The sequence below is a fragment of the Podarcis liolepis genome, assembly GCF_965112155.1.
Source record: "Podarcis liolepis genome assembly, chromosome: 8".
NCBI classification, from domain to species: Eukaryota; Metazoa; Chordata; class Lepidosauria; order Squamata; family Lacertidae; genus Podarcis; species Podarcis liolepis.
Window position 1 is genome coordinate 41648429 of NC_139560.1, and position 144179 is coordinate 41792607.

Consider the following 144179-nt stretch of genomic DNA (forward strand, 5'->3'; position numbering starts at 1 on the left):
ACACATTGAAGAGCTCTCTCTCTCTCTCTCTCTCTCTCACACACACACACACAGAGAGAGAGAGAGAGAGAGAGAGAGAGAGAGAGAGAGAACACTGGTGTTATTTTACTGGATGTTCTCCAATATATTCCTCAGCATATATCTATGTGACCTTAAATCTGTGTGGATGTGATGACTTCACATTTCAATTCATTGTGTATAGGTACGTAGATCCATTTCGTGTGCCGTCATTTTACAGCACAAGTTAATTTGGGGCTATTTTTGAGAACAGGAGAAAAATAGTTTGTACAACATAGATGCAGATGATTACCAGTTGGAAAATGTGCATATTTTCCCCCTTTTATGGTTTCTATCTTCCTCATATACAATGAATAGCTTGTTTTCATATAGCACACTATATAAAGGCAAGGGAAACAAACAAACAAACCATGTTTATTTTTGTTTTTATTTTCTTTAGAATATTTCAATATTGAAGCCCAAATTGTTATTTTCAGGGGACTGGGAGGGTAAAGAGCAATCATGTAGACAAAACAAATATTTTCATTTGCTTACTTTTGTATGCAACAAATGGTTTTCTTTTTAAAAAAGAAAGACAAACAGCACCATTGATGAGAGAGCATGATCCCTGAATTCTAAACCAAACACTGCCTCTTAAAAACAAAAAGAAAAAGTTTAAACTTTCCCCCCACTCAGTCACATTTAGTCAGGTAATAAAGCAAGCATAACAAGTAAACTATAGCAATGCCATTGAAATCAACTGCTCCCCCTTCTGAGAATTTGAAGAACTTGTCCTATAGGAATAGTTTTCTTTTTCTTTGGTAGAGGACTGAAAGGAGGTTTTATTTTTCTTTATGCAGATGAAAAATATCTATGCATGGTAGGGATTTCCTATCACACACACAATGTATGTTCTTCATGCAAGACAGATATGGGTTGATTTCACATTGCTGTTATCATGGGCAGGAGAAATACTACCCTAAAAAAGGCATTGAATGGCTAGTGTCAAAGAGATGTAAACATTCCAAATACTGACAAAATTAAAAAAATAATAATAACATATACAAAACCCGGTACCAAAAATGGCAATTGATTTAGGTTTTTGTAAAGCAGGAAAGAATAAATTTTACAGCAGTACAAGAGAATTATGGCAACAAAGTAAAGCACTTTTCTTGTAACATTCATGAACAGTACAAATACAACAAAGTATTCTACAGGCTAAGTTATCTTTTAACTATCAAATATAGTACAAAGCGAAATATGTGCTATAAAAGAAGCAGCTCCTTTAAATTAGACAAAAAATACTATTTTGTTGGTTTTACAATGACGAAGCATGATGACTGAAGACAACAGGATTTCCCCCTTAGATTCAGAAACATTTAGCTACACAGGTCCATGATAATCCACTGGAAAAATGTTGCTGGCCTTTCCCCCAGTGTTGTAGAGAACTGAAGCTGCCACACAGAGTCATTCAGTGTCTAACATGGCCTGACATACGTGAGCTAAGATGATCCCATTAGGTGCCATTTTTTTTAGCTGTTTTGAGTGTTGATCCTGGGCCTTCATCATACTATGCAAAACCAGAGACTATAACAACTTCTCTGAAATTGTGCGCGTGTTTATAAGGGCTGCAGCATAAGGTAATTTCACTTTAGAAACTGCATTATAAAGCACCATATGCACCAGTTTAGAAGAAACTGAGCAAGAAATTCCATGGTCCTGAAATAGAATTCAGTAACTCACCCTGACAACACATACCACTTTTAGAGGGAGATTTATAATACAGAGGAAATACGTCTTTGCTTTATGGCTCAACCTTCCCCCCAGATTAATTTCATGCACTATACCATAGCAGGTAAATGGAATGCAAAATTGGGGATTGCCTACTCCACCAAATCTTTACATTATGTCCATAACAGGACAAGGGTATTTCGGTTTAGAAAACTCTTTGTAGGAACACAAAATGCACACAGCAAATGCCCCACCATTACGTACAGATTTCTGGGATATGTGTAAAATATATGAGAGTACATAGAGGAACACAAGGAGGAAGATTCTCTCCTGCAAAAAGTGCTGAAATGAAGGTGAAAAAAACTTTGTGGGTATTTACGAAAAAACTTTATAAACTTCATTCCCCATAATGGTTAACACATGATATTTTTGCACTAAGCTCATTTTTGCAGTCATGGAAAACAGCAATCTCAGTTTATTCTTGGTTAGGGCTCCTCTTCCTGGCTTCTTCAAGTGAAAGTCAGAAGCTCAACATTTTATGTGGCAAGTGCCTTTTCACCCACTGTAAAGTATGAGTGACATAAATGTGTACCTGAATGGCCATAGACATGTGCTTCAGAACCCAAACTGGATTGGGTATGCAGGTGCACTTACACAGATATTTAAAGATGTGAACATGTTGCTCATATGTGTTGTCCTGTAAACTAGTGCCACACTGGAATGGGATGGGAAATTTTGTGATCATTTCCTCCCACAAAATGCACCCTTTGCATAACTTGAGCTAGATAGGAGTAAAAGTATTGGATAACTCAGTCGGTAGAGCATGGGACTCCTAATCTCAGGCTCATAGACTTGAGCCCCACCTTAGGCAAAAAAAAAATCCTGCATTTTAGGGGGTTGGACTAGATGACTTGTGTGGTTCATTCCAACTCTACAATTCTGTGATTCTTTCAACTGCAACGATTAGAGGCCTGGATATGGGAGGACAATGTCTTTGCCCCCAGTGGCATCACCCAGTAGCCAAATCTGATTGCCTACATGGCACCATGATATTCTAGTATTCACTGTAACATTTCTGACTAGCTGGCATCACCCAAGTCCTTTCAAGTACAAAAAAAAGGATGAAAGCAGCAGCAGCAGATGGGGAAACAATAGCTTTGAACAGGAATTAAAACATATGCAGAACACTGGACAATAAGGGTTTTTCCACATATTTTCTCCCCTCACCTCAAAACAGCAACTTTTTCACAAAAACAACAAACTTAACATTCAGTGCAGCACTGGTATGAATTGCTAAATGACTTGTAGAGTTGATGGAGATGTTACTGAAGCCGACTAACCTCATGCAAACAATCTACTCTGCTGAGCAGTGTTAAATCTGGGGAGAGGACTCAAGGAAGATCTCTAGTCCTCCTCTAAATGAGAGAAAATCCATCTTGATTTCCACCCTCTTCTAATTATGAAGATGGAGGTTCAGTCTTCCAGGAGTCTCTTCTCTGATGTTACTTTCATACTCAAGGAGGCTAGTGTGAACACTGCCAGTTACTTGAGGGGAGCTAGGTAGCTGCATCAACATCTTGTTCAGCTCGAAGTATCTAATTAAATGAGCTGAACTCTTTTATTTACTTAACCTTGGGCAACTCTCACATACCATTCCTTGTCCCATGCCATCTCAACATTTCAGGGGCAGCCTGTCGTTCCCAGCCCCACCTCATTTGTTTTTGTTCATTGTTTTAAAATGAGGTGTGTGAATTGCTGCATGTATTTTTTTAATTTTTTTTTTTAAGAGCCCATAATTCTGAGGGGAAGGATCCATATACATAAAAGAAATGAACGAAGGTTAATACTGGGACGATCTGAAATCAAATGTGGCAAAAGGTGCTCGTGCAGGCATACCCAAACATAGCCTTTATGCACAGAGTTGTGAGTTTTTGAGGGTCTCATCCCATCTCAGATCCAATGCATAAACCTTTCAAACGTCATGTCACAAACAGCCTGATAGTGGGAGAGTCCAGTGCTATTGAAATTTTGGCAAATATGAGAAGGAAGGCCAGAATAACAAAAAGTTAACAGAATATTTGTTTTCTTCTAGATAACATATATATTATAAACCACTACTGCCACCATCAGGTGTTTCTAAATAGTAAGCCAAATGAGTTCTAGGTGGATCATCAGGGAATAGTGGCTTAATCTCCACTAGGGAGAAGTTTTGAAAAACATGTAATAATGTCTAGCACCATTTTGTCTCATGCCTTTTTTTTTAAAGAACACTTTTTCATATGCTAAGTAAACCAACTACAGCCACCCTACCTTCACACATGCATCCATGCAGTCCCAAAGAGAGGAGTAAATTTTCTGTCATTAGCCATATCTTTTGTGCCAAACTAGATTCAACAGCAGCAAATCTGTGTATATAGAGCCAGATTTACTGCAGTTGTGCAGAAAGCAGAGGTGTTTTATCTGCCAAAGGGGCACAGTAGGGAGGAATGCTAAAACTTCCTTTGTCTGCTTGTCTCCCAAGCACACATGCACTGAAGCACCTTTCTCCTAGCTAGGCATTTCTGGTTAAGTAAGCCTGGAAGCAGTGGCTATGGGAAGGTAAGAAGCAGAACTAGGGGAGGGTTTAGAGCTCCTTACACATGTGCCACTTTTCCTGCCCCCAAAGCAGACCTCTGAATAATTGAGGAGCATCTAGGTTTTAAATGAAGACATCTGCTGGAGTCTTGTCCATCCTGGTCCTTATTTCAACATTATAACTAACGTACAACTCCTTTCAATATTAGGCTAGCCACAGCCTAATACAAAGGATGTAGTCAAAATTCCATGTAAGTCTAAGAGACCTGTGCAGGTTTACTTGGATGTAATCCTCAATAAATTAAGTTGGGTTTACTCTCATGTTAGAATGCATAGGATTGTAGCTTTAAGTGCTTAACTTTCACTGAATGGTGTCCAGATTTCCTGTGGTATATTTTCACAGTAAATTTTCCTTCTTTAGAGTTGACAATCCTTAGGACAGGTAGAAGACGTTCTAGTTAAAAGCTGATGCCCATGGTTATTTTGTTAAAAGATAGACAGTAACTAGACCACTGCTCCACTGCTCCTAGGAATTTACTGGAACTGGGATTTCATCCTCTGCATTTAACTAGGATATCACAATTCTAATGTTAAAATCTTCTAAATTTTAACTAAATATGCAAGCACATGCATGTTTAACAAAGGCCCCATTTAGCCATCTATTTTGAACATTACAAAAACATGCTTTTAAAATAGGCATTTTGGAGGCAAAATCTCTTCAAGGGTACCTGAAAGTGCTGAAAATCTGCATATTATTTATCTCTTACAAATGAGTGCTTTTGATCTACACTATTCTGTTACTTTGCCAGTTCCGGTAAGGCAATTATGATTATTCCTTTCATATTGAAGAGTGTCAAGACAATCTGTTGGTCTTGCTAGGAAAACAAAACAGGAATCTAGTCAAACCATACAACCTCTGGTTTAAGGAATGTTAAGCCCTGCCTATTCCAGTTTATTTAATAAAAATAGGGGAATGGCAGATATTCATGTTCAATGTGGTCCGATAAGAAAATAAATACAATTTCTAAACAACTGAACCTCACTAACATGCAGATATGCCTGAAAAGTTTAATTTATTCTTTAGTAACAAAAGTTAAACTCATGCAAAACAGAAAAGTATGTCTTAATTTTATATTAGTTTTATTTCCCTTACTAAATTAATACTTTGGAATAAAACATAAATGTAGCACAGTTTATTTCAAATTTTAAAATATTTGTTCTGGGCAGAATTTAGTGTAGCACCTTGCCATTATAAATCTGTCATGAGGAGTAGAAAGGAATTGTCAATTTTCTTGCATGGACAGCCAGGCATTAGGTCAGTAAGTTTATACTGTGTGGGTATGAATGACATATTTCTCCATGGTAAGAAATAAAAACCATTTTCAAGATAACCAGTAATCTCCTCTTGCCAAACTCCACATTTGTATCCCTTTAAAATATTTTCCTTATTCATAAAGAGAAGTAAGCAATTTGCCTCAGCTCTTCTTCCCTAGTTTGGTGGCCAATATGTCTCAAATATAACTATCAACATAAACCACTACTAAATACAATACTGAGAGCTAAAAGATGCAGTATCCCTTTAAAATCTCTTCATTCCTCTAGCCATCCTACAAAATATTTGTGGTGTGAACTCTCTAACACACAAAAAAGCGATTACAAGTAAATTTAGTAAAATATTTAAAAATATATCAAGATGTAAACATATTTAAAAGGTCTGTAAATCACACATTATTATTTTTGCTTTTTTTGGATCTACACAGAGAATCGAAGAAGATTTAGTTTTAGGCTATTGAAATGATATTGCTCAGAACATGCTTGATGCTTACATAATATGGTCCATATATGCATATAAGTTGAGTATCTCCCTTCAGGATAAATTGATAGATGAGGTTTGGGGAAGATAAATGGATTAATATATTATAATCATTGTAGTTATTCTTTCTCTGCCCTGCCCACCCCACCCTCCACTTCCAAACTTCTAAAATCATGCAAACTCCAATTTGTTACAGGTAACGCTCAACACTTGGCTTAATTAAAAATTTCCTTCAGTACAGCAGCCTAAAGGGACCAAAATTGCCAAAGTGTCTCATCCCCCCCCCCTTTTTGCTGCGTATTAAGTCAACCATGGTTGGCAACTGTGGCTTCAGGAATGTAATTGTTACAAAAACTGCCAAGTTGCAGTAGCTATAATGGCCTGCTAGTGATAGCAGAATATTATTCCTCCTGCTCATTGTCTCTTCTTCGTCGATTAGTGTTCTCCTGTATTCTTGCACTGTTCCATGCACAGAAATTTGGAGAATTATGGATCTCGTAATTCTTTTACTGGAAGAATATGTTACATTTATACATGGGAAAAAATAATGTTCAGCACTTTGTGCACATAAATAGAAATGAAAATGCATATTTTTTTTTGCTTTACTTTATCAAAGTACTTTAACGAAAGTGTGGTATGTTTTAACTTTTTTGTGCACGTTACTCCAAGGGGTCATTCTCACTAGGATGAGCCATGCAAGCAGGTATAACTCATTTCTCAACAAAGCTTCCCCAGAAACATTTTGTATCCAGATACAAAATGGCCTAAAATATTCCAGTTCCTCCTCTTCTTGCCTTTGCCTTCCCCACTGCTAACCAGGGATACTGCATCTCTACTTTGGATCCTACCGAACCACTAAACAGGCTACACACAATTTTGAAGGACCTATGCAGTCATCATGGCAGAAGGCTCCACAGCCTTTGCACACTATCATGGCTTTCAGCCTGCAAGAGCATTTCAGTTCCAGCTCATCTGCACTGCTGCTGTCAGCAAATTTCTGAACCGGAATCTGAGTGTTCTGAATAGATAGGCTCGGGGCTGTATTTGAACTACTTCCTAAAATTCCGATAGATTTTTCAATTGCAGATGCTGCCCTTTTGAAGCTTGTGCTACCAAAGTGTATCGTAGGGTAATTTCCGCAGAGCTGCTGCTGCTGCTGCTGCTGAGTCTGTATTTTCTGAGCAGTTAATTGGGCAAAAGGCTTCTGCGGCTCAGAAAGTAAATAGGAAGGGAAGTCGGCATTTTTCAACGCAAAGGCTTTCAACTGTTCTTTTACTTCGCTCTGATCATAAGATGCTTGTTTCAAGCCCAGCTCACAGCTGCTGCTTAAACCTTCCTCAAAAGAAACGGGTTCAGATTTTATATTGCTACAGATGCTTGCCGGCTGAGGCCAACTAAGTCTTTTAGTGGTTTCCATGGTAACTGCCGGTTGTTTGTGATCAGATGGAGTTTCTGCACTGGGAAGAGGAGGGGGCGGTGGGGGTGGCGGAGGGGGAGGAGGTGGGGGCAGAGGGGGAGGAGGATGCGCTAATGTTTTACTCTGCAGAGTCTGTGAGGCACTAGAAATGTCATCACCTTCCTTAATTTGAACGTTAGGGGAAAAAACACTCGCCAGCCTCAGTTGGTGAGGTGCTGCAGACATGTTGACCTCTCCCAAAACCTTCTGCTCTAGGTGCCTGCTGAATGCAAAGGCGCTGCAGCCAGATGGGGCCTTCAGTGTCGCCTGCATCAAAGCTGTGGTAGGAACAGGGCCTCTTGCAGCCATTGGCATTTGGTAGAAATGCTGCCTGTGTGAGGTACCTGCTTCTGCATGGAAGCTGCCATTTTTGTCAATGTTAAATAAGTTCTGCTGGAAACTGCACGAGGGCAGAGGCCTCTTCTGCTGCTTGATCTCTGGGCTATGTGCAATTCTGCTTTGAATGGCATGCTTGCCGGACCACTCTTGTTTAAACAGCTGGCCGTGCCCAAGTTGGCTCATGCTGGAATTGATGATACAGGGACCCACTGCATCCATTGATGGCTTCCCAGGCTCACACTTAACCTCCCCCGCTGTTCTAGCCATCCTCTTTTTGGGGTGGTTCTCACGCTTCCTGATTTGCAGTGGGGCTATGGTGGCTGCTGTAAATCCTCTGCCATCTGTATTTGGAGAACTGGAAGTGTTTTCAATTGCATTCCTCTCAGATGTCACCGATTTGCATACTGAGGTAGCTTGCAAAGGCAAGGGAAGCCTGTTAATTTCTAGCTTGGCTCCTAACCTGGGCTGTGGCAACACTTTCTCCAGTGGCAGGTTGCCTTGCAATAACTGTGTCACCAGCGGATTGTTGGCTTCCACTGAAGACAAACGGCAGCTAGAGCTTCCAGCACTTGTAACTCTTTTTAGTGTTTCTGTTGTCAAGGACAAAGAGTTTTCCATGGAATCTGTAACAGATGTCTTGGAGTTTTGTGTTGGCTGTGCACTTGTGGCTATTTCTGCACCCTGGAGAGGCATTTCGGGCCTTGCAAAATCTTCCGTGTCCATCCGAAAACATTTGTCAGATTCATTCACTTCCGACTTAACAGGCATGGTGATGCTTGTCACAATATTCCTCGAATGCATCTCATTTAGATGTGCAAAACCCAAAGGCTCCGTTTTGACATTTTTTAAACAGTTTTGCTCGGTATATTCTTTATGCTTATTTGGATTAAGATGACTGACCAGAGACTGGTCAGTGCTCATTGCCTCATCATCATTCCAACAGATTCTCCTAGTAGGGTTATATGGGTTGGCACAGATATTGTCTGATTCACTTTTGAAAGCCAATGGACCACGTAACTGTTCTGAAAAACCTTGGCTGGGAGGAACGGCTTCAAGTCGTTTATCTTGAGGCATGAGAGGCACTTCTCGAAGACTGGTACATGGTGCTTGCAAACGTTTGCCCTCTTGCTTTCCTGTAACAGCATTAAAGCCAGTGCTGTGCTCCAGATTTTCATTAGTAAGCAGCTCTGGCCTGCTTATTACAGACACTTGAGGACATGCTATATTTTGTGAGGCAGTTTCTGTCCTAAGAGGCCTGCTCTGCATATCTGTGCTGTTTTCTGAGTTTTCAACAGAAATACCCAGTGACAAGTTTGAGTTCATTGTTGTTGTTGTGTGGTCAACAATGACTTTGCAAGGTATAGATCTATTCATGGGTGCCTGTGCATAACCCACTGAAGATTTACCAGATAGATCTAATCGGCTTCTCACTCCAGACTTTCTCTCCATAGCATCAGCACTCATTTTGGTGGAGTTCTCGTAAGAACTTACTGTCATCATATTACTGGCAAACACTGAAATGGAAGTCCTGCCAACAGAATCCACTACTGGAAGTGTCTCGCTGCAATGTAAAGCTGCCCTAACAGAACTACTGTTTGACAAAGAAGTAGGGTCACTGCATCCAGTTATGGCTATCTTATCAGAGTATCTATTTGTAGATCCCACAGGAGGAATCAGAACAGAGCTGCCAACCAGGTGATTTGACAAATTACTTGCAATGGAGGAAGCTGGCACACTGGTGTACTGGCTGGAAATGGCACTGTTTGCATTGTTGCTTGGCAACCGTTTCTCATCTATGGAATTGGATAAGATGGTGCTGTCTACTGTGGTTGGTGCAGTGGGGTTCTCAACACATTTTGGCATGATGGCAATGCATGGAGTGTCAGCTCCCTGGATGGATTTCAGCATGTTGACATTGCAAGGTTTTGCATCCGTGCTTTCAACAGACATGGAAACAGAGGACTTATCCAGAGAGCCTGCAAAGGGAAGTTCCTTAATTGCTCCCGACATAGTAGTGCTACACACAGACATGGGAACTGAATTTTTATTATATAGCACTGACACACTGTTACTTTCTGTAGAGGTAGATGAAAGCATTTTCTCACACAAATGAGAAACAGATATATTTTCATCAGAATTGTGAACAGAGATGTCAGTACTAGTTTCTGGTAAAGTAGGGGCGTTAAGCGACTGCTGCAGTACAGCAGTAGCTTCACGAAGGTGAACAGACTTGTTGCTAGGAGACCTGCAGTTGGGATTAACTATAATTACACCAGTAGAACCTTCAATCTTTGTTTCAGAAGAAGCAGAGATCTCCAGGGCCGATGGACCTTCCTTAGAGGCATGCTGAGACTTGGCTTCTTTGTTGTTCTGAAGCAAGTGGGCTCTCGCTTGGTGCTTTGCAAACAGTTTGGCCTTGGTCTGTTCCTTGATGTGGGCCAATGTCCTGGTCTTCCCCCCTTCACAGGGGCTCCCTAAACCTCCAGAGACAATGCTTGCTGCTGCTGCAACTGCTGCTGCAGCAGCTGCCTCCCTCTGAGCTCTAGCTTGTTGGGCTCTTGCTTTGATGTCTGCAAGGGTTCGAGCCCCTGTGTTCCTCCCACTGCTGGCTGATGTACTTGTAGAAGCCCTTGGTTCTGGTTTGGAAGCAGGCTGGCTCTTGATGATAAAAGGGGGGCCTATTTTGGAAAGCTGGATCTAAAAGGAAACAATAAAAAAAAAGAACTGTCATACATACATACATACATTTATTAAATACTGTAGGAATGGTGGACAAATTAATTTTGTCTTTATTTTAAAGTGAAGCAGACCAATTTGCCAGACCTGGATGTATAAATCCCAGATGACTGGGAACTATCTGCTTCTCCAATTTTTTTGATGAAGTTTTGGTCCAATAAATGGGTACAAAGATGTGTGTTTTGCAGGGGAAATGCATACAAGAACACATATTTATGGGGAAATGTAAACTTTTAGTGCTTTAAAAAAAGCCACCAAAATTGGGACCAAACACACCTATGAAACTGAGCACAAAACTGACACAGATTTGTTAGTCCAGTCTAGTCTAGAGTGGGTGCAGGGACCTCAATCTACATACAGTGTACCAGACCATTAAAATGTTGCTGGAATCACTGTTCCTCTGTGTGCTGGTTACTTTTTTTTTTTATCTTCAGCTTTAAATATAAACTTATAGAAGAAAGAATTCACTAGCTGGAATTGTTCTATTGAATTACCTAAAAATTGGGTTGCCATATTTCAAAAAGTGAGAATCCAGACACAAAAGTTTTTGAGATTTTTTGGGGGGCAGGCAAGTTGAGCTTTTGCCATATGTCTGGATTTTCCAGGACATCTTGCTAATTTCCACCTGCACACTGCTTTCAACCACGGTATTCCGAGGATGTCCAGGGATGTATGGCAATCCTACCTAAAATCCCAGTATACTCCGCAGAAACCTTTATCTGTCCATTTTGTTTCATTAAATGTTCCCCTATCAGTTTACCTTAAGAGGTGGGACTCTGGGCTCTTCTCTGGGTGGTGCTTCCCTCTCAGATGAACTTGCTGATGTATTACGATGTACCTGGTCATCTTCAATTCTCGCTCGCTTCTCTTTGCAGATCCCAAAACCATGGTGTTCAGCAGTCTTCCTCTTTGGAATTTCCAGGTCCCTATTTTCTCCTCTTACTTCAGGCGACTTTGTAGGCTCTGATGACTTTGTTGAATAAGAACTTTCAAACCGACTCTGTGCAGTCCCTTGAAGTTTGTGAGACTTACTTCTACCCACTTCCGAGAACAACTTTTCTGATGAGGATGAGGTATATATTTTATCATGTGATTTAGATGGAAGAGATTCAGTATTTTTGCATCCTGCTGTTTCTGTTAGAACAGAAACTTCTAGCTGAGAGACAGTACTTTTCTTTTCAGTTCTTTGTAGAGCACCATGATTTCTAATTTTTATCACTTCTGGAGAAGTGTGTTCTGCCACAGAAGAAATGAAAGATTTTTCTATTTCGGTATGTGATCTACATGGTTGGTTAGTAATGTTTCTAGACTGGGACTCTTCCACTGCTGAAGCCTCAGGTGTGACAGCTTTCATGGCTTCAGGTACACCTTGGATCGGTTTCTGTTGTGAAGCAAGGTCGTCTTCTTGAGAATTATTAGCAATGGTAGACACTTCTTCTTTCAGTGGTGACAGGGATTCTTCAGATGAACATGGTGATTTTCTCTGCTGACTAAATCTTTCACTCATTGGCGAATCTGAAAGTGGAGATGTTTCCAAAGGTAACAACAGACTATTCGAATGAGATGTTTCAGAAGCTAGAAGGACAGAAGACACTGAGGAGGTTTCAGATGTTAAGGGCACATCAGACATTGGTGAGGTTTCTGATGGTAAAGGTAAATTGGAAACTGGTGATGGCTCTGAAGTCAGAGGCAAATTTGACATCAGAGATGCTTCTGAGGTTACAGGTGAGGCAGGCATGGGAGATACTTCAGATATTAAAGATGTATTTAGATGATCATCAATAGGTTTTTGTTGACTATCAGCTTCAGTGTTTTCAGTGCAAGAAATGTCAGATGAGCATGCTGTTTCCAGAGATACTGGTGTGCAAGGTTCCTCTGAAGTTGACTGTGTGTCACCTCCAGGAGATGCAATACTGGCACATGGTTCCTCTGGACTTTCAGAGGAAAATGAATTTTCAGAAATACAAGCATTTTCAGAAGACTGTTCATCAGGGTCACTTTGCAGCTCCATATGTACAGCAACACTTCCACCAGTGAATAAGGAACCATTGAGGACAGGGGAATATTTTCCATGAGGACTTAGGTCTTTTGCACATTCCAGATCCTTTTCTTCCATATTACTGAGAGAGTTTGCAGATGAAGCGGACTGGGAAGGTGATAAACTGTTTTCCAGCTGATCGGTCATGACTGACATTTCTTCCTGGGGGTGTTCCAATCTCTCCTCCACCTTAATTTCAACTTGACACAATGTACTTACTACATCAGAGTTCCCTGAAAGTGGCAAAGTTTCTGTTTCTTCATTCGTACCAACTGGGCTGACTAGTTCCTCGGAATTCACATGTTCCGCTTTATGGCTCTCCTCTTGGCACTCGCAGATACTTGTCTCAACCTCCTCAGCAATCTCCTCTTGAATAACAGATTCTTCAGGTATCAAAATGCCTTCTGCTTCTGCTATTAGATCCTTGGAGGGAACATGTTCCATGTTGCAAAGGGAATGGCAAAAATCTCTCTCTGGCAATAGTGGCAGCTGGTTGCTTTTCTCCTCATGATCATCAAATGCTGACTCTCTTGAAGGACCAGGCAATTCTGAAGACCCACAGAGGGAAGGCTCTTCGTTACTGCTTTGTACAGATGTGAGCTTCACAGATTCCTCTATTGACATTCCAAGCCTAGTCAGAAATCACATAGTTAATTATGCAATCATCACATTTCAGAGAAAGCATTAATTTCAATCCATGCTACAAAAGCACAATCTCTAGATGACAACCTGAGATCCTCATCTACAACAAGTACATTTGACTCATAAAACTACAGAACTGCAGCAACCAGGAGGAGAAGGCGGGGCATTAGCAAGCAATCACCAGCATTTCCGTTGGTGGATATCCGATTAACAGGCTGCCTCCTCTTCATTCTAGTTGGTTAGAGATGTGCAGGAGCAGGCTTCCTACTGGACACTAGTGCGGCTCGCTGCTCTGTTACATCTCTGATCAACCAGAACAAAAAGAAAGTGGGGCATGGCTGGATATCCAGCTATGGAAATGCTGGGGCTTGCTTGCTGCTGCTGAACGCCATCACAACTATCACTACCTCCTGGTTGGCTATGGACCACTTTTTGTTTTCACTCTGATTGGTTGGAGCAGCATCTCATTGGGCAGTTTCGATAAGAAAAGATGAAAGAAGGTGGCTTCACTGCTCAGAGCTTCTGCCCTGGAGAGACTTGACAAAGGGGAGACAACAGAACACAAGAGTGACCCACAGACACTACATTGGGGACCCCCGTCTTATGGATTAGGAAATAATTTAAAACTAAACCAGAACACTGTTGAGTTCATGACAACTTTTGAAAAAATTATGCATGGCAATGTTTAAACTTGTGTCAAACTTGTGGCATGAGTATTAAACGCCAGGGCACAATATGTGAATTAAAGTACAAAAGGGGTACATGAGTGGGAGATGCTGATACCAGAAGTGAGCAAAGCTGGCAGAATAGCAATGAGGGCAAAGAGACTGTGCGGAGAAAAACTCATGGGGAACACCAGCAGGTCAGCCTCCTACCCCCTCTATGCTTTAAACTGCATGCTCATCCCAACTTTAAATATAATTGGAGCAGACCTGCATTTCAGGAAACTGCTGACATACTGTAATAATTTTATCCACTATTTGCAATACCAGAGCTGCTGCCAGTACCATAAATTATCTACAATTACACTTCTCTCTTCACATTTATCTCCAACAACCTGCCTTGAAATATAGAAATGACATTGTCCCTGCTCGTAAATTTACAGTTCAGATAAAGCAGATGGTTTGATAAATGATTAGTGGGGGACAGAAGTTCGGAGGGGATCGCTGGCATAGTGAGAAGCATAGGCAGAAAAAGTTGCAATGGTCCATGCAAGACTTTTCTAGATATGTGGGTTTTGAGGGAAAGAAATGGCAGGAGATGGGCAAAAAACTAATAATAATAATAATAATAATGTGAGGCTAAAACCATTGCCACAATTAACTAGGCAGTTTATTTTTTAAACCAAATAACCGATCTATGTGAAAGAAATACATGTTAATGTATATATTAATATATTAATGTAAATCTCAGGCCAATTCTTTGTTTAATGGTTTTTTTACTATGATACTTACTTTTCCCCATAAAATCTTTCAAAGAACTTCTCTTTCCAATGCTCTGTTTTCTTCTCCTTTTCAATCTCTTGTCTGATGCGCAGCTGCATTTCAGGAGTAAATTCTCCTAAAAGATACAAAGAGTGGGGTTTTGAAATATGGGTCCCCAAATATCTGAATACAAGTTCCTAAGGATTTTTACAAGGGTGCAGTTGGGATTTGAGTGGGGGTCTCTGCAGAAGCGCCATTGAACAGACGACGTGCAAACATTGCTTGGACATTTGTGTTGTAAGATTTCATAGACGGGACAAGTTCCAGAGATTCCAGTGCACATGTCCAAGCAGTTTCACACATGCACCAGTTTCACAGCTGCAGTTCCTTGTACTGTATTGGACGCTGCTCCAGAAGGTCCCCCAACCTTTGGGAGCAGCTTTTCAGGTGGCATGGATGGCTGCAGTAAGGGGGGGGGCACTTCAGCTCTCATGGAATCATAAGAGTTGGAAGGGACCCTGAGGGTCATCTAGTCCAACTCCCTGCAATGCAGGAATCTCATAACAGATGGCCATCCAACCCTCTGCTTTAAAACCTCCAAGGAAGGGGTGTCTACCACCTTTCGTGGGAGTCTGTTCCACTGTCGAACAGCTCTTACTATCAGAAACCTCTTCCTGACGCTTAGTCTGAATCTCCTTTCTTGTAACTTGAATCCATTGGTTCAGGTCCTAGCCTCTGGAGCAGAAATGAATTAAACCTTCATTTGTTCAAATTTCACTGCAAAACTAATCTGAGAGAAACCAACAATAATATTTTATTTGCAGCACTACCTTTGGCATTCCTGAAATATATTGGCTGATTTAGTCACATGCATTTAGGTTTCCAAAGTTGACACTGATGAAAATGCTTGTTTGTATTTTTGAAAAGGCTGCCCAAGTGACCTCCCCTACTCAGGTGCAATAAACAGATGTGCTTAAATCAATTTGAAGATGAACCAGAGTGTATAATTTTTAAGTTCTGTCACTTTACATTTTATCTTACAAATGTATTTTGAGTGTGTGTATTCTTGGCCATGACACGAGGCATCTCTTCGGGGAGGGAAAATCACTATTTTGTTAAATCTAATAACAAATAGAAAATTACCTTCTGCCAATCGTTGTTTCCACCCTTGTGCTGCATATGCAAAGAATTCATTATTTAGAGCGGAACTACTGAGGCGCAAAACTCCATCACTTCCCATCTAGAAAATAAGCCGGTGGTAGCAGAAGACACTGTCAGATATTGCTTCAACTAAGAGTACATAAGATTAGAGCTCCAATTACGTGAAACAGGGAAGGATAGAAAGTGGGAATAACAAGAGGGATCATCTAATATTTAAATAGCATTTTCATTATAGTCATCATATTAAATGCAAGTGGCCTAACCCAGCATCTGTGTGCCTACATTAAGGATGATCAGGTACTACTGATTCTAACAGCATAATCTGATGCATGTTTATTCAGAAGGAAGACTCATTGTATTCCGTGCAATCTAACAGTTTCTGATCCAGCACATATTTTCATGACAGTAGGTAGGCTGAAACAAAAACTGCGGCGAAAAGTCATTTTAGCAATGTCAGAAGTTAATATGGTGTGAACTGTTTGTTTGTTTGTATATATATAAAAATGTCTAACAGCAATTGTTAGTTAATTGTAGCATTTTCTGTGAAGTTTTTTTTTAACAAACAGCAGCCAATCGTGAGACCAACACTTTAGAAATCTTATATAAGAAACCTTAAAATAAAAATTAATTCACAAAATTGCTTAGGGTATAAAGTCTAAGCCAGAAAAGCAACATAGTACTAGGAATGTACTACTGCTCTCTGTGCCCCTGCTTGATGAACTTTCCAATGAAGATCCTGAGATGCACAGAGAAATCAAGGAGAGATCTTAAGTGTAATGCGACTTTCAGAAAGTGAATCATGGAAAGGAGGCAACAACTGATGGGACTTAGAATAGTTACTCTTGGAACTAATGAGAAGAAAGGAAACGCTTGATGTATTTATTAATCACATATTCCCAGGATACATTCTTATGTAGTAAGAGTAGTAACCACAATGTCATCAAGAAAGTGGCAGATCTGTCCCCTAGCTGCCATGCCTTGTTATTCACCAGTCTCTCTTCTTATACTGAGGGGGCACTGAGAGCCATCCCACCATGATAACAACTGTTCAGTTGGTCTGAACAGGAATGAAAAGAACAAGAAGGACTCTAGCAAATGAGGGAATTATGGAATGCTGACCTCCTTTAGTAGGGACATCTGCAATGTGGAGATGCCCATTTTAAAAGGCATACCAAATCAAGTTTCTCACTTTCCATTTCCGGCCATGCTTAGTCTCTCAAGATTTGTTCTAAGAGAAGAATTACAGAAGGGTAAGCCAAATTACACCCAATTGAAATCTGTTCTACAAAATTCCTACAAAGAATCAAAAACCTGTAAGATCAAAGAGATACCTTAGAGGGGGGGGGTTTCCCCAACTTAGGTCTCCAGCTGTTGTTGGACTACAACTCCCATCATCCCTAGCTAGCAGGACCAGTGGCCAGGGATGATAGGAACTGTAGTCCAAAAACATCTGGAGACCTAGGTTGGGGAAAGCCTGCCCTAGGGGATGCATTTCTACTTGGAATGAAATAGTGTGAAAAAGAGAAAAACTTAAATTCTTAGTGTTAAAGTAGGTGTTTTACTTCAACAGTCCACGGCCATAGAGATGGCACAATTAACCACTAAAGCTAAATCAGTATTTGGAGAAACATGCTAATAAAGCACTTTTAAAATACACTATTAATTTTTATGGCCTTCAAGAAATGCTGTCCAACAAAGGCAATGCTTTAATGAGCCAGAACAACAAATGTTTTTGAAATGCATTTTATTATTATTATTATTCTGTTGGGCTTGGAATTCTGGTTTTGTCTGATTAAGCACAATGGAGGTGTTAATTCCCAAACTTAAGCAATTATTTTACAAAGAATTCACACCAGAAACATTTTAGCTATTGTTTCTATTCTATTTAACGGGGGGGGGGGGACATTTGTCATAGCCCAGTGGCTATTTTCACAAGCCATGAAAATGTCAAACATTAGTAAATAGAACAGCACCTGGTCAGTTAATTTCCTACTGATGCCTAAATTAACTCTTGTTGCCAGAGACCACTGCAACACCAGCATGTTACAGAATTTGGCAACCTTCTATATAATTTCTACTAAAATCCTAATGCTCTTCAGAAAGGATGTCTCATTATTTTACAGGTGTTTGGGCTCTTCTACATGGCTGATATATTAAGAAAAACTAAACCATCTAAATCCATTATTGTTCTCCCTCTTCACCCTGACCAGTATTGCTGTTGCTCTTATATAAAAGCTACTATTCAAGCATCCTACATAATTAATATTTAGATGGTATATTTCTCAAATAAAAGATTTTGTTAATACAGGCAGTGATTCTAGTATTAACACAGGCTGTAATAAATAATATATGGTTTTATTATACTGTTTCACAATGGTAAAGCTTGAGTTTCAGCACACTAAAAGCTTACCTCAGTAAGTTAGCAATATATTATTTAATATGGATTCTTCATTTTTAATAGAAAGCATTAAACTTCTGTTTCATTTTTACATTTTTAAAGGAGTATGCCATAAAGAGAAATTTAGATAATTTCCTGAAGATATTTGAAAGGGGAGGATTGTCACTAAATACATTTAATGTCAGAAATATAGACAAAACATTGGTTGACAGATTTTCAGTTTCCAATACATACAATAGTACATACAAATTAAAAGCATGTGTACTATTAATATATAAGGGTATAGCTTGTAAAACAATGCTGAGCAATTATCGTCCCTTGGCTTCAGAATTTGGACAAACCTCTTGGGAGCCAATTTATCAGATGTGTGAGATGTGAGCTCTCCATGTCATACAAAAGTGTGGCCGTTACAAAATTTAATTCAGTGTATCCTCATCAGAAAGAAAAAAGAAAAGATATGGAATAGCTCTACCACATTTTTGCGAAACAAACTATTTGGCTTATGTTACATCCCTTTTCTGCCTGCCTATCGTTTCATCCCGAGGATTCAAACTGGCAAGAAATTAAATTACCAAATTAAAAGAAAAGTGTTCATAAGTGTCCAGATAAAAAAACAGTCCCATATAGCATGTGATCTAGAAAAGGTTATTATAATATGCTAATAGTTCAATTGAGCAACTTCCACAAAGATGAAGTTTTTCAATGGGGTATGAGTGTAAGCTTTGGGGGGCATCAATGTCCAAGCTGCTCTGTAATTGCTTGATGCCCAGGCACATTTCAAAATCATGCATTGGACTGGTTCATAAATTGTCTTGAATCCTGAAGGAGGACTGTGCAGGGTCATTAAGAAGGAGGTTTGATGACATTCATAACGTTGTACTGATGAACCTTTAAGCTAGTTTTACATACCGAATGGGAAATGAGAAATGATCTTCCAAGTCAAATTAAAATCAAAAGCTGTTTTTCTTCACTGTATTAACCTGAGGATATATATCAAGTCAGATTGCAAACGTAGAAGCGTATGTCATGTACATTAAACACACCACATCTAATGTTCATCTTGCTTTGTGAGACACCTATATTGGTTACGGTACATTGGTGTGCCAATAGGAACCCTAGTACTTAATAGGGTTGGAAATGTGAAAAAAAGAAGGATAACAAACTATGATATAGAAGGGAAGAGGAAAGTAGAACGCTAGACTATACAAGTACAATAAGTTGGAACCAGAGGAAATGCATTAGTCTCTCTGAAATCAACAAGATTATCTAGCTCATTGATTTAAATGAGGCCTAAAACACGACTAATTACCGTAGATCAAACTCAAGTGTACAAGGTATAAGCATGTACTACCAATCAACCAATCAAATATTGAGATTTGGGTGCTCATAGAAGAGTTATCTCATAGAATCATAGAGTTGGTAGGGACCTTGAGGATTGTCCAGTTAACCCCCTGCAATGCAGGAATATGCAGCTGTCCCTTACAGGGATGAAACCTGCAACCTTGGTATTGTCAGCACCACACTCTAACCAAGTGAGCTGCAAAGCCAGAAGCTAGTGCTGATCATCTAGTTTTTGGATCAAGAGCTGTAGATTTAAAACTGGCTTCAGAAAGAAATTGAACAGTAGAACCTAATTGTACCCTGGTAACCATCTTATCAAAATTGGGAAAGGAATACGACAAGGCTGTATATTGTCTCCCTGCTTATTTAACTTATATGCAGAATTCATCATGCAAAAGGCTGGGCTGGATTGAATCCCTAGCCGGAATTAAGATTGCCGGAATAAAATCAACAACCTCAGATATGCAGATGACACAACCTTGATTAAAGAACCTTTTATTGAGGGTGAAAGAGGAGAGCGCAAAATATGGTCTGAAGCTCAACATCAAAAAAACAAAGATCATGGACACTGGTCCCATCACCTTCTGGCAAATAGAAGGGGAAGAATTGGATGCAGTGAGAGATTTTACTTTCTTGGGCTCCATGATCACTGCAGATGGTGACAGCAGCCACGAAATTTAAAGACTCCTTCTTGGGAGAAAAGCAATGACACACCTAGACAGCATCTTAAAAAGTAGAGACATCACCTTGCCAACAAAGGTCCGTATAGTAAAAGCTATGGTTTTCCCAGGAGTGATGTATGGAAGTGAGAGCTGGACCATAAAGAAGGCTGATCGCCGAAGAATTGATGCTTTTGAATTATGGTGCTGGAGGAGACTCTTGAGCGTCCCATGGACTGCAAGAAGAACAAACCTATCTATTCTTAAGGAAATCAGCCCTGAGTGCTCACTGGAAGGACAGATCGTGAAGCTGAGGCTCCCATACTTTGGCCACCTCATGAGAAGAGAAGACTCCCTGGAAAAGACCTTGATGTTGGGAAAGATGGAGGGCACAAGGAGAAGGGGAAGACAGAGGATGAGATGGTTGGATAGTGTTCTCGAAGCATGAGTTTGACCAAACTGCGGGAGGCAGTGGAAGACAGAAGTGCTTGGTGTGCTCTGGTCCATGGGGTCACGAAGAGACGGACACGACTAAATGACTAAACAAGAACAACAACCATCTTATGAGATGCGGGTGGCGCTGTGGGTTAAACCACAGAGCCTAGGACTTGCCGATCAGAAGGTCGGTGGTTCGAATTCCCGTGATGGGGTGAGCTCCCATTGCTCGGTCCCTGCTCCTGCCAACCTAGCAGTTTGAAAGCACATCAGAGTGCAAGTAGTTAAATAGGTACCGCTGTGGCAGGAAGGTAAACGGCGTTTCCGTGCACAGCTCTGGTTCGCCAGAAGCGGCTTAGTCATGCTGGCCGCATGACCTGGAAGCTGTACGCCGACTCCCTCGGCCAATAAAGCGAGATGAGTGCCGCAACCCCAGAGTCGGTCATGACTGGACCTAATGGTCAGGGGTCCCTTTACCTAACCATCTTATGCTATCTTAGGCAAGGTAAGAGTTGGTGTGCCAGTTGTTAACCATAGCTAGCAAGCTTATAAAATGTGCAGGGCCATCAACAATGAGAACGTAAAGAATAAAGATGGTGTTTTAAATCAACTTCAATAATAATAATAATAATAATAATAATAATAATTCCTAGCTTTGAAAATATAGAAAGGCTAAAAATGCTGAATTCATCAATACTGTGGGCCAATTCACACACTGTGCACACCAACATGATGGTCAAGTGGAGGTACACCAAACTAGGCACCTGCTAAAATGGGTAGGTTGACTGCAGCAACACTGCTGTCTTGCAAGGCACAAAAGTGAGTGAAAATTAGAAGGTAACTTAGGTGAAATGAAAGCATAAGAAGATGCCTTATGCTGAGCCATACCACTGATCCACCTAGCCACACACCATCTACGCTGACTCTCAGGTAGGTTATTTCCCAGCTCTTCCCACCCATGATCCCGTTCACTCAGATCACCAGTAACTGAACCTGAGTTCTTCTGCATGCAAAGCATTGCGCTCTAGCCCTCAGCTGTGATCCCTAGAAAAGCAATGGAGTTGTCATTCCCTCGCCCCACAACTCACTGCAGCACATACTTAGTTGAACCTTAGCAGCAGGCACAGAATGCAAACCATTCCCAAGGTACTTGCAAATGGAGAGTAAGTAACTAGATGTGCCTAAGAATATTTGCAGGTAATCACAAATACATCTTCCCATGAGGAACAAAAGAAGACTGGCTTACAAAACAGTTTCTTGAACATAATGACCTTATGCCAGTCACATAAAGACCACAATCCAGAAAAGTGTTGGCAAAAAAATCATCATCAGGCAGAGAGGAAGGAGCTGCAGCACCAAAATAAAAGAGCAGAACCCCCCTGGCACATTCTGGATTGCAGCTAGCACCTTAAACAATTTGTCATTATAGATGGCAATGGGATGATTTATTAAAATACCAGACATAAAAATGGCCTTTCAATATTACCTAGGCATAAAAGCACTTAAGAAGTCACTGTTCCATTCCCACCCACCCCTTTTTAATGGAAGGTTGACTGCTTCTTGTAAAAAAAAAAAAGATAGGGATGGAAAATGTATCTTGGTTACTCATATTGATTTGTAGTCATGTGGAAGCCTAAGTGCTTTAGGAAACCTTGCCACTTGCCCATTACATTAAGGGAACTGATTTTATGGTACAGTAGAAAAAGACAAATTTGGTTAAAAAGCTGACAAGGTTGGACTTTGTACCTTCTATTACAGTGAGGTCTAAAAATAAGCCACCCAAAGCTCTGCTGCACTGCTTGAGAAAGTGGATTCTATTGGGCAAAATGTAAGGGCAAGGAAGCCAAATCATTCAACCCAAAGGCGTTTCCTTGACCCTCCATCTGTAGAGCTTGCTTAGCAGGTGAGCTTATCCAGATGTGCCTTTTGCTCAGCATTGCCTTCCAAGATCAGACTAGCAAAGGCTTCAATATGTGGAGGGGGGAAGTCCCCTGCCCTTTCTCCATTGCTTGCAATGCTATAAGATAAACACTTTCACTTCTCCTGCTGCTCAATTAGCTTCTATTGTAAAAAAGACTCAACTGGTGTCCTGTAAGAGAATATCCCCAAACAGGTGTGACTCTGAGATCCACAATCTGAAGAAGTTCTGCACCTGGGTGGGACCTGGATGTCTGTGTTGAGATTGTTGGTGTTTTGAAGATTTCTACCTCAAGACGAATGTGTTCCGGTCTTGGGTAGAATTTTGCCCAACGGATGGAATCTAGACTTGATTCCATCATTAACAGTAAACTGGCTAGAGACTGAAAATGAGATCTGGATTCACTGCACATGTGCTTTTCTGGAGCCTTTATATAGATTTGTTGGCCAGGAGGCAGAAAAAACTATGTGAAAAGGAAGAAATGCACTGCTGATGAAAACCCATGGTGCTACCCCATCAATAAGGTGACAGCTGTGTCTTGAAGCTACCCTTATGAGATGATGATCAGACTAGGAGATTGCCTAGATATGAATAGATCCTCATGCCTGTGCTTCTGGGGAAAGCCACCCGGTCTACCAGGATTTTACTAAAGATCCTGGAAGTGGAGGCGAGCCCAAGCAAAAGGGCTCAGAATTGTGGTTGTTCTTCCCCATAGCTGAAATGAGGGGGCCTATAGTCCTTGGTCTGATGGGAAGTGTAAGTAAGCCTCCATTAGATCTATCTGTGTCAGATAATTCCAATTCCTAAAACAGATCAGGATGGATCACAGGACTTGAAGTTTTGGAGAATGCAGTCAATCCATTTGAGGACAAGTATGAAATAGGTGTCACCATTTTTTTTCTTTGAAACAGAAGAGAAAAGGCATAAATATCCCTCAAATATAGTGGAACACCAGTCAGATTGCCTGTATTTGAAACAAGTGTTGCATAGCTAAGTGAAATCCTGCAGTGTTTTGGAGAAGGAGTTGCTGCTTCATTCTTGCACTAACAGAATCATTCTCTTAGCGCCATGCTGAATACAACAAAAATTACTGGTTCTTAAGAACCAGTAAAGAGGAGTTATTCCCTTTGGATGTTATAGCAGTAGCATAGGAGGCACTTTCCATAGTGTTGCTGTATCATTTGAAGGCCTTACATCATGTGGATGGGGCGAACTACGCAAGTCCATACTAGACCTGAGCTGAAACATAGTTTAACCCATGTGACTATAGGCAAGGCAGGTTCAGGGCAGGGCTGCTCCCAATCACATTGCTCTGGGGATGGGCTCACGGAAAGCATATAAAGGAAATCTGCCTAGGCTTTGTTCAGCTGGTTGCAGAGCATCCCCTATCTTGGTGTCTCCAAAAAAATTTACACATCACTTGGGAAGACAGGTGAACTAATGCCAGTGTACTGGAAGAAGCAAAGATCACCAGTATCGAAGCACTGATTCTTCAACATCAATTTCATTGGACTGGTCATGTTGTACAGATGTCTGATTATTGTCTACCAAAGCAGCTACTCTATTCTGAACATAAAAGTGGAAAGCGTAATTCTGGTGGTCAACAAAAGAGGTTTAAAGACTCTCTTAAGGCAAATCCCAAAGAATGCAGTATAAACACTGGCAAGTGGGAAACACTGGCCTGTGAGCACTCCAGTTGGAGAACAGCCTTTACCAAAGGTGTCATGGGCTTTGAAGACGCTCGAACTCAGGACACAAGGGGGAAACGTGCTAAGAGGAAGGCATGCTTGGCAAACCCTCACCATGATCAATTCCCGTCCAGAAACCTATGTCCCCACTGTGGAAGGATGTGTGGATCCAGAAATGGCCTCCGCAGTCACTTACGGACTCACTTTTAAAACTGTGTTTATGGAAGACAATCTTACTCGGCTACAAGAGATCACCGAAGAAAGAAGAAAAAAGCAGATTGGTCATGGAAGCTCTGACTGCCTTGTTTCCAAAGCTCAGGATCTTCTGTGATCTGTGCTCTGTGTGCTAGCTCAAGGGCTATACAGTTCCCTGCACCTTAAGAATTAGACTCTGTGGGCTTTACACACCCATATTTGACATGTAACTGGTTACATATCCAAACAGCAAATAAATTATTTTGATTTTTGTAAAATTTGCTTAGCTGTTCAGCAAGAAGTTATATATTATCAAGCACATGAATGCTGACATGAAAACTGAAAAACACAAACATTTTTCTCAGCCCTACTCATTACTCATATGTTAAGTAGTCTTTAGATTCTACAACACTGCTGGGGGATGAATCAATGGGCGGGAAGTGGTCCCTGCACCGCTTCTATAACTTCTATAAGGCATCACAGCCTGATTGAGATTTCATAGTTTGCTGTCATGGCTAACAGCCTTCGTTACACATTTTCTTCTAGAATGTGTCTAATCCTTTTTAAAAACACCTATGCTAGTCCACTTCATGACTTCCTCTGACAGTGAATTCCATAAGCTAGTTATGCATGGTGTTGAGAAGCATTTACTTGTGTCAGTGAATCTGAACAATATGCATCATGTTAAGCTGTAGAAAAGCAGCGATTACAAAAGAATGCCCATGAAAGCAATTACTGTATGCTTTAAAAAAACAAAAACAACCCTTACCTGTCTATCTACTTCTGGAAGCAAAAGCAAGAGGTATTGTTGAAAATGCTGAGGTAAGGAAAGAAATGTGTGTTTGTTTATTAAAGCCCTCAGGTTAGTGTTCACAAGTATAGATCCTGGAGTTTCTATGTCAATATCCTCGGCTTTGGTCCATTTCAAGTGTCCTGGATTAAACACACAAAACAAATCAAATCTACCTTTACCACAAATTCAAGAACATTTTTAAAAATCAAAGCTTCATTTATATTTGTTATAATACAGTAGTTTTCAATGTGGTGGAGAGGAGTGAAACCTTATCCCAAAAATCTTTTGCCTATACATCTCATTTCCTCTCTTGCATTTCTACAGCATCCATTCTTCCTTGCATATTTTAAAGGTAATGCTTTCAAAGAAGGAACTAAATAAAGGGAATGAGCCAGTTTCCATTCTCATTATTTCACCAAACTCTTCTGCTAAAACTTCAATTGTTGTGCAAAATTTCGTAGAAATGAACAAAAATAAATGTAGCTTTAAACAAAAATTGCTTGAGTGAATCTCCAACCTTGCTTTCATCATGGAACTTAAGGTGCCTTATTTGAGATTCCCAGATCTCCCATAGAGATGCTACCCAGACCCAGACATGCTCTGCTTGAGTCAGATGCCTGCATCATATGCCCTCAGACCATGTTCTTGGGTAATAGTAAGAGGGCCAAGAACTATGCACAGTCTGAACACATTGATTTACTTAACCACTGAATAGCCTACTCACATCCCCACCCCTTTTAAAAAAAATTATGACAGACACTACCCACATATTTTCAAATCTACCTTCTTTCTGCAGCTGTTCTGGCATGAATGGGGAACCTGTGACCCTCCAGATTTTCACTTCCAACTCCCATCAGTCCCAACTACCATGGCCAAAAGTCAGGGTTGGTGGGACTTGTACATTTAGCAAGCTGTAGGTTCCCCATCCTTTATAAAGAGCTAGAACTTTGCTCCTTTTTTAATTTTAAAATGAAAGCTGAAGATAAATTCTGCATAGAATTGGGCAAAATTGGGCATAGGTAGCTTGTGTGAGTGGGAAGTTGCTCATGTCAGCCACCTCTGCCCAAGTTTGGGTGATTCTCTCCTCCACTGTATTTCCCCATGGAGGATCTTATACTCTCTGGAAAAGTACTTAGGCGTATACAGGGATATATATATGAGGGGAGGAGAAAGATTGATTGCACAAGTGGCCTGCTTACCTGACTGCTAAATACAATCCAGAGCTTTCATAATGGAGATAGATCTCTAAGTTCAACTATTTTAGATGCTCAGCTTAGTTGGTCTTTAAAACATGCATCTAACTAGGTCTGAAATAACATTTTCACACACACACAAATATCCTTGCCTTCCAACTTAGACTTTATGAAGTTCCTAAGAATCAAAGAGGACACACAAAAGAATACTTGATTTTGCAGAGAATGCCTATTCAATAAATAACTTCACTTAAGCATTTACTGTTAGGAATAAGAAAGTGCACCGGAGCTTCCCAAACATCATTTCTTGTTACTATTTCAGCCAGCAGTAATATATTAATATTATAAAAATAATATCAGAAGACAGAATTAAAACCAAGCTAAACAGAGTTCTGTATGATGTTCATTCTAGCCTTTTGAAGGAATTTATGCAAAATGCTTCACATTTTAAACAACTGATGTAGAAGAAGAAAACATTGATGGAAAGATTTGATGCAATGAAGCATCTCAACTACTGGCACAAAAAGCCTATTTCTTCATCCATTTACAATTCCTTCTTAAATATTCCAGTTCAAAGCAACCCACTTGAGCTAAACAATGAATCAGCTGCGCTCCAAATATTGATTATGGGTTATAAGGGCCTTTTTGTGGGAACCAAATGAATTGGGAGAACATTAAGTACTTTAATAAATGGTATTTTAAGAACATTTGATAATTCTTATCAGGGAAAACATGTATGCTTCAGAACACAGGTGTTACCTTGCGTATATAATTCAGAATGAACTTGCAAAAATAGGAAATTGATTTTTTTAAAGGATAAACAGCCTCTTTATAAGTCCATTTCTAACTCCGCCAAGATGGCCACTCGGTTAAATCATTACAAGTCAAAGGATTCAGTGGAGTACTAAATGTAGCCATCACTCTAAGAGGTGAGGAAACAGTTTATTCAGTTACTATTTTTCAGAAGACTAGATACTGAACTGCTTTTGTTTTGCAAACAAACAAAGAAAGGAATAAATCCAAACACCTATTTCTTAAGAGAAACAGAATCATCCCCCCAAACAGAGCAAACTGCTTGCCTTTCTAAATGGTTTACAGTGGTGCCTTCGCAAGACGAAATTAATCCGTTCCGTGAGTCTCTTCGTCTTGCGGTTTTTTCGTCTTGCGAAGCACGGCTATTAGCGGCTTAGCGGCTATTAACGGCTTAGCGGCTTTAAGAAAAAGGAAACAAACTCGCAAGAACTCGCAAGACGTTTCGTCTTGCGAAGCAAGCCCATAGGGAAATTCGTCTTGCAGAATGACTCAAAAAACGGAAAACTCTTTCGTCTTGCGCGTTTTTCGTCTTGCGAGGCATTCGTCTTGCGAGGTACCACTGTATTGAGACATGTGGTCACCTAGGATAAATTTCTGCATATATCTGAGCAATAAGGAAAAAGGGGAAAAAACACTATCCAACATGGTGTTTAGATGTCCAACAACAGGCAATGAATAATATACTAGTTTATAAATAATGTGGTCCACCAAGGGAAATACATAATAATATATTATTCCGTACAGGAATAAGGTGGAAACGTAACAGGGGGTAATAATATTTCCCTGTTAGAAGAAGATGAAGCAAGAAACAGCTGGCTGCAAAATGGCCAATTTAGGACAGCTTGGGTCTGTCAGATTGAAAAGGTCATCAGCAGAAAGGCATGCTGGGGGAAAGGTCCCAATAAGAGGGAACTCCTGCAGAGTTCAGAGGGATGAAGGAACAGACGAGGAAGACACACATACAGTGAGAAGATCCAAAACATCAGAGACACAATATAAAACTTCCTCTAGTGAGTTTACAGAATGTGTATTATTTTCTATAACATAATGCAATGAAGTGACATTCCTCCCCTTCCCTCCCCCCCCCCGGACCTTTTAGAGACATACTCACCTAGACCAGATTTTTTTAATCTCTTTAAGTGCTGGCTCATTTGTTTTCCAGTTGGAGATTTTTGCCCATGTTTCATTTCTTTATCAGAACTGTCTGCTTCACCATTTTTAGATTCAGATCCTAAAAAAAAAATTAGACATTACAATGAAGAACAAAAACAAAGGTAGAATTTCTTTCCTGGGGGAAAAAAAAATCAACACACCCCTAAGAATGACATCTTCATCCGTTACACAATTTAAAGGTAATGTTTTCTGCTTGACAATTTGATTCCCTGTCACCAGAACCGATGAAGCAAAAGCTCATAAATCCATTAAGTGGTGAAAACAAGTTTCTTGAATGTAGCAGTCAATAAAGATGTTTGCTAATCCATTACAAATAAGCCCTCTTCTGATAGCTGAGGGACGTCTTTCGAAATAATCATACTCCCATTATAGGGGGACAAAGAAATAAAAGGAAGAAAGGGAAACCCCTCCCATTGTAAAGTTAATTTTCTCCCATGTCTAGGGAATCTACAATAAAAAGTGACACAGATATCTGTACAATCTATTCACAGCGAAGAATGTAGCAGCCAAAACTAAAGGTCAGGGTTGCACAGTGGTGATTAGGATGGTGCCAGAACACAAAATCTTATAAAAAAAAGGACAACTGATATTGCAAGACAGAACTAAGAGAGTAATTCATACTCTCACTGGAGCTGTGATGGTTATTTATTTTACCCCCTGATGGCACTGCATGCCAGTATGTAGTTCTCTCATTAGGAATCAGCATCCAAAAATGCTTCTTTGCATTCCTTTAAAGAAGCTGTTTGTAATGCTGGCTGATTTTATTTTATTACGTCTTTTTCTCCCTCCCTCCCTCCCCCTTAATAGACTGGAATTAAGTTCCTCCCTTGAATTAATAAAATTGGTCATAGCATAAGAATAAAAAAATCCACTGTGTGAGAATGACATCATTATTTCCACCCATCCTAAATTTTGCACGTTATAGCTCTCGCCCAGAGGGAGGGCTCTTTTACTAGAAACGGGTGTCGCAGACAGTCCTTTAGCTATTTACCTGAGGGTGAATCAGACTGCTCATCAGACACCTTTAATGGTGTCAAAACAACACGAGGAACAGTCTTGTTTACCATCATTGACACTCCATTTCTTCTTTTCTGCTGCTGTCTCAATGCCTACAAAGGAAACAATAAAACAGAAAAAATATAACACAAAATGTTGTTTACAGGTGAATTACACAAAACATTTGCCTATTATTCAAATGAACCCCATAATATATTTATCTAGCTGCAAGTTTGCCAGGATTCATACTAGTTCCCCTTTATGTCATTTTCTTCAATATTTTATATACAAAAATGCTATATATTGTTATATATCATATGCTACACTGTTAAATAAAAATGGAAAACAAGCTTTTGGCTTTAAAGATAAAGGAAAATGCACCTTAAAATCGTTTTCCAGAACAATTTTGACAACAAAGAAGCATACATAAACTGTTTGCTCTACCTTAGCAGCAGAAACATGAGAACCCATGGAATATGAGACTTAAGGCTTCCAAGTTAAAATAAATGTAAAATAAATATTTCAAACCCAGGCTAAAATGTGTGTCTGAACATCTCTTGCAGGTGCATCTTCTCCCGTATACTGCTCAGTCAATCAAGTTAACACAGTGTCATCAGTATGTACAGCATGTAAGGGCTACAGTATTGATGCACTCACTCAGCCATGAGTAGTGCTGCACAAAATCACTGCACATGGCAGGAATCATTTATTTCTGCGAAGGGAATCGGTCCTAATCTTGGAAAACCTTGCAGCACTTGGCTTCTGTCTGCTTGACTTTGGGCATTAACCTTCAGAACACGAACATGATGGTGTTCTGGCAAATCTGGGAGAAAATGATACAAGAATAAATATCTACAAATGGGAGGGGTTTTTTCCTGTGTGTTTTATAACTGGATCGGCTACGGGGATGATAATGCAATACAAAACACGAGCAGAAACAGAATAGCTGCCAGGATATTTTGTACAGTAAACGAGCCCAGACAGGAAGGTCAGGAAATATATTAATGTGAGAATTCGCCCATTAAAGAATTTACAAGCACAGATATGTGAGCCGTGCAAGTTAGAACAGATCAGCTTGCTGCTAATACCTGCTTAAAATCTTCATTTTACACTCTCATCTTTGATTTGTGTGTGGGTTTAAGAGAAAACCCTACGCTTCACCAGCGGAGGTCATGCCTAGTATGAATTAATATCCTTTGTTTCCTTATGAGCACTAATGACTTGTGAGGTTAATTTTGTAATTGCAATACAGCTGTAGTCTGCTTAGACGATAATGCTTTGCACACAACACTTCAAAAGACAAAAGAATTAAAAACAATTACTTCCTATTCCATTGAAAAATACTCTGCAGCACAAGCTCAGTTACAATGAAAAAAACAGGTGGGATTATTTTATGCATATTTCAGTTACGGTAATTAGAGGCACATGGGCAATGTACAATAAAGAAGAGTTGTTTTAAAAAAGAAGCCACTGTCAACCTTTTTGAATATATTCAAAGAAGGGTACGGTCTCTCTTAACTGCAAGGAAATGTAAACATTCAATGAACAGAAGCTACCACTAATTAGTGAAAGGAAAGGCTACATTTAATATTTATTTTTCATCAGTTTAGAAGCCCGAAATATATTATATTCCTCTTAAACTGACCTAACCCTGCATCAAATGTGAATGTTCAAATCCCATCAGTATTGTGGCAGACCCCGATTTAAAAGACATATTGACATTGATTGCAGCTGAGCACTGTCAGCTTCAGTTGCCTGTGGTTATTGCTAAAAGAAAAATCATAGTGTTTTCTCCCTGAAATGCAGAATATCTACAAGTTTTAGATACAAACTGAAAGGCCATCTTTAACTTTCTTTTTCATTAGGGCCACATCTACACCAGGCATTTAGAGCTGTACCATAGCTCCCCGCCCCCCTGGTCCCTACTGCACAAATACAAAAATATTGGGAACTGTAGTTTGTTAAGGGTTCCGAGAATTCTATTCCCTTCACAGTGTGACAATTCCCAAAGTGGATTAACAATCAATTCCTCTTCACAGGGAACTCTGATAACTGCAGTTCCATGAGGGAAATAGGGGGCTCCTAACAACTCTCAGGCCCCTTACCAAACTACAGTTCCCGGGATTATTGATGGGAGTGATGCTATTTAACTTATTTATACTGCAGTTCCATGTGCTACTATCACTAACAGATTACCCTCAAAAACAATACCGGTCCATCCCAGGTCCTTATTAACGATTCAGATCATGGAAGAAACAAACAACAGTTTCCTGGACATAAAGGTGATGATTACTGGGTGTCAGAAAATACTTTCCAACCTAACTTCAACCATGTAAAATATCAAGTATTATGTCCGCAGAAAATACTGTCCTGACATCTGGGTTTGAAAAACAAGACAATCCTCCCGTTTTACTTCGTATTTACTATATCAAAGCAGCATGTACATAAAATGAAAATGCATACACTTCCATTTGGGACATAAACGGCAGAATAAAAACAGCCAAATCTCAATTCATGTAGCACTTCATTATATTAAGCAATAGCAGCCTGCATTTGCCATTTATGTGCTGGGACAAGATCCATAGACATCAAGTCACAAGCTGGTCTCCGACCGTAATAAATAAATTCATAGACATCAAGTCTACATGCAGAATTTTTTATGCAGTATAGATCACTCTCTCACACACACACCAAGAAAACCCACTACCATTTGCCATAGAAACTCTGTCCCACCAGAAAATGAGGCTTTGGCCCTATGCACACTTCACTCAAATTCAGGGCATACTTGAGTACAGACTGAAGCACAGCTGCACTTTTAACCCCTCCATTTCAAGTCTTTTAGCAACCACGTGTTGAACAGAATACAAAAGCCAATGGGTGGATTCCTCACACATAGGAGGTTCGGCACAATCAGCAAACCCACACAACCAGGTGTCCCTGCAAGGAGCTCCTGTGCTGGCCTCTCTGTACAAACATTCATGTGCTATGTGCAGTTAAAAGAAGAAGACCTGACATCAGGGGTAGGGCTAAAACCATGCCCACTCCAGCCTATAGTTGAGTATTCCCTACATGTATGTAGAATGTAAAAAGGTAAAGGTAAAGGGACCCCTGACCATTAGGTCCAGTCGTGGCCGACTCTGGGGTTGCAGCGCTCATCTCGTTTTATTGGCCGAGGGAGCTGGCATACACATGGCCGAGGGAGCTGGTCATGTGGCCAGCATGACAAACCGCTTCTGGCAAACCAGAGCAGCGCACGGAAATGCCGTTTACCTTCCCACTGGAGCGGTACCTATTTATCTACTTGCACTTTGATGTGCTTTCAAACTGCTAGGTTGGCAGGAGCAGGGACCGAGCAATGGGAGCTCACCCCGTCGCGGGGATTCAAATCACCGATCTTCTGATCGGCAAGTCCTAGGCTTTGTGGTTTAACCCACAGCACCACCCGCGTCCCTATGTAGAATGTACTTTGGGTGAATAGGTCTATTCAAGTGTTCTAAAAGCCCTAATGCAATGAGGGAGTGAAAGGAAAGGCATGTTAGATCTGCCACTCATTGCTGTTTCCATCACCTTCCACGGACTGGAGAGGTAAAGTCTGAAACAGGGCGCCTGCTCTCTACTCAAACTGACCCCTTGCTGCAGAAATTATCTTTCCAACTTGTGGAGGATGGTGCTAGCGCATGCCCACCCTCGCTCTTTTGCATCACAAAATGATTTAGAATGTCTGGACACAGCTACTATCATTCCTACACAACCCAAATTAAAACTAGTATCTTGATTCATCATCACCATCACCAATTTATTCCACATTCTGAAGCTCGACTTAGCAACATCAATTCAAGTCTGAAAACCATTAATTCCCACTCCTCCCTTAAAACTTTCTGTAACATGTTTCATGCAACAAAGAATCAAAGTGCTAAGCATAAAAGCTGAATATGTCTGCAAGGCTACAACCATTTTATTTAACACAGAGTAATAAAACATGCTGACCTACAAAATTACTAAAGCATCTGTATCCTTGACTACATTTCATAAAATCCTCCCACACACAAAGCTCAAATCCCAAGGAAATAAGATGAATTTGTTTATATTAACCTGTATTAGATTCAGGAGCCATTGGCTGATATTTTATATTGAGGAAAACGGAAAATCTCAGGGGTGATGCACATTCTGGGCAAGACACGCTCAATAGCAACTCAGGGGCCGCAGGTTCAAGTTGTTATTTCTATCATAAATCTGCTATGTAGCCTTTAACAATCAGTTTACTCATGGCATTATATACCCTAATTTTCATTCCTCAAGTAATCTTGCTATGGTTGAAGCTACAGTTTGAGAACTGGTACTGAGTGAGCATGGTACTGATAATGCCAAGGTTGCAGGTTCGATGGGACAGCTGCATATTCCTGCATTCCGGGGGGTTGGACTAGAATCAGGGGTGGCCAACTTCTAAGAGACTGTGATCTACTCACAGAGTTAAAATGATCTACCCCCTTTTTAGGGGTTCAGGTCAAAGTTGTTGAGCTTTTATTAGGAAGGAAAGCCCTGTTTTTGATGGTTCAGGTCATTTTAGGGGTGCAGGGCAAAGATGCTGAGTTTGTTTTGAGGGAGCCAAAGTTTTTTAGCTTCTTTGGGAGGAGCCACTGATCTACCGGTGATCTACCACAGATGCCCAGTGATCTACCTGTTGGACATGCCTGGACTAGATAATTTGACTGGACTTAACCACCCAGTGCAGTTCCTGGGGTTAGTAGAAATTCTCTAGAGGCAGGCAGAAGCACAACATAATTTAAAAAGAAGAGTTTAGTATAGGCCTCTCTTGATGTGCTAGTTTAATATATGTAGGGAGCATGCTATATTGTGACATGCCCCTGCAGTAGCGGTTTCAAATATTACAGTTGAGAATTATATAATCTCTATCTTCTTTTTATATTATTTGTAATGTACAGAATGATTCTAAGTTATTTAATGTAGGGATTGGCAATGTGGTGCCCCTGGGTGCCAGTACCTCCTAGCCATTAAAGGACTAGTCAGTACTCTTCAACCATTTCAGACCAGGTATGCATAGTTAACCCAAACAGGCATTTGGGCCCCCATTTCTTTTCTTTTCTTTTCTTTACTTTCTGTTTGTATGGTTGCAGTGCTTCTGTTGTGATCTACCTTGCACCAAGCCACCATACGAAGGCTGATGATTTAAGTAACTATTCCCTCCAAAATGCACAATACAGTCATACCTCGGGTTGAAGTTGCTTAAGGTTGAGCGTTTTCAGGTTGCGCTCCGCGGTGACACGGAAGTAACGGAACACTCTACTTCCAGGTTTCGCCACTTGCGCAGACGATCAAAATGACGTCATGCACAGAAGCGTGAAGCGCGACCCGCGCACATGTAGACGCAGGTTGCATTCTGCTCTGGATGCGAACGGGGCTCCGGAACGGATCCCGTTTGCATCCAGAGGTACCACTGTACATAACAAACTCTTTGCTCTTCCTGCTCAGTTCCTTGTGGCACAGACTCAGCCTCTCTACATTGCACATGGCCTCATACATTGCCCTTATGGCACCAGATGCCAGGATTGACACCCATCATCCTATATATTTGGAGCACAGTAGAGGTGCAAAGAGCTTCTCACTGTGAGCAAGTGCAGTGGTGGCTGAGGTTGGTGCCTTCCTTTTCCATTGAGGAGGGAGTGGTAGGGGGCATCTCCACACCATATCCTAGTCCTCTCTCCCTCTGTTCTTTCTGATGTGGCGGTCATTTTGTGTTAGGCCATGCTCTCATGGCAGCCATTTTGTGGCTGGCACTATGGCACTTTCTCAAAACGCCAAAGTGCAACCCCTGATTTAATGCATAATTTATCTCAACATGTTCCCAAAGGCTCTACGAACAAGCGACCCAAAGTTTACAAACATTGCCAGTCCTACTTTTTAACCAAGTTGTATTAACTATAACTGGCTACTCTGTAAAACATGTACAATCACAATTGTGAAGGAATATATAAATATCCAAAAGTTTAAGCTGCAATTTCTTTCTTTCTTATTTCTTTTTTTACAACAGAAAAAAACTGATCATATGTTCACAGCTACAAAATCCCTCATATCTTAATAAAAATGACTTATTGGTAGCTTTCCAACAGTGCAAAGAAAATGCAAGCATAAGCTTGGATGTGCAATTTAAGTAGTCATGCCAACTTTCACATCAAGGGAGGCAAAGTATATCAACTTCTTCATATTTTCTTTTTTCTTTTAAAAGGACAAGCGTTCACTTTTTTTTAGGGGGGGTGTTAGTATGAAGCTGTTAATGTGGTCCACTGAAAAATGTCCTGTGGGGAAATATTATCTCTTCCACCACAGCACAAAAGCAAACAAACTAACTAGGAAGCAGATTGCACCCTGCTGCTTTTAATGGCACTGCTGTTTGTTATTTCAACAGTAAAACAAGTTTAGAATCAAAACAGCATTTTTCTGAATCCAACGCCATCAAGCAAGCAGTGCAGAACACCAGAGAACTACCATCTAGTTTCTCTTTAACATGTGTGCTGAACCAAAGTTCAGTAAACAGGCTGCGTAGCACATTTTCTGGTAAGGAGCAATGAGTGAACAATATTTACCATAGACATATTGCTAGGATGGCAGTTTTCTACAAATCCCTTTTGCCTATTGAACACATTCTCAATTCAGACATTACACCAATCAGATGTTTTACATTAACCAATCAGAGAACCAAAGCCACTGTTTTAGTTTCCAAACATATAGACACCCCCTGGTTAGAATGGCTTGTGGGCTTTCATTTTTCTATCTGCCCAGATTCCTATTTCTATCGTGTAGCAGCCTAGAGCATGGGTAGGCAAACTATGGCCAGGGGGCCGAATCTGGCCCAATAGCCTTCTAAATCCGGTCCATGGACGGTCCAGGAATCAGCATGTTTTCACATGAGTAGAATGTGTGCTTTTATTTAAAATGCATCTCTGGGTTATTTGTGGGGCCTGCCTGGTGTTTTTACATGAGTAGAATGTGTGCTTTTATTTAAAATGCATCTCTGGGTTATTTGTGGGGCATAGGAATTCGTTCATTCCCGCCCCCCCCCCCCAAAATAGTCCAGCCCCCCACAAGGTCTGAGGGACAGTGGACCAGCCCCCTGCTGAAAAAGTTTGCTGACCTCTGCTCTAGAGGGTGACCAACAGCAACTATGGTTTGTAATACAAAAACACTACTTGGCAAAAATCATGGTTTTTAAACTCACTTCAAATATTGGCTTCCCACATGCAATACCATGGTAAGTTTTCAAAATCGAAAGCAAACTCACAGAGATTATGGCTGGTTAATTTTGTGTTCACCTGCCACAAAATGTAACATATCTGTAGATTTGGCAAGAGGCTGAAGCTGTTATGGAGCAGCTATGTGTCTTTCCAGTTTGACTCAATATTCAGGACCAAATTTGATTTATTAAAAATGATGTTCTGCCTTGACCCCATTTACTATAATGGTGAATCTAAAAACAGCTATACCTCGTTGAGTCACCAACAGAAAAAGGTTTGTCTGTATTTTATGTAATATAATTTGGATTTTAGCGTTGTTTGTATAGAAGAGAATAGAAAGAGGTTTGTATCAACTTCAATCAATTGTATTTGAATACTTGAATATTTATTCCAATACTTTTACATATTTAATGTACCTCATTGGTTCAGCAACAAGGCGAGGGTCTTTGGGTTTATGAATGAGGAAAATTGTTGGGAGTTATTAGGTATATTTTTGCAGATGTATAACTAAAAAAGTGAATAATGTGAAACAGATAAATACTGGAAATCCATATTATTTATCAAAGAAGCAAGTTTTGTATAACAGTAAGCTCCTGTGAAAAGTTCTATTAACAGAGAAGCAAGTTTTGTAACATAAAAAGCTCCTGTAAAAAAAAACAAGATTTTTTTCTTATTGGAACAAATCTCATTGCAGTAATTTATAATCCATTGCCTGCATGGGTTGTTTTCGTTTTTCACAAACAAAGAGGTGGGCAGAAACACTTGTGCAAACCTCAAGTTGTCATAACTGACAGCTTTTGTGTTGGGCAGAAGCATCCCTAGCCAGGAACTAAGGGGGCTAAAGCCCCGAATGTGTTTTTTTCCAAAGCCTCAGAGCTTTCCTATGGCCTGAGCAGCTGCTTTTCCAAAATGGTGGGTTACAATCCATGGCATCTCATGGTATGCCTCAAGGTGTGTGGGGGCCGTCTCTGAAACCCTGCCACTGAATATATACAGTGGGCTGGTTAGATGGACCAATGGTCTGAATCAATATACGTACTTTATGGTCAGTTAAATGAACTAATGGTCTAACTCTCATTCTGTGAGAGAACTGGGTAGAAGAAGGCTCCTCTGAGTTGGATCATGAGCTCCAACTGTAGCCTTGTCCCAGCCAAGAGAGTCAATGGCCTCAAAGAATGCAGCTGGGTCTCAGGAAGGAACTCAATGAATCAGCCTAAGCCCTAATCCAAAGCAAAAGGAAAGGCAAGGAGAGATCTCTATAACCCAACCACAAAAACCAAGCAATCTACAAACAAGTTAGAAAATCACATGTATAAATGAGGGCACAACTGAAATACATCAAATTTTATAACCACAGGTATTTTAAAATCAAATACCCAATGCACAAACAACAGACAAAGAGAAAATACTTCTACATGACAAACCCACAATGTACAACAAATACCAAATGCATTTCAACCAAACATTGGTCTACTTGATGAAATGCCACCAAAAGCTGAAATACAAACAAAAGTCTGTGACGACTCCACAAATCAGGACTGCCACCTTCCCAAAGTCTGCCAACTTCAAAAAACCAGAAAATCCTTCCTTGCCTCTGCTGTATCCCTCTAGCTGAAGCATGGTCCCACCTGTAACCCTCCAGGTGCTGTTCAACTCCCTTCAGCCCCAGCCAGAATGCCTAATGGTCAGGGATAAAAGGAGTTGGAGTCCAACCACAGCTGGAGGGCCACCAGTTCCCCATTCCTACACATCTACAAAGTAATTAGGTTGAGAGACAGTGGTCAACTCCAAACTACCAAGTCAGCTTCATGGATGGGAAGGGACTTGAACCAAGGCAAAAGTCCACTGTCTCTGTATTAGCTGCACTGTTTCATGGATAAGTCTATTTCTGGTCTGATTCAATTTTGCAAGTGCCTTTTCATAAAGTCATTCTGTCCTGTTTCTACACTATGGTAACCTGTGATTTACCTATTTTCTAAATCCATATGAATTTTTTATTTGAATATGTAGTCAAATACATATTTTATCACAAAATATGCATTTAAATGCATATTTTTACATCAATACACACACCTACAAACATATATATTGCTAACATATGCATTTTTGTCTGTATTTTGAGACAAGAACTATGTCAGACAAGCGCTAAATGCTAAAGACATGTTCTGACCTGTGTATTCGTCTGACAGGTGGAAATTAGATCAGCTTGCTCAAAAATATGGCCCAAGCAAAATTCCCCTACATTACTACTTTGAAGATAACTACTATAAAGCAGGAGCTTGTGAAGGGAACTACCAGTAAAGAGGTGGATCAAATCTAAATCACCTTGTCTCCTGTTAGTTTCACCCCAATCTAACACTTTTTAAAAAGCGAACATAAATATCCCTAGTGTGAACACCTGGAATAGTTTGCCTTTGTTTAACATACAGAGTGGAAAAGGTTTCTGATTCCTTCAAAGTTATTATACTGCAAGGAATCCATATGTTAAAGTCAAAAGAAGAAAAGAAAATACAGCCAGCTCCACATTGCTTCTGGCACTCTACAATGTAAGCAGTTTATTCCCAGAACATGTTAAAGGTTCAGCTCCTGTTATTGCACAACAGATCCAGTAAGTTAATATTGGGTGGTGAGTGTCACATACAATTGCTTAACATCTCTGTGTATTCAGAGGCACTGTAGGCTATTTGTAGTGGAATGGAAGCACATTATACCCCCATAAAAGCAATAGAAAGTCTGGAGAGAGGATATACAGTAGGAGAACCAACTCCCAACAGCAATTTTCTGAACAAAAATTGCTGCTTAAAGTTCATTCACCTATCAGATAGGATTTACAGTTTTGCATTAAATCAAATCCAGCTGCCTGCATCTGGTAGTAATGAATACCTGTAGCACAAGAGGAAAAGGGTGGGGAACGAGGGAACCTCCTTAGGCCAAAACACAACACATTGACTTAAGCATTCGATATTTGTGTGTACGGGGAAAGGATTATTTCCTGAGATCTGTAATAATCATCATTTCAGACAACCAAAATCATTTTAAAATTGAACAACTTTTCATTGATTTCCTTACCATGTGCACTTATCCTACCTATATACAAGTATTTGCAGCTGCCTCCTGAATTTTTATGTTAACAAGGTATCTGTAATTGCATTTATGGATTTCTCCTGCAGCCGATTTTGTCATTTTGTCTTGCCTGGCACTTCCTCCACAAACAATTTATGCTGTGTGGCTTCATCTCATCGTTAAAATCCCTCTGTAATGTTTCCAACTATTGCTCTCCTAACACCACAAGCCTCAAAGTGAAAGGCAAGCTCAGATTATTCAAAGGTTCAGAATCCTTTCTAGAGCACCTCCCTGCACCTTTTCCATAGTGAATCATAGGCTGGCCAGGAACCTCTCTTTATAACAATATTTCCATTAATGTTTAAGTATCTGTCTCTTCACTGCTAGAGGAAAAAGGGGCGACTCTACTGCACAATAGCATAACTGGAGATACCTCAGTATCCAGACCTATTCAGCACCTCAATGCCAGATAAGCAAGGTAGGCAATAAGCTTAGCTATGGAACCATAAAATCTCACCACCTTTATTCCCAATACATACATACATGAAGGATAGCTTAGACGCCCATCAGAAGAAATCTGACTGATAGTGAAGCCAATATTAGCTTACCTGTTTAAGTGCCTTTTTGGTGTGCTGTTGGAAGGAAGACACTAGCTTGCTTTGCATTGGTGCATTCGTAAGGCTTGAGTCCCGAACGGAAGACATTTCTTCAGGTGCTTGCTTAGTACAAACTAAGAAGATAGAAATAAAACAAAGCACTGAGAACTGAGGAAAATCAGTCTGCAAATTTAATTTAATTTAGAGATGGACAAAACTACCCTAGGAAAGAAAATCTCTGGGCTGATCTGCCATGTGTGAAAGCTGTTGCATTGCAAAGAACATGGAATATCTTCAGGGTGGTTTATGGAAGAACGTGACCAACTGTGAAGTAAGAGGCAACCAGAAACAGCCATTCAAACAGTCACAGATTTGCCTAATGTTAATTCAGGGGAACTAAAGACCTGCTGAAATCATTTTGATCTTTTCTTGTTCCAAGTCGAATCTGGGCCTCTATCTACAAACAGCATCTGCATGGCCACTGGCAATAAAATCACACAAAGCTCCATTTTGTCGAGACGTAAATTTTAAACTGTGTACTGCCAACACATGCTAAATCCAGTGAATGACTTGATACATACAAATTAACATCTGTGAACTGTCTTTCACTGCAATTTGAAAATGTGCTCTGTTCTCTGCAACAAAGTTCAAAACTAAGCAGGACGCAATGAGGAGGAAAATGGCCAACTCAAGAAGCAAAACATGAAGGTTTCCCATCATCTTGTGGAAACATTAAAGAACTTAATAGGATAATAGAACTTAACAGCTGTAAGAGATCACCTGACCTAGCAGGTTAGTGGTAAAGCTCAGCCAGGAGGAAAATGGGTAACAACACATAAAATAATTTCTGCCCTGTGTTCCAAGTTCCTAAATCAAATGGCAAGGAAACTGTAAATTTAACTATTCCTAATGCTTGTGAGAGCACCAACTAGCAATCTGATTGTAGAGCGAGCACAGCCCCTTAAAATGTTAACAGTACTTCATGTATGTTGTGTTATGCAGGGTGAGGCAGCCGCCTTGAGTGGTGGATGCCATAGAGGCAGCACCCCTGTGAGCAACTCCCCCCCCCCCACTTCACTGTTGCTGGAGCAGCAGTGCTGGCAGCAGCGCCAGTGGCCAGTGAGGTCTCACAAGATCTCACTGAAAACTTGCAAGGTCTTGTGGAGCACATTAAATCTTATGAGATTTTGGCAAGATATCAAGAGGTCTTGATGGAAGTCGCTGCCACCGCTTCACAAAAAGTGGTGTCATAATTTGCACTCACGATGCTATTGGGGCAGTTGTATGCAATCCCACTTTTAATACTAGTTGCAATTGCAAAGGTTCTGGGCTGGTCATATTGCTTCACTTCCAGGCCGTGCTTATCCTGTAGCTTCTGGCTGAGATCCCATAATTTTTCATAACATAAATGTTTGGGGTTGTTTTGTCCTGCTTTAGTTGCACTATAGCCCCACTCCCCAACATCAGTAATGTGGTATCATCTGGGAAGCAGCACAGAACAATTAATGTTGTTGTTGTTGTTTAGTCGTTTAGTCGTGTCCGACTTTTCGTGACCCCATGGACCAGAGCACGCCAGGCACTCCTGTCTTCCACTGCCTCCCGCAGTTTGATCAAACTCATGCTGGTAGCTTCGAGAACACCATCCAACCATCTCATCCTCTGTTGTCCCCTTCTCCTTGTGCCCTCAATCTTTCCCAACATCAGGGTCTTTTCCAGGGAGTCTTCTCTTCTCATGAGGTGGCCAAAGTATTGGAGCCTCAGCTTCACGATCTGTCCTTCCAGTGAGCACTCAGGGCTGATTTCCGTAAGAATGGATACGTTTGATCTTCTTGCAGTCCATGGGACTCTCAAGAGTCTCCTCCAGCACCATAATTCAAAAGCATCAATTCTACGGTGATCAGCTTTCTTTATGGTCCAGTTCTCACTTCCATACATCACTACTGGGAAAACCATGGCTTTAACTATATGGACCTTTGTTGGCAACAATTAATAGAGCAGAATAAATCCACGCACTATTATTGTGTCAAGAACACGTGGCAGAATAAAATGCCAGACTGGAAGGGCCTGCAGTATCATTCTGAAGCCAGGCAGAGGAAATGCAGTGTTTTCATTCTACCTTCTGCCAGTTGGGGAAAAAATGGTAGCTGCAAAGATGTCCTACAGTCACCAGGGCTACAAATATGTGGCAAAAAAAGAGAAGGTAACAAGGTGGTGTTTTTTTAAAACAAATAAATACACACACAAAAACTGTGACCTGATTCTAATATTTCAACCAATCTCCACATAAAGGTCTGGCTGTTAAAAATGTTAATGCATGCTACATGATGGCTGCATACATGACCTGTAACATTTACAAGTTCCTTGCCACATGAATCATTTCATTTTGTATTCACATTACTATCACACATTTTTGTTTGCCATTGACACGGAAAGTCTCTGCAGGATTGGAACCTATTTCAAGTAAGCAACTTGTAAACATTACAGCCTTCCCTTAGAGCTGGCACAAGGCGTAACAAAACAGCATATAACTGCTACCATTATGTCTAAATTGACTGATAGTTACTGCTAAGTTCCGAGGCAGAAAGGCACCAAAGAGTAGAATACAAGAACCAAGTAAATTCGAGTAAGTATGACAACACCAACCTCACTCAGATTTCATTCAATTCTGTCAAGATGGTGGAGGGGACTTAGAGACATGTTTTATTTTTGCGTGTTCAGACCCAGAAACCTCCCTCCTAAATAAATTCACACTTGACTCAAATTTTGTTTTTGGTTTTTAGCAGAATTTAGGCCACACCTTTATTGATTACAGAAAGTGATTGGTTACATAGGCTCTGGTTCGACTAGCTCCCTGCCATGCAGGTAGCGCTGACCCAGGGCTCCAGCATAGGTCAGCCAAGGGTGAACACCCGCATAAGCAAAAAGTCGGGAATGGACTATGTCTGCCACCCAGATGTCCCCCTGGACTCTGGCACGGGCACAACCCACCTCAGGGGTTGACCAGACCATTTGAGTCCCTGGAATCCTTTAACGGAATACCCTTCACATAGGGATGGTGAAAGCGTTCTCCCATCCCTATCACCTGAACCAGAGCCTATTCGCAACCTTACAAGTTGTGACGATTTGCTACGTGGCAGGCGAAATCCAAATGGCTACAGCCTATCAGACAAATGGGGAAAATTCCTGCTGTGCCCCTGTCCCAACGACAGAAGACAGACGACGGCATAGCAAGGTCAAGCGCAAAAGCCCAAAAAGTAGGGAGAGGTGGGCGGGTGTTCCGAATGCACACGCCGAAAGAGGAAGCTCCGAGTCACGTGCATGGGCATATATAGGTCCCTATATATGGACTGTGCCCCATTGGCCAGATTAAACCCAGCATTGAGGGACCTACCAATCGGGTGTTGTGGCTGACCAATCTTACCCACCCACAACAAGAGGGGATTGGTTTCCAGGTCTCACCGCAACACGTGCCCTCTTTAAGGGAGGACACGATTTCCCCCCAGTCATCAATGCAGAGACATACAAAGCTTCAGATTTCCCAAACAAGGCTCAGCTTCAGTCCCAAGGTGAAATGGGCTTCTTCAAAATGGTGCAGGGCGCAGCACACCCCAGTCAAAGCAGATTCCAAAGCAATATTTTTTTCTGTTCAAACCCCACATTTTATGAGACAATTTATTTCAGTTTTGTTTTGTTTTTTGCTATGAGAATCATCACACTTATTCCACCATAGTTTACTCCATAGCATGTAGCTTCATAGCCCACAGTATGACAGTCAAAAATGAATTAGCAAACAAAATGCTCATAGTTTCTGCAGAGGTTTTTATATATTAGCTCCAGTGTAGCTAATTTCTCCCATGACAAAAGGATTTTTACTTGCTCAAATACATAAAGGAACTAACTACCCAATATCTGTAACAATTAGTGATTTTAAATTGCATAACTGGCAATTATAGTTTCTAAGGAGTCATCTGAGTCTACCATGTAAATATTGTATACAATGCATGTATTATTTTATTTAACCATTGGACTAATTTGCAGTGGATAGGGATTGCATGTCAGAGAAAAAGATGACGCTCTCTTAATTATACACGGACAATGAATATTACAGTATTTACTTTAAGCAGCTTTATTTATGTGAATATTTGACAGATAGGACAAGTCACTGGTCCGATTCAAGCCCTTTCTGGGCAAAATATGATTTTCAACTTGGCAGTCAGCCTTAGGACTAGGTACTGTATTTTTTTGCTCTATAAGACTCACTTTTCCCCTCTTAAAAAGTAAGGAGAAATGTGTGTGCGTCTTATGGAGCGAATGCAGGCTGCACAGCTATCCCAGAAGCCAGAACAGCAATAGGGATTGCTGCTTTCGCTGCGCAGCGATCCCTCTTGTTGTTCTGGCTTCTGAGATTCAGAATATTTTTTTTCTTGCTTTCCTCCTCCAAAAACTAGGTGTGTCTTATGGTCTGGTGCATCTTATAGAGCGAGAAATACGGTGAGCCAGTGTGGTGTAGTGGTTAAGAGCGGTAGTCACGTAATCTGGGAAACCGGGTTCTCGTCTCCGCTCCTCCACATGCAGCTGCTGGGTGACCTTGGGCCAGTCCCACTTCTGTGAAGTCTCTCAGCCCCACTCACCTCACAGAGTGTTTGTTGTGGGGGAGGAAGGGAAAGGAGAATGTTAGCTGCTTTGAGACTCCTGAAGGGGAGTGAAAGGCGGGATATCAAATCCAAAACTCTTCTTCTTCTCTTCTACTTTTCACTGTTCTCCTCTCCCCCAGTAAACCATGGTTTCACATTCAATGTACAAGGTCAAAAACACACATTTAGTGTAACTAGAGATTGAAAACGCAGTTTCAAATGGGTTTTATGTTAGAGGGAAACTAGTTAGTAGTGCAGTGGATGTAATGCAGAACCATGGGTGATGTTGTGATGGTGGGACAGGGGGATGGTTCCAGGAAAGGGAGGTAAGAAGTATTCATTCAGAAATGTTGATTTCAGTTTGAAAACCATCTATCTGCTGAGAGGCGGCACTACACTTGCATTGAGTCACTAAGAGTCAATGCTACTGTAATGTTAGGGGATTTAAAAAAGTTCATGACAAGTGTTTTCTTTTGGGACCACAGTGCAGGGAGAGGGTTGTTTAATTCTTGGGCTTCCCATGGGCCAATGTGAGAATAGGATGCTTTACCAGATGGGTCACGGGCCTAATCCATCAGGTTCTTCTCATGTTCTTATTAAGCAGCTCATTGGATAAGGGAAGGGTCACTGGGAGAGTGTGTGTTTTAATCCTTCCCCACTCTGCCATTTGCTCAATCTGAAACATTCCACAGAGGCTACTTCTAGGTACTTTTATTTTCCCATCAGCAGGGGAATCAGTGAAATAGCTTGAAGGGGGGGTGGGTTTAAATGCCCGCTCATTCGGTGCCACTTCCCTAATCAAACTAGCACCCTCCCATACCCACACTGAGGTAAAGCAAAAGATGTGTAGGTAACTTACACACATTTAACTTGTGCTCATTCAGATTTACGCACTTGGCAAAAAAACTTTTTTAAAATTAAAAGGGGGCAGAAAAGGGGCAGGTGTCCAGGGATAAAGACATTGGCAATCCCACCCGCCATTGAACTCAATACAGTGGTACCTCGGGTTACATACGCTTCAGGTTACATACCTTCAGGTTACAGCCTCCGCTAACCCAGAAATAGTGCTTCAGGTTAAGAACTTTGCTTCAGGATGAGAACAGAAATTGTGCTCCGGCGGCGCAGCGGCAGCAGCAGGAGGCCCCATTAGCTAAAGTGGTACCTCAGGTTAAGAACAGTTTCAGGTTAAGAACGGACCTCCGGAACGAATTAAGTACTTAATCCGAGGTACCATTGTACATTATTTTGGCTTCACGTGGTATCTCCGGAATGTAACCCCCGCATAATTTGAGAGTCGCCTGTACTGAGTTTTTGTCAACTGTGACCAAAATGTAAAAATAAAAAACTTGTAATATACATAATGCTTTTTCTAGACAAAAATTAATAACTAATATATATATTTCTAGGTTTTACAGTGGTTGGTGTGTTTTTTAAGTAGTCTGAAATGCGATTTATATCAATAACCGTTCTAACATCAGAAGCAGCTAGTATTATTGGAAGATTTATAAAGACAGACAAAAGGGTTGTAACTAAAAATATATGAGAATGCAGTAAAGCAAAACATGTTCTAATCTTCCTCCAACATAGTCTCAGCCAAGCTCTTTCTCATATGCTCACAAAAGGCTGCCAATAATAAAAAAGAAGACGAAAACTTGAGAGAAAACATGGAGGTGCCAGCTTCAAATGAATATGCAAATTCCGGGTGATGTATAGAAGAAAGCTTGAACCATTCCATTCTTCCATCCTCTAAAAATAAATTTAACAGTACACTTGTTTTCAATTTCAAACCAAGTAGATTTGAATAAGATGGGAAGATGCTTTTTCCTTCATTGTTGTAAGAGGAGGGAAATTGCCCACAAGTGGTTGTGTTACCAAGCAGATATTAACATTTATTTCCTATTCTTCTGCCTTATCTAAAGCTGAAAAAACATACCAATATTCCCAACAAAATAATAATGCAATCCTACACATATCTACTCAGAAGTAAGTTCCACTGAGTTGAATGGGGCTTACTCCCAGATAAGCGTGCTGAGGGCTGCAGCCTGGATGATACAAAATGCACCCATAGGAACAGAATGCAAATATAAACCTCTTAAAATATCTTATAAACTCAATACTTTTGCTTTGGGTGACACAAATCTATATACGCATTGACATAAATGGTCATGCACTGTCAACACACATACACCAAATAATCATCTAAATCACTCTGATCTCTAGAGCTTAACCTGCAAAATCAGAACACTTTTTCTCCCGCCACTCAGCTTGGCTCTTTTTAAAAGAGAAAGAGAAAGCAATCAGGGAGCTAAACTGTACTACAGTCAAACAGATGTATGCACCTGGGACCAACAAGAGGCTTTAAACAAACTATGTAGCTGTTCTGTAGAAGCTGCTAACAGCTTAATTAACAACATTCAAGTGCCCCTTTGGGAAAAATAATATGGATATATCTTTAAGATGACATGGTTACATTAAAAGAAACCAATGCAGCAGAACAATACTTCTGTAGCAGGAAAAAATAACAGTGGATTTTAAAATGAGCAAGATAGCAGATAACCTACGTACTCACTTCAAGTTTGAATCTTAGTAATGGACCTTTATTATAAATGGTAAAAAATTGTACTGGAAAGGGAGGCACTGCTGGGCATGAAAGGAGTGGTGTCATCCTTCCCTGACATTTGCTAGCACACGGATATTGTTGGACTCCACTTCCCACCATCCCCAACCACTGGTCATACTGGTTGGGGCTGATAGGAGCTGGAGCCCAACAACATCTGGAGGGAGCACCACACTCTGACACAACGTGTTTATCAATGGGGACTTCTGGCCATCATTCACAGCGACTTGCATGCTGCCACTGGAATCCAAAGAACTACTCCTGGCAAGCCTCAGGTTAGGGGCATACTTAAGTGGGATTTTCCTCCACTTGCTCCCCACACACCTAAAACATCAGACCCAGCCATGCTATTATCATAGTAGCACTGCTTTTGAAAGTGCTCTACATTTCAAAAAAGGATTATTTTGTGTACAGCAGTGGCTCCCAATTAGATTAAGTACTGCGAATCCCCTATTTTTCAAAAGCCAAGCCATGGACCCCCATTTCTGAAAGAACTGACTAATTGATTGATTGATTGATTTAATTTATATACCGCCTCATACCTGGAGGTCTCAGGGCAGTTCACAGAATAAAATCAAAATTTAAAACCACAAGATACACAATCAAAACAAAGTGTGCATGCACACTTCTTCAGATACCTGTGCAAGTTTCTATCTGAAGAAGTGTGCATGCACACGAAAGCTTATACCAAGAACAAACTTAGTTGGTTTCTAAGGTGCTACTGGACAGTGTGTGTGTGTGTGTGTGTGTGTGTGTGTGTGTGTGTGTATTTCGACTGCATCAGAGCAACACGGCTACTTACCTGAATCTAGAACTAAATATATTTAATTAGACTGAAGTCTGGAATAATATATAAATGATTCATAGTTCCTCTTCATATATATATACAAAGTTTCATCAAACTGGCACAGAAAAGTAAGGGAGGGGGTTCTTTCATGAGTTTTACAAATTGTTTACAACATTGCACTGAAATTCTTTTATCTAACCATTCACATTTTCTGCTCCCCATTTACCCACTGCTGGTGTCAAAAAAGATGCAGGATGCTGGAAGATGCAGAAAGTTGGTGACAACAATTTATCAATTTACACCAGTGATGGAGTAACCTGTGACCCTGCAGATGTTGCTGGACTGCAGCTCCCATCACCTTTGACCATCGGCCATGCTAGCTGGGGCTGATGCACCATAGGTTGCATCCTACACTGTGAGAGGGAAGTGAGGGAAGTAAACTGGCCAAGCCTACATTTCCTTCTTGTTGCTGTCAACATTGCCATCAGGTTAATATCCTGATTTTTTTTGGGTTGATTCCACTAAGCAGCTGTTTAACCTTCTGGACTTTAATTAGTCCAGCCTACTCCCTTTACTGGGTATAGTAGTATGACACATAGGCATGGGGTGTATAACAAGGTATCTCTGCCCCCCCCCCCCGCCCCCAAAAGAAAACTATGCTTTTACTTAAGATTTTAGAAAGACAGTAAGTTAAACAGTTTTTGTGAAAATGATTTTGGAATACAGCTAATTATACAATTTGAGTAGTTATTGCCCACATGAGCAAATAAAAGGGGGGGGATGAATCCATCCGACTATACCTTTCTATGCAGATTCCCTAATGAAACCAATACTTATAAATCTGCATCCCCTGGTTTAGCTTCTGGACCCCCCTTGTAGTTTTCTCAAGGTTCTTGCCACAGTACCCAGCTACATTTTCCAGTTCTCTTAAAGCATTTCAGCACTTTCCCCCTTATTGCCAAGTTTCTTCAATGAACCATTGACCCTCCTGTGCAAATTTCTACCCACGGACTTCTGATTCTTCTGCATGAGAGCCCCTAAAGCAAAAGGCAATAATTTTGCAACCAAAGCTATACAACCAGACAGAACACAAAATGGGGAGCAGTTTTGCTCCTTCACAAGCAACTTCTGAAGAGCCAAAGATTTGCTAGCCCTGGTTTACACACACACACACACACACACACACACACACAATGTGTATGGGTGCTCCACTTACTGTAGATTCTCATTTCCAGTTTATATATTATCAAAACTACTTCCTCTGCAAAATTTCCTCATTAAATGCAACACCTAGTGAATAATGTAAGCACCCAAATATTTCCCAGTCTCTCCTATAAAACAGAATTAATGAAGTGCATGCTAGTAGGAAAGGAAAGTGCTTAAATTATTGTTTCAGTAAATTTCTGATAAATATTGCACTAAGTAATTAAAATTATTATTATTTATTAGAGCTATTTATATACAACTATATACTGAAGTTTCTAAAAGGCATACAATGTTGAGCGATTTAGAAGTGTTTCCAGATCCCTGAAGGCATAGGGAGCTGGGAACTTCTACATTTTAAGAAATCAGGGTTAAAATGCAAATAAAGCAATGGAGTTCCATCCAGAATGATGAATGTGGTAGTTTGAATTCCCCATCTTTAATATCTTATAGGCAAGCATCTTTTGAAAACTGTAGGTGTTTCCTAGCATCCTGGAAATGGTAGAAAACGAAAGTGACATCTTATTTGCAAAGAGAAATTTAATAACATGCTGTCAAAAAGATGGGCCTGAAGCATGAAGCTTATTTTTATATGTCATCATTTCCAAATCCTTGCCAATAATTGTATCAGGATATTCTTATTTGTAAAACACACACATAAACACACATCTTGGTCATTATCCCCTACTTTAATAATTATTGCAACTGCAAAATATGGCAAATGAACCCAAACAATTACACAAAATTAAACCAGCACATAAGCACTCCAGTAAGACAACAACCAAAATAGCTACCTCCATTTTCTTCTCCATTGCTATTGTTTGTTTCAGCCATTTCAGTGCCATCCAACTCAGATTCACAACTTAAATCCAATGTCCCATCTGCTTGGCATGTAGAGTCTTCCTTCTGTATATGAAGAAACATGTGATGGTGTTGTTTGACACATTTCAAAAATGAATCTGCATCTTATTTCTGTAAATCTCTCTTACATAAGTAAAATATGATTGCTGACAATCTGAAAATCAGAAAGAACCGCTCTGCCAAGTCACAATGTATATTCATCTGGAAACTTTATACATAAAAATGCTGATTACTTCACATCTTTGTGTGTAGGCAGCAGAAACAAGCTTGTTTAAAAATTCCAGCCACAGAAAATCCTCATATCCTTCTTAAGTTCCTCTTTTGCCATTGGCCATTGCCTGAATTCCACAACAACTTGGAAGTCACAGGAAAGAAAAGCCTTGCCTAGACTGTAAACAAATCTAAATATAGCAAGAATGGATATTTTTTTAAAACTACCTTTGAATTCTGTTACCTTGTATCAAAAAAGAACATATTTTTAATTCACAGAAAAAGCATGATGAATTCCATATTGATTGCTGCACGTCTATGTCCCATTGTATCAATTTCAGAATTTATAAATTTACATTAAAAATTGTAAAGGAAACCTGCTCCATAAAACTCATTATCTCCCCCCCCTTTGCCCACACCCCTCTTTACTCTTTCACACACCAGTTATCAAATAAATGAATTTGATTAAGGATCTCAGAAAGGAATTCTATTCAGTCTGCATAAAGTCATTATTTGAACCATGGCTTTACAATCTCAGTTCCTTAGGAAGTGCAGGATTGTAAAATGTAATATGTGAAAGCTCCCTAAATACAACATTGGCAAATATTCTTCTTTTAAACGCAAGTCCAATATGTCTTAAGAACATCAATCATCCTTTTGAGGTTAGTGTATATAAAACAAAATAAGTTTTCTAAGCTTTGAGAAGGTAGTATTTTAACCCAGCTAAGCACATAAGAGAGAAATTCAGGAACTCATATACTTTTGTTATCAGAACAGCCAGCATTTAACTGAAGTGTAAGTAGCTTTAAATGACATTTGAACAGAGCTAGAAAGAACTATCAGATCTTTTCTTCATACAGCCTTCCCAAATTCAACTGGTTTACTTTTGCATTTCACTAAGATTTACATAAAATGGTCTTCATGGCTTTGGGTACTTTCATCGTTAAAAATGCAACTTACTTTGAGTGCGTAGAGTCCTGCCTTGCCAGGAATTTTGAAGAATGTCCCATCACCTACACGAGTGTTAGTATGAAGCATTGCATTCAGACAAGCTAATGGAGAAGTGCCACTGAAAAACAAAAATGGGGAAAAATAAAGCAGGCTGCAATGGACTGTTTCGTGTAACACTCTTCCCTCTTTTTATTTTTTCTAAACCCATCCTTCCCTTAAAAAAACAAAAAAACCTCCCAACCCTGAAAACATCTACATTACAATAACAGGCCAGTTGAGACTTAATCATATGCATCTGTCCCTTCAGCTTCAGGCAAATTATAATTATGCTATTTTCACGCAGTAAACAGCTCTACATTTAAAAAGAACTACAGTCCAAATATTTATGTGAAATTACTTTGCAAATAACACCATGAAGCCTCATTTTTAGAATGTTACAGACAATGTGGCTTTGCACATGAATGATCAAAACAGAACCATGTTCAAGGGCAGCTGCATCCCATAGGATGGAAAAGCAACAAAAGAATAGCAAATACCCCGGGAAGAACACATTTAGCATTGCAAGTGTGAGCTATGAACAAGTATGAACAGCATTTCCTTAACACAGCCAATGCAAACATGCATGTCTTGTACGCTTTAGACAACGTTACAGTAATCTGAAGCTTTTTGTGTGATGGGCAACTTTCCCAAGTATACTTGCTGGCAATAAGGTTCCTTTGATTTCAAGGGAATTTACTTCCAGATAAAGTCTTGAGGATCAATTGCTGCTCAAGAGGCAGGCCAGGCTGACAAAGCTCTACAGTTCTATGATTCTATGTTTCTATGATCACATAGTATAAGACACAAATGAATCTTAAGGACATTTGTAAGTGCAGGAGAAGTCAAAAGATTTCCAGTCATGAAATCTGGACAAGAATATATAACGAAGCATAATGCCCTGTATACTCTTCAGGAAAACTACTCGCCTCCCCAATATGTAGATAATTTGAGAAAAATATTTGTGGAAAGAGAACAATTAATTTGCAGCACTCCATTTCTATCCATTATGACTGTAGTCATTCACATTTAATTAAACATAGGATTTCAACTGTTTTTCTTCATGTAAGTTCTAATTAAATAATGCAAATACCAATATATAATGAATGCAGTTAAATCAAGGTAATAGTTTCATTCAATAAACAGACATGTCAATTACAAGTCTTTTGTCATTTTGAATCATTGTTGTGTACTGATAAAGTGTTAATCAGAACTCAATATTGCTGTTAGACAATATTGTTCAACGGGCTTGTACACACTGCTTCTTCTATTGAGTTAAAATAGAATTACTGCTGCTTAATTTAATAAAATTAGCTAATGGTTGGTTGTTTTGCATAATGTGTTTTTAATAGGTATTTTGGTTTCTGAGCTGCTTTGTACGTCCTTTTCAATCCAAAAGGCAGGATATAAGTCTTTTTAATAAACACATGAATAAATAAAATACTGTTTATTCAAACATGCATGAGCGAGTGTTAAGATAGATAATTTTATCAGGAATCACTACAAAGCAATTTCTGTGATCCCCAGCTTTTTAGTTATCATATTTGTACCTTGCATTTCCTTCAAAAATATTAGCTTGGCATACACAGACTATTATCTAATTCCATCTTTGCAACCATTCTGGGAGATGGTTAGCCTGAGAGATGGAGACTGGTCCAAGGTTACCTGACGAGTTTCAAGGTAAGTGGGTATTAGTGCCTAGGTCTCCCCAGTCTAAGTTCAACATTCCTTGCATTTATGATTATTTATTGATTCACAGCATTCATGGTGTGCAACTCAGTGGAACATATATTTCTTTTGGCAAGCATATGCAATTTCCATTATAGACCACTGAACTCCTCATGCAAGATATTATGTGAAACATCTTTAAAATTCATTTGTAACAAATAAATTTGGCTTTTCAAGGGGAAAAACACTTGAAGAACATATCTGACCTCAAATAACCCTTGAATAATATTTATGAACTCAAATAACACTAGTTATCAAATCAGATTATTAATATAGTATCCATAAGAAAGATGCACTAACAAGTTCATTGTTTAAGGGTAGCAAAACGCAGAATAACACATGACTTCCTTCAGAATGTTCTTCATGGAGTATCTGACATGCAATTACATGTAGTATTTAGCAGCCCTATATATACTCTCTCCCGCTCTCCGTTCCCTCTCTCATACATATATAATCTCAAAGGGAGCTGGTAGTCATGAAGTCAGATTCTTGGAAATGAATCAAATGCTGTCATAGTACAAGGGAAATTGAATGAAATATATAGTTTTGATTGTCTCAACAGCATTGAAGATTGCATTTTTCCTTCATGAAGGGTACGGCTATCAATGGCTACTAGGCATGATGGCTCCAGAATCAGAGACAATATGCCTGCAAATACCACTTGCTGGGGAGAATATTGGGATAAAGTGCTGTGTTGCTTCCCATCCTTCATTGTCAGAACAGAATGATTGACTAGATGGGCCTTTGATCCAGAAAGGTTCGTTATTTTGGCTTTTTATGCAGATCTATCCCAAGGATGAAGAATTTGTTACTGAACTCCATAATCCACAGCCACCATCATCCATGTTTGGACGAGGGAGGCGCTGTGGGTTAAACCACAGAGCCTAGGGCTCTGTCGGCAGTTTGAATCCCCACGACGGGGTGAGCTCCCGTTGCTCGGTCCCTGCTCCTGCCAACTTAGCAGTTCGAAAGCACATCAAAGTGCAAGTAGATAACTAGGTTCTGCTCCAGCAGGGAAGGTAAACGGCGTTTCCGTGCGCTGCTCTGGTTCCCCAGAAGCAGCTTAGTCATGCTGGCCACATGACCTGGCTGTACGCCGGCTCTCTTGGCCAATAAAGCAAGATGAGCGCCGCAACCCCAGAGTTGGTCACGACTGGACCTAATGGTCAGGTGTCCCTTTACCTTTACCCTTATCTCAAGGGTGAAGAATTTGTTACTGAACTCCATAATCCACAGCCACCATCATCCATGTTTGGGGATGGTGAAAGTCATAGTCCTGGGCCACAGGTTCCTCATCCCTGCTCTTTCCAGAAGCTCAATGTTGCCATAATCTCTTTGGACAGTATATGAACCCATTTCCCTGCTTCATCTTTCTATTGCTTTAGCACTGCTTTCCCATTTTTCCACTGAGAACATTAAACAGACCCCAACTTGAGGTTAATAAGCAGTTTGGAACAGCAGCTGCAGGAAGATGTCTGGACTGCATTACCACCCTTACTAGATTAATAGTTAAAAGATATATTTTTCTGGTCAGACAAAACAAAGTAAAGTGAATGGACATAGCAAGATATGTCTCATCAGTACCAATATGCTCATCTATAAAAAATTAGAAATTAATATAAAATTATGAACAGAAAACAGGTCTGCAATCTTTCACAATCGTTAACTTGATATGATGACTTAAGAACTATGCATTTTCTTCTCCATATAAATGATATCTTGCAAAAAAGCAGATGTTTTATTACCATCAGAAGGAAGAGCTCTAGTAGGAACTATTATAAAGCTTTCAGAGCATGTGCAAAGCAAAATCTAAGAGTGTAAAGAGCAACACAAATCCAAAGAGTTGATGATGCTCTGCCATGGCAAACAACACTACCTAAAAACTAAAGTGGGGAACCAAGTCCTTGTTTTCATGAGCAGCTGTTGATTAAGGCTTGTTAACATGAAATAGAAGCCTCACCAATGGCAAAAAAATACCCGGTTCTTCAGCTCCTGTAAGTTGGCATTGATTATGAATTCCTGATACTCTGCACATCAAATAATCACGGCATTGCCTACAGGGGCAGCAAGGTATGGTACAGAAAGCTTTGGTAAACAGAAATATATGGTAAGACCCTCTTTAATATCCAAGAGCTACTACTTCAACCTTGAACCTTCTGATTATATAAATTAGATATTGAAATTGGTTGCATTTTATGTAATTTTAACTTGTGCAATTTCAACATCTTACATGGCTTAGAACTTGGATATTTGTTTGGCCATCTGTTCCCATATCAACCAGCCTACCCGTTCTGAAACTGCCAAAGCTGAAAGTTAGAAAGAGCATTTCCTGTGGTGGTTCCTGGTCTTTGGAATGACCTCCCCAAGGAGATCTACCTATAGATCTTGGTAGTATCATTTAGATGCCAGGCAAAACATTTTTGTTTTCCCAAGTTTTAGAATCTGCTCATGTGAGCATTCTTTAAGAGCAGTCTGATTTCATCACCTATTTAAAATTGGCTGTTGCTGTTTTAAGTTTATTGTTTTTAATTTGCCATGTTAGTTGCAAGCTTTGTACAGTCGTACCTTGGTTGCCCAACGCCTTGGAACTCGTATGTTTCGGCTCCCAAACGATCGAAAACTGGAAGTGAGTGTTCTGGTTTTCAAACGATTTTCAGAAGCTGAACATCTGGCACAGCTTCCGCGGCTTCTGATTGGCTGCAGGAGCTGTGTTTGGTTTCCAAATGTTTTGGAAGTCAAATGGACTTCCGGAACGGATTCTGTTTGATTTACAAAGCACGACTGTATAGTGGTACCTCGGATTAAGAACTTAATTCATTCTGGAGGCCCATTCTTAACCTAAACTGTTCTTAACCTGAAGCACCACTTTAGCTAATGGGGCCTCCCGCTGCCGCCGTGCCTCTGCTACACAATTTCTGTTCTCATCCTGAAGCAAAGTTCTTAACCCAAGGTACTATTTCTGGGTTAGTGGAGTCTGTAACCTGAAGTGTATGTAACCTGAAGCGTATGTAACCCGAGATACCACTGTATTAGTATTATTATTACTGTTAATTACTACTACCACCACTACTACTACATTTTGTTTCTTACTCCCATGTTAACTTCCCTGGGAAAAGAAATATATGTGAAAGCATGGTATATGAATTATGTAAACAAATAAGGTAAAAATGAAATCCATATAAGAAAATATCACCACCCCCTCTTTTCAATGCAGCCACTATGCTCCTCAAAGATCCTCTCTGGAGTGTGGATGACTGTCCTGAAGAATGTGGGATGTGGAAGCTGCTGAGGGAGTGGGGGATCAGCCTGAATAAGATGACGGCATATTCCATGAGCAATGTCTCAGCCTATATTTGGCAAATTTCCCCCTCCCCCAGCATGCACGCGCACACACACACGCGCGCGCGCACACACACACACAACCTTATATATTTCTACTGCATAGTTCTGCATAAAAATACTGTTTAGCACACTTCACTGCATTTATCAAATCCATTATCCAATGCCAGGTGACCCACATATATATTTTAAGGACTTCTACCAGAACTGTGTAAATGTGTTGTTCACACACACAAAAATTAAAACAAAAATGCATCCAAGAAGCTATTAATACAAACTTACTTTCTATAATGAAGAACAGTTGCCAGAACCCCACCAGATGCAAAACATGGAAGAAAACAAAGCAAAAAACAAAAATCTAGTTCGACAATATTTCAGATTTCCTTCCTAATTCTAAATAAGTCATCAACTTATCTGCCGCAATCAAAACCTATTTCAATTTCAAAACCTATTTCAATTCTGAACTCTCTTCCTTTTAAATGGTCTGCATGCCGGGTTCCTACAAATAAATGCACTATTCGTTTCAAGCTTTTGTTCATGCTCCCTTGCAGGGAAAAAAGCCTTTAGCATCTGGTGCCTTTGAGCTCCCTCTGCTGGGCTGTGCAGCAGGAGCTGATTAAGGTAATCAAAACAGAGCAGGGCGGGAACTAGGCTTCCTGAATTCAGTTACACTGCATTTTTTTTAAAAAAAGAAAATATAAAAGAACTGAAGGAAAGGAAATCAGTACAAACAGAACTTATTTATATGGGTTACACAATGAAAAACACTGTAAGGAAAGCAGGGCAGAATTTTGTTCAAGGGTGCTGTAGTACTTTTAATTACAGCATCCTTCTTTATCCTAATGGGTGCTTAGCGGTGTACCCAACACCTTGTTTTAAAAATTATCAGCAGATTAAAGTCTTCTACAACTGCACTGAATACACAGCTTTCCAGAAATGGCACTGTCCTGTGCAATACAAATAATGCTCCTCAGCTCTCTGTACACAAGAGATCACTTACAGGGCTTAGAGTACAATCCTAAACACATGCTAATGACACAAAGAACGCAGTGGGACTCACTCCCAAGTAAATATGCATAGGATTGTTCTCTAAGAACAGCTCCTGGTTCACGAAATCACTGAATGCTTATCATTTTCTAACAAAGGCATCTACTTACATATGATGCAAAAAGAAGGGCTTTCAAGTTCTTTTAAAATAAAATTAATGTTAAAATCTATCAAAACTAAAATATTTTTATAATCCTAAAAATTCCTGAGAAATACAGTTTACTAGTTGGTCAGGAATGACTATGTATAGCAAGCAGCAGGAGGAAAGGCTGTGTGCACATCTGTAGACACAAAAATGTATGCTGATTGTGTACTTTGCTAAATATACACATAAACACGCTAACTTTAGTATTACCATTACGATTAAAGTGTAAAATAAAGGGGTCCTCTGGGATGGTTCTGCCAGCCCCCAGAAATCTTTCAGGGCTGATTTATGCTCACAACTGAAGGAGCGGGTAGTTCACACCATAGCAAATATTCTGTAAGATAATTGTAAGCAGGAAGACACTGTACTCCATACAGTGTTTGGATTCCTTATTATTATTTTTAATATATATGTGTGGTTATTTACAGTTTGTATGGGTCAAAAATCATCACAGTAAATGATATTTAAACAAAGCAGGGACTGGATAAGCTACCTGGATTTTTTTGAAAATCCCTAGCAAGGCATAATTCCAACTGGCTTTCTGAATAATAGTGCTTTTACATTTGTGGCTATATATCACCTCCATACAATAATAACCTCTCTTTACAGAGTGATCATAAGTGGCGTTGGGGGGACTGGCATGGCAGATGTGCTACTATTGAAACTCCTGCTGCCTCATGATCAGGGCAGAAAGGGGTGATGAATTTTGCCAAGGGCATAAGAAGAGACCTGCTGGACTAGACCAAAGGCCCTTCTAAAATTGGAATGGCCACTTGACAGGGAACACATTAGCACCCCCCGTTACATGGAGCCTTTTGGTCCATTAGGTGGGTGGCAGAGCTTCTTTATTTAAGGTCAGACTGCCTGCCTCCCACGGCTTATTTGGAGCTTTGCACAGACAGCCATTGTCCCTTGCCTCAGTTTCAGCCTCGGATTAGTTGGTTACCTTTTTTGGAGTCAAGCTGGAATTTTTGGTTGAACCCATGACTAGCTTTTCAGAGAGCTGTTACCTCTAGTGGGTAATATATCTTGAATGTTGGAAAATGATGTCACAATTATTTCTTCCTTGCTCTTTTGTGAGTTTCTCAGGGAAGTTCCACAATGAAATGTTTGGGCTCTATGCCTATCGGAATGTGACTCCACATCCTTATCCACACCTGGAAGATATTAACTCTCCACATGGACAGAGATCATTAACTTCACTGAGCCATGCATTTCAAATATGTTTTGATGTGCTCTGATGTGCCATGGCTCAAATTAAACAATCTTTTTTGGATGGGGTGGAATACTTAAAAAAAGGAAAAGAAACAGAAGTATTTTGAATAATGAATAGTTAAATTGCTTTTGGGAGAGAAGAAAACTATGCAAGTGGAAGCAAGTTTTCATCACTTTTTAAAAGTTTTGTGTCTTTAGTTTTTTGGGCAACAGATGGATTCAAAAAACTTAAGTCATATGGTGTGGCTTAATTACTAAACAAGAGGTATGGAATCAATCTTGTCTGAAAATCATACTTGGGCCCTCTCTCATGAAAACTCTTTACCTGTCCATAGAAGTGCAGAGAATAATTCATTGGGGGGGGGTAGAAAGGAGGAGACAATGGCACTCTGTAACATCTGTAATGGCACACTTTCCTAAATGAGTGCTCTTGTGATGAAAACAGCAAAGTGAAAAATTGCAGCCTACCAAACCAAAATGTTACCAGCCACCACTGCAGCAAACTATTGTTTGTTGTGATGGGACCTCCAAATCATCTGAACTGAACCAGTGCAATCCCTACTGTGAAAACTGCACTAACAATGCTCTTTAATCTTCTGGATTTAATATTAGCAAGTACACGGTCAGTTGTAAGCTAATTTACATAATGCTAATTTATTGAGGTGGATTTAGGGCAGCACAACCAGTTCTGCAGCACTGAGCGCCGAGCTTAGAGGGCACCACATGGCTTTGCAACCATGACATAGTGAAGGGAGCAGAAGAGAAAGCGAGAGGCAGAGCAGCACTGAATTTTGGCCTCGTACAAATCGCCACTGAAATTTGAAGGATCAAAGTCCAGCCCTGCTAACTTACGCTGAGAGGCAGAGTATACGCTTTAGAAATAAATGAATAAGTAAAAATGTGGTTTTGGAGAAATGCCCATTTTTAAAATATTTAAAACATCCATTCTATTCACCTCTCACATTCTCTGCTTTGGGAAGATCCAAGTGATAATTTCCACAAAATGCTATTTGTGTTTGGCATGGTTTCCAGAAACAGCACTATAAAAGATATGGCAGCCCTTTTTTGCCAGAAGGTAAAAACAGAACAAGGGAAAATAAATGACTATTGTTGAGATGAGCACAGAGAACCCTTTGACAACATAAACTCTTGGCAGTCAAAAGTGTTGCTATTATACATAGCATGAAAAAAAAAACAGTAAAGAATGCTTTACAGTGGCCATTTGAAAATTAAATGAGGTTTTATAGAACAATAAAGTTGAAAAGTCCCCAAAGGCTAACGCTTTGCTAGCAAAACAGTAAAAGGCACTGTTTGTCCTGCTGAAGTAGCTTCCAAGCATCTTTTCTTGCTTTTTTAATAATAAGCAAAATTAGAAATTACTTTCCTAAGCAATGATTAAAAATCATCCATGCTACTATCATTTCAAAGGCTCCATTTTTAATTGCATAACTAGTTTCTGCACAGAACGTTTAGAATACCAAAAGTTACTGCACTGCAATCCCACTGTACCAGAGGTATTTTTGTGAAATGCTTTTGTTCACATTACCAGTTAAAAAAGCAGCAGCAGCAAAGCTGTGGAAAACGGGTAACAGCACTTGTCTGTATCAGCAACTTTTCATAATAAGCACCAGTAGAGTAAACTGTAATAGGGAGCATTTAATCTTTTACATAAAACCACAAAAAGATTGTGCAACATGTACCCAACTGCAAATGCACCCTTATTTTATCTCCTTTCCTTTTTCTCAGAAAACATTAGGCTGAGCTAAGGGAAGCCCCCGCCAGCATTGCCAACCCAGCAAAACCTTTTGCTACCTAAAGCAGAGCCCAAATGCCTTGCCAAATGATGTCTAGAAAGCCTCATTGCATCATTCAGACACCACTTCACCTCTCCCTCCTCATGGTGCTGCCTAAATCAGGTTGACTCATCCTCCTGTATGGCAGGGTCAGCCCCACAGCACAAATTCTAGCTCACTTCATACACAACTCAAAGCCAAAACCATGCTTTGTGTGATCATGCAAACATGCAGGTTTTTGGAAATAAGATCATGGCTGCTTTTCTCCTCTTCCAGTCCTGTTGCTTCCACACTGCTGTGAGCCAAGCCATGGTTTGGCTTAGCTTTGTGTCCTAACCCAGGCACCTCCCCCAGACAAACCATGGGAGGTAAGCCATAGAACAAACCTTTGTTTGGAGCAATATAAACCATGAGCCTGGATCCTTGTGTAATGTGAAGGCAAACAACAACTTAGCTCACAAGACCAGATAAAGAGGCAAGCAGCTGTGATTTTCTCTCTAGGAACCCATATCTTTGCCCATCCACACAAAGCCGTGGTTTGGTTTAGCATTACATACAAATCAGGTCTCTGTCTCCCCAAAAATTTCAATGCTCACCAACTGCAGAAAAATAAACTGAAGAAACTGTAGTCACCAAAACTAGAGATGCTTCTTGCATTGTCTTTATAGCAATCACTTCTGCCTCCTCTTGATCTTTGCCACAGGCCCACAGACACATTTTGTCCTCATCTTCCAATCTCAGCTCTAATCTCCTGGTCCCCTGACAAAGCTGAGACTGCTCCCTGAATCTCTTCTATATTGTAACGGAACCAGCTGATGGCATGGTGAGAAGCAAGATCAGCTGTTCCTTCCTGTCATTTCAGCTGTATGTAGCCCCTCACATAATGATGGAGAAAGTACCTTAGAGAAATATACCTAGAAGGGATATATTGTACATTGGCTTTTTTCCCTTTTAAGTGTTGATATATTGAAACTGCCTGTAATGAAGCCACTCTGCTTGCACAGCCTAGCCTGTTATTAGTATGCTGTATTGTATGGATTAAAATCAGATAAGGCATTTAACATTTTCCTAACATCAGAAGAAAACATGCCAAGATAAATTTCCTCAACCTTTCATCATTCTGAATCCTATTAGTTAAGATAAGTGCTTTACCTGGTGAAACAGCATTTTGATCTAGAAGGTTACTCTACCGATTTCAAAACCAAATGTTTTGAAAGCCCAAATGCGGGAGATGAAATCAAGCAGATTCCCCATCCCCTTTTGCTACACTGCTCAGCTTTGCAGCCCATGAGAAAACAGCTGTTCAGTTCTACCTTCGGTTTACAAAATTTCATTCTTTTCCCTCAACCTCCCCCAACCCCCAGGAAAATCTCTCTCTTTGAGAAATAGAAAGTGTTTCTTTTGTCTGGAGTATTTGGAGTCTATGGGGAAGGACTCAGTGGCACAGGATGTGCTCTGTATGCAAAAGGTCCAGGTTTAATTTCTAACATCTCTAGGAATGCCTGGCAAAGACTCCTGTTTGAAGTTCTGGAGAGCTGCTTGCCAGTCAGCACTGCAGTAATGGTCAACTAGATAGACCAATGGTCAGCCTTTGTACAGGGAACATCTCTATGTTGCCGTGTTGAGAGACTTGTGTGGCTGTGCCTCTACTGTTTCATTTTTTAAACACCATGTAAACATCTTAGGGCTTTCAAAGATCAGAAAACCTTGGATTCATTTCAGGAGGGCTCATTCAGAGTTTTTAGCCAAATTTTCTGTTTACCCAGGCATATAATCCACAATGCTTTCCAATTTAATCTACACACCTTGCCACACCTTATTCGGCTATGCTCATGTCACTGGGTGCTTCACTGACTTGTGAGCCCATTCATTAGTTCACACTGAAAGCAGCTGGCCCTTCTTTACATGAAACTAAAAATATTCAAGCAGCACAAATACTTCCTGAGATTAACCCAAACTTGTAATACTACAGAAATATATTTTAAGCAACACCCCCCCCCAAAAAAAACCCTTAAAACATGCTGGGCTCCCCTTAGACACATACATAGATAGGCAGGCAACGAACTTTGAGCTAGTAATATTTCTTATTGCCTGCAAAGCTGAACAATGCAACCCTATACAGTGGCTACTCATCACAGGGTCTCATTGAGTTAAATGAAGCTGACAGGACTGCAGCCCTGGGTATCCAGTGTTCATCATACTCAAGAGTTGAAATCACTGGGCTTAAGTAACTTAAATGGGTCTCACCTGAGCAGGAATTAGTTGACTATCACCTTAATGATCCATTTACGATCCTTTGTCGTTCTACACACATAAAAATGCAAGAATGCTGTCACGCTGCACTTTGCTTGACCACAGACAGGTGGCACTGCAAACTACAGAGTGACAAGACTTGGTGGATGGGCAGCCCAGGTGAGTCCCAGAGGGAAAGCCATAACAGGCTGCTGCAGCCTGCCCCATCACCTCCACTGGCTTCTCAGGCTGCCAGCCCTGGGGCTCCTGCCTCCAGGAGTCAGATCCCTAGGCTGGCTCCTCCCTGCCCTTCCCCTTTACACTTCCCCATGGGTAAGGGGAGGAGGAGGAGGATAAAAAGAGGCTTTGGGTGAACTCTAAGGGAGGGAAGTAATTTTGGCAAGAGGGCTGGATGGGTGGTGTGGGCAAGCAAAGCAAACAGGAGTAGCAGCCCCAAGGAGTAAAACATAACAATACATTAACACCAATAGCTATGTTTCAGCACAATGAGAAAGATTTGATTTACTGTAGCATCTTAAAGACTCATGTTGATACAAGGTTATGACATGATAATACAGGAACATATATTTTCGGATAGCTATACAGTATGAACAAGGCCCCTGAAGTTCAACTCAGGTGAATAGTATGCATGTATATGAAAGTAAAGTATCTAATTCATATTCCAGTTCAACAAGTTTTGTTTGACTTATCAGTAGCAGATATATTACAATGTCTTTTAAACTTAATGCAACGACCTTAATAATATCTTCCCCATCCAATGCTCAAACACTCCAATAAGCAGTAAGCATAATAAGCTATATAGTGAATTATTGTGTAGAATCAAGGACTTGTATCATCCAGCAAGGAAGGATGTTTTAATTTTTGCCTATTGGACTAACCCCTTTGTTTCCCAAGTACTTTTTAAAATTAAAAGCTCAGACTAAAATAATGCAGCAGGTATGTCAAACTGTTCACTGTACATGCAAGATGGAGATTTCTACACAGTTCATCTAAAATTACTTGCTTCCAATAATATCCTGCACAGAATTAAGGAAAATTGTTCTCAGCAAGTTACAGCAATGCTTTCCCGCTCCAGAATAAGCAAAGAGAAGCTAAAGCAATTTGATCTCACAGCAAGAAAGAAAACCAGCTGTAAAATTCAGGGAGTAATATGAATATCCCCAGTAGCAAGCTTTAAATATAACAAGCATTTAAAGTGTCTCATTTACGCTGAAAGTTGGAAGTGCATATGATCCATATCAATATCATTTTGCTGAGCAGTTCTGCATCCATTTTTAAAGTTAATTCTGTAAAGGAAGGCTTTTAACCTCTAAAACCTTAAAAATGAGCTAAATTCTGTTCCTTTTAGTTCTTAATTCTCTTTAAAAATTTTGGGGGATCATGTTTATATATATAAAATATCACAGTTTATCCACACTAATCAGTTTTACTGTTGATTGATCTACAGATTAGGAAAATCAATTTGAAGTTTATTTTAATTAATAAATATTGTTATAATACCTAAAAGCAGGCCCAGCCCAACCATAAGGCAGGGTGAAGGCACCACCTTAGGTGGCAGAAGCCCTTGAGAAGGCCCACCTGCCCTGCCACCTCTACCACCGGAGAAGCAGGGCTGGTGGAGAAATGGTGCCAGTGGAAAAGCGGCACTGGCATTGGCGCCAGTTTCCAGCAAGATGTCGTGAGATGTCGTGAGATTTCAGTGAGATCTTGCTGGAAATCAGTGAGATCTCACAGGAAGGAAAACAGTGCTAATGCTAGCACCGCTTCTCCAAAGGAAGCAAAGGGAGTGCAGTGGTGGCAGTGGCTGGGCAGGACGGTACTTCCTATTTCACCTCAAGCGGTGAAACGAGACACAATGCCCTTGCTTAAAAGATTGTCTCACCTCTTATATACCCAACTGATCACTGTGCTCTGCAGGACAGCATTTCATAAGCAGGACCATTCCATATAACAGGGGTCACCAATGTGGCACCTGCAGACAACAGTGTGTCCACCACTGGCTCTTACGTTACCCATAAAACTTCTGTAAATATCATCTCAAAAATCTACAATGCACTGTTTCTTACTCTCCCTGCTCAGTTCCTGATCCACTGGCTTAGCCACTCCTACATGGTATACAACCCTCTGAAATATGTCCACATTTCACTGGATTCCAATTTTGGTCACCCACCCTGCTTTCTATTATGAACCAAGGAGAGATGCAAAGAGCTTCTCTTTCTGATTGTCTCAGTGGCTGGTGTAGCTGCCTTATTTACCATTTGTTGGGAGCACTAATGCAGGGCGGGGGATGCCTGCACCATTTTGTGCTCCTATCTCTCTTTCTGTTCTTTTAGGTGTGGCAGCCATTTTGTTTTATTTTGTGACTGTTACCCATGTGCCCACTGGCTAAAAAAGACTGGTGACCTTTGCTGTACAATTTAGGAACTGGGCATTTTGTGTGGGGACCCCTGACATTTGGAACTGCCTCCCATTTCATATCTTGCCCCGCATCCTGCACCTCACAACAACACTCCCTCCCATTGCTTCGGAACTATCTCAATGGTAATGAAGTCAAGATCCAACCCAGTGTTTATCTACATTTCCATTCACTGCATTAAATGTTAGCATTTGGTAGGGTTTTAGTATCTTTTAAAATTCTATCTATTATATTACTAGGCTACTTTTAAGGTCACATCTTCACAATTCAGTATCATTCATGTGTGTGTGTGTGTCCCCTATACATTTACTTAGGGTGGTATTCAATGCTAGTGTTACTCAGAGTAGACCTATCAAAATCATTGGCCACGATTAAATTAGGTCTAGGACTCCTTGTCCTGAAATCTGGTCAAGAGGAGAAAAGAAATCTGCTGCGGCAGCATTGCATATATTCCCATAATTTTATTAGTCCACAACTGGGGTTTGTTTTGTTTTTGTACTACACCACTTCTCTATATATTTGTATATTTGAAAAGCACATTAAAATAAAAAAAGGTCTTTCCATCTTGTACATAATATTGTTGAAAGTTAACTGCTCTGGAATTAGTGATTTGTGTATTTTTTAAAAAGAAATTAAAAGAACATAAGAACATGAAAAGATCCTGCTGCATCAGACAGGCCCATGCCAAGCTTGTCTGAGGCCTGGAGCGAGTCTTGTTCATGAGATGCAGCACCACAGCACCACCATCTAATCTGATCAAACTCTGCACACTAGTATGCAATAACGCAGGTCCAGATTTTACTATCAAAGCCTTGCAATACATACAGACAAGCATGGGCATATCACCCATGGCCATTTCGCCCATTAAGTCCCTGGTCGACTGGGAAGCATGGGGCATTCTTAGCATGACAGCATAAATCCAGCAGGCCCCCTGACAGCACCCCCCAGCCAACTTAGTCCTCCAATGCCTGGGGCAAGTGTACCTGGCTGTTCTCACCTCTGCATGGGGCTGGCATCAGTTCATGTAGTCCCACAACAGTGTAAGAGCAGGGAGTATACCACCATTATGGGACTGGTCTGGTCTCTCGCCTCACTGCTTTTCAACATCTGTTTCCCCCATACAGTACTGGCAGTTACTGGTCATATTTCCCTTCCTGCTCCTTCCTCCTTGTCAAGTGAGTAATCTGCAGCCCCATACAAAAAATTGGCTGCCATCACTGCCCAGCAACCTAATCACCACTGTCTCCCAGCTCTTACCACCAAACACTCATTGCTTGCTTGAGCATCAGAGGAGGGCTGGTGCCAGTGAGTTGTGCAGCAGCTGATTCAGATCATGCCTGGCATCAGGAAACTGAAATGAGGCTGATGTTTGGTGCTCACATCATGCTAAGCCAAAGCCATGGCACAGCACTAACGCACAAAAATATAGTCCTCAGGAACAGTGCAGTTGCTGCACCCTTTCCCTGGTCCTGTTGTATTGACATAAGCTAAACATGTTTTGTAGTAGCATGCTGTTAGAACCCAGGCTCATGGTTTGTCTGGAGGAGATAAAACATGAGCCCAGGTTTGGATGACATACTAAGTCAAATTATGGCTTAGTTCAAGGCAGTGCAGCAACAGGAGGAGGACTGGAGGAAGATTACAACAGCTGCAATCTTCTGTTCAGGAATCCTCTTGTTTGAGCTTAACAGTCTTTCTCAAATCATGACCTAGTCCTAGGTAAACTGGATCATTTACGCTGCTGTCTTCAATAGTTCTACACAAGAGACTGAGTAATCATAAATTTGGTAAGTTTTCTTCAACTGAAGCAATTTTGAAGAATTTCTGCTGCCCTGGATGTCAAGAAACATCTGAAACAGACAAAAGCTCAGAAATAAATCAATGATTAAGCAGATGGGGCACAGAGTCCCCAGCCATCCTTAGATTCAGCAGCTGTATCAGAACTGGTAATGAGATAAAAGTCTCTGCTTTCTTGGGTCAGCCTAAAGCTTCTTTACACTTTCTTTTTCATGCAATTATCTCGAAACACAATCACTTTAACTTGCTCAAACTTGTCACATATCATTATTCTTCCACATGACACAAGGAGCCCACATCACTACAAGGTTTAACACACACACACACACACACACACACACACACACACACCCTCATCTGAATAATAGACATGGCTTCTGAAACAATTCCCCCCCCCCCCTTTCAATAATTTTCGGAGTTCTCTCATGTACAGAATCTGGATGGCAAACAATCAAGGCAAGAGCTGACTGTGAAATGGAGTAATAATCAACACTGGAAGTCCATATGTCAAAACCTTAGAGTTATTACTTTTGAGACTTGGATTCTGCTCTGATCACGAATAAGAGACAACTTCGGGATTGGCTCTTCTGGATAGAATCCAGAAGGGATTTGCATTTAATCAGGAATTATAGATTCTCGCCATGGTTCCCATTTCTGAAAATGGAGCATTTCAGAGCATGTTATTTGAACAGACTCATGCCTGCTGCATTAAGAAATGCCTTTATGGAGCACATATTCCAAATGATGCCCACAGCATCTCGGATGGCTGCTATAATAAGGTTCCATATGACGACATACTCTGCATATGTGGACAACCTCAAGCAGAAGGCGCCGTACATTACTTGCTAATCTCCCCATTAAATGGGGATCCAAGAGATCGTTTCCTGAAACCTTTGCTAATTCCTGGAAGCAGGCTTACTATGGCTGAAACACTTTCACTTTCTTTTGTGCAACCCAAACAGATTTATGACACATAAAGTGGTGCTTAATGCTCTGGCTGCAAGAAAGATTAGAAAGAGAGAGCAAGATGATATTGCAATAAGTTGCACTGGAGATTCAGAAGTCTAATGGAAGTTAAGCTAGGTATGAGGGAGCAGACAATACTTATGAATTCTGACTCCCTTTCTTTAAAGCATTGATGCCTTATATTATGTAATTGCTGTATGCTGCATGTTATGGTCTGCAGTTTGGCAAATTGTAATAAAATTCTTGTCGCCTTTGGTTAATACAATAAACTCTTTGGTCGGTTAAAATAATAGACTGAAACCCAAATTCATATGCTCACTTGTGGTGCATTGATGCCCCCAAAATTAAACTGTGTGGGAGGATAACGCCATGGAGAAAGTGTTTCTGTGAAACAGCTTCCCACATGGAACAGCACTGAGGTTCATTTATTGCATCGTATCAGGGCAACTTGTTCCAAGATTTCACTGAACCAACCAGGTCACCTTATCACCTGATATTTTGCAGACTGAGAATATATAATCCTTAGGCATTGCTTATCTCTTATGACCACTCAAAAGATTATACACTAGTGGCCAAAATTGTGGAAACCTTTTTGAAAAAGTGTATTTCTGAGGTCTGATGGATTATAACACCAGCTTTTTTTGGAGTAATACCATAAAAAATATGTATCAATGGAAAGATAATTCAATGAAGAATGCAATGAAACAAAGTTTGTCCAATTATCTGTATTCTATCAAAAGTTATAGCCAAATAACCAGAAAAAGGAAACACAACTTGCTTAGGTTGATATGCAGTAGCTTTCCTTCATCTGAATGTAGCTGATGAGTATAAGTGTTTAGAAAGCCAATCAGGTGTTATGAGCCATCACATCTCGGAAATACACTTTTTCCAAAAGCTTTCCACAATTTTGGCCACTAGTGCATAATTCATAAGAGTGTGCATTCAAAACTATCTTCATTGTTCCACATACAGAGCAAAGCAGGAGGAAGGAACTAAACAGAAACAACCTCCCCAAATATGTAGGGTGTTCCCTCTTGGTTTCTGAGATCGTATTAGTTTTTTAGAAAATCATGGAAAAGTAAAAACAGATTGCTACTTTAATAATGAAGAGGAAATGGACAGCAAGAAGAAAAGCCTGAAAATATTGCCAGCATCTGAAATTCACAGTGTGACAACTCTTACTCTTTTTGTCTTTGTGTTCACCTTCCACAGAGGGGTCTTGGCTCAGCAGTACAATACATGCACCGCATGCATATGGTCCCCAACATTTCCAGTTAAATGGTTCTTAGGTAGAAGAGCTGAGAAAGACGCTTTCCTGAGACCCTGGATAGTGAGTCATGGTCAGAGTAAACAACACTGGGCTAGAGAGACAAATGAACTGGTACGCCAGCTTCATATCTTCAACCCTCCATAGCAACCAAGAAGATAGTTGGTGGTTATGTTGATTTTGATGGCGTTGGCTAACGTTTGTCAGAAATATTTTGTAATTGTCACAATAAAATAGAGACATTTGTACATAACCATGCAACTACTAAAGTTACCATAGCAGCTATCAATTACCATCCTTTTTCCAAAGAACTCGAATGTGCATGATGAAGCAAGTTGCTTAAACCTTAGCAGGTCTGAGTTTGGCCTGTATGTAGAAGCCCATATACACTGCCTTGAAATTCACACAAAAAATGTGTAATCAATTAGGAAGTAAATAAAATAAATATTGTGCCTTAAGTACTCGAGATTTTGTGCCCAAATAATATACCACATGTGCTATATCCACCTGACATTGGCCCATCAACACCGTTCAGATATTAGGTTCTCTTCCCCTCCTTCTGAAGTATATTTTTAAAAAAATCATGAAACAACCCATCCTTGAAAGGAGCGGCAATAATAGTAATGGTAGCAATTTGTGCTGCTGACAATTACAGGATTCATGAAATGCCAGGATTCAATATAGCTTTTTTTAGGACATGGTTGTTCTTTTGCTGCTATAAATATTATTAACCAAATGCAACCCCCCAAAAAGCAAACGTCACTTGAAGAGCATGGATTTGAAGTAGTGTAATTCAGTGGTACCTCGGGTTAAGAACTTAATTCGTTCTTGAGGTCCGTTCTTAACCTGAGGTGCCACTTTAGGTAATGGGGCCTCCCGCTGCCACTGCGCTATTTCTGTTCTCATCCTGAACCAAAGTTCTTAACCCAAGGTACTATTTCTGGGTTAGGGGAGTCTGTAACCTGAAGCGTCTGTAACCTGAGGTACCACTGTAAGTCTACAAAGCTGAAACAGAAATCAAATCACTCATATATAAAGGATTATATATCACTTTTTAATTTCACACACACACACCTGAGACAGATAGATACATATAGATTCTTTATACTCCATACTATAATATAGTCCACACTTTCAGAGCTGTGCGTTTTAATATTTGCACAAAAATAGCTACACAGCTTTCTGCCTTTTCCACCACACATAGAAATATGTGAGTGCTTCATATCCATAAATCATACCACTGAGGTGGGCCTCTTGCTACTTTTGTTGTCACAGAGTAATGGCAGAAAAGCAGCAGCAGAGGTCCTAGGAATTTATTTGTGTAGTATCTGGTGGTCCTATCAGAGCCACAGATGTCAGTGTAACCCTGCTGTGGTCACATCCAAATGAATATGGGCAGAGGAGCTTTCAAGCACACAGGCAGACCGACCAGTCTTCCACCACTGCAACACACTGTTCGTAGCATGCTAGTTAATTGTGACAAATTCCCATTGAAACCAATGGAACAAGTCAGTTACAACTACCAGTAAGTTCTTCAGCTGGTTTCAGCAGGACTTATGATACACATTTGTTTGGAAGTAAGGCTGTCTGAATAGCCTTACAGCTAAGTCTAGCGGGACTGGGTCACTGTATACTTTGTGCCAGGTAAACTACCAGCTTTTCCTTTCCAAAGCTGAACCTGATATATAATTGTTCTACAAAGACCGTTCTTCAATCTTACCATCTTCTCAAATTCCAAGCACATTTTTTGCAAAGTTAGAAAAGAGCACCAATCTTTTACAGTCCCAATACTGTTTACCTTAAAAGCTGTTTTTCTTTCCAGATACTGAGAAGAGGATTGGCCAGATGAGGATCTTTTTACAACTGATTGTCGCAGCAGGAAATATATTAAAAAAAACAAAACAAAACACAACCTGAAACGTGTGTCTCAGACAATATAGATCTATCATGTGTGTGCATTTTCCAACAAATATTATGTTCATGTTAATGTATGGGTTTTGTTTTGGCTTGTAGTCTTTTTCTTTTTAAATTTTCTCTTTGCCGCACTTCATATTTGAGGCATGGGGAAAGAATCAATCAATTGAGGATCTGAATGCTTTAATGATATGAGAGAGAAACAAACTTGTGAACCATAAAGTCTGGCAGATTCATACTACAGTTTGACTTTGAACAAAAATAATGTCTAATATCTAAGCCCAGTTATTCTAAATTAAGATTACAATGAAAGAGACCTTTAGCTTCTTAAAAATAATTACAGTGAATAAACTTTAGCCAAGATAATGTATGGTTAGGCAGAGATTGCTATGATAAGCCCACCTAAAATTATTGCATGAGTGAACAGAAGTACCAAAACCTATTATTAGTATTCAGAGATGAAGCCTTTCAAATCAATGCAAACCAAAAGCTCTTCAGAGATCAATGACAAGCTGGTGATCACCTTTGGCTGCTGACAATTGGGCTGGTTCTCACAAAATTCAAAACCATGGTTTAGTGCTTTGCAGATAATACTTAGCAAGACCAAGCAAAATGGTGGACTCATATAGTCCTCATCCCCCATCCTTCCCCTGTGTGGAAAGGAATAGGACATCTATCAAAACTATTTCACTTTCGAAGAATCTCAGCTTAGCTTTACACACAAACCAGGAATCCTGGTTTAATAAAACAAACAATGGTGAGTCGCTAAACAAACCAACTTTAAGTTCTCTTGTTTACCTAATTTTTGGTTTTTTTTAACTAGGATTCCTATTTGCAAATAATACTAAATCAAGATTATCTGAAACTGAATGCAATCTTGGCAGAAATCCTCTTCCTAGCTGCATAGGAGGAGGAGTGTACAAGTCTGATGCTTCACTCAAGCTTACTGAGGCTCCTCCATTTCAAGCTATGGTTTATGTGCAAACAAGTCAAATATGTTCAATGCATGCTGTCTTAACCTTTATGCATTTTTCACCACAGCTACTTAACTAACTATAGAATGGTGAGGTTGCAATTAAAAGTGTAGTACTAAATGGAGGGAGGTCTGCCCCAGAAAACAGGCACAACAGGCAAAACATTGAGCTTTGGGGATTGCCAATCCACTATTTTTCAAAAAATTAAGAAGCCTTTTAAAAACAGAATTTGAATTGTGCTAGGATGTATTTTCATTACTTTAGATCTAGTGGTTATTTTCTTCCTGCAACAAGGGCATGTTCATTACATGTCTTATCCCTAAACTCAGTTTCTCCTCCTTTGCTTCACAACCAGGCCAGCAAATGAAGACCTTCAAGAGATTCAAGTAGTTGTCTATTCCTCAAGAGGAGGTCTAAGATATTTTGCCTCCTGAGGCAAAGAACAACATGGCGCTTCCTTCTACCAGTTCCACACACATAAGCCAACTGGACTGACATGTGAATTGTACTTCGACACGGGTGATGGGACAGCATTCTCCATCTCACCCAAAGGCAGAAGGCGACCTAAGGAGGTCACAGGGCAGGTTATATAGCACAAGTAGTTCTGTCTCCCAACACCTTATCACTACTCACTCACTGAAATAAATATTAAGAGCATAATAACTGCAAATTCCATAGTTTTAACTAAGAATTACATCTGTTCTGAATCTCCCAGCATTCAGCTTCACTGGATAGCCCTGTGTGTAGGGGGGAAACCTCTCTATCCATATTCACCACACTCTGTATAATTTTATGCACCTCTGTTGTGTTTTTATTTTTATAAGATTTCAGCAAAAGGTTCCAGGGTTACAATAAAATATAAATTATAAAAGTAGATAAAACCATCACAATTATAAAACCATTCAAAATGGAACAGAACAATATAAATTCAACAAAAGAGATGTCTCTAGCTTAGACGCTTTCTAAACTAAACACCCCCAAATCTTGTAATCTTTACTTATAAAAGAGTTGCACCATCCCCTTGATCATTTTGGCTGTCTTTTCCTGAACCTTTTCCAACTGTACAATATCCTTTCTCAGGTAAGGTCACCGGAATGATACACAGTATTCCAAGTGCAATCTCAACATAGATTTGTAAAATATCTTTATAATATTGCTAGTTTTGTTTTCAATCCCTTTCCTGGTGATCTCTAGCATCGAATTTGCCTTTTCCACAGATGCTGCACACTGGATCGAAATCCCCATTGAGCTATCCACTACAATCCAAAGGTCACATTTCTTGGTCAGTTACCACAAATGCAGACCATATTTGCATGTGTGTGGAGTTAGCATTTTTTGCCCCATTGTGCATCACTTTAGACTTGCTTACACTGAATTGCATTTCTAAATATTAAGTCAGAGATAGGGAACCTATAATCTCATAAATTTTGTTGGATTCCAGTCTCCATCAGCCAGCATGGCCAATGGTCATCAATTATGAGAGTTATAGTTAGTTATTTTCACTACCCTCTTCTGAACCTTTTCTAGCTCTAAAGGTAAAGGGACCCCTGACCGTTAAGTCCAGTCGCGGATAACTCTGGGGTTGCGGTGCTCATCTCGCTTTATTGGTTGAGGGAGCAGCGTACAGCTTCCGGGTCATGTGGCCAGCATGACTAAGCCGCTTCTGGCGAACCAGAGCAGCGCACGGAAACGCCGTTTATCTTCCCGCTGGAGCGGTACCTATTTATCTACTTGCACTTTGTGCTTTCCAACTGCTAGGTTGGCAAGAGCTGGGACCGAGCAACAGGAGCTCACCCTGTCGCGGGGATTCGAACCGCCGACCTTCTGATCGGCAAGCCCTAGGTTCTGTAGTTTAACCCACAGTGCCATCCACGTCCCCCTATGACCAATGTACATGCTCTTCTGAACCTTTTCTAGCTCTACAATATGCTTTTTAAGGTGCAGGAACCTGGTGCTGTACACAATATTAGAAATGTTGCATAATGACACTATCCTTCTGGCTTTATCACATTCAGCATCCATCATGCCAGTACATTAGATGACCAATGTAAGGTAAGGTAAAGGGTAAAGGACCCCTGGATGGTTAAGTCCAGTCAAAGGCAACTATGGGGTTGTGGCGCTCATCTCACTTTCAGGCGAAGGAGCCAATATTTGTCTACAGACAAATGACCCCAGGTCATGGGGCCAGCATTACTAAACCACTACTGGCACGGTGACGAGTGCCAGAGCTCACAGAAACGCCGTTTACCTGCCCACTGTAGCAGTACCTATTTATCTACTTGCACTAGTGTGCTTTCGAACTGCTAGGTTGGCAGAAGCTGGGACAGGGCAACGGGAGCTCACCCCATCTGAAGTATCCTAACTGCCGACCTTCCAATCAGCAAGCCCAAGAGGCTCAGTGGTTTAGACCCCAGGGCCACCCATGTCCCCCTATGACCAATGTACACGCACGTGATCTGGAATAGCTGCTCCTCTGCCTGTCCACTCTATCAGAGGCCTTTTCCATTGGTATTGTCTATGACTCACTGGGAAAATGTGACTAGATGGGACAGTCAGACAGCCAAGGACAACAAAAAGCAAGTATCACCACTGCCAGTACACAGCTCAGGATGATGAAAACCGATGGAGGGTAACATCACCCCCATCTCCTAGTATTTACCACCAAAGGCAGCTGCTTCACTCTGCATAATGGCAGGGCTGGTCCTGCATATTCCACAAGTCATTCCTCCCTCCCTCAGTTTTGACTTTAGTGTGTAAGCCAGCGGCATTACTCTTTGAGCAGAATGTGTATATGACATTCAACAACAGAGATGCAGAAGCAATCGATTCTCAAGGTTAATTTCTCCCCCCTCAAAAAACGGAATCTATTGCCTCAGGATTACTTAATATTCCCATATAGACAAATTCTAAGCTTGCATTCAGCGTGAAGCCGAATCTCATATCCGTGTTGTATGAAACCAATTGTACTATGGAAACCATAGCTTTCTTTGCATCCCTGTTTAAAGTCTTTTTAAAGTCTTCTTTAAAGAAACAAGCCAAATAAAAAAACAAAAAACCTGTCCCGCTGTCCCTTCATTGCATTTATTTCTTGGAAGTGTAATGCAGTTTTAATTTCCTAAAATTCTACACACATAATGCTTTCACATATCTTAATTAGCTCACGGGCTGCTACATTTTTATTGTTTAAAATTTTAAGGGACTGCTGTGGATGCTTGGCACCTTTGGGACTGCTGTGGCCTAGTTGCGCCCTTCTGAATTTACTCCTGGAGCTACAAACCCTGCTGCCCCACACGCACACTGCACACAGGTGTCAGGGGTTTGGGGTGTGTGGGTGTGTGTAAACACACAGATATAGATAGACCGTCAGATGGGTATGTGCTAGGCAAATTCTGCAGGAAGTTCTTGAAGATTTCATACACATAACACCGAGCAAACTGAAAGCTAGATTTTATCTTTCTTGCACAGCAGAGTTGTTTCCAGGCACATTCCAGTCAAGAGTCTGCCTAAACCCACGCCTCCTTACAATCAGCTTTTTGATTCCCTCCTTACAATTCACTTTTTGAAGAAGCAAAACATTTTGTTCTGTAGCATTTTTCCTTTGAGAGCTACTTTCTGAGAGCTACCCAGTGCCCACAAAGACGGCCCCACTATAATGGGCAGCTTTGCTGTGCAAAGAAAACTGAATGGGATGCTGTGATTTGAATCAGGGATCCTCTTCCAGATAAGACTCTTGTAGGTTCCCTTGCTTGACCTTAGCTGTAGACATGCATCTCTAATACAATATAGTTGTCTTGCTGCATGGCCATACTCCTCAGACAGACAAATGTCAACCTGTAGATTTCTGGCCAGCTTCTCAAGCTCATGTGCCTCATTTAAGGAACCATATTACAGTGGTACCTCAGGTTAAGAACTTAATTCGTTCTGGAGGACTGTTCTTAAGCTGAAACTGTTCTTAACCTGAAGCACCACTTTAGCTAATGGGGCCTCCTGCTGCTGCTGCGCCACCGCTGCACGATTTCTGTTCTCATCCTGAAGCAAAGTTCTTAACCCAAGGTACGATTTCTGGGTTAACGGAGTCTGTAACCTGAAGCATATGTAACCTGAAGCGTATGTAACCCGAGGTACCACTGTACTGCTTTCCTTCCCTGCTGATAAGGGACTGGAATCAAAGAGGCTGAAATGAGTGCAAGTAGACATCGACATCTACTTGCACCCACATCAGTCTCTTTGATTCCAGTCCCTTTGTTTCATTTTTGCTCCTTTCTTCAGACGCATTTCTGAGTGAATGGCCCAGTACATCCTCAATATTGCTTGTTGGCTGCTCCAGATGGACTCCAGTGATTGACCTGAGCTTATACTGGCTTTTGTTACTGGGGCAGGTTCTAAGATCTTGTATTAATTTACAAGGGCCTTGGGTCCAAGATATCTTAAGGACTGTCTGATCCCTTATATCCCTGCCCAATCAATGAGATCTTTGGGAGAGTCTCTGTTGGTAGTCCGCCAACGGTCAGATGTACAACTCAAAACAACTAGAAGCTGTGTTTTCAGTGTTCTGGGGCCAAGCCTGTGGAACTCTCTCTCAAATGAAATTAGACAGGAAACCTCTTTGGTAAACTTAAGGTGTATTCCAGCAGGAATTTTAATGTAGTTTGAATTTATGCTTGGCTTTATGATTAATTTTTAATTTTTATTCTCTGCATGGCTAATTTTTATACACACTACTTAGGAATGCTACTGATTAAGCAGCATATAAATGCCTTAAATAATATAATACAATAGTCATCCTTTATTCACTCACTTTTTATATAGAATCCAGACAGAGATATGGACAAATAATTGTGTACCACTGTTTCCTGCATTGGCCTCCCATTTTTTAAAATGCAATTGTAGCACCAGCCTATCCTTTGTAGACAGACAAAGGGCTATTGAACAAATCTTTCAAGGCTTTTGTACCTTTAATTAAATGTTTCCTTTTTGTAGGTTCTGCTGGCTTTATTGTTTCTTGTTAGGTGCAGAGTAAGATTACTGCCGAATTGCCTGTTAATTACCTATTGAATCAGCTCTCTTGATTGTCCCTTATTATCAGTATCTGTATTAGGGCAAGGGGACAAACTTTAATTACTTATATATATTAGTAAATATTTTTCCATTTAATTATTATATTGCAAAATACTGTTCTTTTATTTTATAGAAATGAAAACTAATAAAAAGTAACTAGGTGATTGCAGCCTCCCCCAACCACAGGAATGGAAACTGAAAACTGAAAGCAACTAAGAAGCTATGCTTTCATAATTCCACTGCCACACCCAACATGAAACAATTAAGTTGTCAGAACATGCAAGCAGTTACTTCTAATTAATGTTGGAAGGGGTCTTTGTTTAACAGGACACTTATGAATAAACATCATAGAAGGATAGTGGCCATAGGCAAGGGGATTTTTGAATAATATAGCACTATTTAAAGTGCTGTGAAACCTCCATTTTAACCAGCTCATTGTAGAAAAGCACTGCCTCAGCAGCGCTAAAGCACTCTAGTATAGAAACAACCTCATTGCTTCTTCAGTTCAAACATAAATCTCTCCATTCTATCTCGCCTTCAGAGTTATCTAGCAACACCATTTCTTAAAGTAAGTGCTGAACTTTACAGATACATTTGTATACAAGTTTACAACACAATAGTGCACTATAATACAATTCATGCAAGAGTAAACAGTTTTTCCTTTTACACTTGTCACTGGCAGTTTATGCGTTTCCACTGCATTGATTTTTATCTTTCATTTTTTACAGCACAGAATGGGCCATTTAAGCTAGCTGCAGTGTTTTTTTTCTAGAGTCTTTTTCTTTGGGAAAAAAAGTTAAAGAAGGTTTCCTTTATTTCTAATTCCAATTACTTTGGGTTTTGTTTTTGTTATTTTCCCACTACCCAGTCTCTCCAGTGGTACAATAATACAATAATCTGTGGGAATAAATATGATGAAGACTGTATAATCATCAAGGGGGCTGTTTTTTATTATGAATAATAATAACAGTATCAGAAGTCAGAATTCAATTATTTCAAAAGACATAAGAAAGAAAGGAACAGCAGCGGAGAAGAGTTCAAAACAATTGAAATGATTGTACCACAACATTTGATTTTCTTGTCTACTTATTTATAACTCAGTAGCTACATTTTAATTATTATTATTTTTGCTGAACTTTTCTTCCCCAAATTATTTGGCACTCGCACCAAGCATCTGTCTATACTGACTCTATTTTAAGACTCTTGGCACAATTTTATCTTTACTTCTATATATAACAACAGTGACTTCTTAGTGTTTAGTTGCCTTCTAGGAACTCACCCATTGTATTTTATTACACACACCTATACTGTATACAAGGAGAACTGCAAATGATCTGCATTCTTTCTTAGAAAGTGGTGCTATATGCCAAGTAAACGCAACATGTTCTCTCTCTCTACCCCTCTCTGTTAATTTCTTCTAGTTAATGAGGGAGGGAATTCAAGCCTTGAGAAGAACTGCCCAGAAGCAGTACAGAATAGGTTTTTCATGTAGGCCATCACTATTTACCCAATGGCATCTCCAGACAGGACTGAGAAAGCTCCAGATCTGAGCTGTAGAAGGCTGCAGCCTATCAGAGCAGAGACTACTGAGTTGGATGGGCCAATGATTCAGTAGAAGACAGCTTCATATGTACTTCTCTGGCCCATGAATGGGGCAACACATACACACAAACTGAACTCTGCTGGCTTCAGCTAAAAGCTACGTATAATGATTTCTGGTAGACATGAATTGCTATACACTTGAGGGATCACCCACTGTGGCTTGTAGGTAGTACAAAGCCCCTAGTAAGACTTTTGCAAACTGCTGTGTCTGAAATACAGGTTGCAAGCAACAGATGGACAGGAGACCCTCCTGTCCTTTCTTTACCAGGATCTGGAAGGAATCCCATATTCTTCCATACGTCTATAAAGCTGTTGGAACCCCTGTTCAAAGTAGCAGCCTACACTCAAATGATGGGGAAATGGTTGGGTTTGCTGGCACCTGGAGCAGCAGCCTGGGTCTCGACTCAGAGGGGCCAACCTGATACATTAGTCCAGCAGCACCAAAGGATAATCCAGGCCCCCATATCATGCCAAAGGCTGAGTCACAGCCTAAGCCCAGCAGTGCAAAGGCTCTGGAGTCTGAGACCACAAGAGGCAGGCCCTCTGGAGTCTGTAACCTCTGAGCCTGCACTCCATGAGAAACTGACTGCCTCCACATCTGAAGCTCACATTATCAATTCACCACATCAACACAGACAGCACACATCAAAAAAAAAAAAAACAACTTGCCAGAAAGGAGGAGTTCTAGGCTCCAAGCAATCTGGCCCTGTGAGCATAAAAGCTTTTCAGTTTACTCTTGACTTCTTTGGAGCAAGTTGTTCACTCGGAGCTATCCTTGGTGCTGCAGCTAATGACCTGTCTTGCTTCAGCATGCCCTGTGCCAAGGAAAGGACAGGACCAACACTTACATAGTTTTTATATGAAGTTGGCTTTGCTGGCTATGCACATGTATGGCCAGTAGCTGCATGAGAGAAACTGAGGCAAATGTATCAGGCAGTGAATGTAAAGGATTAGCACTATATGGGCTCCTGCTCACTAATCTCACTCACTGGCTACTGCTGAGGCTGCTGCAGCCACACAACTCTTGCAGGGCTTTCCACCTCTGTCCTGTAGAAGGGCCACAGCTCATTGGTAGAGTAGTTGCTTGTAAGCAGAAGTTTCTAGCATTTCCACATAAGACTAAGGGAGACTCCTGTCTGAAACCCTGGAGAGCTTCTCTCAGTCAGTGTAGACAATGCTGACCTAGATGTGCCATTATTAGTCCACTTCCTACATTCCTCTCAGTCTTGCTCTGAGCAACAGGGGTCCTTTCTCAGAAAAAGCAATCTGAGCATGGTGGTCTGGGAGAGTGTTTGTGTCATTGATGTGCTATGGTGGCTAGAAATTCTGCTTTAAAATTAGTTTAAATGTACAAAAGTGGCAGAATGTTAAAAATGGCCTAAGTGTTGACTATATTGGAATCTGGTACAGTGACAAAATAAATGCTTCTCCATCCCAATGTATAAGATTGCAGCCATATTGTCCTTTCTGATTTCCCCTGCTAATATCTATTTATTATATATTTAGGTTTCCTCTGTAATCATAGGCTCAAACACAGAATGCTATTTACTGCATTATGAACAACATACCAACCTCAATTTAGATATTTTCCTTAAACTTTGTTTTTGTAAAGGCAAATATTGTAAAGGCAAATATCATATAAATACTGACCTTGTTTCTTTCAGCCCTTCTTTCTGAATAACTTCCAATATCTGCTTTGCAGTCATTGGTGAGTTGGGATGTTTTTCCAGTGCCTAAAAAGAAATATATGTGTAAGAAGGTAAAAAATCATTATTGCATACATTTAAATGATTGTGTCATTGATCATGCACTTTGCATAATGCTGTGTAAAAAGTGGGAAGTTGTCGTGTCAAGACTGGGGTCTTTCATCTACTGCCGAACAAGCACCTTAGCTAACAACAGGTTTAAACTGATAATCATGGGTGAAAACCTCACAAAATGCACAGGAAGACTCTTACATGGCAGAAAACTAGAAGAACAAGTCCTATTATTTATTATTACAAATGCAAGAAACAATTTCCTGTAAGGTGGGGAAAGAAGGGAGGTAAATCTTGCTACTGTTTGGACTGTTTATTGTCACTAAGAGTGCACTTTCAGGGAACCTTTCCATTTGCAGAGCTCTTAGAAGAACATGATAGGTTTCAGAATGTTAAAGAATGAAAAATTCTTAACATGGGTGGAAAATGAAGTGTCAGAAACCATCATAATTGGTTGCTGAAATATACTTTCCAGTTCAGCTAAGTTTTCCACTCCTTTGCCTTTTATGAAGTCCCAATTAATATTCTTCCATTTCGTCTAGCTGGTATGAAGGCTTCTGCCTCTTTTACTATCCTTCTAGTTGGTATCCTCCTCCGTATTTTTCTTCTTAGTCATACTTCTAGGAATTCAATCAACCAAGTACAGGAAATGGTGACAGCACATAGACTGTATCTAAGGATATTACCAACTTAGCACTATTATAACTTGCCTTTCTACAATGAGAAATAGGCAATTAGCTCATCATCCATACCCAATCACTCCTAAGCTGCTCTCCCGGGAATGTCATGACAGTCATTAGAACAGCTGCCCACCAGGAATAAATGGTGTCATACCAAAAATTACTGAACATTAATAACTGGAGAAGAGGTCAGGGATTTCTTTAAACAAGTATTATGACTTCCCAATTACTCAAGGAAGTGCTGCTGCTCCACCACAATCACCATATTCCAGATGTCATGTCTGTTGTCCCTGCATGGCAGGAGATGCAGAATCTGTGTTCCTCCCATCATTCCTGATCATTAGTCATGGTGACTATTGCTGATGGGAGTTGGAATGCACAGGTCCTCCACTGCTGCCCTAGTATAACAATTTTACAAAGATGCATGCCAATCATGCTGAGCTTTTGCAAGTGTGTCATGTTACAATACAATGAATTGCTAAGGCTGCAAATGCAATTCTCCAGCAACAGCTGTGCTCCAAAACTTGAAGATCAGAGACCAAAGAAATTGCAGATGAAAACAATACTTCACCCTTAATATTGGCTGCAGTAAAAGTCCCCCCCCAAAAAAGCAGTCTCATTCCATTCAGATATATAAAGCTACTCTTTTATTTTTCAAAATTTCCTGTTCTCCCCTTTTCAACTCACAAGACCACATACCAGTCCACTGCCCATCATAGTATCCCATCACAGTTTGGATCCTTACCCATAAGAGGAGTGAAATCCAGAGATTAAAAACCACACAGAAGCTTTGGGAGCCAAACCATACTTCCAAAGAAACAAATTTCAGATAAAATAAAACAAAACACAAAAAAGGTTAGTTGCAGATCGGGCAGTAAGCATATAAAGTGGATTTAAGACCTCAGTAAAATTTTAAAAGATAAAGCTTTATTTAAAAAAAAAACAAGAAGAAGGAAGATGAAATGGAGGATAAGGCAAGAAGAAAGAAACTCAAGCTGAACTGGAAATATTCCAGAGTTTAAACTGAATAGACTTCAAAATGGTCGTGAAGGGGAGGGAACTATACTGTACTGGACAAGGCTATGAAGGATATTGGGTACACTCGAAGGTGGGGTTACTCACTGTGGAGGACTCCCTGTTTCTCTTCCCGCGTATGGGCCCTCAGCACACCTGGGCAGCTCCTCCCTGAAATTGAGAGAATTTGGGTAGCCCTGTCCCCTTCTCTATGACATCACAGCCTATTCTCTAGAGGAAGTTGTAATGTGAGGTGTTACAGCACATTTGGATGGAAAGGGAAAGGCAATCTCATGTCCACTTTGACCATGAAAAAGGGAGAAGTAGGGTAGAAGCTGCACTGAACTGGTGCAGGAAACAGTGGGTAGACACAGGGATGGACACGGAATAGCATCATTACAAAAGACACAGCACAAAACAAAAAATCAAGCTGACAAAGCAACACACACAGCACACAGATTTTGATCAAACAAGGCAGCATTACAGCCACTACAGTAGGAAACAAACAGGGCAGGACTCAATAGTATCCCAGGATGCACAAGGGCTGAATATGAAAGAGCAAATTAATAGCTTGCTGCGTCAATTACTTGTTATTGCATACACTAGTGTGGGCACGAGTTTCAAATATCTTGCTGAATTGTGAATTTTATTCATCCAATCCTTAAAAAAAAGTTTCCACATACACCCATGCCAAAGAAAAAGAGAGAGAAAGGGGGAAGCATTGCTTTCCCACAGCAAGAGCCATTTATTGATTCTGAACATTTTAAAATACAACCTGGAGTCATGTAGTTTCTTTGGAAAGAACAAACGTTACCCAGTTTGTACGTAATGCTAAGCCAAATCTTAGCTCAAATATAGGAGTGTGCAGATTCTTGGAGAGGCGATCATACACTGCCCTCTTCTCCCAGTCCTCTTGCTACCAAACTATTCCAGACTAAGCCCAGACAAACCATAAGTTATAACCAAATTTTGTTTGGTTTGCAGCTCATTGTTTTATCAGAAGAAGATGACATACTCAGACAAACCATGGCTTAGTCTCATATAGTGAGGAAGCAGGTAAACTACTGGGAACCCTTCTGGGAATCTTCCTGGGAAACTGCATACTCACATGTTCACAGAAAAACCATGGTTTGCTCAGTGTTGTGTATAATTTGAGCCAACTCATATAATTCATTAAGTGAGACAGCTTTTTAAAGAGAACTGAAACATCTATGTAGCTTAATAAGATGCTTATGAAAGAAAATAAAAGCTTAAGACATTTCCGTGACATTTCAAACGGTGTTGAAGTGGACATGATAGACCAGGACAATATTGGTCAGATGTCTGAGAAATAATCTACTAAAAGTGACAACACTTCCTACCTCCCCCTTTCCAGACCCTTTCCCTTCAACTTTATTGAATCTAAAATGAGGAATGACAAGCTAAGATGCAACACATTAGACTACAAAAACTGGTGAGATAAAGAAAATGTTGCCCTACATTTAGTAAAACAGAGTGAAAAAATATGCATCCCCCACTTTTAAAAAATTGCCAGGCTTCCCAGTCAGATTGAGGATATAAATGAAATCATGATAATCCTGGCAATGCTGAATAGCCACTGAAGGCTGAAATATAACTTTTATAAATAAATAAAAAGTTTCAAAAAGCAAGACAAATTAGTACCCTCACAACTTCAAATCTTGTCACTAGCGTTAAAGGGCAAGCGGTAAATATAATTTCCCCCCAAAGGACAGGAGATGGCAGTTTTCAGTGCTCATATATGTGCCCTATATGTTCTTTAGTCAGGGGTGGAAGAAAGGGGGAGCGGTGGGTGCAGTACGCCCCAGGTGTCACCACTGAGGGGGGTGCCGAAATGCCGGGCAGCACTCACCGCAGGGCCTGCAGCACACCCGAGCCATGCGTCTCTGCTGGGAGAGACACGGTGGCTTGGGTGTACGCAGGCTCCACGTTGCCCAAACAGTCCACCCACTGCCTCCCCTCCCCCCCCCCCAGCTGTAGGGCAGCTGAGTGCGAGGAGGCAAGCAGACTCCAGAGGCCCCGTGGTGCGGCTCGCCCTGCCCCTGGGTGCGCCGCCCAGGCGCCCGAGCTTCTTCCTCTGCTGCTGTCTACAGTACAGTGTACTACATTAAGTAATTGCTGAAACTTCAAGGATGTCCCTACCAAAAGATTCATTAGGTTTCAGACCTTTCTTGAAGAACTAGAGGAACCACAGTGGAGAACAATGACTACAAATGCAGGACACCTTATATTTCAGCCACAAATGCACTGCCATGGCATTGCTGCTGAACTGTAAGAGTTTGGTTCTTGTACCAAAACTATTATATTCAACCTCAATAGACTTTATTACTTGGATGTTTAGCCTATTCTCTCCTGAAAGTCATATATCAGGAAACAATTAGCAGCATGCTTATCCAGAGCCAAACACAACATCTCATATAAGAAACAGAAGAGATACTAAAAGAAAAACCCCGCCAACTCCCCAATCAGCCCCACAAAAATGTTCACATAGAAGAAGAAAAGATTTTATATTAATTCCAGAAGACATTCAGTGTATGACCACAGGAATCTAGGGCGAGGGTGGGGAGGGGATTTGAGAACAGACTGCTGCCATTCAGAAGTTACCACTGAGATGTCACTTTAGTATGGGAAACAAGGAAGAGGTCAGTCTCAAAGGTATATTGGGTTCAAGTTGTTTAGGATTTCAGAAATTTAAACTAGCATTTAGAAGTGTGGGCCAAATACCATATGAAGTCAGTGCAGTTTCTGAAGCAACAGTGCAATGTGCTCCTGCCAAATTAGGGCAGCTGTGTTCAACATTATCTGAAGCTTCTGAACAGTCTTCAAGGGCACTCCCCACATTAAGAACTTTGCAGTCATCAAATCAGAAGGTATCAAATGCATTAATGATGGTCTGAATACGACAGAAAGGGTCACAGGCTACTAAATCAGAGGATGCCTACAAAAAATATTTCCATATGCTACTACTTCCTGAAGATTAAGAACAGCAATGGAATCAGGAGTACAGTGGTACCTTGGGTTAAGAACTTAATTCATTCTGCAGGTCTGTTCTTAACCTGAAACTGTTCTTAACCTGAGGTACCACTTTAGCTAATGGGGCCTCCCGCTGCTGCTGCCGCGCCACCAGAGCACGATTTCTGTTCTCATCCTGAAGCAAAGTTCTTAACCCGAGGTACTATTTCTGGGTTAGCAGAGTCTGTAACCTGAAGCATCTGTAACCTGAGGTACCACCGTACAGCAATGTTCACCTGAGTGGCAGGTAGGGGCTGCTAGCTGATCATGGACAGAAATTGCAGAATATATCACATCTCTAGATCACAGAATGTAGAGGTCATCATTAATGTAAAGCTGCTTAATTAAAGTTTGTAATCATTATAAAAGTACACATGTATATATCACACCTTTACTCTTCTGCATACATGTTAGCAGGGGACACGGTCCTTTTGTTGTCTATTTTCCTCTGCATTTTCAGTGGAGAAATGATATTCATTATTGGCTTTCTACAAATTCACCTAAAGTTAAGCTAACACATCTGTAGTTTACTGTATCTTTTTTAAAATAAAAAATATAGTCTACAGAGATCTATGGATGAAGGAAGGTATACAAATTTAAAAAATAATAATAAACAGCAATTGGGGGAGTTTCCACCCCTGCAATATCAAATAATGCCCTACTATATGCCCTATTTTGGTGTTCTGTTTACTCACTTGTGAACAAACAGATGAAGGAGTGTGGTGGAGTGCTACTAAGCACCACCCATTAAGATGCATGACTTTTACCCTCTTTTCAGGATTCCACAGATTTGAGGGTGAAGGTCTGAAGCAGGAAGCCTCTTCCATCCATGAAAGTTCCCTGTGCTGTACAGAAGAACCATGACTATACAGAATTCTAAATCACATGGGGAGCCGGGGCAAGCAGGATGCGGCTCCCTGCTTCAGACCTTTGGCTGAGCCTTGTGAAGGGTTGAAAGGTGGACCAAGAGGGTTGGGTCTCGGCAGTGTGCCCCCACTCCCCCTTCATGCATTTGTTTACACATGTACAAAATGAACGTCCAAATAGGGCTTGTGAGTTCTTTTGTTAGAATAGCAATTCTGGACTGGGGTTTCTCACTTAATTCATAAGACATGACATGTTCTGTGTCTTGATCAATTCTAGCAGGAGTATTGCTAGTGAACTGTGAAGAAAGACTTAATTTGAACACCTCAGAAAATACTGATATCCAAGGCATGTTTGCTGTCTATATGAAAAGCCTAATTTACATATGAAAAGAGTGAGGAGAGAAATTGAAACTAGGAGAAGGAAAGCTTCTTCCTGTTATTAATAATGATAATGATAATAATAATAATAATAAAATGTTTCATTTTTCATTCTCACAGGCATTAGCCAGTATATTTGGGGACCATGAGAAGAAAATAGGCAGATCTGCTCACAAAGAAATGAAATCTTTGCCTCAGTTGCCAAACATCAGTTGCCAAAAGGATGTTGTTCTATTTTGGAATACTAGCGGGAGGGAATACTTTTGGTTTCTCTCTTCATAATATACAACATGAATGCTAGACAGTTGTTGGAGTGATCCAGATGCAGACCTGGCAACTGCTCAGGCTATGATGTTCCCAGACCCTCGAGATAAAAGGAGCAGGGTTCACAATCACTCTGGACTCCCTTTCCTCCTTTTGCCTGGTCCAAGTATTCTCTGGGCATCCAAAATGAGACAGAGGTGCCTGCAAATGGCCACTATTTTGTGGGAGGGATCTGAGCACAAAACAAAAACTGAGAGACCCTTCCACATGTATAATATGTAGGGCTATAGCTGCTGTTTTCCCACAGATTCTTCGTATGGTTACACTTCTGCTTGTCTCATCTTGTGAGACAAACATCTGGGTTTCATCTCCAACCAGATGTGTTGAACTAAGGCTGCACCATGATTTTGCTTACTATGGAAGCCTTACCTCTGATGTCTCAAAAGCACAGACCCACTGTTCTCCCCTCTCTTCAGAATCCTAGGGTGTCTTCTCTCTAATTCCTATACCCTCGAGCCACAGAACCATCGAACCTTTTGGTCATTAAGTAATATAATTGTAACACTGTATCACCAGTCAATTATATTTGTTTGCTGACTCAGACCAAATCTATTACTTTAAAGTATTCCAGAAACTAAATATGACAAGTCAGGGTTCTGAGCTAGAGGCACGAGCAGCAAGATCACTCCACACATACACAGATGCTCTTACTAGCTGTCAGTGATATTTTTTGCTACGTTTGTTAAATGTTATAATGGTTAGTGTCATAACAAAGATCAGCCATCATGTTATGACATTTATCTTCATAAATGAGGAGAGGAAGGGCATCTGCAAGTTATTCCATCGCTTGCTATGAGACGATTAATGTCATAGGAGATAAATCAGCATCTACACTACATGAAATGAGAGACAGCATCCCAAAGCATAGCCATACCCTCTAAGTAGCTATGTTTGCAACCAATGCATTAGCCACAAACACACAGCTGTGAACTACTCAAATTAGTTCTCAAGCAGGAATAAAAGTAGCATCTTCATTTTTAAAAAGTCAATGTATATTGGCTTTGCATGATTGTGCAGTTCAGCTCTTTCATCCCTTCATGCTTCTTCCAACCTTTTATCTGTTTTTTGTCATAGAAATGAAGGCCACTAAGATGTATCATTCTAAGGATCCTAAATAACAAAACATGCATCACTCTTGGTGTAGAATGGCATGGCACATAAAACACGGGCAAGGGCTGCACATTTTGGGAAGAAATCCACCTACAGCCAGATTCTAAATGTGTTGATGAATATAAATGCATCTGAAGGTAGAAGAGAAGTTAGCATGCAATGCATCCACACAACTAGTATTTTTCTAGGATTGGATTGATAATTTAAAAGACACTATGAGATTTTTTTAAAAAATCAAAAAATCTCAAAGGGTTAATCTGGTGTGTACATTAAGTGTGTAATTGCATTTCCATCGCGTAATATTTCAAAATTGTAGAGGGGCCAGGGCACAGATTGAGATCACAACACTAAGTGTGTGTTACTTTTTCCACCCACATGACTTTTTGTACACATTTTCTCAATTAATTCCCCCCTTCCCCCCAAAAAGCTGTTATTTGCCTTACACTGGAACTGCTATGGGCCCAAATAGTAGATTTCCTTATGAAGCAAATAGTAGTATAGAGCAGAAATTACATGGGGCACCTTAACTCTCCCTTCCCTGTACCACATCCCTAATTCAGATCATGGTCCCTGCTCCTATTTTTAAAAAATCAACGATATGGAAATTTGATCACACATTTAACGTATCTAAGACCAGGAGCAGAAGGAAGCAGCATTTCTATTATAAAGTTTCTTTTCTTTTCTTTTGTTTGTTTTACTGCACTGTTTCATTATGTTTTATGTTGATGGTTTCTAAGGGTGTAATCTACTTTGACTTTTCTGCTTGGATGGAATATTGGCATACAAATCTTGCGCATTCAACTACATATAATACTTTGCACCATCCCTGGAACTCGTGTGTGGTGGAGGTGTTTTTTAGAGAAGGGCTAAAGCTCTGTAGTAGATAAGAGCACAAGATCTGCATGCAAAAGGAAGGTTCAATATCTGGCATCTGCAGAAAGGACTGGGAAAGATTCCTGTCTGAACTGGGGCACAATGGAGGGCAGATTCAAATTCCTTCCCACTCTTTCCAATCAGAAGTCCATGGGGGCTTACCCCTGGGGTTTTTTGGGGGGGCTGATCAGAGTGTTTCCTGTGATCCCTCATTCATGTTCTTTTAATCATATGGAAAGTCCACAGGATCCAACTCATTATCTCTGCTTTCAGGTTGCCAGCCTCCAGCTATGGGACAAATGTGAACTTAGCCAGCTAATGAGACATCATTATTTTGCTCTACTTATCCCCCTTACCAGGGTACCTCTTCCTTTAGCTTAAAATACCACAGGGTGTCCCCACCCCATTTAACTGAAAATGGTTCACTACAAGAATGTTTGAGAACTACTGTTTCAAAAAGAGTCGTACCTACAGCAGTAGCTCACAAATTCATACAGAAGAAATAGGACATGATCTGATTATTTTCTGGAAGGTGAGTTTTACCCTGTAAAGATCTGGAGCGCATATACAGATGACAAAATTCAATGGACCTGCTACTTACATGTCACATTTCAGATTAAATATCTACAAAGCATCACAAACCAAACTCAATTATTATAAAACAGGAATTTCTGTCTTTCTTCAGCTATGCATTGTAAAGAAATAACACACATACTACCATGCCAAACAAGTACAAAGATAGCCTTACAAAACAAATCTGAGGAAACCCTGAGGCAAAAAATACAATAATAAAATAGAGTACAGCTCTTCAAAGCTGCCTTGATTATGGATCAAAGAGAAAGGCCATCAAAACCTCCTAAAGCAGCAGCGTTTCTACATGTCTAAAAGAGAATTAACTTAGAACAAATATGGAAATAATGGAAGGTCTGTGTTAAGCCAGCCACAAAGAAGTCCTTAGTGTAGTTAAACAAAGTCAAATCAAATCCCTATTTTATAACAGCATGAAACTCTTTTACAATAGTTTAAATTCTATTTATAGTAGCAAGAGTCAACACTTGAGATAAAAGTCAAAGGGATTAAAGTCAAAGCTCTAGCTATACATAAGTTATGATACTGATTTTTGGTGTCGTTTGTGGCCTTCAAATATGAAGACACAGCGTGAAATATTCCCTCACTACTATATGATTTAGTTCAACTGTACTATCTCAGCAAAACAGAGAAGGGAGGAAATTGCATTTGGGTTTGAAAAAGCTAGATATGTTAACTGGTAAATGCGCCAGTCTCTGTCTCTCTGTCTTGCAATTAGTGCTTTTTTTTTTACTGCTTATCAACCATAATGGGTATCTTTAAGGTACAGGTTACTATAATTTATTCATGAATGAAAATCACATGCTTTCTGCTGTGTTGCACAGAATGTTGCTCATGGTCTACTGAAGGAGACACTATTGTTAGTATGTGCACCAAGATTTGCCACAACTGAGCACATTGCAAGGATAGATCTCAAGGTGTACAAATAAAGTGTGGTGGGCAGAGGTGGAAGCACATGCATGCATACAGCCATTCATGCTTCATAGATCTTTATTGCTCTACCTTGTAGGGATAGATAAGTTCACTGGACACCCCCCAACCCATTTACCCTCTTTTCTTCCTAAATAGCTAATCCACTCATAGCAAAAACAAATAAAAATACAACCCCAACCTAGTTTTAACTCAAACTGTAATTCTTCATGATCATCTTCAACATGCTACTTTGAATCCAGATTTATTCCAGATCTTTGATTAGGTTATCCATGCCTTTTCCTCTTCACACATGCCCCATGTGAATGGGGAAAGAAGCAGTTATTGCAATCTAGGTATACCCCGACCCATGTCACTGAGCAACTGGGACTGCATACGTCTGTTTTAAAATGGCTGCATTACAGTGTGATGCAGAATTAATCTGCAATGAGCTTTTATTTTATTTTTTGAAAAAGTGCTGGGGGGGTGTAAAAAAAACCCATAGACATACAACATGGAATTTCCCATAACTATATTCTTCATTTGATGGATACACTGTCAATAACACTATGACTTCCTTAGGCTTTCTACTTCCTATGACATTGATTTGTTGTCACCATATTCTGCTGTTTTTGTTCCTGGGTTGTTCTTAACCATTTTTATTCACCATCTTTAATCTTTTATTGCAATTCTGATTTTTAACCACCTGGGGAACCCCTGTGTTGAAGAGGTAGAACAAAAATCTGTGAAACAAACAAATATCAAAGATGCTGAAAGATACTTGGGAAGATGAGACAACAAAAGAATGTTTGGACACCAATAACTTCAGATGTTGATGCCTTGACAGTAATTGCTGCTGTCACCATGTACTCAGAAACCAACATAAGCAACTCCAGAAGGTACTAAACTGATCCTAAGCTAAGGAGCTCACATACATACTAGTGTAGTATTTACATGCAAGCATTGTTTCATTTTCACTTACTGGAGAATATTAGTAGTGCAGGTTTTGACCTATAAAGCGTTTAACAGTCTGGGTCCTGGGGGTCTGAACTGTCATCTCCTGCATAAACATGCCCTTCCACTACTTTTGGAAACCTTCATATTGATGTCCCCCACCCATCTCTGCGGCCTTCTTAAATGAGCAATGCAAAGAAATAGAGGGAAACAATAGAATAGGAAAAACCAGAGATCTGTTCAAGAAAATTGGAGATATGAAAGGAACATTTCATACAAAGATTACCATAATAAAGGACAAAAGTGGTAAGGACCTAACAGAAGAAGAAGATATCAAGAAGAGGTGGCAAGAATACACAGAGGAATTACCGGTATACCAGAAAGATATGGATGTCTCATACACCCCAGGTAGTGTGGTTGCCGACCTTGAGCCAGACATCCTGGAGAGTGAAGTCAAATGGGCCTTAGAAAGCACTGCTAATAACAAGGGCAATGGAAGTGATGATATTCCAGCTGAACTATTTAAAATTTTAAAAGATGATGCTGTTAAGGTGCTACACTCAATATGCCAGCAAGTTTGGAAAACTCAGCAGTGGCCAGAGGATTGGAGAAGATAAGTCTACATCCCAATCCCAAAGAAGGGCAGTGCCAAAGAATGCTCCAACTATCACACAATTGCACTCATTTCACACGCTAGCAAGGTAATGCTTAAAATTCTACAAGGAAGGCTCAAGCAGTATGTGGACCGAGAACTCCCAGAAGTGCAAGCTGGATTTAGAAGAGGCAGAGGAACCAGAGACCAAATTGCAAACATGCGCTGGATTATGGAGAAAGCTAGAGAGTTCCAGAAAAACATCTACTTCTGCTTCATTGTCTACGCAAAAGCATTTGACTGTGTCGAACACAGCAAACTATGGCAAGTTCTTAAAGAAATGGGAGTGCCTGATCACCTCATTTGTCTCCTGAGAAATCTCTATATGGGACGAGAAGCTACAGTTAGAACTGGATATAGAATAACTGATTGGTTCAGAATGAGGGTGAAAGAGGAGGACGCAAAATATGGTCTGAAGCTCAGCATCAAAAAAACTAAGATAATGGCCACAGGTCCCATCACCTCCTTGGAAGGGAAGGGAAGAAATGGAGGCAGTGAGAGATTTTACTTGCTTGGGCTCCATGATCACTGCAGATGGTGACAGCAGTCACAAAATTAAAAGACGCCTGCTTCTTGGGAGAAAAGCAAGAAAAAGTTAAGACTATGGTTTTCCCAGTAGTGATGTATGGAAGTGAGAGCTGGACCATAAAGAAGGCTGATTGCCAAAGAATGGATGCTTTTGAATTATGGTGCTGGAGGAGACTCTTGAGAGTCCCATGGACTGCAAGAAGATCAAACCTATCCATTCTTAAGGAAATCAGCCCTGAGTGCTCACTGGAAGCTGAGGTTCCAATACTTTGGCTACCTCATGAGAAGAGAAGACTCCCTGGAAAAGTCCTTGATGTTGGGAAAAATTGAGGGCACAAAGAGAAGGAGACAACAGAGGATGAGATGGTTGGACAGTGTTCTCGAAGCTACAAACATGAGTTCGTCCAAGCTGCAGGAGGCAGTGGAAGACAGAAGTGCCTGGTGTGCACTGGTCCATGGGGTCACGAAGAGTCAGACACAACTAAACAACAAAGCAGCTAAAAGCAAAACCATTTATGTAATGGTGCCAGACCTTGAAACACCCTTCCCAGTGATTATTTACCAGGCACCAGAGGTGGTTTTAGGGTAGGTTTCTGGGCACCACAGGGGGGCACCACAACAATGATGTTAAACAGATCACAAGAGTAGGGTTGGGGGGGGATTTAGAGCTGCACAGGGCACCACTGAAATTTGAGAGCCCCAAGTCCTCCACTGCAGGCACCTACATTGGTATTGTTTGGCACCAGGTTAGAAGCATTTTTGCTGTATGGGGCCTTTGCTAAAACCTGCTTACTTATATTTTGCTCCTACTGCTGCTTTTAGTATAACTTTTCTTTATTGCTCAGTGTTTGGTCTTATTGTCACTTTTCAGAACTGCAAGCCACACTGAGAATTAAAGAGAACAATGGATTGCAAATCTGTTAAAATCTACTGCCCTAGGGAAAGTCAACCAATTAGGGTGTAACCACACAGTATGTTTGCCCACACAATTCTAGTCTGGTGCTTTAACAAAATGCCAAAAGAGCAGAAAGGAATCCACAAGGAAAGACATGATGATGTGTAGAGCTACTCCTTCCTTCAAGCAGCCTATTTGGTCAGCACACAACCCATAATTCTCTGAATCGCTCAATCAATATAGATTGTGCATGAGTGCCATGTGGCTGACATTCTCCTTGCACCAATATGGCCTCTCCCCCCTTAACCATCCTATGCAAACACAGACAGCTTAAGGCACCCATCTATTTTATATTCTAAATGCTATTTCATGGACACAGTTCAGTGGATTGCACATAGTCAAGTTTTAGTTATGTATTCAAACTGATTGCCTGAGTCAGCATATACAGGTTAACCTTTTAAAACACTATAGATTGCCCATAAAATATTGTATGGAATGGAAAACAAGTATGTTTGCTCAGCAGCTTTATTAAAAGCTGATTATCTTAACATGAACATTACCCCCGTCAGAATGTCTAGCTTATACAAGGGTTACTCACTAGGTATACCCCCTTTCCAAACAAAACAAAAAAACCCTACAGCTGCCATTGATCTCACTCACCACTCTACCTGACACCTGTTCTCTGCCTATTCAAACAAATGGTACAATTGAACAGAAGCAGTACTGGTATGCATCATGTTGATGAGTAGGGCATGCATAATACATACTAGAGCACATGACCTGTGCCAGTATTCTCTCTGCCTGTTCGCTCATTCAGCTGTCTCTCTCAATAGCATAGTTGGTGGTATGTTGGAAGAACATGAGTAGGTAAGACAATCAGCCAGCGGAGGCCAATTGTCTCACTCTTAATGCCAGTCAAATGGACAGCCTTCCATTCCCTCACAGAAATTGGACTTTGAGCTGTTTAGTACTTTTGGCAACTGAGCATTCTGAGTCACACACTAGCTCACCAATGACAGATGCTTCATAATCCTTAGAAATATAGGGTGTGCAATAGTATGTTTGGGATGTACAGTCTATGATGTTTCCAAAGCATTCAACAATACAAATTGAAGGATGTTTGCCTGAAAGAATAAAGTGGAGCCGAGCACCACTAGATGAATTAACATATGAGGAAGGGACAATAGAGAATCAGAATGCCATACAGAATACTTCAAACTAATGGTTATGAGAATATCCTAAGGACCTTTAGCCTCAGCTGTTCAGGGAAATAATTTTAAAAGCTTCTCTACATGATCTAGAGATGCATATTGTACAAAAAACAAAACAAAAACCTAACACCCCCAAACCCAAAGAAGAACACTTTGTTTAAAAACAGACCACCTCTGCTTCTCCTTTTTGAGTACAACCAGAGAGCAAAACTGTCTTTGTACAAAAAGTAAGGCCTGCTGCACTTAATTTACATGCCTGGTGTATGTATTTACAGAATATATTAAAAGGTTTTTGTCCCCTAGTAGAACTGAGGCTTGAAACACATTGGGATCTTTCATAAATATTAGTTTACGTAAACATGTTGGATTTCCTCCCCCTTTTGTCATCCTGTTGAGCTCTGATTCTTTCATGCCTTAGGAGTTAAAAGTGAAGCTAATAAGAATAAACATTAGGGTTATGTATTATTATTCTGGCCAGCAATCAAACACATTTGTCGAACAAGTAGAAAGAACATGCCTGCCTGCCTGCCTTATATCAAGTCAGAACATTCACCAATCTGGGTCAGTATTGTCTATGGACTGACAGTGGCTCTCCAGGATTTCAGACAGACATCTTTCCTAAACCTACCTAGAATTGCCAGTGTTTAAACCAAGAGTCTCCTGCATGCAAAGCAGGAGCTGTGCCCACTGAGCTACAGCCCCACCCCAAGTAAAGATATGAGTGCCTCCTAAAGATACAGAAGTCTTCTAAGGACTGGCTTGAGTTCTTGTACAAGGCCTATAATTTTTGCCTCAGTTCTGGTATACACAAAATGGAACTAATAATTCAAATAAAGCTCTAAAGCTAAACCTATTTTTATCTGCAATGCCCTGATACTATTTCAAATAGCACAATGGGAAAGAGAATAAAAGGGAAACATTTATTAGTCAATGGGAGGTGTAGTGCAAACAAGACATCAGGCTACAAACAGAATTAATGTTCAACAGTTGTCCAATTTGCATAAGAGATCCTGCAGAAAAATCCTGCATATTAAAATGTGTATTAAAATGTATATGCATAGCCACACTTCAAAAGGCAGTTATACCTACACTGACAACCTTAACTACCATTTCTGAGTACTCTACATCCTTTTACACTCTAATAGTATACGGTGGCTTTATACTGAGGAATGACATTGCTACAACGAATGGTTTAAATATTTGTGTTACTCTGCCCTGCCCATGGCAGATTAAGCATTTGGTAACTCAGTACTCATGGAATTCTGTAGTGTGAACATTGATCAAGCTATCACAGGAGTCATTGCTTGAGAACATATTAGGTCTCAACTGTTTGCTTGTCACTGAAATTGATTCAGTAAGGCCAGAAATAAAATATTGATGAATCCCAAGAGAGCAGAATAACAAACTGGTGAAATGCTTACCAGTGAACACTTTGTGGCGTCACCATGCTTTGAGAGATCTCAGATTAAACTCTAATTCAACTACTATACCAGAGCCAATGGAAGCGATGATATGTGTTCTATCTAAAGCATTGTATATTAAGGATCTTGCCTTTGAGTCAAATAGGAGATCAGATTGTTAAATTCCATGTAACACACTGCTGTTTAGAAGTCCACACCACATTATTTGTTGTTCTATAGATTCAAACTAACCTAAGAATAGAAGATCACTAGGTATTTTGTTGCAGGCAATGCATTTAGACCCAAATTTCAAACCTGACTGGCAGATATACTTCTGCAGGGCCAGTGGCAAGGTGAGGTGATGGACTCAGGCAGCAGATCTGGCCGGAAGGGCGCACTGCTTGCTGCCGCTCTGCCTTCTCCTGTGCCATAGATGGGCCCTACCACTGCCCCTGGCAAGGGGGCACCCACAGAGGAGGCAGCGCCAGGGGTGATGTGGTGGCAGGGCATGCCTGTGGAGGAGGAGGGGGCAAGGCAGCATGGCAGGGGGCAGTGGTGTTGTATGAGGTGCCTAAAGCCATAAAATGTCCCAGGCTGCCCCTGTACTTCTGATATAAGTTCATCCCTTTTCTTCTACTCACAATCCCCTAGTAGATAGGTAGCCGTGTTGGTCTGCCATAGTCAAAATAAAAAAATTCCTTCCAGTAGCACCTTAAAGACCAACTAAGTTAGTTCTTGGTATGAGCTTTCGTGTGCATGCATGTATCTGAAGAAGTGTGCATCGTGTGCATGCATGTATCTGAAGAAGTGTGCATGCACACGAAAGCTCATACCAAGAACTAACTTAGTTGGTCTTTAAGGTGCTACTGGAAGGAATTTTTTTATTTTCACAATCCCCTAGCTAGAGTTTGTTGGAATTAAAAGAGAGCTTCATACATACCAAGGGCATGCTGTACCACTAAGTTATAGCAACACCTCTAGCCTTACAATGCAACTCCCTTTCAGCTATAAAAATCCCTGATGAACCCAGTAATAGTCAGGCTTCCATGGAATTCATAGATTGGATGAGATCTCATAATGCAACATTTTGGGAGGCAGCCCTCTGCAGAATATTGGGTATCAGAAGCAGAAAGCAATGTGGCACACAAACAATTTTGCATGCATTTTGAAAGCAAAGGATATGAAATTGGTATCAATTTCTACTGATAAGATCAATATATATATATATATATAATTGTCCAGTAGCACCTTAGAGATCAACTAAGTTTGTTCTTGGCATAAGCTTTTGTGTGCATGCACACTCCTTCAGATACCAAATACTGATAAGATGTTATAGTGCAGGGATGGGGAACCTGCAGCCCTCAGGAGGCTGCTGAACTACAACCCCCATCAGCCCCAGCCACCACAGCCAATGGTCAGGAATAATGGTTGTAGACAAGCAAACTCTGGAGAAGGACCACATGTTTCCCATCTCTGTTATGGGGTTTCAAAAGTCCCTATCTGGGGGCTGCTTCACCTAGTCTAAAGATGAACAGTTAGCGAACACTGCATATTCACTCATTGGAGAAAGGATCTATAGTATCATAGTGGAAAAACACATGGTACAATCCACCCTATCCATCTTGGAAGCAAATCTCACTGCGTTCAACAGGGCTAACTCCCAGGTAGGTGAGCGTATGACTGCACTCTAAGCATTTTGAGTTGAGCATAGTGTTTCCTGTTTTCCTATGTTTTATGGCATCCTATATTACTGTATTTCACAGTTTACTGTTACAACAAATGGTGTGCTACAATTATTCTACACACTTACTGTGGTTGATACAAAAACTCAAGTTTATATCCTGATGTATACACTGCATTAACACCAGTTTCTAAAGTGTTACATTTACAGATTCTGCACAAAAGAGTAAGTGGAAACAAATCTGACCTCAGATAAGGTAATACAGTGGTACCTCGGGTTAAGTACTTAATTCGTTCCGGAGGTCCGTACTTAACCTGAAACTGTTCTTAACCTGAAGCACCACTTTAGCTAATGGGGCCTCCTGCTGCTGACACGCCGCCGGAGCACGATTTCTGTTCTCATCCTGAAGCAAAGTTCTTAACCTGAAGCACTATTTCTGGGTTAGCAGAGTCTGTAACCTGAAGCGTATGTAACCCGAGGTACCACTGTATTCAAAAGCCAATAAAGGAACCTTTCAGTCTCCAAGGATACTCTGCCACTGACCTCCAAGTGGCTACTCCCAAACAAAGAAACTTCAAAACTGAGGCTGCAGTGTGATGCCATTGACTTAATTTATCAAAAGGTTCAATAGTATCACTTTTGGCTCAAATCAAGATCAGGGATTCCTATCAGGCTACATCTGCTAATTACCCTAGTTAATCAATGCTAGGGTGTTTGTGTTATCACCAACACTGCCTTGTAGAATGGTCACTGTCAATAGCATAAGTAATTTTAGCATAAGTTACAATTTTAAATTTAATTTCCTTCTGATCTCATTGTTTGCTTTTTCACACTGAGAGCGATACCACGCACACCAGCAGTTCAGGATAACTGCTCGTGTATTTGACAAAGCAGACCTGAGTCCATGAAAGCCTATAATAAATTTGTTAGCTTTTAAGGTGTCACAAGACTTTGTTGTCTTTATATGAGTTATGTGCAGAAGATCAAACTACAGTGGCAGTGCCTTATAGTCCCACCAAACACAGTAGAAAACCACCTTTTTGAAAAGAATGTGCTTTGCAGCAGACATGAAACAGCAACAAAAAATGAACATAGTCGCAGACACATTTGCCAATTAAGTATCAAATAGAAGGCAGCAAAATAGATTCAAAAGTCAAGCCATATAGCCAGCAGCCAGTCCTTCAAGCAGTCCACACACATACATTTACATTGCTGCACTGAACAGAGTGTGAAACTTCACAAAATACATACACAATACTGTACAGCAACACACATCTTACTGCATGCAGTAATGTTGCAGAGCCAATTTACAATGCAATCCTATACATGTCAACTCGGAGGTAAGCTCTTTCGAGTCCAATGAGACTTACTTCCAGGTAAGTGCAGTCTTAATTTGCAAGATTACAAAACACAGACAATTCAAAGCTTGAAAATGAATTTTTTTAAAATGTGCACTAAAACAGTACAATGGACACAGAAACGGGTGGGAAGGAATAGAAATATTTATTTTGCCAATGAATACTGGTGTCCTTAGAAACACAACAGGCTTTTGAGGAATAGTATAATCAGGTATTTTCTAAGAAGGGTGGATGGGAAACTATACGGTGCGCAAGCAAACCCCTCACATTGAACACAAGCATGCCAAAATGTAGGTACAATCATTTGCTATTTAAATTCACTAATACATAACGCGAGGAGGCGGATTTTTGGAACATTTTGGCCAGCAGCATACTATCTCTTTCTACGGAGTGAAAAAGTGCATACAGGACTCTCAATTCTCCTCTCACTTTCAAATACATGGAGAAATTTCTCTAACCAAAGTCACACACACACACACATATATATAGGAGTAAACACTGCTTGTTATACATATACATGCTACGGAAGTAAATTCTAGCCATCATACACACACACAAACGCTACTCTGTTACACACGTGCTGTACAAAGGGAGTTGCCCCACGAAAAATATCGTTTTTTGTTTGCACATACATACAAATTAAATGATCACTAAAACAGCTTTCGTACCCATTATTAAGAATGAAGTAGAGTACATCTATTCCAGGCTGTCAACTACACACAGACACACACACATACAGTACACACAGAGACGAATCCCGACGATAATGAATGAAAGCACTATGGAGGAGTTATAACGGGCTGGGAGACACTGCCCCTCGCTCTAGTTACTGTCCAGGTGAGGAAGAAATTCTACTCCTTCCCCAATTTCCCAGATCCGTGTGGGGTTCCATTACATCAATAACCAGGAGTGCTTATGGCTTGACCAAGTGAGGTGGGGAGGAGGGGGCAGGCGGAGGAAGCTCGACCTCTCTATTCAGAAACTCGGAGCCCGGCAATGTGCGTGTTTCGTAGCTCCCCTCCCCGCCCGCCCGCCTGCCTGTGGCCCTTCGCCGCACGGCCTTCCTGCACCGGACGGAGGAGGGTCTTCCCTCCAGGCTGGCGGCGGACTAACTCACTACGGGACGTGGCATGCAGTCAGGCAGTCCACGAACAAAGTAGCTCCCCGAGCGCAGCCGCTCCGCAGAGACTTCTTCTGCACGGAACATTGTTCCACGAGAACGCAGCCTCCGCTTCCCGTCTCGTCCCGCGCCTCCGGAGGGGCTGCCTCTCGCTCGCCTGCCCCGGCGCAGCGCAGCATCCCCTGCCGACGGCAACAATGTGCAGGCGCTCGGGGCGGGAGGGGGCCGGCTGGCTGGCTGCGCCAGGCGCCTCCCCGGCTCGCCCGCAGGAACAGCAGCCGGACGGGCCGGCCCCGCATGCACAAAACTCCGGTCGCACCTACCAGGCGGGCAGCCTCGGCCCAGGTGCGGTCCTTCTTCTTCCTCTTGTCTTTCATGTTTGCATCTCATTGAGATGGTTCTAGGGGGGGCGGGGGCGGGACGGAACGTGCGGGGACGGGGCGGGGGGAGGGCGGGGGAGCCCGAGGGTCCCGCACAGACAACGAGGCGGTGACGTGGAGTCCGAGAACCCCCGAGGGAGGGGCGCGGGGACGGCGAGCGGGCGGGGGGCTGGGCAGGCTCGGGCTCGCGCTCCCGCAGCGGCGGCGGCGGCGGCGACACAGCTGACAGCTTGAGGGATGCTCCGCTACGCAAGTCACAACAATGCACTATGACGTCACGCCAGGGAATGGCGACTGCACAAAACATCCCAGCCGAGGCCGCCGCGCTCGCGAGCAAAGCGCACGAGACGCGCACAGGGAAGAAAGGGCTGCCCGAGATCTCGCGAGAGCTGCCGGAGACCCTCGCTTCGACCCACTCCCAATCCCCTCCGCCGCTTTCCCTTTCAAGCCCCCACCCCGCCCTCTTTCGCTTTGCATATAGAGCGGGCAACAAGACTACATGTCCCGAGGTGCAACGCGGCTGCTCTTGCTCCGTTTTCCTTTCCCTTTGTTCTTAAAGGCAGCATCTTGCATCCCGGGATTTGTAGTCAGAAAGAAACGGAGCTCTCCCGGCTCCCAGCCAGGGTCGGGTTGTTGTCCCTCCGTCCTCGTCGCCCCCTGCGTGGCAGTCCCAGCTTCCGGGCCGCCCACAAAGCGAACGCAGGCGAGGAGGCGGAGGCAGTGGGGCTGCTCCTCGCCTCGTAGCCCGGGAAGCCGTGGCGAGGAGCGGCCGCTGCCTCTGCCTGCTCACCTGGGCACTCTTGGCTCTCTCGTGGTGGCGCGGCGCTTGGGGCAGCTCTCGGGGGGCTTCCCCCCCCCTTGTAGCCGCCACGATTCTGCGGTCCCTCGGAGAACCCCGTCCAGAGGGAGGGGACAGGTGAGCAGAAGAAACGGGATGGAGCAAGGAGCAGGTTCCAGCTGCAAGGGGCCGCTGGCCACATTGGCATGGGACACGCGTACGCAGACCCGGGGAGGCCTCGGTGCCTACCCCACCCTGCCCCCAGCTACGCTAGGAACATAGGAAGCTATTGCCTTCTACTGAACCAGACCAGTGGTCCATTCTGCTCAGTATTGTCTGTTGGATCCGCAACTGCCTGGCAGTGGCTCTCTGGGCTTTCTCCTGGAAATGGCAGGGATCGAACCAGGGGGTCTTCTTCTGCACGCAAAGCAGATGCTCTGCCACAGCTTCCACCCCCTACGGCCCTAGAGTCGCTTGGTGTGTTTGTGGGAAGAGTAAGATCACAACCATTTCCCTTGGAGCTAAAGCAGAGGGAAAAGCCAGTTGCTGTACGTACCTCATTTGCACGGAACCAGCCTTTTCCTCTTGGCATTCACTCTTCCTTACTGTGCTTATCTCTATTCCTCTCCCTTGCCTGCCCCTATTTTTAGTAAGCCTTGATACATCCCAGTACAGTATTGCATTGAAAGAGCTCAGTGCCCTCCTATGATGAACACATTTCAGTGGGCATTCTCGTGTGTCAAGGCAGTGCTGTGTTACTCACTTTTCAGAGGCGGTTACAGTGCCATTCCTGTCACCATTTAGTGGTTGCTTCCCACTGCCTTCCTTAGACACCAGGTGTTTCCTAAAGGTGCCTAGACAACAGCCCAATGCAAGTGTAATTGGCAAACAGTGGAATTGCAACACATCCAAACCTATACAATTGCACAATAAATGTTATTTCTATATAGATATATATATGGCAGCAACTTTTACATAAACATTTTAATGCTAGATAATTTTGCAATTTGTTTTTATACATTGCCTTGAAGACTAGGTAGGTAAACATTAAACATATATGAAAATTGAGCTGTGTGGCATTAGGTAAATTCTGAGGAAATCTGTGACAGACAAAGGTGCTGAGGAAGTGTGCTGTAATTATGAGTAAATGCTTTTAGGATCACAGCCAAATGCTGTGGGGGCATAATAATTTCAATGGAATGGACCGCAAGGACTGATTGTTAGCTTTTGAAAAAGTTGATTATGCTAGGTCTGAAAGCATTGATCAGTTAATCAGTGAGATTAATGCTATGATTGGAGTTTGTATTTAAAATTCCAATCATAGCATTAATCTCGCTGATTAACTGATCAATGCTTTCAACCCTATTCTAATAAGGGGTGGACAATTGGATATCCCTGCGCCTTTTCACTGGGACCACTTGACCAAAGCTCCTTTGATTTTGTGCTCCTCCTATTGGAAGTTGTTTCATCCTTCAACAGGCTGGCAGAAGAAATTATATTTTTTGCTTGCTTTGACTTTTCCTATGTGAAAGATGGGGAGAGTTGAGGATATGGCACCTACCAGTGTGAAATAGTTTTAGTACCATATGGATACAGTCCTTCAAGAATGAAGAAGCAGACAAGAGCCAGACCTCTGGGGTCAGAATTTATTAAAAAGAACCCCTAATGAGGTTTGATAGCACTGAATCTTTAATTGGTCTTCTAAATATTTATTAATTAAGGTAACCTAGTTAATGAACTAAAAATCTTTATTAATTTGGTCGTGTAAACATGTTGTTATTATTATTGGCCTGTTTGGCTAATGGGCCCCCACTGAGTTACTTCAGATATCAGACAGAAAGTTAGAAAATAGTAGCAGCATGTCTGCTGATGTAAATAAGAAATGTGACCATTACCCCCAACGTTCTGCAAGTCTTCCTCGATATGGCCTAGCCCAGGGGTTTCCAAACTAGGGTTCATGGCAAGCTTTATTCAGGTGGTTCGCAATGTGTCTCATGAAAAGCAGCTACAATTTGAATTTTAATGAAGTCTAAGGAATTCAAATTGCAGTACAGTAAAATACAATATAAGAAATAAAAGAAGCAATAAAAATACAATTAAAAAACCATACAGCACCTAGCACACGGGTCAGCAACCTTTTTCAGCCGTGGGCCACTCCACCGTCCCTCAGACCATGTGGTGGGCCAGACTATATTTGGGGGGGGGGGGATGAATGAATTCCCATGGGCCTTAGGTTGCCTACCCCTGACCTAGCACTGCACATTACAATTGCTATAACTGGCAAAAAACCACACTATGTGATCCACCAAGACTCAGCAATTTTCAAGTGGACTGGGGAGCGGGAGGGGGCAGGGTTGGGAACCAATGCCTTAGTCCTCAGCAGTTGTTCAATATAGTTCATGTGACTTACATTTGAAAGCATACCTCTTGTACCTGTGAAGACACAGTATCATGTTTGTATATTTGTACAGTCAACCCCATTGCTTAATTACACTTCAAATGATACATGTTTAGTGCATTACCTGCTTCACAAAGAAAATATAAATACAAACATTTAATTGTATATTTGTATAAAGTTAGTATTTCACTTGGAACAATTAAACTTACATTATTGAAACAATTTTGATGGTAACAATTTATATCAGCCAGTAAAAATATGTTTTTAAATGTAGCAGCTTAAGCTACAATCAGTGATTGTATTATATGGTTCCTTTTCTAGGGTCTTAGGGGTTATAGCAAGGACAGGAAGACAAAACTATAAGGTATATTGTAAGAGAGTATATAACAAGTAATAAAGGTTTGTGGGCTGTAGGCTTTATAGGTCAATTATTCAAACAACTGGCTATTAGGTTAGACTCACTAATTAGAATAAAAACCTGTTAGAAAGGCTGTTTTGGGGAATAAAAGAATTTTAATGCCTATTAAAAAAGATAATATTGCTTTTATAGCCTCCTGGCTATGTCAACTCATTTGGCAAGTTGGAATTATTAAAATTATTTTGTTATCCCTCAATTATGCTATCATTTATGATAAGTAAAGTGTATCAGTCATAATTATTAAAAATGGACAGTAAAAAATAATCTACTTCATGGTTCATGTCTTCTCTGAATTCATTAAGACCAAATGTCTATATCAAGGAAAGAGCATGCAAAATTGAGTATCTTACGGAGAAAATAGAACTAAAATCTCTCTCTTAGATACAGTATTTATAAATATCTAAGATATTTATAGTGTGCTATCTTAAGATTATAAATTATTAATATAATGTTATCAACTTAAGATAGTAAATTATTGCCATGCCATACTGCAAGTTAAACAAAATGAGTGCAAGGGTCCTTTGCATACCATATTCTTTCAAATGCCAGTCCCTAAAACATTAGCTGGAAGTAAGAGCTACTTTGCATGGCCAAACTGTTGTGAATGAGTGATGGAACTCACACAACTTTTGACACATTGCGCAGCTCCACCTACACTTACCATGGCACTACAAAACTGCTGAAGTCAATGCAGCACAGTTGGGCTGAGCTGCAAGTTAGGCGCATGTGGAAGCAATGCAACAATTCATTTTCACATGAATTCCCCCCCTTTATTTTGTAATTTGTACTAAAACACAATAGATGAAATGTGATCCACAATAATATACACAATAAAATTTTGGCACTTTTATGTTTAAAATTCAGAATCTCAGTTTACTTTTAGCACTGCAAACATTACTCAATTTGTTACACTGGCAATTTCCCATTCTCAGATTAATATTTCATATAGAAAATAAAGACTTTGCCCTTTCTTTCTTTTTTAACCAAAGGCTAGATTTTAATAGCTTTCCAGAATCTTATTCTAACAGTATATTTTCTCCCTCTTTAATTGCTTCAGTATGTTTCAGAATCTGTTGACTCAAACTGTGAAAAGCTCTTTTTCAGAGAAGCATGTATTTCATTTCAAAGCCAAACAGTTTCCTGATTTGGGAATGTGGGGGTGCAGCTGACATGCTATTCTTCTGAAGACATTATTAATATCGTCTAATATATTCTTGTTGCTCCGAAATAAAAGGTGACACTGTCACAGAGTAATTTATGTATTAATTATAGCTGACGTTTCTTTTCTTTAGCATTCTAACTTTTGATCTGTATCTGCCTAACAGAATTGCAAGTTCCATGTGCTGATTTGACATTTCTAAAGAAATGACATAATCTAAAAGATTAAAATCAGAGAAGTGACAAACGTATTTTGTCTAAAACAGGGATGGGGAACCTTTGACCCTCCAGATGTTGCTGAACTACTATTCCTATCAGCCACAGACATCATATGCAATGGTCAGAAATGATGGGTGTCAGAATCCAACAAGGTCTGGTGGTCAACAAGTTCCCCATCACAAAATCACCCAGCCCTCTGCCGGATCCCTTTCTCTCTCACTCTGTTTATGATTAAATGATACCACTTTATGTAATTTTTGCCTCTGGGGGTGTGTGTGTTCTAGACATTTGTTCTTCAGAGATTTTCCCCTACTAACCTCCAAATTGCTTTACAATCCCTCACTTGTTCTCTGCCAAACATAAGAAGCTCTATTAAGAAGCAGTAGGGCTTGAACTGCTAGAATAAGGACCTTCTGAAAAGATTCCATGAGAAGAATTGACCCCACCACCATTTTTTGAGAAGGGTCATATACCATTCTCATCGGGCGCTTATTATGCACCGTTATAGCAATCGCTATCAGAAAAAGAGCTCTTAAAAAGTTTGAAAGGTCACATTAGATGCTTGTCCAATATGTCTATCCTAACTTCATTTGTAGTTCCAGAATATCAAATTCAATAATAATATTGTTAACACTGTAATTTGCTTTGATGCGGCCTAGGATAGCATTAGCTTTATGTGATGCATCACACTGTTGACCCATGTTAAGCTTGTGGTTTTCTAAGACCCCTAGATCCTTTTCACATGTATTACTGGCAATCCAGGTGCCCCCCGTCTTCTTCCTGCCTAGGTGCTTTACATTTGCTCCAGTGAAATTCATTTTGTTAGTTTTGGCCCAGTTCTCCAATCTGTTAAAACCATCTTAAATCCTGTCTTTTGCAGCATTAGCTACCTGTCCCAGGTGTCTACAAATTTGATGAGCTTCATATCAATTCTTTTATTCAAGTCATTTATAAAGACGTTGAACACCCAACACAGAACCATGTGGCACCAGACGTAGCTGATGGAAGACACTCCATGCCACCAAGGCCACCTGCATCTCTAATGATGGCAATGGATCGAGATGTATCCCCAAACTGCATACAGCTCCTTCTGGGGGAGTGTGGATGGGACATTTTATAGCAAGGAAACAGTGCAGAGTGATTATATTATTAACTTTTCCTCCACCAGCTGTTTCCTCACTCCAGATTACCTTGTCCTCTCCACCTGAGCTGATGCATCCCCCACCCCTACCCGTAAGGCACTCTGGGGAGTTCCAATGCTAAATTAGTTTCACTTCTTTTTTGATATTTGCTATATATTTGTAGAGTAGGGGAGGGCTGTGCAGCACAAAATGCAATAGAATTCTACAATAGAATTCTATCTATATATAAACTTTATTTGTTTAATTTCTTGAATCATACTATAAAGTAACCTTTGAAGATGAATGTATATTATTAAGTATTAGGAAGAACAAAAAGGTCATTTCCCTCTGCAGTTTAGAATAAGTCTTGTTTGTAAGGCTCATTATTCTTTATTGACAGTTTATTCTCCTACATTAATAATAATTAAGAAATATTGACCAAAAATGCTGTGGAGTACGATAGAGTAGCTGTTATGGGCAAGCACTGCTGGAGAGAGCATTTACCATATTTTTCCATGTATAAGACGCCTCCATGTATAAGACGATCCCTATTTTTTTAAACTAAAAATTAAGAAAATGCACTATGCACCATCCGTGTATAAGACAACCCCTTATTTTAAACTTCAAAAATTTAGGAAAAAAATATAGTCTTATACATGGGAAAATACAGTATGTAGGTTTCCTGTCTAGACCTGCCTCAGTTAGACACCTGTAGATCACAATCTGAGACATCAACATTCTTTCTTTTGAGAGAAAGAAGTTTATATAAGAGCAGATTTCATCATATCTGAAGACATGCTATATGATGGCAAATGTATGTTCACCACTGCTTGTGGATACAGCAAGGTGTTGTGACCAACCCCAGCTTTGGTATGTTCCTGTAACATACATATAGCAGAAAACATGGCATTTGCCTCATGCATATTATGGTTTTATATCTACATGTAATGAAGCTGAGAGTTGGAAGCATAACAGTAAGAAGGATCGTGAGTGTATACCTATGAACCACAGTTTGCTGTGTTAAATGTGAATATCATAGCTGCTTTCTGATTAAAATTGCTCCTTATCATTTTTGTACAGTGGCACAAGCATTCTTTTTAGAAACCATAAGACTTATTGTACTTAGTCATTTATTACATTCCTTTTAAGACTCTACAAATTGGCCATTACAGGTCTACAGAATTATTGTGCTGATAGAATTTTATTGCTTAGGTCTCAAAACAAAAAATCATGCTGTCTATCTGTGAATTCTTATGAAAAACTTTAGTGAAGCAGGAACCTTCAAGTAATTTTAAATACTGCTTCAGTGATCACTACATGAGGGCAGCCCTATTGGCTTTGATGAATGATGACTACACTAATGAAAATGGTTGTTGCATCACCGTATTTTGCTTATATCTTATTCTATGTCAGTAGTTCCTGAACTTTCCCCCCACAGACCACTTGAAAACTGCTGAGGGTCTTTGCAGATCACATAATGATTTTACTGCCTTTGTAGCAATTGTGATATACGGAGCCAATTGCTTCATGATTATGGTATTTTTACAAACACACCATTGGTCACCCAGATGAAGCTTGCAGAGCACTGGTCATCCACACACCACAACTTGGGAACCCATATCCTATATTGTTTGCTTGTTATTAATGGAAATTACGCAGAATTGCCATCTTTCCCCCAACAGAATCTCTTTGTAGCTTGAGGAGCTGCATGGGGGTGTAGCAATCTTCAAACAGTACCTGTTGAATTCTGCCCCCCACACAACTCAAAAGCACACTGACATGGGGACAAATAGAAGAAGACGCCTTCACCCCGGTTTGGTTCCCCTTTGTCACATACACAGCCCAACAAGACAACAAGAATCCCCCAACAGCATATGAATCAATCTGGCTAACCTGATTCAAAAATACACATTCACACCCTGCTCACACACAAAAACAAAGACAACCAAAGACAACTAACCGCACCCTAAGCCACGCCTAACCCCTCTCACCACCAAGGAAATACAACAAGTGAATAGTAAGAGAACCCATAAAAGTAACGCTGACACAACCCCTCACACACACTAAGTAGAATAATAAGAAGCATAACCACCTGACCCCAACCCACTCGCCACTCCCCCTTTCCCACCCTTTTTTCTATTCTTCTTCTTTCTAATTGCTTAAACCAATTCATATACCAAGAATTTATACATTGACCACTAATGATAAAACGTATGTTGTAGACATTTTTCCACATTTATTATGCTATTTTTGTGATATCCAAATGACATGAGAAAACTTGGTATACTTATTTGTATAACATTATACTTGTCTATAAAACCCTATAAAAGCACAGTGCTTCTTCCTGGAAAAAAGGTTATCAACCCTGGAATCATTGCAAAAAGATGGATATCAAGATACCACAGAACTATCAAGAGAGTTCTTTACAACTAAAGTCCTTTGTCCATGCAACAACTAGGTATGAGCGTGATCTGACATATACCCACTTACTTGGGAGTAAGCCGCATTGAACTCAATAGAACTTGTGAGAAGACATGCAAGGTTCCTTTGTCTAGCCCACAACTCCAACCACACAATGCTTTCAGAAAAATCTTAATGATAGACCCCTTTATTATAATGAGATGGCCAAAGTAATTAGAGTGCTCAGGTGGCACTGAAAATTATATAGTCTTTTTTTCTTTTCTTTTTTACTTATTAAAACATTAAGTTTGCTTCTGTTTCTGGAGTTGACTTTTTTCAGGGAGGAGTGTCACAGTCAAAGAGTTCTCAAACCTACCCTTTTTTTTTTTAGAAAAAAAAGTTAGCATTACATTCAGCAATGTTTCTTATTTCCTGCTGCTGCCCATGACATAAATTTCTTAGGACTGCATACAATATCACAGATATGTAGCGGACATTTTCATCTCTTTAGACATAGTAAAAAAATAGGAATGGAAATTAGAATATTTAAAAACCAAAGAAAGACCAGATATGATGGCAGGTAAAAATTGCAAAAGAACACATAGACAGGTATATTCTTTAACATCCTTGCTTCGGTTATTATAGTTAATTATGTCTACAGTGCACTTGGTGTTCCCAGGCCTATCAGTACAGCAGTGAAACCAGGCCCACTTTCAGACAAGTTAGTAGATTCTGGGTACTCGGGGGACTCTGCTGGTATGCAGAAAAATATTAGTCTCTGATCTAAAAATAAAAGGGGATGTGAAGCTCAGCTCAACAAGGATGCTCAACTAAGTATCCCCAGTGGCCTGAAGGAGTCCTAGAATATTGAAGACAGCCAAACATCATTTTTGTTGAAAGAGAGGAAAAGCAGAAAAGGTATGGGAGGAAATTGGGTTGCTTGAGCCTCTAACAGCAGTTTACCAAATCTGAGGGAGATTAGGGAGTATACATGTCTGTGGGACCCTAATTCCTCACCCACTCCAAATCTCTTAAAGACTCTGACTACTAAATCCAGAAGAATCTGTGGTGGGAGAGATTAATTTGTACTGGAAGAAAATCAGTGATCCAGATGAATTCCTCCCTTCCCAAGGACTTTTTAAGCTGCAGATTGGGGAGAGCCCCTAACAGTTTAAGGGCAGGTAAGTCTCATCCCAGTAGCCACCACCCCAAACTCTCATACTGCATGGTGGATGAGAGGTTCAAGTAATCCCTTCTTGCAGGTTTGGGTCTAGATCAGCCTTTCTCAACCTGTAGGACCCCAGATGTTGTTGGACTACAACTCCCATCACCTCTAGCCAGCAAGGCCAGAGCTCAGGGATGATGGGAGTTGTAGTCCAACAACATCTGGGGACCCACAGGTTGAGAACCGCTGGTCTAGATGAACAGCTTCTACAGTCAGCCCACAGTGCAATAGGGCAATTGTGTTGGAGTGCTAGGCTTTTGGTGGTCTGGGTTAGTTGAACGAAAAGCTACACATCTAGCCCTGGAGCTCTGTAGTTTTACCCATTTGCCTTGTAGAGGGGGTGGGCCCACCTGGAGCAGAGCTATGGATGGGGAAGGAGGAAAGAGGGGCCATTTGGGAACGCAGGGAGAGAAAGTGGGATGCCACAGAAATGCGGTGTAAGAGCGAGGAAGCACATGCACACAAAAGAGTCAGTAAGTTGGATCCTCTTGAAACGGAATAATTTTTTCACAGGTCCTCACCAGTATCAAATCACAGAGTATGTTTGTCTCCATTGACTAAACCCCAAACATTAAGGACCCAGTGTTTTTCAGTTCTGCCATGATGCAAAAACCAGAATCTGAGGCCAACCAATCTTTATGGTGTCTCATAATTTTTACAAGGCATCCCCTTAAAACCACCATCAAATCATAGGCCACCTCTACATCCACAGAAGTGCCTTGTGATTTGTTGATCAATTTGTAGTCATCCTATGTAAAAATTATGAAGATTCCTTGCCTTGGATCTATGTTTTTTCTGATACTTGGCAATTGTGGCTCTGTGGTATTTGCTATGTAGTCTTACTAAACCAACACAGGACTTAAATTTGATTGGGGTGGGCAGGCAAGGGGGCTATCTAAAATATTCAAAACGTGTCGGTTTCGACATATATTTAAACAGGTTGCTATTTGTGACCCCAAAAATAATTGTGTGGATGCCTGCTATAGGTTTCTCAACATGAAAAGCTTATGCACTAACCCACAGTGCCATTTAGCCTTCAAGGCACTGTTTCTGTCAATGTATATTTCTGTCTACACGTAGGCAACCTTGCCGTGCGCTCCAAAACACAGCAACGCAAAAGGCAATGCTTTCTCCTTTCTGGAGCGTCGCACAGATAAGCGATAACAAGAAGTGTTAAGAGCTAAATTACCCTTGCAGCCTCTAAACTGCAAATGCAGATAATGTGACATGCCCTAACAATATCTGAATGCTGTCTAATAGCAGTGACAATTATATCTACTCCACTTTCTTCCTCGTGGCTTTTAACAGCACAGTTATTAAGGAATGCAAATTCAGGAGGATCCGTTCCCATCCTACTGGGTCTGGCTTTCACTCAGCTCTCATGGAAGAGCAAATAATGTGCATGGCATGTGTGCAGTTTGCGTGTGCAAACGCGTCTGCGAGCACACACTTTCTGTCGGAAGAAGCAACTAGAATGGGGTTAACTGTTGGGGGGGGACTATTCCATCAAAATAACAGAATCTAGTGTTTATATGTTAATAGAGGAAAAGGCATCAGTGTTTGGCAAGATGCAAGCACAGGAAAGGGCAAAAGATCCTCAGGCTGCGGGGGGGGGGTGTGTGTGTGTGTTGCAGTGTAGCCCACGCTTCTTCGACGCAGCCGTCGCCCTGGAGACGACGAGAATAACGAACTCCTGCCGAAGGACGCGCCGCTCGTCGCCGCCGGGGGAGGAGGGGAAGGCCGCGTGGAGCGCGAGGCGGGATCGGGGCCGGTGAGTTTCCGCCGGACGAGGCGAAGGGCTCGAGCTTCCTTCCACAGATGGGGGGGAAGGCGAGGAGCGGCGGCGCATCTGGCGCCCCGCCCTCTCCGCGGAAGGGAGGGGGGAGCAGAGATTTGAAGTTGCGAAGACGGGATGGTGTTGCTGCCTGAATCTGCACCTGTCTGCTGCGGCGGGAATGCAACGGGCCAAGGCATGGATAGCCTAGCCAGGGTTTCCCAAACCTGCGTCTCCAGCTGTTGCTGGACTACAACTCCCATCTTCCCTAGCTAACAGGACCAGCGGTCAGGGATGATGGGAATTGTAGTCCAACAACAGCTGGAGACCCCAGTTTGGGAAACCCTGGCTAGCCCCAAAAAGGTACATGGTGTAGCCAAAGCAGGGTAGGGGGCAGGTAAAAAGGTAATGGGACCCCTGACCGTTAGGTCCAGTCGTGACCGACTCTGGGGTTGCGGTGCTCATCTCGCTTTATTGGCCGAGGGAGCCGGCGTACATGTGGCCAGCATGTCTAAGCTGCTTCTGGCAAACCAAAGTAGCGCACAGAAACGCCGTTTACGTTCCTGCCGGAGCGGTACCTATTTATCTACTTGCACTTTGTGCTTTCGAACTGCTAGGTGGGCAGGAGCAGGGACCGAGCAACGGGAGCTCACCCCGTCGTGGGGATTCGAACCGCCGACCTTCTGATCGACAGGTCCTGGCTCTGTGGTTTAACCCACAGCACCACCAGTGTCCCTTGGGGGGGCAGATAGATCCCCCCAAAAAAACTCAAGAACTTTGGCTGCTCCCCCCCCCCGAGAAATCCTGGCTATGCCCATGGAAAGGTACACTGCACCTTTTTGGCAGCATGACCCCCTGAAGGTGCTTGACCTGTGCACAGTGGGCTTGGCTCTCAGAAGTGTCATTCGAAGCACAAAGATGAGCTCCTTGGGGAGGGTCAGGGTAGTTTGGACAGAGTTTAGCTCCTTCCTCCTCCCACCCTTTCGTAACTTAAGGGCCACAATGCCACTTGATCCCTAGGAGGGGATATCCCCAAACGTGTTTTGGGCCTGACAAAAGTATTTCCAGTTTGCAGACTTTGTCGGCCTGGAATAGCTCAGTCGGTAGCTCCTGAGACTTGTCATCTCAGGGCTGTGGGTTCGAGTCGTACGTTGGGCAAATGATTCCTACATTGACCCAGTTCCAACTCTGCAATTCTATTATTCTATGATTCAGTTGAAAATGAGTCTGAAAGGCTGGGGTAGGATTCTTCTATGCACCCTTGGCACACAATGACAACAACAAGAAAAACTGTATTGTATAGTATTTCCAAGTCTTTGAAGTGCTTTGCCTGTATCATCTACGTGCAGTCCTTACAACAATGGTAAAAAGAAGTTAGGATGCTTCCAGGTGGGGGAGCACATAGCATTGGTAGCATCCAAATGCTAGTCTGTATCCCCACCCCCACCCCCATTAAAACCAGATCTACCCATTCCAGGACAAATCTGATAAATTAAAATGGGAGGCTTTCTGATTTATAACTTCCTCTCCTAGCCACTACACCCTCCATCCCCACATTTTACAGGCTCATATCCTCAGATCCCACTGAGGAATACCAGAAGGAACCACAAAAGCTGATGAAGGAATTTCCTACAGGCGAGTAGGACCAAATCTATAGAAACACATCTGAGGAACCACTAGCATCTTCTGTTTGCTTCCCAAAATACACAGATCAGGCAACCTTGGGTACCCCATAGTATAAGGCATCGGTGCCATTACAGTAGGGTTTTCTAGTTATATAGACTCTATTCGCCACCAGCACTCCAGGTTGCACACAGAACATCCCAGATTTCCTGAGGAAACTAGAATCTATTGGCAATTCCCCGGAAAATACCATTCCTAGCTCCCATGAACATTGAGGCACTTTTTACAAAAACAAAGATGGTCTGCAAACTATCAGGAATATCCTTAATGGAGTCTTCAACATACTTAGCTACCACATAGCACAGTGGCATGGCAGTTATATGCATGGCCATTGCTTAGCAGTATGCAAGCATCTTCATGGCCATGTTAGAGTAATAACTCTTGCTCATTTTCTGTTCCCAAAAGCTTGTCCTCTACTTGAGATACATTGAGAATCTTTGTCATCTTGATTCATGAACAGGAGGCACATGTGCAGTTCCACCAAGACTTCAGCAACTTTCACCCCATCTTCAACCTGAGCGTAGACTAATCCATGCAAGAGGAGCACTTTCTGGAAACTACTGTGCAATGGCATAACAACAACAGTAATATAAATCCCATTTAATCCAGCAAATCCTTATATAGGAAACTGTCCACTACACATACTTACATCTTTCCAGCTTTCACCTAGAACAGACCACAAAATCCATCATCTACAGTCAAGCCATGCTATACAACCACATCTGTTTAGACGCATCAGGTACTCACAACTAAAAAATTTACAACAGGCATTTCTTGGATTACAATACTCACCCAATGCAGTATCAACACTGGAAGATGTCTCCTATGCTTTACAGCTCAAGGTTTGCCTGAGACCATTAAACCACAAGCTCAGGTTCAGACAGCAGACTAAGCCAAAACGTGGCTTAGCTCAGCACAGAGCAACTGCAAAATAACTGGGGGGGGGAAGAAAGCTGCAATCTCCTCTCTGGGAGCCCACAAGTTTGTTCGTTTATGTTATGTGGGAATGAAGGCATTGTGATATCCTGTGAGTCAGCCCTTTGTGGATGTGTCTGCCTGGCTGCTGTCTAATCAGAAATCATCTTTGCAGATTTGTGTAGGACTCCCTAGTTTTGTCAGTAGGCATGGGGATCTTGCTCCTTTGTCTGAATTCCAGCCTCTTTGCAAAATTTCTAGTGCATTAAACCTTCCTTTTTCTCCACATGCTAGCTTAGAGTGTTTGTACACAGCTGTCTCTAACAGCTGAGGTGCCCAGACTGAATTCCTTGCACTCATCTGGTAGAGGGACTTGATAGGATTTTATATTCTGAGTATCATCATTTTTTGTAACCTTGATGGATGGCAGAATTCCATGTGAACTGACAGGGCCTGGTGGCTGGATGGAGGCAATCAGCCTGACTTGGGCAACCTGCCTTGGGTCATTTGGGGAGCACTGAAGTAGGGGCAGGAGATATATCTGTCATCCATCTGCTGCAGTTGTCCTGGAGCAAATGGTAATATTGATGAAGTTTTTTAGAGTACCTGACCTGAGTGATTCAGCTGTCAAAGTTATAATTTGAATAGTCACAGCTGAAGCAAGTAGCTGTGTCACTGGAGACAGAAATACATATTACAAAGCAAACATTGGGATTCCAACCTAATGTTTGCCTCATAGCACCAATGCAGGTATGAGGGTGACAATTGTTGGGCTGAATCAGCAGGTGAAAGAGGAAGGTGTATAAGCAATACCTGATTTCCCCCTGCAAGTTCCTTCCCAGCCGTTTATTATTTACTTATTAATTTATTTAAAAATGTATAGCCTGCCTTTTAGGATAATGCCCTCCCACACTGGTGTACAAAATCATAAAACACACAAAAACAACAGTTTAAAACAACAGTTAAGTCCATTAAAACAAGCCATAAATAAATAATAAAGCAGCAGAACAATAAATAGCAATAAGCCAGCAGGTGATAAAAATAAATAAAATGTGGATTGAAATAAAACTGTAACCCATTCCTTGCCCCATCTCAGCTCCAAGATAAGAAATCAGCCTGCTAGGACAGGTGAATTTGCAGGAGAAAGCAGATGACTACAGGAATATTCAAGAATTGTAGGTTCATAAAAACAGTACAGTATGTATTTCCATTCTGAAACAATAAATCTACAGACTGCAGTCATAAGTGACTTTACCAGAAAGCCACCCTCAGTTAATCCAATTATTTCCATCTAAACATGCTGAATATTTGGCTGTAAGAATTTAGCATATGGCTGGAGCACTAGGAAGAGTTGCAGTGTACTCATTTACAGCAGAAACACCCTATTTACATTATCATTATTAAGAATGGTTGGTCACTTGTTACCTGAATTTCTCCAAGTGACCTGCAATACTGCGAAAAACACAAATAGATATGTTATATAAAAAACAGAACAAAAAACAGGAACCTCCATAACAGCCACAGGAAGTTTTAGCAGTATGCAATGAACAAACAAGATCATCCTAGTCTTATCAAAAGCCTAGAAAAAAAGACAAATCTTTACCTGGTGCCTAGTAGATGTCAACAAAGGTGCCCAGCAGACCTTGCTGGGGAGCCACAACAGAAAAGGTCTTCTCCCTTGTCACCATCCTCCAAACCTTCCTCAGAGGGGGAACTTGGATAAGAGACTCAAATGAAGATCTAAAGGTCTGTGTAGGTTCATGTCTGATGCATTCCATATTAAAAGCCTCAATGAGTTTCTGAAGAAAAGGTAAGGTAAGCCTCTACTGATAAATGTTTACCCCTCTTTGCTAACTTGGAGTCTTTTTCTCTGTTTCTCTCCCCCCCTCATGTTCTGTGGCAAAGTGCTGTGGTAATATTATATGTTTTCAGAATGGGAAGTTATTGTGTATACCAGTACTATTTTTTTTTGCTGAGAAGCTCAATTATATTCTTACACAGTAATGCTCACTATTCCTTAAATTAGAGAACAGGTGCACAGTGTTTCTGTACTCCATAATTCTGTATTGTTCCATGGCATTGTGGTTCTTTGTGCTTTTTCAGGATCCACCTCCCATACATTTTTACAATGCCAACACATTGTGCACAGTTCTTTTTGTCCAGTGTGGTGGCAAACAAACAGGCTTCTCTTTTAGTGATCAAGTGTCAAATGATCAAGTGATCAAGTCCTATATTATGTGTTTTGTTTCCCTCCTTAAAGGTAAACAGCTTTATAGATAAATGTTAGAGTATGATGAAAATCAAGAGAAAATTCTGTCATACAGTATATGTATTATAGATCTGACTAGATTATTTATGTGTTCCTTTGGAGCTACAAATCTATGAAGTTGAATCAGGTGTTTGTTATTTCATTATAGTTAAGCACCAAACTGGAGCCATGAGATAAGCTCACATTTTGCCTCACCGGAAGATGCTTTTGTATAAAGAAATAATTAAGAGTCAAAAAGAAATTTAACAGGTAAATACTGTTCAAAAGGATATTGGTGGGTATGAAGGGAGGCTGCTTTTTTATAGCATCTGAACATTTAGCATTCTTCAATTTTTTTGTGCAGCTGGAACTAGGTCTAATGGTATTTAACCAAATAACACTTACTTCTTTCTCTGACCAGAGTATAAAAGTGAGTTTGAAGGCTGATTTCCTGATGGTTCATATTTGACCAATGTCACATTTTACTATGAATATTTAAATTCAACTAATATGGAAGCTTTTATTGTTTAACAGGCCACTGTAGTTTAATAATTTGTTGGAAGCTGCCCAGAGTGACTGGGGAAACCCAGCCAGATGGGCGGGTTATAAATAATAAATTATTATTATTATTATTATTATTATTATTATTATTATTATTAACCAGTGGGAGGGGGAATAGTATCACTAAATTGAGCAGTCTGAAAATGTTCTTACAGTATGTATCACATATATCCAAACAAAGCAACAAAATTTATATACATTACATTTTGGCTATATAAGGATCCATAGTCAGATTACTTTGCTTTTTGCTTCTATATATGTGTGTAGAATAATAAACCACTGAGCCTAGGGCTTGCTGATCGAAAGGTCGGCGGTTCGAATCCCTGTGACGGGGTGAGCTCCCATTGCTCGATCCCAGCTCCTGCTAACCTAGCAGTTCGAAAGCACATCAAAGTGCAAGTAGATAAATAGGTACCGCTCCGGCGGGAAGGTAAACAGCGTTTCCGTGCGCTGCTCTGGTTTTGCCAGAAGCGGCTTAGTCATGCTGGCCACATGACTCGGAAAAGCTGCGGACAAATGTCAGATCCCTTAGCCAGTAAAGCGAGATGAGTGCCACAACCCCAGAGTCGCTCACGACTGGACTTAACTGTCAGGAGTCCTTTACCTTTTTTATGTGTAGAATAGTTAAAACAGTTTAACTTATTGGAAGAAAGGTCTACTATGTTCATTTTTAAAATGACCTTACGGGGCTTTTTTCAGCTGAAACTCCCCGGAACTCGGTTCCGACACCTCTCATGTCTGCTCCTTTACCATTAAAACAGAACAAGGGAGGCATTCATAGTGAGTAGGTTGAGTCAAATCCACCTTCTGTTGATGACTGGTACATGAGAATTTTTAGCTAACCCATATATATTAAGCTTTGTTATTTCAGAATAACTTGTTTGCATGGCTTACTTCAATTAAGCATTTTCACATATATGCATCCATCTAAATTTCAGAGTAGATAGAAAACATAACTTCATTCCAGTTCCAACATAACCATTTTACCACCTGCAGATATGACAATTTTCTATGTTTTCTTAATCCTAACATTTTTGTGAAGTGGATCAGTATTAACATTCTTTTTGAACAAAAGGCATATTGATGCAGATACTGGCTTGCCTTAGCTAGACTTTTTTTTCTGGATGCACTGGTTGCCTTAGTAACTGAAAATTGAAACTTAGTTTAAGTATAATTGCTCCATATGTTTGTACAAATCACACATCACTGTGATCCTTTAAAACAGTGAGCAATTATTGGCAGAGAATTTAAAAGAAAATTAATGATCAAATGCTGAAATATGCACAAAATATTTAAATACTCAAATGCCAAAAAAGATAATTGTATCTAATTTTTCTTTTAATTTGTGCCACTCAATTAAAAATATAGAAGAGATAACTGTTCAAACATGCAACCACAGCCTGACCTGCAGTAATTTATTCAAAGCCGAAGCAAAGCATTTGGTAAGGCTGAATACATTTCAACATACGGTAAAAAAAAGTTACACCTCCAGACTACATCTAAGTTGGGAGAAGCTGGGCAAACACTGGATTGATGCCTGGATGCAAAGGCGGACTGGATGAGGGTGAATAAACTGAGCTTGAATCTTGGAAAAACATAGGCTTTGTGGTTGGTTGGTTGGTTGGTTGGTTGGTTAGTTTGTTCCCATGTTCAGGATATAGGCCAATTGCCTATTCTGGATGGGATGGGATGGAGCTCTCTCTGAAGGACCAGATTTCCAACTTGTACTCCTTGATCCATCTTTGACACTAGAGGCCTAAGTGACCTCTGTGAGTAGAAGTGCCTTCTACATATCAGCATTGGCTAGTTTGCCAGCTGCAACCATTCCTTGACTAGGATAGCCTGATCACAGTGGTCCATAGAGAATTCAGTTTGTGTGGGGCATCTCAAGTGAAGAATATAGCAGCTAGACTGCTTACAGAAGAAGGTTACTTACTGACTGAATACTACTCCTTTGCTGAGAGAGCTGTACTGGTTGTGGATTTGCTACTAGGTCATGTTCAAAGTTCTTGTGTGAATTCACAAAGCCGTAAACAACTTGGAACCTTTATTCCTTTTTTTTTTTTACTTTGAGCCCTAAGATCTTCTGATGGGGCACTTCTGGTATATGATCATGAGGGTCACCTAATCTCATTTTCACAATGCTAAACTATGGTTTAGCATTCCATTTCACACAGCCATTGTAACTTGATTTTAAAAGCAATCGTGCTTTTAAATTATGCTTTCCTGTTAATGAAGAATTGTTTTAGTGCTAAATTCTCAGTTTTCTATTGAAATTTCTGTTCTATATTTAATGTATTTAAATCCATATCTTAGGGAAGTTTGAAGAAACTAAGTAATTTAGAATGTTGTATATGTGTGTTGCTGACTATTTAATTTTATTTAATGAAGTGTGAAATAGAATGTAGAAGCATTTGCATAGCATACCCGATGAGTCTATGCACCTGTAGTAGTGCTCTGTATTTTATTCTCACCTCTTTCCTGAGTGTCATTTCCTGAATGCAAAATGCATCCTGTGGTTGAAACAATGTATTTCCCTCTACTTATCCTAAATAAGAAACACATCCCATTGTTTCTTAAGCTACTGTCCCAAAATGCCAAATTTAATAAAAAGGGCAATGCAAAGTTGTTGTTTTAAAGTGGAAAGAATAATTTATGTTACAATTATTTTCCCAGCTGTGAAGGGGTGGGATCAACATTAAATGCTGAGTAATTTAACAAACAAGTCCTAGTACAGTACTGTACTGATTTTACAACGTTGCTTCTGATTTATATCAAGGGTTGTTTGCAACTCTGTAGCCTGCTACTCAGCTCCTAAGAAATTGTCCAATATGAGAACCAGTTTAGAGCTTTGGGATCAACCACTCTTGCTGATAGGAGGGAGGGTGCAGAATACAAGCTTTACTTCCACTTCCACTTTTGTGTATATGCAGCTATTCTCGTTTTCTTAAGACAAGTTGCTTTGCACCGAGAGTTACAACAGAGGAAAACAAAAGTAAAGCCTCAGTTGTGTACTCATTTCTCTTTCACTTATATCTATTTTTTTGGTGCTTGGAATAATTAATAAGCAGATTTTGACAATCCAATGGCTTTTAAAAATGAAAAATATGAATTATACTAGCAATGCTGCATGTTCATATTTGGAATACAGTACATTATAATGGTATATTTATCTATTTGTTTTGTTGTTTTAAAAAAACCAAAGTAGGCTGCCAAGAACTGTGGGCAACAATGACTGAAATGTCATTACTTTCTTCCAAGGATAACCGCCAAAAACCAGAAGGTATTTCCACCCTGCTTCTTGGAACTTAGTACAATTTGCATTTCTTTAAAGTTTTGAACAGATTTAAACTCTCTTTTTTCCTGATACTTTTGAATTTGTGTGTGTGTGTGTTTGTATATACAGTACTTTGGTTGTATCCTCCCTCCTAGTATCTATTCCCACTTTTGCTGTTGTCCCTTAATACTGTTCTCTTGGGATTGTTACTTCCAGCTTGGCTTGCCTTGATGTTGGATTTTTACCTGAGGGATAGCTCAGTCAGTAGAGCATGAGACTCTTAATCTCAGGGTCATGGCTTTGAGCCCCACATTGGGCAAAAGGGTCCTGCATTGCAGGTGGTTGAACTAGATAATTGTCGTGGCCCCTTCCAACTCTATGATTTCTATGATTTCCTCAGTCTTTAAGACTAATAACCTGAACCGGTGTACATGGTTCCCTAGCACGATCTAGGGAGGGATAAGTGTGAAGTCTGGGCTATTACATGTATGTGAAACTTGATTGGAACTGGAAACTAAGAGTCAGAGTAATTATTACATGAAAACCATCCACATCTTTTCTATTCTGATTCAGTCATTCTCATTCATTCAGATTGTGGGGCCTAATTTGGATTAGGCTCAAAATATTGGGTCAGGGTAGTCAGACACTTGTTCTCCATGTCATGGCGCTAGTCCTGATCCTCCCTGCAAGTTGCTGTTAGCCATAGAGGGCGAAATATATACCTAACAGCAAAAGCTGTAGACTGTATATTCTTACCTGGGAGTAAGGACTCAGCTATATAACTGCAAATAAAACATTTTAAGTGTGTTGTAAGTGCTATATACAATGTGACACTTGATGGCGATGGAAAATTCAATGTATTTTTAAAAGCGCTTTTCAGAACAGTTTTTATATGTGTGTACAGTGGTACCTTGGTTTTCAAACTTAATCCATACTGGAAGTCAGTTCCAAAACCAAAGCGTTCCAAAACCAAGGTGCACTTTCCCATAGAAAGTAATGCAAAATGGATTAATCCATTCCAGACTTTTAAAAACAACCCCTAAAACAGCAATTTAACATGAATTTTGCTATCTAACGAGACCATTAGTCCATAAAATGAAAGCAATAAACAATGTACTGCAGTCACACAATCAATCAATCAATCAGTAGCTGAACTGGGTTCCACACAGTCAGAAAAACAAAACAAATAAGCCTTGAAAACAAAAATGCAAAATTAGCAAAGACAGACAGAACTCAACGTAACACTCAAAACAGTGTTACTCAAAAAAGTGTTACTCAAAACGAAAGTGTGGCACTCAAAACTGAAGTGAAAAACTTCAATCAGCAGTGTAACACTCAAAATGGAAGTGTGGCACTCAAATTGGAAGTTTAATACTCAGAACGGAGCACGTTCGACTTCTGAAAAAAGTTCGCAAACCAGAACACTTACTTCAGGTTTGCAGCGTTTGGGTTCGAAGTTGTTTGAGTACCAAGGCATTTGAGAACCACTGTAGATCCCACCAAAGTCCCACTGAACTGCATAGGGCTGCATGGCAAGCCTGTAATTTTTTATTTTATTTTTTACTTTTTATGGCAATTGGCTGCAATCCTAAATTTTGGCCAGGAGCAGCAAGACTGAATGGAGTGGTGAAGCCACCACCACCTTTGAAGACCTGTAGCTCACACTGGACAAGGTAAAAGGTGGAGGAGCAGTAAAAACACAATCTTTTGCTACACCAGCTCCAGGCTGGCACAGCAGGAGGCCCATAGTGAGCGCATTGCTGGCAGATGGCCTGGCATAGCACACAAGTACCTGCAATGCTTCATTTTCTGGTTTACATTGGCTACCAGTGGAGGCAATACCATGGAGGCCCTGAGTCAGCATCCTAACTTCTTCCAGCGTGACAGATCTTCCCACCACCATCCTGATCCAAATTGGTGCCTATTGTACCTGGTTTCTAAGAAAGAAAAAGGTGTTGGGAGCTTGAAATACAAGATTCCGTGTGACATCTAGTTATACTGTAAAATGTAGTGATCACACATTCTTTGTAACTTGTAAAACTTTAAAAATATTTATTGCTTGCATTTCCCCCCCTTTTTTTGGAATACTTTTAGGGATGAAGGAAAACTTTTTGGGGGGCTTGCCCTGCAAGCAACGTAGCTGTGCTGCTGTAAATGCTCCAGCTTCATGTGTTCACAAAGCTATCCATCACATTCAAGATCTAGAAGTAAAAGTGGAAGAATCCTTTCAACAGGTACTTTATTTATTTCCCAACCTTCACAGAAATTTTACTAGAGCTCATTTTTATTTGACATCAAAAATAGGGACACAAGTAATACTACAAAAACAATAATAAACAACAAAAGCAATAATACCGAAGACTCCATTTGTGGGTTGCTCTTCCCAGGGCAGCTCGCCTGGTGCCTTCATTTTACATCTTTAGGCGCCTGGCAAAAACATTCCTCTTGAACTAGGCCTTTGTCTGATTAACATTCTACAGTATGTGCTTTTAAATGTGTTTCTGGGAGGAGGGGGTTATTGGTTTGCTTTGTTTTTAATATGTGTCAGGGAACTGCCATCAGCTCAGAGACCGGAGGTGGAAGGGCAGTTGGGTTACAGGGAGCCGCCAAAGATCTTGAGAAGCAGTTCATCCTCCGGGGAGGAGCGAAGCCACGCCTCCAGTGGGGAAGGGATGCAGGGCTCAGAAGATGCAAGGGAGAGCCGCAACACCGAACCTGAGCAAAGTGGGGGGGGGGAGGCAAGTCCCGCTTTGCCCACGCCCTCTCTGCGCAGTAGGCTCATGCGCAGAGAGGGGAGGCGTAGGATGGGGGTCAAAAAACTGCTCTGCTGGGGAGAGTTTAAGGACCACCCACTCCCAGATTCTGCTAGCGACTGAGCAGACATGGAATTGAGTCAGTCTGCATTGTGAACGTTTTGGACAAATAATAAAGCCTTGAAAAGACCAACGGGGAGTCTTGCCTGTTTGCTCTCGAGCAACCACGCCCGCATTCATAACAATATGTATTTTGTATTTTGATGCTGTGAACCACCCTGAATTCTTTGGATGGAGGACAGTAAACAACTTTAATAAATAATAAGACTGTATAGAATTTTCTTATTTTGATTGCCTTATGATGGACATTTTGGGTTGCTCCCTCCACTGCTATTTGACTACAAAATTAAAAACTTTCAGTTTGCTGGGAAACGCAGGTTTCAATATATCAGAACAGGATGTGTGTCCAGTCATTGTATTTTCACGATATCTATATAGTTTTTCTTTAAACATGAAATCACAAATAGCCCAGAGGTGGATCATTTGATCCAACCCTTTGGTCCAACTGTCACACACTACATCCACAACTCAAATGTTTGGCAGATTACACTTACTTTGTAAGCCAAGTAGTAATAGAAAAATTAAGATTTTAACCTTGTTAACTGATTCATAGGCTGTCATTATGAAGCTGCTGTTACAAGGCTTGGCATGTTTAGGAAAGCAATACATAAAATATAACGTTACTGTCATATTTGTATGATTTTTTTTAAAAAAAGTCTGTGGTCCGTGAAATCATTTTAAAACAAATTCAACTTATCTCCATACACATACTCAGTGCAAATTCCACAACATAAAATATGTTAATGAAGCATCTTCTTTGTATTTGCAGTATGATCACTTGTACAAGCTGGAGAAAATTCCATGGTAAGGATCTTCTGAGTTTTGATTTAATGTTTGTAGCAGGCACCATTCTAATTGTTTTTACAGTGGTGCCCCGCAAGACGAATGCCTCGCAAGACGAAAAACTCGCTAGACGAAAGGGTTTTTCGGTTTTGCGTTGCTTCGCTAGATGAATTTCCCTATGGGCTTGCTTCGCAAGACGAAAACGTCTTGCGCTTTTTTCTTAAAGCCGCTTGAAGAGGCGCAGTTGCGACGGACCGTGCTTCGCAAGACGAAAAACATCACAAGACAAAAAGACTCGCGGAACAAATTATTTTCGTCTTGCGAGACACCACTGTATTTTACTAATGCACTCATGGAGTTCTAGCATGAATAAGGGCTTCCCCATTCACTTTAATGCTTGCTTACTTACTTCGCCAAACCTTTATTAGGCATTACAAATATAGGCCATCATAAAACATCCGTATATAAAATTTTAAAATATATACAATAACAGCCATATACAATTTGTAATAATGAGGATTTTCATTGGAGTTTCTTCCCGCTAAATAGTGCCATTCACTTTAATGATGGAAGCCTGCTTGTGCACACATAGGGATCCCCACTCATATTTTGACCAATTAATTTTTAATTGTTTTCAATTTTTTAAAAAATGTATTTACCATCACCTTAATTCAAATTTAATACAAATTTAAAAGTGACTTCCCACCCTGCCATATTTATATTTCACTTCCCACAAGAGTTGAGGTGTTAAGGGGATAAGCCAGGAAGAAGGAGGAGGAGGAGTTTGGATTTGATATTCCGCTTTATCACTACCCGAAGGAGTCTCAAAGTGGTTAACATTCTCCTTTCCCTTCCTCCCCCACAACAAACACTCTGTGAGCTGAGTAGGGCTGAGAGACTTCAAAGAAGTGTGACTAGCCCAAGGTCACCCAGCAGCTGCATGTGGAGGAGCGGAGACATGAACCCAGTTCACCAGATTACGAGTCTACCACTCTTAACCACTACACCACACTGGCTCTCAATATGAGAATGGGGAACATTCTCATATTGGTGGGAGTTGAAGTCTCATAGCAACATCTTGAGGGTTATAGTAAAGGTAAAGGTAAAGGTAAAGGTACCCCTGCCCGTACGGGCCAGTCTTGCCAGACTCTAGGGTTGTGCGCCCATCTCACTCAAGAGGCCGTGGGCCAGCGCTGTCCGAAGACACTTCCGGGTCACGTGGCCAGCGTGACATCGCTGCTCTGGCGAACCAGAGCCGCACACGGAAACGCCGTTTACCTTCCCGCTGGTAAGCGGTCCCTATTTATCTACTTGCACCCGGAGGTGCTTTCGAACTGCTAGGTTGGCAGGCGCTGGGACCGAACGACGGGAGCGCACCCCGCCGCAGGGATTCGAACCGCCGACCTTTCGATCGGCAAGCCCTAGGCGCTGAGGCTTTTACCCACAGCGCCACCTGCGTCCCATCTCCACCTGCGTCCCATCTCCACCTGCGTCCCATCTCCACCTGAGGGTTATAGGTCCCTTGATTAAGGCAATAGTTTCATGAAAGATGTGGATACTGAAGATGGATTTGAAGTAACATGTAGGTGTTACAAGGATGTTCCAGCCTTAAAATATTTACTTATATTTACAGGGAGTCAGATATTAAAAATGTCGAAGATAGCTGGTTATCCTCTGAACTGAAGGCTAAACAGTCATTATACTGGGAAGGTAAAAATGGTTGAGTATTTACCCTCTTTGTCACAATGTTATTAGCCAAACTATTTAGTTCAACTTATTTCCTTGAGAATTATAGAATTATTTATACTAGATGGTATCCCTCTGTCTAGTGGTTGGAATGTCTGGAATCTGTAGGATGGTGCCGTTTGCCATTTGTAACTCAGAAATTTCTGCAAGGGAGAGGACCAAAGGAGAAAACAGTAATTCTCTTGACTGCTGTGTTGAAATAGCCTTTAGCTACAGTGAAGGAACCTTTTCCAAATTCCTTTTCCACAACACATTCTGTGTTCACTGCTTATACTAAGATATATCAGATAACAGTGATTTTGAAAGTATGTTGTGTTTTTGAAACTGAGAAACCAAAACAGATTTTCTTTTAGATAAAACATAAGCTAAAATGTAAACAGCTATATACATTCGCAGGATAGTGTTTTCATGGATAATTTATCATCACTGAAAACATTCAAATATTCAAATGTTTCTTAATGCTGATGAATATTTTCTCATGAAAACAGGCAGAGTTGTGTCTCATGCTGCTTTACACACAGCGGCAAGCAGTACTATTAAGTATTGCTTCTAGTAGAAAAGAAGGGGGCAAGTATTGTTTTGCCCACAATTACACCCCAATAATTCCTTGTCTGTGTAATTTACAATAGTAGGCTAAATGGAGAAAATATATATACAGTTGCTAGACTAAGCTTTAGCATTTACTTATGCAAAATCTGAAAAACAAGGCACATTCCATGCATGTTGTACACATTTTATACTGTTATGCTTTATCTTTTCCATGATGCTCCTGCAAATTATTTCAATACATTCGGGATCTCCTCCAGTCATTTTGAATCTTCTGAGGTCCAAATTGGGTAAAAAGTGTGAAAGTTACAGCCTCAAACTATTACACTGACCAGGTGCAAAATTCATTCTGTTGACTGTTGTTTTAAACTGCAAAATACTGCAGGAAATTTGGCAGAGAAGTGTTAACCCAAGGACTGAAGCATTATTCCAACAACAAAACATGTAGTCCTCATGTGATTGCCATGAAATAGCACAACCATGGGCCTCACCTTATAGCTATCAATATAAAGTTGCAGCACCTATCTGAATTCAATTCTTCTGGGCAGTCATACTTAATGTGTTGCTTTTTGAAAGAAGGGAAAGCCCACTTGGGACTGCAGCATATCTGTAATTCTTTAGGCACCATCTGCAGTTTCGTGTGTGGAACTGCAGCCACCTCCATTTAGTCAATTGGACCTATTCAAGCCATGGTCACTTTTTCTCTGACCCTCAGTAAATGAAACTAACTGGAAAGGAACTGCAAGAGTTAGAGGGGAAAGCAGCAGCAGTATGGTAAAGGGAGCAGAGAAGCCACGAGCATTACATAAAAGATGGGCAGAGACAGGCATTGGGATAAGGATAGCTTTTCTCGAGGGTGAAGACCAAGAAAGGAAGAGAATGGGGGAGGAGGGAATCTGAAGTAATCATATCCACCATACCTTTAAAGCACACGGCCTCCTGCTTCCCAGTTGCCCTGGCCATCTCCCTGAATCTAAGAGAATAAGGGAGGCAAGGGTGCATTTATTTGACATGCACCACAACCAGGGGCAACCCCCAAACCAGCTATGGAGACAGATCTCCATAGTTTTTAGCACATCCTTGGGGTGTGAACATGGTTAACAAACTGGTATCTGTTCAGGGCTGCCCCGAGTCACCCAGCAACTTACTGTAACAACTTCATGGTGAGTTCTGGAACCTATTTTTCTGGGGGGAAAGCACTATTTATTGTTCTATAAACTATATTTTTGTGTGCCTGGTTCTAGGACTGTGTATGTGACATACTAAAAACTTGTTAAAAATGAATCTCAGATCATGCATTTTAGATAAACTTGAAATGTGAAACAGTGCCACAAATATTTCTACCCCCCCTTTTTTTAAACTTCAAAAGACGTCCAGCCTTTAAAGCAGAAAACAACAGCTGTTCTGGCAGAGGTCACAGAATTAGTTATGAGATTAGAAGAGGAACGTAAAAGGGCCGCAGATGCTTTAAAGTTTGAGGAAAACCGCAGAAAAAAGCTATACCTAAATGCTGATATCCTGTCACGTTGGAGGCTGGAACAGCTTCCCATAGCTGTTCAAAGAGGTATGAAAATTAACCTTGTAAAGCAGGTGTGAGAAACTTTTTCAGACTTACTTGAATATGACCCCCCAAAGCCCTTTGGTACCTTAAAGGTAAAGGTAAAGGTACCCCTGACCATTGGGTCCAGTCATGACTGACTCTGGGGTTGCGGTGCTCATCTCAAGGGAGCTGGCATACAGTTTCCAGGTCCTGTGGCCAGCATGACTAAGCCGCTTCTGGTGAACCAGAGCAGCACACAGAAATGCTGTTTACCTTCCCGCCGGAGCAGTACCTATTTATCTACTTGCACTTTGACATGCTTTCAAACTGCTAGGTTGGCAGGAGCAGGGACCGAGCAACGGGAGCTCACCCCATCGTGGGGATTCAAACCGCTGACCTTCTGATCGGCAAGTCCTAGGTTCTGTGGTTTAACCCACAGCGCCACCCTGATTATGTGTAAGTTGTCATGGACTGCATGATATGCATCTTGAAGCTTGGGGTGGGTAGGAAACTGTGAGACTAGAAGGCAATGAAATTAGAATCATAGCATTATTAACAGTGGCCAGTCACCCGAATCAGCTGTGTTGATAACACAGATATCGTGACATTATATCCAAACCCAAGATCTGCCAGGATGAGGGGGGTGGGGGTGGAATAGGCTTATCTCTCTTTGAGCCAGCTGAAGTCTCCCATCCTGGGTCAGCCTGAGATACATTAGTGTATGTATTCCATCGCAGCTCAGCTGGGGCTCATCTGAAGCTGGCTTAGCCAAGGCTACCTGAAAAATGGGGAGAATTATTCCTATTGGATCTTGTATTCCAGTGAGGCAAACTACCTTAAATTGGTGCCTTCTAGATGTTTTGCATTACAGCTCTCATCAGCCACAGTTCACACTACCAGTGGTGCACAAGGCAGTAAACCTTTCCCAATTGGACTGCTTATTCATTAATGGAGCTGCGCAAGATGAGTTTACAGGGTGTTGGGGAGTTGCATACATTCTGGACCATTCAGTAGGATTCAAGCAATGCAGTGTAAGAGAATCACCAAAGAACATGAAAGCAAACTAACCCTTTTTTCCAAGGCACTCTCTGTTTTGTCATTTATTTAGCAAGGCAGAGTTAGGTTCTTTCCTACCCCACCATTCACCGCTTGCAATAGAAGGTGAAGCTGCTGCTTTTCTCGATTCTTTTCTTGATTACTTCCTATTCTAAGATAGAAAATTATTCAAGTGGATGGTAAATATCTCAAGTTTTCATTCCTTTAACATTCAAGAATCAAGAGGAGCAGAGGAGCCAAGGAGCTTTGCTCAGAGCTATGAAATAAAAAGAGAGAGAACAGCTTTATTTCAAGCTTGATTCACAGTTGCCCATGCTCTCACATCTACTGATAAGGGTCATAGGTGGCCAACAAGGGGAAAGAAGCAAAGGGTGGGACCCATGCCCAGGTTGAATACATTCTGAGCACCACCAGCTCCCCATCCCCCGGCTTGTTGTGGCATCTCTCTCACTCCCACGTATGGCAGAGGTTGGGCTATCCATGACTGCCCATGACGGTTGAGGTCACGTTTAGGCATTGTATGCTCACTATCCCAGGGGTGGGGAATCCACAGGTGTTGTTGGACTACAATTCCCATCAGCCCCAACCAACATATCCAGTGGTTTGGGATTGTGGGAGTTGGAGTCCAGCAGCATTTGGAAGGCCACAGGTTCTCCATCCCTGCACTAACCCACCCAGAAGCCAAAAGGAGCCATAGATGTAGCCAATTAGGGAAGAGGGGGGATTTCCTGAGGGGAAGACTGGAACTCTTTAGATGAGTGCAGAGGAGTAGGAAAGAGGGAAGGCAACCAAGAAGGGAAGAAGTGCTGAGAGAGGTGACAAAAGAGTAATAGCCAGCTCAGAGAGGGAAAGAGTACAGAGGTAGGCAGCCTCGGCCAAGGCAGCTGCTTGAAGGAGGCACATGGTAAGTGGAGAAAGGGCAGGCAAAGAGTTTGCTGGAGAGCACAAGGCTAGCTGGGCAGGACAGCTTATTGGTAGCCCTGAAGGAAGAAACTCCAGCAGGACTTGAGAGACTTTCCTATTGGACAGCTACAGTGACACACAGTAGAGTAAGATGCTGCAAGGGTGTGGGGAGCTTAAGTCCTGCCCATCTACACTCCTGGGTGGAACTCCACCCCAAGATGTGGCCATTTGATGGCTCAGAACCATATACCACTGTCCAAGGTCTTCCTACTGCCTCATCCCTTAATAGTGCTGGTCCACAGGATGATGAAAGAAATATAAGCAGAAAATGCTACAGAAAATGAGATTTGCCTGATGCCACAAGGAGTAGCTCTGAATGGAAGTAATGACTCACTTGCTCCACCCTGACATCCTGGAGCGTGAAATGGCTCCCTGCTGTGACAGGATGGGTTTCCACTACTCAACTAGCAAAGATGGAAGGTTTGATGTGAGGAAAGGTACCAAACTTGGTTTCTCTTTGCCAGGGGCACGATTTCAGCAGCTGTTATATGCATAGAAGGATTATGTGAGCATATATTTCATAGGAAACTGCGTAGAGATCTGACAGTGTATCAGCTGAAATTATATGTTCCGTCTTTAAATGCAGTTGTCATAATTTTGTTATACTGCATAGCTTATTTTTCTTCTGCAGAATGGGAGAAGTGTTCACGAGATATTTCAGAATTACAATGGCATTTTGAAGAAAAGAATAATCAGCTCCAGGAAGCAGTAAACCAATTGACAAAAATAGATGTAGCTAATGCAAAAGTTCTGGAGAATATAGACTACATGAAGAAATACAGCCCTCTGCTGGGAGAAAAGCTGTCTTATGAAGGTGATGCTATGGCACAAGTGAAAAAGATATACACACAGGTAAACAGATTAAATACTTTATTTTATTTCCCCCACGCCCAATGAGTTTGGCACATGCCCTTTTCAGAGATTTTGTTCCTGGATTAATCATTACATGCCTATAATGATAAAGAGAAATGTGAAAGTACAGCACCTTTTAAAGTAGGAATCTAGAAGAGTCTTAACCTATGAAATGGAAAGGCAGATTTATTATAAAAGGTAATGTATAGATTAAGCCAAACTCTTTGAAATATATATATAACAATAAATGCTAAATTAAATACAGACCCAACCAGAAAAGTGGCTTTAAATTAATGGTTAAGTCAGCATTTTCTTTCAAACCAGGTATGACATTATGAAGTTAACAGTGCAGTCCTATGTTTGTCTGTGTAGCAGTAATTTCCATGGAGCAAGTGAGCCTTCTCAGACCAGTGTGTGTAGGTTTACAGCTTAAATAGCAATTTGAAAACTATTTAAAAGAAGGTTAACTAAAAAAATGCTTGCTACTTTTAAAAGCAAAATAAAAGAAAGGCAAAGTTATTGGAAGAACCGTTGTTCTCATTGGTTCTATCAAAGCAGCATTGAAACGGCTGTAAAAATCATTAGAGAAATCATTTATAATAAGTTCCTAACTCTAGCACACATTGATCATGTTCATACATTACAGTAAATCCTACTTTTTGGTTTATCTTGGCTTCCTGTGAACAAGCAGAGTGCTGGTGCATATAGTCTGTCCTCCCATGCCTTTGGCTAATTAAACAATCTACATCCTTTTAAACTGGTGTGTGTGTGTGTGTTTTTGTTCTTATGCTATGTATTTTTTGTGATTTTATATTGTAAAGCACCTTGTTATCTTCAGATGAAAGGTGGTATAGAAATTAAAAACAAAACAAAACAAAGCCTGTATGATTAAGCAAAGTTAGATGCAACAAAACTAAAAGCGATAAAATATGTTAAATGTTTTGATGATAGTGATCCAAACTTTATTTGATTAGTCCTCCTCCAACCACTATTTTGGGAGTGGGTAGGGATTATCTAACATAGGCACAGAGTGGAAAAGTCAAGAGGAGGACATTTCTAACTTTGTTTCTTTGAAAAGTTTATGCCACAATAAATGTGTCCATCTTTAATGTACAACAGGACTTACTGCAGTACGCCGGCACTCTCATATTATTTAAATTGGCTATGGTTATTCACACCCTCTTAATCCATCTGCCCAAAGGAAGGAACTTTAGCAACCTTCTGTTTGGGAAAGGGGAAAATAGTTGGTTGCCTAATACTCAATAAAAGTAAGCCAGGTTCCCAAAGAGTTTTAGCTGTATGTAAATTTGCAATCCTAATTCTCATTAAACTAAGCTGAGATTATTTTTGAGTAAATGGACATAGGATTGGATTTTAAGTCTCAGTTTTATCTTTAAAAGGCAGCAAAGAAAAATGCAAAAGAATTAAAGAAATAGCACTACACCTTTTCACAAGGAGACAAATAGGTGAGAACAATCTTATAACATTTTGAGTTTTGCACTGTCAGATTAATTTCTTTACTTTTTAAAGACCAAAACTGGATATGATGTAGTTCATGAAGAACTTGTGATGGTGAACAGTTTGCATCAAGATCTCACAGAAGAGTGTGAAAGGGAAAGAAAATATATGGCTGAACAAATACAAATAGCTGAGTCATTGTTGATGGGTTTAAAGTAAGCATTTTAATTTTTTGTGGTATTATTGTTGTTCAAGTTGTCTCTCTCCTTTTGTATATAGTCTCCTACATTCTTTGGAAAGCTGTGTCTGATTAAGTTACTTCTTCCTTCCTCTTGTCTGCTTTACACATTCTCAGGATTACAGGGATTGGGCACCAAACCACATCAGTGGCTTTTAAATGTTATGTGGTGCAGATGTGGAACACTCACATTTTGCTTTGGGGTTTAGGCTTTTGCCTTTTATTTCCAGCCTCTTGGTATTTGCAAATGTTTCACAGAAACTTAAAGTTGGGAAGGGACCACCAAGGGTCATCGAGTCCAACCCCCTGCAATGCAGGTATCTCAGCTAAAGCATCCATGTCAGATGGCCATCCAACCTCTGCTTAAAAACCTCCAAGGAAGGAGAGTCCACCACCTCTCATGGTGGTGGTTTAGAATAATAAAAAATGTGTTCAGTTTAGGGTTACTTAGTCCTTTTTTAAAACATCCTTTATCGCAATGCTTTCAGCAATAGTTTCATGATACGAGGCAAGGGAAAGCTGAGTGTAGTCAGACAAGACGGCCTATTTCAAAAAAAGCTTAAGGAACTACAGAGTGAGATCCCATGGTCAGAAATACTCTAAGAGAAGGGTGTCCAAGATGGACGGGAGTTTCTTAAAGGTGAAATATTAGAAGCATAAATGCAGACAATTCCAGCAAGAAAGGAAAGGAGCTTACAGATGAGTTGAGATTTAAGAAGGGCACGTATAAGGAACTGAAGAAAGGGGAGGAGTATACATGAGTAGCCATCAGTTGCAGGATGAATATCATGCTGGCCAAAGCTCAGAAGGAACACAGGCTTGCAAGAGAGGTTAAAAATAGTAATAAAAGTTTCTTTGGCTATGTTCAAAGCAAGAGGAAGAACAGAAGCAGTAGGTCCTCTGCAAGGAGAAAACAGATAAATGCTGTTGGGTGACATAGAAGGCAGAATCGCTCATCACCTACTTTCCCCCTGTCTTCACCCAAAAGGAAAGCAGTGACCAACCTGGTGATAACAGAAGGAACAATGCAAGGAGGAAGCTGCACTATCTCTGTAATCTTTTCAGCACCTACTGAATATCTTCCTGTTCCAACAAGCATTTTAGTTAGAAATCTTTCCCAGTCTGCACTTGTATTGGAGATGCCTTTAATATTTTAATAGTTTTATCATTTGTGTGTTTGCCACCCTGGGCTCGTTTGGAACAGAAATATTTTTCTTTTATACCACCTATCTCCAGCCTAGGTTATAGCCCATTCTCTCAATCTGTAATTGTCTGAATTGTTTTTAGAAGTTTGCATTGTATTGTTTTATTACTAAAGATATTTTTGCCAACTTTGGATCCTTTGGGAGGAACTCTAAGATAGAAATTTACAAACAAACAAAATAACAAAAACCTCAACAATACAAAATCTTTAAAATAGTGGCTGTAGTCACATGCTGCTTCAAACCAAAGTTAATGCATGGTTTGCTCCCAAGCAGCATGCTGGTGCATGCTGCTGAAAAGTTCCTGCTTCGCTCCTCCAATGCTCCTGGCTGTGCCACATTGGAAACAAAGCACAAGGCTTGGCATGTTGTGTCATTCAAATCTGAGCTCATTGCTTCATTGAAACAAACCACTAGCAGTAAGTCAAGAACAACCCAGCAAGCTGCTCATTCACATTAAACCACAGTTAAGAACTATTTGCAAATCAGGCCAGGACAAAATAGCAGCTAACTCTGCACCACCATGATTTACCAATGATGTAAAAAGTAAGGGTGGTATTCAACCAAATATTTGCTATAGCACAAGAATTAGTGCTACTGCAAAGGGAATTCTCCCTCTCCACCTCTATGCCGCCTTCAAATCTGCTCTAGAGATTTGGGGAAACTCCCAGAACAGGAAAGCAGAGAATGCAGAGGGTTAGGAAAGCAGAGAATGTTCCATTGTGCAAGGAGAAATCCTTGCACTGTGGAACTATCTGCTTATGCCTATGTTGATTACAACCCTCTATGTTGATAAGCACTTTAATCTTCCTGTTTTGCTCACTTGATCCTCCCTCATCAGCTCATCCTACCTGTCAACTTCCACTACATTATAACAAATGTTTGTTATAACAGATCAGATTGCTAGCAGAAGTGTTTCTTAACTAAGTGGCTGATGGTTAACTTACACAAATTATGCTCCTAAGAGGGAAGAGGCTAAGACTGTACTTCTAAGTACATATAACTCAGTGGGGCTTACACCTAAGTAAACATACTTAGGATCATGTTGCATATTAGAATTTGTAAAATGAAACAGATTTAGTGCTGCTACATGGGCAGTGGAATGGGGTGAGATGTCTGAGAAAACCTGATTATTCTGACTGGTTTGGTAATATTTTGTTAATAAACAGCTTCTTTAGTTGGCCAGATGGATAATTTGATTCTTGCCTCTTCTTAGGAAAGAGCTTAAAGATGCTGAATTCATTGCCGATGATTTCAGTTACAAGATAAAAGCAAAAATGGAAGCAGTATCACACAGTAAAAAACTTCTTGAAGAATTAAACAAGAAAGAAGCAAAGACAAAGGCTGATTTAAAGACTTGGCACGATAAAGTGAGTTTTGAATATTTATATGCAAGCAAATAAATCCTCTAGAAGTGAATGCCACATGAAGTCCTTAACACTGTGTCTATTGAAATGTTAAGTGTCCTGTAATAAGTCAAATAAATGCAAATGTTATCTAGTTAAGTGAAAAATGTTTGATAGATTTTTAAAAATAATACTGTCCAGCTTGCCAGACCCCCAGGGTCAGCAGCAGGCATGCTTGGACATCTGTTGGCACCTACACATCTGAATAGGACTCACTGTGCCTAATTTTGGCCTCTTCTGCAGTAGGTGTTAGTGGGCTCCACCAATAGTGCTGCCATCAACTAGAAGTCCTTTTTGCACTGCTAATGAGCAGCACACTGCCACTGGCCACCTCCATATCCTTATCCTGGGGTTTCTGTATGCATCCCATTTGAGTTGGGTAGCTGTTATTTTTTTATTTTCCCATCACACACTACAGCAGAGTGCCCATAGCAGTGTGTTGTTATATTAGATGTACCAGGGTATTGGATTGCAGGCAGATACAGATGGCAGCTGCTGGTGCTGAACACTTGATCAGATTCAACAGAAAGTGCACCAGCACTGGGAAATAACACTTAGAATCATAGATCCATGCAATTGTATAGTTGGACAGTGCCGGGGGGGGGGGACCATAAACACTAAGCCTGGCACTAAGCCTGGCCCTGGCCCTGGCCCTAGAAATTGCTTTCGTCCTATTCTCCAAAACAATGCTGGTGCCTGTGCTGTTACAAAGGCATACTAAGAATCCTATAAAGTTCTTTTTTGTGACCTCTGCAAAAAAAGTGGTTCACATTTATGTTCATTTTAAAATGGCTGCAAAACTGGATTTATTTTCCTTTTCCTCTCTTAATTTCCTTTTTTATGTTAGATTGCCCTTTTCACTTTTTTGTTTAATATGTTATGTTTAATATGTTTTGGCCATTTAAAATATTGATTTTAGGCCCTCATGAGAACTGGGGCAAGCTTTCCTTTTTAGAAGTATAGACTGAAGACATTTACATTGTGCCTTCATCCCACTCACTGACACAATGCACTTGTTTATTCTGGTTTGGAAGTTCCACTAGCCTGTAGCAGGGTAATTGGGAGCTGTCAAATTTTTCATTTGCGTCGAAAGACAGAACAGGGCCCAAGTATTTTTTTTTATTATTATTTTTTGGTGACAGGGGTGGAAAAGAAAACATAATTATAACTATGATATAAGCAGCAAATACTATCTTTTCACTAAATATAGCACTATACTGCTCCAAAGCTATAACTGAGGCTCTGAAACTACATTTTCAAGATTTTAACAAGAAATTTTACTATGATGAAAATTTACAATGTTGCAATTAAATGCTGAATGAGCAATTAAACTATCTTTTTAATGTTAGGTAAGGCGGATGACTCTGAAAATTGCTACTCAGGAAAATGAGAACAAAGTTTTAATGACTGAATATTTAGAGGAGAAGAACATTGTGGAAACATCAGTAAGCTTAAAAAACGCATACAAATTAATATGTTTTTGAGTCCATGTGTTGCAGAATTTTCATAATGTTCAACATATTCTATAATATTTCCTAGCAAGCCAATCAGAACTCTGATCTAAGCAATATGAAAAAAAGACTTAGGCATCTTCTTGATGAAATACTCAAAACACAGACTGAAAACAAACGTCTTCATGATGAAAATGGAAAATTTGCACAAAAATTCAGAGAAAGGTAAATGAAGTGGTTAATAATTGATAGACTTTTAATTAGGCTTCAAGCCAATTGAGTTGGATGTTTGGTTTCGTTGATTTTTTATTTTTCCTGAAACCAGTGGAACATTCAATTTAATCTAAAGCATTTCACACATATAAGGGAATGGGGAAATCCCACACCCACGCACAGTTATTGCTGTCTTGTTCATAGCTCTTAGTTACTTTGCTCCTTGATCCATCTTGATTCTTGAATGTTAAATGAGATGAGATTATAACTCCTCACTTGAATAACTTCCTGCTTAGAATTGATGGCCAGTTGCCTGATCCAGCGTGGCTCAGGCATGCTGCAGGCCCTGTGATGAGTGCTACCCAGCATTTTGTCACCCCCCTCAGTGGTGACACTGGGGGTAGCCCACCCCCCATTGCACCCCTTTCCTCTGCCCCTGGCTGGATCAACCATATTTCCTGCAGGGATCTCAACCACACAGCTGGCCCCTGCCAACAGCATCTTTAAACTTGCTGACCGACAGTGGATGGGTAGTGAATTCAGGTTCACTGGAAAGGACTTTACCAGTCCTATGACCAGTGTTTTCCAAGCACCAAACATAGGGCTGGCGAATCCCCTTTTGCTGCTGTTTCTAAGCACCCATCAACCAGATGACCATCAAGCACTGCACAATGGACTTTGCCTATCCCTCTCAAGTCAAAATATGGATCCAGACCTTGAATGATCTTTTAACCTAACATTTTGCAGAAACTTTTGTAAACCCACTATAGATTATCATGTGATTACTGTGAAAAGAGCAAGATTCTATCATTCAGTTCTGAAATTTTCCTGAATTTAATCTTTCAAAAAACTCATCACAGGAAGCTGGAGTGAGAGTTATTTCATACATACAATGGGTTCTACTGTAACTAGAGTAGTGATAAGCATTTGTAATTGTGATATGTCTAATCATCAGTGCTGTTTTGTCAGAATCAAATGGTTGGCACATCTGTGGAATGCTTGGGTTAGTGTGAGCAATCATTAAACTTTATTTCATCAGTAGGAACACAGTGAAGTATTTCTGTAAGATAGACACAGGAGTTTAAAAAAATCAGTGCCATCCCCATACAGAAGTGAAGTAAAATTAAGCATACCCCCCCCAAATCTTCAGAGAGGTTCATCCTGTAATAAACTGTTGAAGATGTGTTAGTGTTGTAAGGTTTTCGGTTTTTATTTAACAGTTCAAGAAAGAGGATGGCATATCAATCAGAAATTCAAGTTTTAAGGAAAAATATTCGCAGATTGGAAGATCATTTAAAAAAGGTCAATCAAGAATTTTATTCAACTGAATTGGCTTATGATGAAGCCAGATCAAAACTGGATGAAGTTGAATACAGCCTTACTAAAGAAAAAACACGTTTCAAGGTTGTAAAAGTTATTCCATTATTATGATATTTTAATTATTTGAAGATGTGAAATGACTGACTAGAATGTTTCTGTGCAAGTCAATTACCAGTAATCTATTTAGCATCATCCTGCCATATTATTTGCAATATTTAAAGCTTGATGTAGCTTTAAGTTCTTTAGGCCTAAATAAAGCAACTGTGAGCCAGGTTTCCCAACTCCTTTGTTTGCTACTGTCAGAGTTGCTTGAAGATCCTAGCTCACAGAGGATCACGCTAGCCAGCGATCATTAAGTAAAAGTCTTTATTGAATTACAGTTTCCATTCTCACGCTGCTGCGCGCAACTCTACGTCTAGTAGCTAGATCGGCGAAGCTCCGTCTGAGTCTCCGCCCCGTGTGCACCAACTTAATATCCTAGCCTTGCTCCACCTTTTCCGCCTGACTGTCCTCCTCTGGGTCCCTCTACCCCCCGGGGTTTCTTCCTTCCGGGATTCTTCTGACGCTGACCCGGACCCTCCTGCCTCCTTGCGCCGGGCTTTAGGACCTGGCTCCCTTTCGGGGCTGCTTACTGCGCCGCCTTCCTCTGCATTTGAACTTGGCGCGCGCGCCCAACCTTCCACTTTCCTCTTAACCGTCTCTTCGCTCCCCGATGGAGGTGTGGCCACTCCTGACTCATGCCCTCCCTCCTGTGGTGAGCTGCCAGCGCTTCCCCCCTGGCTCCCTTCCTCTTCCCTGCTCCCTGGCGGTGACGCTGGTCCCGATTTCCAGCTGCTCCCCCCTGAGTCCCCTCTGGCTCTATCTTCCTGGGGTGCCCCCCTAGACTCCCCCCTTGCCCTGGCCACTGGTGCTCCTTTCTGTGAATCCTCTGATTCACTGGAAAGACTAGGAGATCTCGGGTCGTCGTCATCACTCATCTTTTCTTCTGCCTCCTCCCCTTCGCTCTCTGTTTCCTCCCTTGCCCGTGCCTCTGCTCCTAAACCCCTGACATCCATCCCCCCCTCGAAGCCCCCCATTCCCCCCTCCCCTCCTTCCGGTGCTGGAGCTGGGGGCTGCTGTTGCAAAGGGACGAACGTCGGATATCGGTCGCTTCCCGTGGCGGGCCTCCATCTGAAGTCTCGCGGGTCTTCCTCCCTGCTCTCGTCGACAACGGTCACCTCCGCTTCCATCTCTGTGCCGCCGTGCTCGAAACCAGGGTCGTCCCCGAAAACGTCCATGTCCGTCTCTCCCTCACTTCCTCCTGGCGGCGTTGCTCGTCCTGGGCCTTCCAGCCACCTTCTGCGGAACTGCTCCTCTGGTCTATCGTCCCACCAATACGAGGGTTCTGATGCAGATCCCGAGGGTGACCCCTCCGGGGAACGGACGTCTTGTGTCGGGTCCTCGTCCGAGTCGAACCCCTGGAAAGTGCTGGCCGAAAGCGTGGGCGTGAAAAGCCAGTCGTCGAAAAAGTCTGCTGGCATAGGTCTATGGGGGAAGAGGGCATGAAACTCGTCTTTGAGGAGAGGTTCGTCCAAGGCGTAGCCCGGCACCCAGCTGTTCGCACTGGCCGGGGTGCCCTCCTTGGCGAGAAAGTATTCTACCCCCTCTTCCCCCCATCTGGAGTCCAAAATCTCCGTGACTTCGTTGATGCGCTCCTTCTGTGCCACTCCCGCGTGCCCTGTCCTGTCTCTGACCGGACTCGGCGCCGTTCCGGGTTCCTGGAACCTGTGCGGTGCCTTGTAGGGAGTGAGCACCGATCTGTGGAATACCGGATGCATTCTGGAACCCTCCGGAAGTGCCAGTCTGAAAGCTACCGGGTTGACCTGCTCTTCGACTTGGTAGGGCCCCAGTTGTTTATGCCCTAGTTTCTTCTTGGCCAACGACCTGGCCGGCACTGCGTGGGCTGCTAACCAGACCCAGTCTCCCACGTGGAGCTCTTCGCCAACCCTTCTGTGCTTGTCCGCTTGTACCTTGTATGCGTGCTTGGCCAGCTCCAGGTGGCGCCTCAGCTGATCGTGGACTTCCTGCAGCTCCGACGCGAACGCATCTGCTGTCTGCGGCTCCCCCTCCCCCATTCTTCCCAGTCCCGGGAAGGTTCTGGGGTGCCTCCCGTTGTTGGCGAAGAACGGCGTGACCCCCGTGGACACGTGCTTCGTGTTGTTGTAGGCGAACTCGGCAAGCGGCAGGTAATCCACCCACGTCGCAGGCTGTTGATTTGCATAACATCTCAGGTACTGCTGCATGATGGCATTGACCCGCTCCGCTTGCCCGTTGGTCTGCGGGTGTCTCGCCGACGCCAGGTTGATCTTGACGTTCAGGAAGCCCATCAGCTTCTGCCAGAAATTCGAGATGAACTGCCGCCCCCGGTCGGACAGAATAGACCGTGGCAGACCGTGAACCTTGAACACGTGGTCTATGAACAGTTTGGCGGTTTGCTCCGCCGTGGCCACCTTAGCACACGGAATGAAATGCGCCATCTTGGAAAACAGGTCCACCACCACCAGCACTGCCGTCTTGCCCCTCGAGCTGGGCAGATCCGTGACAAAGTCCAGGGCCACCCTTTCCCAAGGTTCGACCGGAGTTTGCAGCGGTTCCAACAGTCCGGCCGGCGGTTTGTGCACTGGTTTGGCCCTCTGGCAGGTGTCACACCTCGCCACGTAGTCTGCGACCTCCCCTCTCATTCCAGGCCACCAGAAATCCCTGGCTACTAATTCCACCGTCTTCTCCTTGCCAAAGTGCCCGGCCGTGGGCGCGTCGTGCAGCTGCTGCAGCACCTTGGCGCGAAGGTCGTCTCCCGGCACGTAGATGGCCCCTTTACGGATGAGCAATCCATCTCGTAGCTGGAAACCGTCGGCTGCAGCCGTGCCCCTTTGCACCTCTGCCATCTTTGCTTGCGCGAAGGAGTCATCCTGCAACGCCCGTCGCACCGCCTCCAGGTCCACGGTGGCCGCGGCGCACGCCCATACTGTTGGTGCGAAGATGTGCATGGCGGCCGCTGGCGTTGCGTCCTCCAGATACTGTGGCTTACGGGAGAGGGCGTCCGCCATGATGTTAGTGTCCCCCGGGACATACTCCATGCGGAAGTCGAAGTTCGCAAAAAACTCAGCCCAACGTATCTGCCTCTGGTTTAGGAACTGTGCCGTGCGCCAGTGCTCCAGATTCTTGTGGTCCGTGCAAACCTGCACCGTGTGCTTGGCGCCGATCAGGAAGTGCCTCCACGCTTTGAACGCTGCATGAATGGCCAGCAACTCCCTGTCCCAGATGGTGTAGTTCTGCTCGGACTTGCTGAGCTTCCTGGAGTAAAACGCTGCCGGTCGCCACACCCCCTGCTGGTCCTTTTGCAGCAGGACCGCCCCCACGGCTCTGTCCGAGGCGTCTGTCTCCACCCTCATCGGCCTGCTGGGGTTGACGTGAAGCAGCTGCTCTTCCGACGCGAAGAGACGCTTGAGTGCCTGAAAGGACTGCTCCGCCTCCTCTGTCCAAACGAACTTCTTTTTCTTGGAGCTAAGCGTGTCTGTGATGGCCGCTGTCTGCATAGCGAAGCCCTTGATAAACTTGCGATAGAAGTTCGCAAAGCCGACAAACCTCTGGACCTCCTTCCGGTTGCGTGGACTCTTCCAATCCAATACCGCGCGAACCTTGGCGCTGTCCATGGCGAGCCCCTTGTCAGACAACTTGTAGCCCAGAAAATCCACCTCCGTCACGTCAAATTGGCACTTCTCCAGCTTGGCGTAGAGCCTATGTTGCTTTAGTCTGGTCAGCACTTCCCTGACGTGTCTGTCATGCTCCTGCTGCGATTCCGAAAAGATCAGGATGTCATCTAGGAAACAGACGCACGTCTTGTAGAGAAGTCCAGCCAACACGTGATGCATGAAAGCTTGAAAAACGTGGGAGCCATTTTGCAATCCAAAGGGCATAACTCTGTATTCGTAGGTACCCAGTGGCGTGAACATGGCCGTCTTCCACTCATCTCCCTCCCGCATACGAATGAGGTTGTACGCCCCTCGCAGGTCTAACTTGGTGAACACTTTTCCCTTCCGCACCTTCGCCAGGAGGTCGTCGATTCGGGGCATGGGGAAGTCCGACGGCTTGGTCCCATTGTTTAAAATGCGATAGTCCACGACCAGTCTTTTTGGGGGCGTGTCTCGCTTTTTAACAAAGAATACTGGACTGCCCCCCGCTGCCTTGGACTCTCGGATGAAACCGCGCTCCAAATTATGATCTATGAACTGTTTGAGTTCCTGCAGCTCGTCCTCTGACATGGAATACAGTTTCCCCTTAGGCAGCGCCACCCCCGGCAGCAGGTCAATCTTGCAGTCATATGGTCTGTGAGGGGGCAGCCTGTCCGCCTCCTTCTCGCAGAAAACTTCCAAAAATTCTGCGTACTTGTGGGGAATCGCTTGCAGCGTGCCTAGCAGCAGCTGTGACTCCTCTTCCTCTCCCTCCTGCCGGGGCACGATGCAGTGTTCAGCACAAAAGGAAGAGCCGAAGATCAGCTGCCTCTGGTACCAAGCCAGCGTTGGGCTGTGCTTGTCCAGCCAACTCATTCCCAATACAATGGGCGTATCCGATAGTTGAGTGACATTGAAGCTGATGATTTCTTTGTGATTTCCAAGTCGCATCGCCATGGGCGGCGTCTGCTTCACCACTTGCCCCCCTAGCAACTCCCTGCCATCCACCGTGACAACCTGCAGGGGCAGTGTGGCCGGCAGCAACTGTATAGCGTGCTTGTCGACAAAGTCCTGCCCTATAAAGTCCGCGTTGCTGCCCGAGTCAACTGTGATGGGCACGTCAATGGTGATTCCATTGGGCAGCTGGAGAGATGCGGTGAGCCTCACCACTGGTTTGGGCGGGAGGGGGTTCACGGGCTGTAAAACCTCTGGGGACTGCGTCACTAACACGTCTGGCTGGGCCCCAGGGCCTCTTCCTCCAGCCAGACTGCGTCGTTTCCCTGCTGTGGTTCTCCTTGCTGCGTTGCTGCAGTCACCATTGCCGAGGCTGCAGTAAGCTTGTGGAGCCTCTGGGGACACTCTTTTGCCATATGCCCTGGCTCCTCACAGACGTAACACTTCCTGTTCCCTCTAGGAGGCTTCGCTTTCACTGCTGCCGGTGCTAGGGCTCTGGTTGCTGACTGAGCCCTTGCACCTCCAACCTCCATAGGTTCGGCTCCTCCTCCTGGCGGAGGCGTGGATTGCGCCCGCGCTGCTTCTCTGGGAAGGAAGGAGGGGCCCCTGGCTGGTTCGCGCCCTCCACGCCCTTCGTCCCTGCTCCACGGACGTTCTTCCAGCCTCACCCCCACTGCCAGTGCCCTCTGAACGACCTCCTGGGTGGTTCGGGCTCTCTCCCCCCTCGCGATCTCATCTTTAATCGAGTTG

The 144179-nt window shown here is 41.3% G+C and overlaps 2 protein-coding genes and 1 long non-coding RNA gene across 20 annotated transcripts in view; 2 read left to right on the top strand and 1 right to left on the bottom strand.

The window, feature by feature from the left end:
- Nucleotides 1-412: 412 nt before the first annotated feature.
- ASXL3 (ASXL transcriptional regulator 3) lies at nucleotides 413-101273 on the bottom strand. 6 transcript variants are annotated; one of them, XM_083517631.1, is made up of 13 exons: nucleotides 100887-101273; nucleotides 82795-82857; nucleotides 80886-80968; nucleotides 51695-51803; nucleotides 50458-50569; nucleotides 40435-40556; nucleotides 29509-29626; nucleotides 28456-28575; nucleotides 25315-25478; nucleotides 15894-15990; nucleotides 14781-14886; nucleotides 11407-13315; nucleotides 413-10607 (listed from the first exon to the last, which is right to left on the bottom strand). In XM_083517631.1, the coding sequence occupies exons 3-13, from the start codon at nucleotides 80939-80941 to the stop codon at nucleotides 6960-6962; spliced, it is 6561 nt and encodes a 2186-aa protein (XP_083373757.1). In that variant the 5' UTR covers nucleotides 80942-80968; nucleotides 82795-82857; nucleotides 100887-101273; the 3' UTR covers nucleotides 413-6959. The 6 variants fall into 6 exon arrangements, with proteins under 6 accessions (XP_083373757.1, XP_083373758.1, XP_083373756.1 ...); XM_083517632.1 differs by lacking the exon at nucleotides 100887-101273 and adding an exon at nucleotides 100561-100697; XM_083517630.1 differs by lacking the exon at nucleotides 82795-82857.
- LOC310713540 lies at nucleotides 100793-109818 on the top strand. Of its 3 annotated transcripts, none has more exons than XR_014529322.1 (3): nucleotides 100793-100908; nucleotides 105962-106066; nucleotides 106795-109818. It is a non-coding gene; the product is annotated as an uncharacterized lncRNA (long non-coding RNA). The 3 variants fall into 3 exon arrangements; XR_014529324.1 differs by lacking the exon at nucleotides 100793-100908 and adding an exon at nucleotides 101556-101859; XR_014529323.1 differs by lacking the exon at nucleotides 105962-106066 and having other exon boundaries at nucleotides 100815-100908.
- Nucleotides 109819-112285: 2467 nt separating this feature from the next.
- Nucleotides 112286-144179, top strand: part of CCDC178 (coiled-coil domain containing 178) — a 136723-nt gene continuing 104829 nt past the window's right edge. For 2 of the 11 annotated variants that reach the window (XM_083517749.1, XM_083517741.1), the window contains exons 1-12: nucleotides 114090-114856; nucleotides 121050-121124; nucleotides 123213-123352; nucleotides 124761-124795; nucleotides 126408-126484; nucleotides 128436-128630; nucleotides 131257-131477; nucleotides 133008-133150; nucleotides 135592-135745; nucleotides 137131-137226; nucleotides 137321-137457; nucleotides 138666-138849. In XM_083517749.1, the coding sequence (XP_083373875.1) occupies nucleotides 114823-114856; nucleotides 121050-121124; nucleotides 123213-123352; nucleotides 124761-124795; nucleotides 126408-126484; nucleotides 128436-128630; nucleotides 131257-131477; nucleotides 133008-133150; nucleotides 135592-135745; nucleotides 137131-137226; nucleotides 137321-137457; nucleotides 138666-138849 (1491 nt within the window). In that variant the 5' untranslated portion in view covers nucleotides 114090-114822. Of the gene's footprint in view, nucleotides 112432-113998; nucleotides 114070-114089; nucleotides 114857-116128; nucleotides 116848-117449; nucleotides 117551-121049; nucleotides 121125-123212; nucleotides 123353-124760; nucleotides 124796-126407; nucleotides 126485-128435; nucleotides 128631-131256; nucleotides 131478-133007; nucleotides 133151-135591; nucleotides 135746-137130; nucleotides 137227-137320; nucleotides 137458-138665; nucleotides 138850-144179 lie in introns of those variants that run through there. The other 9 variants (XM_083517745.1, XM_083517742.1, XM_083517739.1 and 6 more) reach the window with 9 other exon arrangements.

Bases quoted from the DNA above. Each gene is read 5' to 3' on its own strand.
- ASXL3 (XM_083517630.1), bottom strand. From the start codon at position 100,940: ATGAAAGACAAGAGGAAGAAGAAGGACCGCACCTGGGCCGAGGCTGCC. The intron at 50,570-51,694 runs GTAAGTTGCATT...CTTCATATACAG, and splicing joins CAGGACTCTACGCACTCAAA to AAGGAAGACTCTACATGCCA. The intron at 15,991-25,314 runs GTAAGGGTTGTT...CTTATTTTCTAG, and splicing joins TTCCAGAAGTAGATAGACAG to ATGGGAAGTGATGGAGTTTT.